At 41.8% G+C, this 144,179-nt stretch overlaps 10 protein-coding genes across 10 annotated transcripts; 4 read left to right on the top strand and 6 right to left on the bottom strand.

Moving 5' to 3' along the window:
* Positions 1-57,978: 57,978 nt before the first annotated feature.
* Positions 57,979-59,073, bottom strand: LOC128715313 (uncharacterized). The gene has a single exon (XM_053810195.1). The coding sequence runs from the start codon at positions 59,071-59,073 to the stop codon at positions 57,979-57,981; it is 1,095 nt and encodes a 364-aa protein (XP_053666170.1).
* Positions 59,074-64,400: 5,327 nt separating this feature from the next.
* Positions 64,401-66,110, bottom strand: LOC128714991 (uncharacterized). Its single transcript, XM_053809872.1, has one exon. The coding sequence runs from the start codon at positions 66,108-66,110 to the stop codon at positions 64,401-64,403; it is 1,710 nt and encodes a 569-aa protein (XP_053665847.1).
* A 628-nt stretch (positions 66,111-66,738) lies between these two features.
* On the top strand, positions 66,739-67,074 carry LOC128714039 (small integral membrane protein 12-A). Its single transcript, XM_053808916.1, has 2 exons — positions 66,739-66,868; positions 66,938-67,074. The coding sequence occupies exons 1-2, from the start codon at positions 66,739-66,741 to the stop codon at positions 67,072-67,074; spliced, it is 267 nt and encodes an 88-aa protein (XP_053664891.1).
* A 532-nt stretch (positions 67,075-67,606) lies between these two features.
* On the bottom strand, positions 67,607-68,120 carry LOC128712128 (protein yippee-like). Its single transcript, XM_053807024.1, has 3 exons — positions 68,003-68,120; positions 67,755-67,914; positions 67,607-67,682 (listed from the first exon to the last, which is right to left on the bottom strand). The coding sequence occupies exons 1-3, from the start codon at positions 68,118-68,120 to the stop codon at positions 67,607-67,609; spliced, it is 354 nt and encodes a 117-aa protein (XP_053662999.1).
* A 2,561-nt stretch (positions 68,121-70,681) lies between these two features.
* LOC128713808 (SKI family transcriptional corepressor 2) lies at positions 70,682-75,857 on the top strand. The gene is made up of 7 exons (XM_053808676.1): positions 70,682-70,756; positions 73,919-74,093; positions 74,544-74,731; positions 74,805-74,978; positions 75,147-75,359; positions 75,579-75,692; positions 75,762-75,857. The coding sequence occupies exons 1-7, from the start codon at positions 70,682-70,684 to the stop codon at positions 75,855-75,857; spliced, it is 1,035 nt and encodes a 344-aa protein (XP_053664651.1).
* Positions 75,858-79,316: 3,459 nt separating this feature from the next.
* LOC128716081 (mucin-19) lies at positions 79,317-91,624 on the top strand. The gene is made up of 6 exons (XM_053811002.1): positions 79,317-79,577; positions 83,704-85,183; positions 85,282-85,576; positions 87,526-87,728; positions 88,446-88,796; positions 89,298-91,624. The coding sequence occupies exons 1-6, from the start codon at positions 79,317-79,319 to the stop codon at positions 91,622-91,624; spliced, it is 4,917 nt and encodes a 1,638-aa protein (XP_053666977.1).
* Positions 91,625-95,047: 3,423 nt separating this feature from the next.
* Positions 95,048-98,499, bottom strand: LOC128711829 (glucose-6-phosphate exchanger SLC37A2). The gene is made up of 5 exons (XM_053806715.1): positions 97,555-98,499; positions 97,326-97,367; positions 95,704-95,887; positions 95,495-95,643; positions 95,048-95,416 (listed from the first exon to the last, which is right to left on the bottom strand). Exons 1-5 carry the CDS (start codon positions 98,497-98,499, stop codon positions 95,048-95,050), a joined length of 1,689 nt encoding a protein of 562 aa, XP_053662690.1.
* Positions 98,500-99,427: 928 nt separating this feature from the next.
* On the bottom strand, positions 99,428-101,140 carry LOC128712815 (chitotriosidase-1). Its single transcript, XM_053807686.1, has 4 exons — positions 101,044-101,140; positions 100,525-100,984; positions 99,922-100,447; positions 99,428-99,847 (listed from the first exon to the last, which is right to left on the bottom strand). Exons 1-4 carry the CDS (start codon positions 101,138-101,140, stop codon positions 99,428-99,430), a joined length of 1,503 nt encoding a protein of 500 aa, XP_053663661.1.
* A 6,460-nt stretch (positions 101,141-107,600) lies between these two features.
* Positions 107,601-135,915, bottom strand: LOC128715554 (uncharacterized). Its single transcript, XM_053810460.1, has 9 exons — positions 135,841-135,915; positions 116,770-116,893; positions 114,171-114,256; positions 113,928-114,023; positions 113,534-113,596; positions 112,036-112,119; positions 110,012-110,153; positions 109,719-109,913; positions 107,601-107,710 (listed from the first exon to the last, which is right to left on the bottom strand). Exons 1-9 carry the CDS (start codon positions 135,913-135,915, stop codon positions 107,601-107,603), a joined length of 975 nt encoding a protein of 324 aa, XP_053666435.1.
* On the top strand, positions 119,995-120,987 carry LOC128715555 (serine protease SP24D-like). The gene is given in 4 exon segments (XM_053810461.1): positions 119,995-120,022; positions 120,025-120,331; positions 120,393-120,765; positions 120,836-120,987. Coding segments are annotated over 4 exon segments (858 nt in total). The 3' UTR covers positions 120,986-120,987.
* Positions 135,916-144,179: the final 8,264 nt, after the last annotated feature.

Genomic DNA, 144,179 nt, shown 5'->3' with positions numbered 1-144,179 from the left:
GTTTGCATAATTTCCGTGCCGTATCTTACGTACCGCGGATCTCTGCTGGGGAATGATTAATTCACGTACTGCGACATTGCTGGTTGTATCCCGGGCGCGTATTGGGGATTTAGGTTTGTCAACGATCGATCGGGCCGAGCCTATAGAGCGAGGGAAGAGTTTGTAGAATGCTCGAGGAATGAAATTAACCATTAATGATGCAAAGGATTTCAATAGGAATTTATCGTTCGCAGGATAAATTGAACGAATTAAATATATTTGATTGAGTTTTTAGTTTTAAAATTAGCACGTTTTTAGTAAATTTGGGTGGAAAATTCGTACCATAAACTGTAAAAGAATAGTTTGCTTTCATTATCATCCAATTTAATAACATCCGACACAAACCTACACAGTGCCGCATCACACTGAAATGCTTCACTTCAGCAAATAAACGAATTATTTCGATCAACAACGAGTTTCCTAATAGACAACCGACAATAACACTCTCCGATGGTGGTCCATTGCCTTGGTCGGGAATTTCGGATCCGGTTTCGATATTTTCTCTCTCCCTCCCTTTCTCTTGCTGGCATTCGGTTCAATTGTTTTAATTTTCAATTGCAATCCAATTGTAGACAGAGAAAATTTCCTCCCCACTGCGCTGCACATCGCGACGGGCGCCGATCGGGTGGGAAATAATCGTCCTTTAACAAAAGCTTAACGATTCGCAATGGATTTTCCACGGCATAATGGGCTTTATTCACTCGCTCGGCACAGTTTCAACTGCAGGGAAGCTTGGGCAAACGTTTCGGAAGACCAAAATTTAATACAGGCACATTTGTGTCGCTTCAGTTACAATCGTATTTGTTATACTATTGTTGTGTATTTCCTACACTGAACTTTTTTATCACTACTCTTTTTATTTTTACTGTTCTTTTTCATTCTGATACGAAAATACTCCCAAAATACTTTCCCCAGAGAAGAATTTTTCGCTCTTCCAATTTTCCCCGTGGGATTTCCCACATTTGCGCCAATCGATGCCTGTGGGGATGGATGCATTTTATTGCGCGCCCGATCTCGAGATCCGCGAGATCAGGAGGGCGCAATCAATTGGCAAACTTGAGTGACACATAAAAGCGAAACGGTTGCGCCGGTGTACGGTGCGAGACGGAAATGAAGAATTCCTGCATTTTTTTTTCACTCCCATCCCGGGTTTTGGCCCGGAAGGTTGGTGAGTGACAAGCGAACTGGCAAGAAATTCGTTATCACGTTACAATGTCTGCAGTTTCTCCCATGCTGCCTTACACGCGGGAGGGAACGATTTTCCTTTTCTCCTCGTGTCAATCCACACTCAATGTATGAAACTTTGCAGGCTAACCGGGGAAGTGCTGGGAAGTGATGCGAAATTTAATTTGTAACGCTCACTCAGCTTTCGATTGTAACCCGATCCTGCATACCGGCAAACGTCATGAACTGTACGGGCGGCGAATGAAAGGTGACATCTTTAAGTTGGTGAGCGACCGGGCGAATGATGTGAAACGTTTTCACCATGGAAACAATCAATGCTCGATTGTGCAGAAAGACTCGTCCCGAAAGCAGTAGGGTTTGACTTTTGGTAGGAGTATTATGTGAGAGCTTCTGTTCGGTTTATACTTATATTATTTGTTTGATGTATAAAATAAAAACTAAAAATGGTGAAATTGAAATAAACCGCGTTTTGTAACTGTATTTTGATGCGATTTGCTGCAGCTGCAAAGAAAGCCGATCGTCGAATACAGCCCTTTTTTATCTCCGCCGATGGTGGCGCCCTCTTCCGTCAAAACGATCGAAGCTCTGTTCCTGATGAAGTGGCAGCCTGTGTCAAAAACTTTGACAGTTGGTATACTGAAATGAAAATAGCATCTTATTATTACTTCTCATTTCAAACGTAACCAAAAACCATTCCACAAACTTCAGCACAACAATAATCAAGTACAGTTCATTTATTGGTCTGTGTCACCTCCCTCTCTCTTCATGGCGAGTACCACCTCCACGCGTACTGTAACATCCAGCGAGACAGGAAGTTGTCGCATGTTCAGCTATCGTCCATTTCAACCATATCCCACGCAGGATGGACGAGCGGTGGTTTCGATCAATGGCTAACTCACCACACCATTCGGTTTGATCGTGTGCAGCAATTCGGATAATTTATGTATGAACGGGAAAACAGTGCACCAGCGCCTTCGACAGACATCGCTCATGCAACGATGCCAATGTTAGTAGCAGCAGCAGCAGCATCAGCAGTCAACCCGGATACTGGATAGATGGGACACTTTTACGTCACAATGGAATCCAAACGATGTGTGCTGTTTTACTTTTTTGGTTTTGCAATTGAAGAAAAAGACAAAAGTCAATCTGCGTGCGTATGAGCTGGGGGTGATTTGTCTCTCTTCCTCTCTTTCTATCTGATAAAACGGGGGAAAATTGTGCTCGAGTTGTACTGCAAAAGCGGATACCGCATTGTTGCGAACGGAAACATGTGAAGCGATGTGTTTTACCACCCCATTCCATCCATCCTGCTACCGAGCCGGACACATTTGCGAAACCTTTTCAAAGCGTCGGATGCCACAGCCCAACATACACATAATGAGACATCCGCAAACACCAATCGTTCTGACCTTCACCAGGCGAAGCGCCACGTTTCGTTTCATCCGACTCGTTTATGTTGGGTTTCTGATATTGTTTCTGTTTTTCCCCGGCTGCAACATTGCGTTTCCATTCTACTGGCGATGATACATGCGGCACACAAATAGACTGCAGCGTGCATTAACTGGATGCTCATTAAACGTTCCAAAACGTTTGCCGTAGTAATGGGGTGATCTGCTGCTATGGCTGCTAGCCTTTCGGTAAAAATCAATGGCTTCGTCGGGCTGCACCGTCGTGAACCTGCTGGGGTGTAATTAAAAGTCAATTATTATCCGTTCGGAATTCAATTAGATTGTTCATGAAAAAAGTTTTCCACCCTTAGGTATTACGGAACTGGAAGTATCATAGTTGCCGGTCTTCTGCACTTCAATAGAGTCTAGTAGCTGGTTGGTTCAATTACAATGTAAGCAAATTAAATTTAAACGCAAATGCCTGTCTTACCCATCAAATATGAATAGTTTCTCAGAATACGTAAAAGAATAAAGCAGTAATCGACAAACTTCCGCCTGATGATAGCCAGCTTTTATTGCCTCGTATAACATGGTTGGAAGTAACTACGTATTGCTTATTGATTAGGGACATAACTTGGTGCGACGAAACTTCCCAGCCAAGTTCATGTTTGTGGCCACAAATGCCATTCGTTTTTATCGTCTAACTAACGATCGAATGTATCACTATCAAATCTCTTGCTTTGCCTGCGCAAGCCATTGTTCGACTGCTTTCGAACTTCTAAAGTTCCGCCACGGACCGATGATGAAGGAGCAATAAACGAGGAACAACACCGCTCTACAACTACATTTGCCAACCGATGACGAAACTTTGCTCAGTTCAATGTCTCATGAATTTTGCAACATGTGAAATAGTTTTTTTTTCGTCTGCTTATGATGAATAATGGGATGTACATTAAGATTTCGATTGAATGGTTTTCGTCGGAGTGTTGTGTGGTTTGCGTTTGCTGTTTTTGCACATCGAAGCAGATCACTCCAGAGGGCAATGTTATGATGCACATTGGCGGGTAAAATAAGCGCCACGATTTTCTTTTTAAATCAATATTTTTGTAAACTGCTTATTGAAGAATTTGGGTTTAAAACGTTGGACGATACTTCCAAATGTGTTGAGCTTGTATTCAACATATTATCTTGAAATACGCCTTGATGTCAAAAAGTCATATTTAAAACATGATAATGACTCTGAATTAATGAAGTTCTCCTTACGATTTGTCCACAAACACACTAAGTTATTTTAGTTTTATTAAAAATACAACATCACAAGCGTTCGTTAGGCGACATGTGGCATAAACCGTTTTGTGGGAAGATAAGGATATGAAGAGATACGAGTAAAATGCAGTAAAAGCATTGACATTTTCTTGCAACTGAATAAAGTCTATCTATTCGGCCCGTTAGTGTTGGTGTTGCCGTTGGTGTACAAAATATATTGCCAAATTCTAAAGTTAGCCCAACAGTAGCTCAAAATAGATATTTTAAGATTGTGAGGGTCCTTCAGTTCTTTATCGTCCCGATGGTTGCATTCCAAATATTTCATTGTAGCTTCTATGTAGTTTCATTCCGTGTAAAAGTATAAATGTTTAAAGGTATTAACAGACAAGAGTTATGCAAAACACACAAACATTCACAAGAACCTTCTTCGGAGCTGCTTACCCACTGGCGATTCGTCAAATATTACCAGGATCCAACATTTAAAAATTTAATTAAGAAAAAAAAATTTATTTAGACGAATTCCGATACATTCAAATAACTACAAAGTGTTTAATATCTGATGGATAAAGTGATTAACTGTGTAGGTTAATCAGTTTACTCTCCTGCTAGAACTGTTAGAACTTTTAAGTTTTGCCTTTTGATACATACGATGACGACGTTAAACCTAAACATTAACAAAAAGACACCAAATAATGAGGGAATGTAATGAAAGTATACGATTTTGTCTCACTTTAAATCTGTTCTTAAAAGATACATTTAGTTTGTGCAAAATAGTTTAGTTATAGTATATTTTTGACAAGAATATAGATTTTCCAGTAAAACCGAGTAAATCAGAGATAGTCCTCAAAAAGAGCCTTTCCATGAATGATTAATTGTAATACTCGGACACAGCAAGGGTTCCAACCCTTAAAATCTGGAATAACGATAACGATTACATCTCTCCGAAAGAATGTTACTGACTGGCAAAAAGAAAATCATACAATCCCGACCCGATTGCACTTTGGCTGCAGATGTACCACGCATGAATTGTTATTGCATAATGCTCGAAGCTCAAACAGCACCATTATAGACAAAAATGCACAGTCGACTAATTCATGGCAATTATTTGATCTCTATTGCTAACCTCGACGCCACACTTGTACACGACTGCACCTACCAGCGGGTGTCTTCAGGGTGCATGCAACTGTATCGACGATAGCATATCGATTGCAATCCAAACCCAATGAACCGTGCCGTTTGCAGATACTGCTTGCCAATTACTGTGCACCATGCATACCGGAGCTTTGATCGATGAGCTGTAAAATCGAATGGAATGAATGTTCACCTTACGGTACCTTACGCTTTGCACTGTCGATTCCGCTACTAGAATCTGTTCGTGACACCTCCCTTCAAGACCACTTGGCTCAAGCACCTTGCGGTAGAGAATTCTCACACTCTCACATCAACTGCAACTGGTTCGAGACTGATGTGTGTTTGATATTTGGTAGTTATTGCAATTCCGTTTTGAGTGAACAATAACAAAAAGCTACTTTTCAAATGGAAATTGAGGCAAAGTTCAAACTTGTGTAGAAAAAAAAAGTACCGACCATACGAACGCTATTAGCATCTTCGCATAGCTAGAAAATCTATCCGAATTCTTGTAGCACAAAAAAAACATGAAATAAGATTCACGATCCAATGGATCATTTCGCCTTCCGACATTACCCCAACCGCAGAGTTCGTCGTACGGTCGCTCCTTTCCGATAACCGAAAGAAAGCTGCAGACATTTTATCGTCAGCCACCCCGCCAAAGGACATTAACCGTCGAGACAGGAACGATTCAATGATCGTACGGCACACACACACACACAAATCGTTATTTTGCAATGCAATGGTTTCGCTCCAGCGGCTAATGACGACGATGACGCGGGCGTTCTTCGTACCGTGTGCGCGCTCCATAAAAGCATGGATGCAGATGAAAGTCACCCCAAAATGTTTGGCGTGCGGGAGGGAAGTGTGGAGTAAAACCTGTAAGTTTTTCCCTCCAGCTCGGGCTAATGCATTTCCCGTGTGCTGTAGGGTGAGAGGAACAAACTACAACAGCAAAGAAAAAAAACGCAACACGATCGACTCGGTTAGCTTCTTGCGCTGAAACTGTTTCTCCCGCGTGATGATGATAATGATGCTGACGTGGCGTTTACTGCTCGGATTCGGCAAGCTGCTGCTTGCGGAACGGCGCACATTCGCAGGATCTTACGGCCGATAAGCTTACACCGCAAAATATACTGCCGATAAGCTCGGAGTCACTCTGAAGTAACGAGGAAAAAGGTTGCACTGCTTGATTGGATGAATTGGTTTCGTTTGACTGTGTTTTTACCACTGCCTTGGGAGATTGGTGTCTGATGCGAGCGTATGGCACGAAAAAAGGACCAGTACGAAAAGCTTTCACGAGGAATGTGTTTGATGTTTGGAAATTGGAACATTATCTTGCCACAATGTTACTTACACATCAATTTGGACAATCGACGCAAAGATACGAATATAAGAAACAAAATATTAAAATTCTTCTGCTTTAATCAAACTTTTCTTAATTCTAATCAATCTCCCTATTTTATTGAAACACTATAAACATGTCATCGCTCTACTCGAGACTGCATTTAAAGTTTGATCGTTTGGCGTGTAGCATGGTGCCACCCGATGCAGGGATGTAAACTTGGCTGTGGTCTTAAATTTATCGCATCATGTTCGTCAAACGGGTGTGCCAGCAGTTGGGACAGCACGGTGCGATGGTACGCCACGTTACGAAAAGTGTCCCGTTGCAATAAATCGTACCCGTTTTGCAAAACCGAACCAACCAAGCTGACACCGAGTGCAACGGCTTCATCGGCTGTCTCTCTGCATGGCGAGGTTTTGGAGAGGCTTTAAGCGGTTGCCATCACAAACATACCATCGCGGGATACATGATGCATCACCGCAGATGCATGTCTTGCAATAGAACGCAACCCGGTTGGGATCGGGTTGATGCCATTCGAGCAGCCCGACCTTGCTGGGTGGTAGATGACGGTGTGAAAACGTCACAACTCAAGCCACTGCTGCTGGTGCGTGTCACTATCCGGTGACATCCGGGAAAGCTGTCTGTTCGCTGGAAAATGCTGATGATGCTTCATGAGCCTCATGGAATTTCTTGGCATCGTTTGTGCTTTTGGAAGTTTGGCTCAAGTTTTCGCACAATAAGTGCAGCAAATGGGAAAGTTTAAGGAATGCAAGATATCTGTATCTGTCTCACTGTTACACAATACAATATTTCAAAAATAAAGATTTATAGAACTATTTGATATAAAACAGGTACTTTGAAATAGATGGATTAGTTTTGCTAATTACTTGTACTTACTTATTTGTCCAGTGCTACGACCGCTTCACGGTCGTGGTCTGCTGCGGGAATCCTGCAAATCGCTTTAGGTGATGTCGCCGTCGTCAGTCCATCCGATATGTCGGTCTCTCTGGCGGACGTATCAACGCCATCACTTCATTTCGATTTGATACCACCACGTCTCCTCTGTCCATGTCCAACGACCTAATCGGGTTTTACGGACTAGATCGTCCGGTATCTTTCTCATGACGTGACCAGCATGAGAACCTAGCGAGACTAATTCGCTATATGACAGTGAGTTCATCGTACAACTCGTCTCTCTCTTCTCTCTCTCTTCTTGGCATAATGAGCTACTAGGTCAAGTCTGCCATTTCTGGTTTACAAGACTTATTTTACCACGTAGCCAGATAGTCCTTGCTACGGGAGATTGATCCGGATGGGATTTTGGTCCGGTCCGTTTGTGTGAAGAACGGCGCCTCTTCACACCATCATCCCACCAGGTCGCCCTAAAACTCAGAGAGTTCGTAATTTTAACAGTTCCTCCATTGGCCTTACCTATACGAGGCCAAAAACCCTTCTGAGCTTCTTCATCTCAAACGCAGCTGAGTGGTGTTCGTCAGTTTTGGACATAGTTCATGTCCATTTACGTATATCTTGTAGACATATGTACATGTTCCTCCCAAATCTTGTACAAACTCAACAAACTGCGTCATATTATACACGTCACAAGATTGTTACTGATCGACAAAACTTTAACGATAATATGCGTGCTTGAGGTTGATCACAAGAACAAAGAGGACAGTGTATGATATGGCACACGAAAATGAGCTCAATCACTATTACATCGGTACTGCTTTACCGGCACAACAACCTTCTGGTGTATTATCATTCGCGGACACCATTTAAGATTTGCGAACCATATCTGTCCACGTATAGGGTGCACACGCTATGATACTTTTCGGGGTTTACGATAACCAATTACTTAAATTACTGTCGATCGTCCAAGCGATTTTTAAAATCTTGAAGAGGTATATCTTACTGGGAAACGTTTGAGACGTTCTGGCCTTACCTTGGGCAAGAGGACTCTCAAAACTCTTGAAATGAGAAAACAAATGGTTTGGTTGAGTAGTATCTAGCTCAGACAGTCCAAACGGTTCTGGCGCGTCCAAGCCAAGGCATCTCTATTAATATTTAGTTTCACATTGTAGTTTTACCCTATTTGTTTCTTATTTTCAATGCAACAATAACGAACTTGTCGTTCAGCAATGGTGCCCTTGAGCTGGTATTCTACACTGGCTTTCACTGACTTCATCTATCCGTAGCTGGGTAGTCGGTCTCGCTGTAGCAATTAATATGGAATCTGCTATACAATTTTAAATAAAGCCGATATTTGACCAAAAACAGACTTCAGAAAAACTAACAAAAACCATACAACACATCATATCTTAGGAAAAGGGAAGACAGAACAGGCATGTAAGCGACCCTCATAAGAAAGAAAACAGGGAAACACCGATTCCGATTGCGAGAAGGGCAAGTGCGTAAATCAAACCGCATGTACCAAGGGCCACGATAATGTAGTAAATCATAAATAACAAAACGCAGGTCAGTGAGGCTAAACATGAACAAAGCGCTTGACGTTTCAAGTACAAGGAAAGTGCTAGCGGTGCACTTGAGCCACATCGGCATACATTGTTGACCCAAGCCCAAATTGCTTACGAGGTGTTGGTGAAAAACAAACCATGCGCACGCAACCAAAGGAAGAACTCTAGCGTGAGAAAATAGGTCAGCTTAAGTTAGGTTCCGCCCAAGAAGGAACAAAGGCGTCGAACCAAAGCACATGTCACACTCGAACTTACGGATATGTAATAAAGCATCAACGTGTTGGCAGACAGGCTTAAACTGGATCTGGCTGAGTAAAGTCCACTTTTCTTTTACCATTGTGATTTCCCCGACCCATGGTAAGGGATCAATGTATATTAAATCCGAAACGCGTAGTACGAAGAAGACATATCCAACAAGTGATGTGGACCACAGGAATCTGTACGATGTGTGAAACACATCCAGTTCTCGCACGTTAATAATATTTATTATTTATTTATTTATTATCAAAGCCCGGCGACCCTACCAAATACACCACCGGCCCGGTACTTAAGTACATTTAGTGTATACCAAATACACTACATAGGTAAAATCACTTTTTAAAATATGATTTTATTGGAATGAACTAATCTGACGATCGAATTGAAACAGTAGATGTAAAGAACGGATAAACGGATAAAGAACAATCATAAAATTTAGAATTATCGAGTGGAAAATGTCCTGAAATTGTTGTAAAATAAAACTGATAAATGAAAAGTAGAGTTTACTTAGAGATATTCATTGCAAAAGGCGATCGATGCGATGCAAATACGATCAGCAACCAACAGAAAGAGCCACCCCTTTGACGTTCCATGATTGGATCAATTTGCAGCATTAGTGATGACAGAATGTTTCCCGGTTCTTAAGCCATTGTAAGCACATTCATTCGTACCAGCTCCCGATCACTATTCATAATTTACGATTGATTATTGATTTACCCAATGTCCTACGAACTACTGTACTGCTATAAAGAATATCGATTTTCTTCGCTTGCAACAGTTTAATTGCCGTATTAAATGGTTTAGAATAGATACTTGAAGTTATGGTACTTATTTTCTTTCTAAATGTTGGTAACACGCGATAGAGAATTATACAAAAAAAAACTTGCAATAGAAAGTCATCAACATCGATTATTTATATCATTTTAAACACATATTTGCTAATTAAGAATTTTATGACATTATTACATAACATAATAGTTAATTAGCTGTTGTTTTATGCGCTTGTGTTTTAGTTTGAACACTAACATAAGTACAATAAATTCAATGTATAATTTGAATTAAAATTCTATCTTTTGAGAGTTATGGAAAACAAATAATTTTTTATAAACTCTTGTATTTAGTTATCACACGCAGCCATTGATACTTCAATTGTCTCCTCGGATGATGGAAGTTTCAATGAAATTTAAACATTGAATGTATAAAATTTGAATGGCTCTATTTCCACATTGTGTAACACATACCAAACCGTCCAGATCATCAATCATCGCGTGCGTGTAACAAAAACGCTGTTCGGCCTGGTCGAGCCATTTGTTTGGGATATTATTTTTTATCACTTACTACGCATTATCATGCGCTCATAAAGTATGCGAGTATCGAACGGATGGACTAACAATGCAAAATACATTTTCCCCCCAAAATCCCTGGCATCCTCACAGGGACTTTTCCTGCATTTGTTCTAAAAAATGTTATATCAGTGTCGTTTTTTTTTTGGTGGATGCATCATGTTCCACACAGCAACAGGCAGCATACTGGTTGTTACGCGGTTTAGCATAGCATAATTTATTCGGATAGAATTTTAACGTTTTTGCATTCAATTGAATATGAAACACAATTGAACAACATTTTACAATGCCTGTTTTTTTTTTGGGTTTGGATAGTTTGAAAATTCCAATCACCAATCTGCAATACCCGTTGCACTGTTTTTGCTCTCCGGCAGTAATTTTACATTGAACCACTGGCTGATAGTGGATGTCCACCGGCATTCCGAATGTCACATAATTTAGCCACCCACAGTAAACTCCACAGCAGCGTACCACGATGCACTACCACTAATATTTCCCACTATTAGCTTGGGCGTACCGGTTGTGTGGTAAAGCGACACTGTTAACTTATGGCAGGGTGGCAAGGAGAAGAGAATGAGTGGCATGAAAAAACAAAACAAAACAGCCACCAGTTCCAAGGCTCACAGCGAAGAGGGTTATTTATCATTTGCCAAGCGCCGGTTTTACCGAACAACAATTATGCCCCTTTTTATGGCCCGAGTTATGGCACATAATGTTGCGAACACAAAAAGCGGTGCATTGTTTTCGTTTGTTTCGTGTGGTATTTCATAACTGTTGCAAAGGTTTTTTTGTTGATTATATCTATATTTCAAAGTGACTGATATAATTGAAACGTAGGAAGAATTTTAAGCAATGTTAAAAGTTCAATGTTAATAGAATGAAGAAAAACCAGGTGCTTCTTCCGAAAGTTAAACGGGCACAATCTGATTAGGTAGATTAGGTAGAGAGAGGCCAGCATCCTAATTACTCTCTCCTTCGAAGCTCGTTCATCAAATTATGCACGTCAAAGTATGGAATGAGTGATACTGTAATCAATTTTCATCAACATACAACTACAAAGTCTTATTGAGGGAATGTCTACTTCGAAATTAAGACAATTAAAATCAGTTTATAAATTTATACACCATAAAGTTTACATACCTTAAAGTAATTTATTCCGCATCACTGTAACGCTTCAACACAGCATTTCGTCTGCAGCAAGTGGGTGTCAACCCGCTATGTCACGCGTATCGGGGAAATTTGTCGCACACGAATGTACAATGAAGCAATTTGAATAGAAATTAGGATTTATTTTTCCAAACATGCACACAAACTCCTCCCATCACCGATTCACAAAGTTCTGTTTGTGATTTAACTTTAATCAAATCGCACGTACCATGGCTGGTGGTGTCAAATCGTGACGCTTTTCAGCTGTCAATGTTCGAATGGAATGTCGATGAAAAACTCGCGCAAACGGTGTTAAGCGACTGTGTAATGACGGTCTAATGACATCGACATCACGTTTAATCATATGCTTGTTTTGTGCTTACTGCTCGGTCTGTTACGAAACTTTTAAACGAGACGAATTTACTGCTCCCGCGATTGCATAATGTAATTTCACAATTCGTTAGAAATAAAAATTACAATTTCCCCTAGACTCATAAAAGTATGTTCTTTAGTGTGCCAATTTCTTCTTAAAAGGAAAACGATTGATAAAGAGTAGACCTTCCCTTCCCTTCGGAAGATGCAATATAATGAGGAGTGTGACACACAAAGCTAGTATTAAGGAAAGCAAGACCTTCTCTAATTAAGCGACCCAGAAAACAGATACGGCACGCTATCGTTAGATATTCGAACGCCAAACGAACGGACAATTTGTTTTTGCCAAGCGGCCAATGCTAAAGGTGTTAGTTAAAAATTAATATCAATAATGAGGCTCGGTTGTCACATCCGAAAGCCGAGACGTGCCATTTTTCACAAGAAATTCACCTTCCTCTGGTGCAGCTGAACGGATCTTCGAGTTTTTCCGACTCTATCCTTTTAAAATATCCTTTCTGCGTTGGGTTGCTCCTTCCATCCGAGGTCCCCCGGACTGACCTCGAAGGGTTGAATGGGAAAATGATCCCTTTGAGGCCTGGGTGGCACTCTCGTACCGCTGCCGGAGTCTATGTTTTGGCTTTAGCTTTTATCACCATAACGCAACTGACGTGAGTTTTCCACCGATGATGTGATGTTGGACGCAAAATGGAGCACTTTTCCGGCTTTGGGAAGCCACATTTCTATGCCTACCAAAATGGTTGCTAAACTGGTCCGATGAAACCTTCACACAATGGCAATACATTACCATTGTTTTACTGTCAAGAAAAAAGCTTAAAGTTAACAAAGCGTACGATCAAATGCATATTAGATTTTTAGAGCATTAATATGATATCTTTTGCAAATGGTACAGCCAAAAATGCTCAAAACATTCGTACACCCATTCGTACCCATTCCAGCATTTCAAATCGCTCTAGACAACCGGATAGTGCAAAATAAAATACACGTTTTCGTCTACCAACTTTTCGACACCTACGAAACAACGGAAACTTCACCGAGCCACACCAAATTAAAACTTCATCCCGCTTGGTCGAAAACAGTACACCAGCAGTTTGCAGCAACTTTCATTTATTCCTAACCAGTTTTTCTTACCCTCCCAACAGAAATTAAACCACCGAACGCTGGGAATGATGGACAGTGTGCTGCACACCGTTTTGTTGGCTGTACTGTATGTGTGTGTGTGGGTACAATCATCATTAATTTTGAATTTTTCACGACATTGTTTTAAACGAAACATTCACCAACAGCGCTGGAGTACGATCGGGGCGGAACTGCGGTGCAGAGTGTTTCGTCGAAACTGCCATTCAACAGCTCCTTTCACTCAATGTTCAACACCGTCCCTTATCGGTTGACCAAAACTTCATAAACCGAACGATACACCGTGCTCAGCTTTGGACGGAGAGGGTTGACCGGTTTTCCCTCCTTGAATAATGTGCACCATCTGAAACAAAGGAAAATCGTCAGACCGAGCAGCGACTGTTACGAGAAATGAGATCCGGTTCCGGGTGCTCAGAAATAGGTTGACAACTCTTTCCTCTTTGCTGGAAAGAAAAGTCACCGTGCGGTTTTTGGTTACCTGGCCAAACCGGGTGAGGTTGTCAGGTGTTAATGGGAGTTGGGTTGACAATATGACTGGTGTGTGTAAAATAAATAGATGGAGGAGAGTTTCCTCTAAAAGCGACTAATAGTACGGTGTTGCAATTTTTCTTTAGATAGTTTCTATACTTTTCATAATTTTAAACATGTTAAAAGAGCCATTGGTTCCATCGCCCACTTCTTATGCTCCTTTTGTTAATCTCTGAAATTATCCTTTCAAAGTGCTAAACCAATCTAAAGCTTAATGAAAGTAATGCCAACGCCTTACGGCCTAGCATTAACTCCGCCAACAATCGATTTGCCGACGAGATAAACAACGTCAACCATTCTTTGCTTGCTTGTGGCCGAATCGTGGCCGAATCCAACCCCCAACACAAAAAGGCACCGTATCGATTCTGTTGGCGAAGCTTTAGTTGGCTTATCAAATTTCTCTAATCATCAATGAAATGCCATAAACATGGGAATCCCTTCCAATCTGGCCAATCCTTTGCACGGCACGGAAGACGCAACAAAAACAATTCACTCGGCCTTCGGTGTTGAGCCTGCCTGTCTTTCCATCTTGCGGTTCGGTGCGATATCCCAAGGACCTCCAGCACCACAACACGACACCTCACTACTCGGCTTCTTGTGCAATCGGGGCTGAAATTTCCCATTTGCCCACCTCGACAAACAACGGATGCGGTGTCCGGATGCGTGTGTGAAATGTCTTCTCGACACGCAATCCTCGAGTACGAACGTCACGGAGCACACGGCTAGGCTTCCTGCCGTCCATAACAAGCAATGACAGTCGTTGACGCAAATGGGCAGCAAAAATGGGTCTCAAAACTCTAAAAAGGATTCATTTGGAAGGAATTGACCAGGCATTAACACGACCCAACGTGTTCGTAATTGCGTAGCCCGTGCGAAAATTAATCCTCCAAAGATCGGAACGTTAAGATCGAGTAATATTTTTTTAATGCAATATGTTTTTTAATTGCTTTACTTTGATCATCATTTGTATTAAAGTGCCAACATCGCAAATTATGTAAAGACCGCTTGTTGCTACCTTCAAATCACTGGGCGTCCCCATTATACATATAAAATTCTTTTTATTTCAGGGATGCTTGGAGAGAAAATGGGTAAAACTAAACAAAATATGGTATTAAACTACTATTTAATTTATCATTACTATTATAAGTTATCAACACTAAAAAAATAAACAGAATATAAAAAATATTAACCCATTAAATAAAAACCGTTAAAACACAGAGGTAATGAACAAATTAAAACTGTTCAATACACATGAAAAAAAGAGGTGAAAACATTTGGTGTAGTGATATTTCATGAAAAAGTAAGTAATGTAAGAAATACACCTCTTATTCTAATTTATTCTAGGAAAATGAGAAAAACAATTATAACGATTCACATAAGTTGATATGATGTTGCCATAGTGATGGACAAATGCATTAAATAAAAGATGATCACAAATTCAGCCTTCAATACGCAGAAGTGTGAATTGATGAGAGATTTGGCCAATGGTTGAACTGTTCATTTAGCAACTTACTTACTTATCCGGCGCTTCAACCGCTTCGCGGTCTTTGCCTGCTGCAGGAGTCCTCTAAACCGCACACGGTCGAGCGCCTTCGTCTGCCAATCCATTATCCCGGCCCTCCTGGCGGACGTATCAACGCCATCGCTCCTCTGTCCATGTGGACGATCTAAAAGTACTTTACGGGTTAGGTCGTCCGGTGTCATCCTCATGACGTGACCAGTCCAACGGAGCTTGGCGAGTCTAATCCGCTGTACGACAGTAAGTTCACCGTACAGCTCATAGAGCTCGTCATTGTGGCGGCTCCTCCATAGTCCTTCGACACATACGGGGCCAAAAATACTTCTGAGCATCTTTCTCTCGAGGCGGTTTTCTCAGAGGCGCATGAAAACTTGAACGATATAAGTTCTATAAAGTCCCAGCTTCGTTAATTCTTTAGCAAGGTATTGTTTTTAATTCAATTACTTTAAGACACTTTAACATTTTTGTAAGGAATACTAAATGGAAATAAAAAAAAACATTACCTTTTAAACATTAGCTGTAAAAGCGTCGAAATAATGCATTCCATTTCAGATGTACTTTTGATGTGCATTTTACGAAAGGTGTTACTGACAAACATTAATCCATAGATATATTCATCAAAACTGTGAAAAGTAGTGACCAGTAATAATAGAAAGAAGTAATTTGATAAAAGAGGTGGCATAGGTTAAAAATGCCCGGTTTTCCGCTAGTCTCTTCTAATACTAACCTTGAAAATGCACCCATTTCTGCCATAGAATGTGTCCTTTCAAGACCACCATTGCAATGAAATGGACCAATAGCCTTTTCAAACTTGTCAATAGTTAATAGCAAATTACTGCACACCTCAACAGCTCGGCCAGCGTGTGTATCAAAACGCTCCTTAAAAGTGTAGCGTCTAATGGATTACGAAACGGGCAGCACAGCAAAATAAAACCCAATGGCATTCTGACTACTCAAAAGACTTTCCGCGGATAAGTGGAAAAGTTTCGTATTACACACAAGCACACGTACCATTTTTTCCAACGAATTATTTCTACACAATGCTCGATTTTTTTTTCATTTCTTCATAACGAGCAGAAAATTGGATTGCCATCGATACTTAAAAGAAGTGAAAAGTCACAGCCAACTTTTCTCGCATCCTTGCCCGTTGCGAGGCAGAAAAATGGACAATTGCTGCTGTGCAGGATCGTTGCTACCTTCTCGCTGTGTCGCTGAGGGGGGTTTTCGCACACTAATAGCAACAACACCATCGAAAAGATTAGGATAATGGCAAACGTAATAATGTTTTTGTAACGATTTTCTGCACAGTGTCACATTTCAAAGCGAGTTGGTGCAGAAAGATACAATTCCCACAGGGTTCTGAACTATTCCGAAACTCATTTTGTCGAGTAATGGCATTTTTGTGGGCAATATTTTCTACATTTTACAGGGAAGTGTTGAAGTGAAACGGTTGATAAAGAAATATAAAAAAAGGTTCAATAATAGAACAATAATTCTCTAACCATTAATTGAAATTGACATGTCACAACCATCACAACCATTTAATGAGCCGCAATTGTAGAGTTTGATGGAATGTGTTATTGAAATACTTATCTATTCTTTTATTTTATAGAAAACAATATACAAATTAAAAAAAATATATGTCCTACGCACTAGCTTGTTATTTAGTAACATAATACGCAAAATAAAAGAAACTTTTTTCCAACTGTTGCAGCACGACGGATTGATGGACGAGAATAACTTTACATTATGGGACCGAATCTTCGCAATACTTCCGCACAAACGAAACAAATATTTGGTTTGATCAATCCGCCAAACAAAAACTCCAACCAGCCACCGCCAGGCCATTTGCTAGGATATCCTAGCAATGAAGTCAAAACAGACAAACTTTGCCAGCTTTTGTTTTTTCTTTGTCGGTACTTGCACCCCACCATCCTCTTCAATTTCTGGCAATTTCCTTGGACGAAACTCGGAACAAACAATTGGGCACAATATAACGGGCGAAACATTCAAACCTTCGGTTCGGTTTTTGGAGGTTGTGCGCTATGATATCAGCTAACAATTTCCAGCGAAGACAAGACGCGGTTTGTTTGACTGTTTCGAGGGTTTGTTTTTAATGAGATAACTTTCGAACGTGGATTTTTCGGATGGAACGCTCGGAACTGGGTGGTGCCGGATGTACATAAGAAGCAGCGTGTTGATAGGAAACAAAAGTTTAGCTATTTTGATAAATTTTGATAGCTTCTAGAGACACCACCATACTGAGCTGCTCGGAAATGCGAGCAGAGCTTTGTTGGGGCGAGTGCTTTAAGCCTTAACAATCAAGGTTGAGTGAAGAAATCGTTGTGATATGTATCATAAGTGGTGGGGTGAATGTTTAAAGTACGACCATGCATACCTCCTCTTCACACCCTATAAACCCTCCATATACCACCTTCTAGGAAGGCTTTTTTAAACTTTTCAGCAAACGGCCCACCTAACGCTGGGAGTTTCTGAACACCATCATCATATGAGCCGATTATCGCCTCCCCCCATGTTGGCGACGCTGAATTATTGGTTTGTTCGGGTTTCCGTGACGCCAGCGTGTTAATCATCGCGGCATAAACGATGGGCAAACACGCCAAATCGAGTGTTTTTTATCGGAAGCGTAAGAAACGCTGGACCAATAATAAGCACCAAGGATCCACGTCACGCCGCTATCATCCCTAGGTGTTGAGTTATGGTCCTGTGTGTAGCGATTGAGTTGACAAACATTGTGTGGTGAGAAATATGAACAAGCTCTTTGACAAAATTAACCATTCCACATGGGGTTATTTAATATGGTAGAAGACGGACCACCGTTACGCTGCTGCCCACTAAGGGAGCGGATGTGTGCATGTAAATGTCCAACGTATTACGTACCAATTGGAAAATTACTTTAATGGCTTAATTTAATGCACCTGTTTTTGAAGGTGCACGCGCTGGTTTGTGTTCGTTTGTAATACTGCGGACGAATAAATTAGCATGCAGACGATTTCGGCACGATTCGGAAGGAGAAACCGTGATGACAAGCACTACTTCAGTAAATAAAGAGTGATATAAGTAACTGCAATTTAGATCCTCCCTTTAGGGTACCTAGAATAGCTCTTTTTCGTTGGAAAAATGAAGTATTTTAGCTACACAATAGTTGATTATGTGTTGTGCCTTTTATTAAGCTGTTTCCTTTTCCAGTGTGGTAGAATGATGTCATACATCTTATCCCCTTTTTATCATCGGTTTCAAATTTACTCCCGAGAGCACCCAAACAAGGGGAACTAAATACTCGGGAGGATTTGTTTTACGACAAACTTAAATCGCTGCAGCGTGTGTCTAGGCGGCGTCAACGTACATTGTCCTACATGATGCAACTCGAAACCGGTCCCCTAAATGGTGGTTTGCGATAATTACTGATCCCTTCGGTGAGATAATGCGCCGCTTTGATATCGTACAATTAATATTCATGAATTTTTCATCATTTATTTTATCTTGCAGGGGTGCATAGGAACGTTACCGTTTTTGGACGAAATAAATGGAAGACAATTTGATTTGCCGATAAAAATGCATGAATCTACCGGATGCCGTTGAAAACCAAATGTATCTTTTCTGATTCTGTAAAAATTGTGTACAATATTTTCACCACATCTGTAACTCAAATTATATAAATCATGAAATGCTTCCAGAGTACCTTAAACATTTTTGAATCTTTGAACATTTTGTTACAAAAAACTAATGACACATAGTACAGCGTGTAACATTTATGTATTTTTATTTTTTGTAGATTTTTCAAAATCAAAAGATAGATCAAAAGCAATACATATTTAAAAGCACACTTTTAAATAGTGTTTTGTCTTATGTCTTGGCAAAACTTGCCCAAAACTTGTAAAAAAAAAAGATTACTAGTTATAAAATAATTACTAAATAATAAAAATAATTAATAATAATTACTTTTATTCACATATTTGTATTTTTAATCGAGAATTTACAACTTGGTCTTAACAAATTTTCTGAAAAAAAGTGATGATAGTCAAGAATGGGATCGGTCACGCATACAGAATAATACCGACCGATCCTATAAGTAAACAGGACTCTTCTTCAGCCGTATACCTAGGACACCTATAGCTTACGTATACCCAAACTTCAGAAATACACCACTGTCACAATGCGGCCTCCAACCATTTTAAAGCTGTCTCATACCCGTTGCTTGTACGCTAATATTTATCATCACATAATAGAATCTTCTATCATACTTACTGTAGCGTAAACAAACCGTAAGACGAACACACTGTGCAGCACCATTTTCGAAAACTCATAACATCATGGTCCGTTAGGCCGACAACTCAAAAAACAAATCCTCTCTCAAGGAATCTCGAGAAGAACCGGAAGAGGAAGGTAGATAATTTTCGCTGTCATGATCCACCACCTTTACGGAGCGTGCACCGTGGACGGTAAGTAACTTGAGCATCATCGTGCATCAACCGAAAACCAATTATCACGCTCACTCGCACGGGCTGGAGGAGGTTGTGGTGGTCCTTAGCTTGCGCCAAGGATGCAATCCCACTGCTTGGCACGAATGTTTACACGGTACTCATCGATTGCCAGAAGTGCGCCACTCGAGCTGTAGTAAGTGAGCATTAAATTTATGTAAAATGGCTCCATGGTGGGGGAAGCGTCACGGCGAAAACGCAACCAAGACACAGGTAGACAGTGATGAAATGAGAAGAAGAAGTTTAAAGGAACCGAAGCATTAATGCAGTGAACAAGATGAAGCACCAAGTGTTTTCCTGTTGGTTGTGTAATTTGAAGGAAATGGGTTGATGAACGGACATGACAAGTAGTTAAATTAGATTTAAAAAAAATATTTGACTGATGAAGTGTTGTTTTTAAATGAAGCAAAATGGTAGTTATTTGAAAAAATGTTCTCATTTTAATAATTAATAAAATATATCTTCACTCTTTTAAATCTAAATCACATAACCCAAACAACCCGCACAATCAGTCCACATGAACGATTATTCCAGAAGACACTTCAAGCGTCTCGCTTACTACTATCACCTGCTTGCTGAGTAGGTGTAGCATCCTTAAATGACAAACAGACTACTTAAGCAGTGTTCAAAGCAGACAGGAAATGGAACGAAACCGAAACACATGTCCTTCGTTGTGGCGTCGAATGTGATCTAATGTCGTGCGGGAGGAGAAATCTCCACGCAACAAGTAAAGGATCGGTCGGGGAGTAATCGTTCCTTTGCTAGCGTAGTTATGCGCATGCTCCGATACCGATGGGGCGAAACATCGTTTATTGTTCCGTTTCAAGGTTGAAGGGGAAATGTATCTAAATTCCTACAAATGGCTGTTCAGTCATTCGGCATTCGCGGATTGAAGAGGTTGTTCTTGTCCGGAGAAGGAAGATATGCTAATATAACGAAGTTGCTTGAGAGCGAGTCGTTGTTGTGTTGATTGTTTAATGGTTGATTTTGCCAAAGTGTGTGTTTTTTATACTTCACCTTCTTTTAAAATTTACTCATTGCTTTTGCTCATTAAAAGCATAGTATTTTTTCCAATACCTTTTATGTGATTCCAAAAATGATCTATTTTTCGCTATTTTTAAACTAAATTTTAATTCTGTAAAACTCTCCTTCATTTTCATACACTCTTCAAAGTCAGTTATAATCATCTTTTGTTACAATGTTTTTGCTTTGTTTATGTACTTCTCTTGTTTTGATGCAAAGTATCCTTCGCCGTTGAAGCAGACAAATGAGTTTACTTCGTTGCTGACAGGTTCAGCTCTATGTTGCAAAAGTGCAACGAACCCGATGGAACACTTTATCAAAATTAAAAGAACGATGCCCCATTTTCCTCTTAAGGCAACTAGAATGCTTTCAGCTTCCATGAGCACAGCTTCAGGGTGTTATTTCCCCTGGAAAGGGAAAATAGAAATAGAAAGGAAGTTTGCATACGCTCGCTCAAAAAAGATGACAAGCATGACACGGCGTTTTATCGGTTCAATAAGAAGCAGAAAAATGTACTTATGGTAGAATAAAAGTCATTATGCTGCGAACATAACTTAAGCTATCGAACAAAAAAAAATAAGCAATTCAACCTTGTTTTCCCACCCTTTGGAGTTGTATTATATGAAGTAAATCACAATATACACTCCTTAACTATACATTATTGAGGAAAATAGGTTTTTGAGATCGATTTCTACCTTATTTCCCGCGTTCAGCAACATAAATCTTCAAATCGAGACACAGCCCTTTTTCCAACCGAACAAGCCTTAAGCCAACCGCAATGCAGTGTTGCAAATGCGTTTGAATCGAATTTTCCAGCAACGCCGAACCGTCGTTGGTTGGCCATTTATTATGCATTATCGTATAATGGACATCTGAAGTGTCATAATGGTACTGCACGCATTAAGTGCCTTTTGTGCACTATTTTAAATGCTTTGCCGAATGCAACATACAGAAATGGGAAACATTTCATTGTCGCATTGCCAAAATTCGAATGGTACAAATAATATAAGAAAATATAATAAAAGCACTTTTTGCAGCCGTTTTTTTACTTTAAACGCAATATATATCCGTCAGCAGTTAATTATGTTCGTTCGCACTAGTGTAGAAACAACACGAAGAACACAAAAAGACAAAAACGTAGTCACAATCATAGCCACACTGCCAACGAGGCAACTAATTCACAAACCACCGCTAACCGTACGTTGGTCAGCTATTGTTGGCACGAGGTCGGTAACATATGTCCTAACATGTTACTTTCGTATTTTTTCCACACCTCCATACATCGTCCTTTGGCAGTGCTGTGCCAGTTTAGTGTTTGTACTATTGTTGCATTGTTCTGTTGCGGGATTTTTTTTTTTGCTGCCACGGTTCAAAGAACAATTAAGATAGAAGCAATTGAAACAGATGGCACCGGATTGGGATGGGGTTCATTTTGCTCAATTATTAAATTTCTTTCACTTGCCGTTTATGTGATAAAAATGAACAACAAGCATACATAGCCAGATAGTAATGTCGATGCTGGTAGCTGGTACAACATTTATGCCACACTTGGTTTTATGCACGTGAAAATAATTGTTGTAATTGCAGAAAGATGCAGTGTTTTGTATATGCTGTGTATATTGCAATCGAACAAAAAATGGGTTTTAGTTTATTTTTACTAAATTTTATATATTAAAATTGTTACAATTACAATACAGAATACAATTTCAATACACAATACAATACAGAATACAATAAAATTGATACAATACAATACAGGGCGGCCCGGTGGCGTGATGGTAGCGGAGCCGGTCTTCACACGAACGGACCGGACCAAAATCCCATCCGGGCCAATCCCCCGTAGCAAGGACTGACTATCCGGCTACGTGGTAAAATAAGTCGATACGGCCAGGCCGTTCTAACGAAAAAAAAAAAAAAAAAAAAAAAAAAAAAAAAAAAAAAAAAAAAAAAAAAAAAATTAAACAATTTTAAACTACATTAATGCTCGATAAAAGATGCGTCAACAACTATCAATGGCCCCAATGCTATTTCAATGTAATAACATAAATACACTATTAATATCAAGAATACTATGAATAAAATAATATACATTTCGTAACAAGCCCGAAAAAATGTTTATCATAAATATTGATACAGTAAAGCTATAAAACGAATATGCTTGTAGCATATGGTTGCCAAATTGGTTACGCGAATAATGCGTGCCAGAGAAATTCCAGTTACTCGAATTTTCGCGTAATTCGAATTCCCTTAATGATATCAGTTTATATTTATTATTCAGTGATCGATTTCTTATTTTCTTGTTATGAAACACATGATAAATTGTTATTTTTAAGTTTATTCCGACAGTTTGTACCCTAGTAAGTTTTTAACAAAATTATTGTTTGTAATATTAAAATGTTACGTATTTTAGTGAAAAATTTGATATTTGACGAATAAAACATTAAATTCAACGTACAAAATTACACGAACTCCCCAAATTTTTAGATTCGCGTAACTCGAGTGTCGTGTAACTCGGGAAATGACTGTGCTTGTGACTCACTTTTATTGCCCTTTTTTGTACGATTTAAGCCTTTTAATTTAATAGTTTAATTAATTTTTAGTCATTAGTGCCATTAGCCACGATGCTCATATAAAAACGAGTAATAATTGACCATTTGATTTTACGATACAATAAGTGTATGGCGTTAGCCATAAGCTCAACCAAACGATACAGAGCATGTGTTGCTGTAGTTGATGGTGAAGTTCTATAAATTGACAGAATATCGTATGCCAAATCACTTGCCTTCATATTAAAATCAATTTAGGTTTAATAAGGAATATGATATTATTCTATTATGATATTATTATTAAATAGCAAGTCCAAAATAAGTTGTTTTAAATACTTATCTTACCGTTTTTAGATAACTTTATTGTAACAAGAGTAAAACATGAACTGATTTTAAAAACAATTGCTTCGCAAAACGTCCGTGAATTTAGATGTTGCACACGATGCTTCCAAGCTGACAAACACACGCTCTCTTCCCGATTGCTCGTGTTTGCAATGCCGCGCTGAAAGGCTTCCGGTCACAGTAGCAGCTATAAGGGAAAAATGCTAAAATATACGCCCGGAAACTCCACACTCCTTTCCACTGTAACCCGACCCGAACATATTCGGGCGGCCGAAACAATAACCAACACAATGCGATCTCATTGAAAATCTGTATCCCACGATGAGTCGTGAAAAGCGGTCGGGCGGCTATAGCTGTTGATAAATGGAAAGCAGAGTTCAGCCAGACAAAAGGATTTGTCCAGGTGCACCGACCGTTCGAGATCGGTACACACTTTTGACCGAAAGACATGCACATACACACCTGCTCTGTACTAGACTTTCGACTGGACGTGGAAAATGTACGGCACACAAACAAGAAAAAAACATACACACACATCCACATTTGAAATGATCTAAATGCTTCCGTTAGATGCTCTTCGAACGTATTGAAGAGGGAACTCTACGGAATATCTTACGGATCCTGTTCAATATTTTCACTCGACGCTAGCAAACAATACACCAGGCATTCAGCACAATGCTGTCCGAACATTTTCATCCACAATGGATGCGCACGAGAGATGGACTAACGATAAGGCATTCGCAAAGAAGTCGTCAACTGGAATACTTGTGCCATGGAAACTTTAAAAATTTAGCTCAGAACGTTTTTAAAAATCGATTTAATTGATCACTGGAAGAAATGGTACCAACTTAATTCGGTATCTAAATCGTGAGAAAAAAAGGTCAAAGGTCGGTCGGAAAAATGGGCACATTACTGCAAATTCTTTATCCAACTCAAAGCTGATCTGTGATCAACCCCATGTCAGCTTAAGGTTTTCATCCCATGTTTATCTAATTACAGGAAAGCAACCTCAATTATACCTGGAAAAAAGTTTTCAATACAACCATCTCCACCTGACGATTGGCGCGTGTTATGTGGCTAACCATTTTCCACAATATCCTCAATCACTGGACACATGGCAGGAAGTTTGGTTGTGAAATGTGTCAAAAGTTAATTTTTGAAACTTTATAATGACGTGTGGTGTTGAGAGAGACCACAGTTTGCATAGCCTACTGGAATGGAGACCAAAAATGCTCCTGATTAATCTGAGCTACTTCGATGATTAAGGACTACCATCGATTATTCCAAGTTACACCGAACATCTGGGTTAGACCAACACTTCCTGTTACTTCGAATCTATTCCTTTTTTAGAGGCTTTTTCATTTTTCGTAGGAATTTCAGTTTGTGTGACACGATTCATTATTAATCAGAGTTGTCCTGGTTTCACTGAATTTGCCGAGAGTTGTAGAAGATTTTTTTGGTAGTTTTCCATGGGTTAGATCACAGTTTCAAAAGCAGTTTGCCACGAATTTCCCAAATAGGTTCTATTCGTAAAATTCGAAGCCATTTTCGGCAAATTGCTTCGAATTTTGAAGTAACTTTCGAATGATTTTATTCCGAATTCTTCTGCAGCTTTCCATAAGTTTTAAACATTTTTTTCAGTAGTTTAAGTAGTAGTTTTAGTAGTTTTTTCAGTAGAATTCGGGGACCTAATCATTTGTCCACCAGTTTGCCAATTAATTTTTTGATGAGGATATATGTAGGGATTTCATACATTTTTCACGAATTTTCAATAACATTCAATTACTATCATTATCAAGCTTCCTGCCTTTTTACAGCTTTCGATAGGTCTGAAAATAAAGTCAAAATAATTCTCCCATTCGAGATACTTACGCAGTTTTTTAGATAAATATTAAAACATTCAGTATTTAAACTTTTTTTTAAACAAAAAAGAACTCTCAAACCATTCTTTACATCAAACATTTCGTTAAAAATAGCATAATGCACGTCGTTCCCACGCTAAATATCGTTTCGACACGGTAGGACGGATACCATCGACATATTTCCAATGTCATACAAACATTTCCACAACATAAACACATACACAAACCAACACCACGTTCAGCATCATCTGCGAAACAACCTGCAAAACATATCTTCATAAAACAAGACAAATCGTCTGGTCTGGGAAGATCACGAACGAACGAATTCTCTTGCATTCGGGTGGAGGTGAAGGAAAGGAAATGGGAAACATCAAGAGATTCTTTAACTTGTAAACAATCCCCAGTACGTGCCGTGGATGCTAATGCGAAACTGTTGGTGCCAACGTACAAGGGAAGCCCGGCGTCTCAGACGGGCGATGACTTTCATCCGTTTTTTGGGAGAGATAATTTTTCATCGGCTTCCTTACTACGGCAACAACAAAAAAACACTCCGACTGACTCGCCGACTCAACCACTTGAGGAACGCATTTTCCAAATACCGTGAATGGTTTTGGTTTGGTGTCTTAAAAACCAACCCCGCAAACCAGACGACGATGGCGACAGAAATACTGGCGTGCCTGCCGTCACGTAAGATAATTCGACACAATTTTAACGCTACGAAAACGGTGGAAAAGCTTTTCCTAACGGGCGCAAATGGGTGGCGTTATGTTTGGCAGAGGCTTTTCGAGGGCTTTTTGATGAAGTGCTGTTTGTGCCCGCGTTGAAGAGGAGCACATTTTACAAGCGATAATCCGATAATTTAGAGCGGCAAACAAAAAAAAAATACTGTAAGAATACAGGAGATACATTAAAGATATTTTAAAAGCAAATGGAGCATTTCATTTTAAACATGTTTTTTGTATTAAATGAAATGAAATATGACATATAAAAGTAACAAATTCTTTCATTTTGATCTTTCTCCATCATGAAAAGTATTTAATGGTAAATAATTGAAACCACACACAGGGAATGCTTGTGATCAAATTTCACTTAACAGCACCGCCTACCTTTCTTCAATTTGCTCCCATGTTGGCAAAGCATTTCAATTCCCAACAGTGGCGGGACTATAAATTTTAAATCAAAACCCCTTTGATTTTCCGATTGGTCCTGAACGCCGACCGAGAAATGTTACAAACTTCCACCGATTAATCGTAAATCAATCAAACAAATCCGGATTGTGGTGGTGAAAGCACGGCAATCCTTTACCCTAACTGTGTTTGTGTGTATGTTTGTTTGTTTTTTCTTCTTCTCCCTACCCGGCTTCCTTACCAGGGTTACATGCGATATTTTCCCGGAAGGTTTCATCGGTCCTTTTCGTGTGGTTTTAATCACTCGAAAGAACCAAACGGTACGAGTTTTAAGGTACGAACACCGTTGCAGGCGATCTCAAACGCAGGTTGAAGGTTGCGATTCTTTTCTTTTTTTGCTATTCACTATCGTAGTAATACGTAGTGGGACAATGTCATGATATCCGGCTAAGCCTTGGGGGTATTTTTTTAAATTATTCCACCGGCTTGAACAAAGCGTGACAGGTACAAGGTAAAGCTTCGATAAATCTTTGCAGATAACGGTTGCTAACTTCGTACCGCGGGATAAAAAATGCATCCTTCTTTTAAACATGAAGATATGTTGAACAGCATTTCTAACATATAAAAGTTATGTTAAAAAGTTTAGAATATTTTAGAGATCTTCACCAACAGCAATATTGCTCCCTTGCTAGTTTATATGGAAAAGGTTGATACTGTTTAATATTTTACTGAATATATCATTACATTTTACTGCTGTAAAAAGGTAATGTAACTTACCTTCATTATAAGTCCCCATCACACACACCGGGCAAATGGAGAAATTAAGTAAAAATCTTCACAAAAAAATCAAGTTTAACTACGAAAAATGAATATGGAAATGGTTGAAGTTTTTACATTCATTACAAGTTATACATTTACATTTACATTACAAGTTTTTGGCATTTGGGTAATGAACTTATCAAAGAAGTGAATGTTACTTAACTATTTTTTTCTTTTAGTTTCGATATATTTTCAACTAAAACATCTGCATACAAGTATTTGTTATAATAACTAAAAAAAAACAACGAATACGGTGTCATAATGTAGTACTTGTTATATTATCGGAAGGCAATATACAAATGTTGTATTGTGAATTAGTTAAACTAAGCTATAAATAAGAGATTTACATAGGTTGTTTTATTAAAATATACACCCAGAGACAGGTTGACAAGGTTGATTGATGTATGTTAAAGATCATAAAATGCACATTCAAGAATGTTTAAACATGTTTACTTTTCATAAACTCTAATATGGACGTTTTTACAGTGTTCTTCAACGGCTAGTTTCATAAACTCGAGTTAGCGATACCTATAAGTAATTCGTAAATATTAAAATGCGGTACACAAGTGTTTTGTCAAAAACTAACATTATTTACCTACAACCAGGGACTCCTTGGATTTTAGGTTTTTATTATATCAGAGCTGAATTCTAATCCATTGTCTCTTGAAAATCTAGGCCGAGTACACCCGGGATTAGGTGACCTTTCACTGTTTGGAGAAGGAAATGTCTTCAAACGTATGTGAATTGTATCTTAGATTGAGCTACCTTTAGTTGCAAGCAAAACACCCTGGCCGTTCTTGTTGAAAAAAAAAAAAGATTCATCTCGTCGAATAAATCACCTGGCCCAGCTGATTGCAAATTATTATTTACTGTTGTATCGTCAGATTAATTTCATAGAAAGAAGAATTAAATTAAAAATAAAAACAATTGTTGTAAATGTAGACACAAGGTGTTAGATTGTGAATATATTAAGGCAATCTGCTTTATAGCAACTGTACAAACTGTAATATGCTTCATGCTATTCAGTTATATTCCAGTTCTTGTTCAACTCCATTCCTCAACCATACATCCTACTCAGATCACGCTAAATCAAACCATTCTGACCCCTTTTCCATCTATGCCCCATCTATGACCCTTTTTATTGAACCGCTTATCATCAGCTGCTATCCTGCCAGGGACGTAATATCATAAACTAGGCAAAACTAATTAAACTCTGCTCGAATCATGGGCCCACTCTTAATCCCCAGTCGATCACTTCACGCAACCGAGAATGCCAAAGTCAAGTACCGACGAACACCATTAAGAACACACGCTACCCGATCTACGAACGGTGCAGTAAACGGTCGCAGCGTACAGGGTGTACAATTACACATCACCGCACATATAATCTCTTTTCCAATCATGTTCACCGTACACATGGGATCCACATACGCTCGCCGTTGGCCCTTTGAATACGTGTACAACCCCACCCGATGCCACCTTCATCCAGCACACCATTTCCATTTAACATTGATTATCATATCTGTCCACGACCAACTCGTCCATTGCCCGACTTATCATTTCTGCGTTGGGCGTTGTATGTTGTGCTGTACTCTCTGCAACGTCTTGCCACCTTTACGACGGAACTCCACCACAACACGCGCGCCACTTCCCGACCATGGGCACTGTGTGCATGCAAAACGCCGGTCCCCGGTTGCTGTGTATCGAGCGTGTCTGGGAAGAAAAGTGAGATTTAATAATAAATTGATTAGTTCTTCAGTTCATCTCGAGCGAATGATCCTGGCAAATGGCCAATGGATGATGATTCCCGTGGCACCTGAGCAAAGCCGCTCCTTGCCGATGCGCGCCGGTTGGTGCCGGACCGGGTGCTTGGGGAACATCGGAATCGGCAATACACTTTCTACACACGCCAATCCACCGGAAGATCGTTACGATATTTCTAGCCCCGAAGCACGTCCCTTGCATCACGCGCATCGAGACGAAAGGAAAATAAAGTCTTCAAGATTTCACCGTACCCGCCCGTAGTACCAGGGACAAATCAAGTACGGCAACACGTAAGAAGATTATCGCATCTGGTACGGGGTCCACCTCCTGTTGGACGTAGCAGAACCACACTGCACTGTATCGATTGCCGAGCTTCACTGCTGACCAAGATGCTTCAGTGATTTTGCTTCCGACCGACCGCCTTGAAGCACATCCGGTGCAAAAGTTGCAAGAATATAAACTCCGCACGGAAGGCTAACGATGCAGCGAGGACGGTGTTCCGGGACGTTGTTTCTCGGGGAATGCACCAGAAGTGGGTTTGCAATATTATGCACGGGATGCAAGGTTTCATCCAACCGGTGCTGGTGCGGATCCACGCCAGCCGATGTGGAATAAACGTCGTATCGATAGCCTGAACCCCCGTTCCAGATCTCCGATGACAGATTGATCAGTCCCATCAGCCAAGTAGATTTGTGTCGGTGGCAGGAAATTTTTCACATACTTTCGAACAGTGACATGCAAATCGCTTGGCGTGGAGTTGTTTGTGTATCCAATCCGGTCTCTAGTGTTTACTTGTAATGGCCAATTTGGCGTGCAGTGGCCTGCGTCCTCAAGCTTTCAATATAGTTTACTTACACTTGTATCCATTGAAAACAAAAGTGTAGCGATATATTCATTCATATTATCCCGATTCATAAAAGGGGGTATTTGGGAGAAAACTGAATGATTTTTATTATATAAAGTTAAGATCAGTTAGAAGATAAAAGATGTATTTTATTGCAGTTTATTATCATATTTTCCGATACAAAAAAAAGACTTAAAATAACTTCAACACGATCACTTTAGAACGATCAATCGTTTTTCTTTAGTGTTTAATTTTTAAACAATTTCAAAGACCCACAATTTATTTTGTATTTCTTCTGATTTGTTTGGTTTTGGTTGATGAAAATGGTTGATGAAAAAGTTTGGTTGATGAAAATGAAGCATGCAAAATGACTGTACCGGGCAATCTAGAATTAAGTAGCTGTGTTTTACAAAAGTTGTTTAATTGAAAATTGCATGAACATTCTCGTTAAAATAATTTTATTATATGTAGATGATGCCATAATATGCCCCAAAAACCATCAAAAAAATTTAAAAAAAATCAAGTCAAAAATACCAGGATTGGGAACTAGGTTCATCAGGTCATTACGCCATAGCATAAAAGGGTTTAATATTAATAAGAATTTTTCTTTCTTGTGTTCTTTATTGATTTTTCGGGTGTTGATATTAGGAAAGCCCGAATATGTGCAACTGGGTTAGCTAATAATGATCTAATGAATTTTATTCCTATTTCGGCTGTCTGTTGGTGTGTCCGTTTACATTTGGGGATCTATTCCACTACGTTTTCTTTACTAACTAACCATGTTTACAAGAAATAGATCTTTACAAACTATTTAAGTACAGAATAAACTAGAAGACATCCACAATCCACAAGACAATGAAAAACAAGGATCTAGACCAGCACAAAATGCATGAAAATCTATCGTTTAAAAAAAACTCCTAGAAGAAGTCCCGATAGAAAGGCCTCTTCAAAACTTATTGAAACTCCTTGTAAACCTGAGTGCCCTGGATGGAAAGCAGTTAAAAAATTCCCTTGATAATTGCTAGAAAACACATGAAAATTTTGCCGGAAACTCGAAACATTGTTGGAAAAAATACGTGTAATTTTCCGAAAAAAAAACTCTCCCCTTGGCAACGAGAATGGGTAGAAGAAAAAGGTGAAAAACGAAAATAAAAATGCTAAAAACTCCCATAAAGTAGTACTTAACATCAAACCTGATGTATACAGGGAACGTTTAATGGACCAGCTTAATACAGTAATACACGAAACAGTAATAGTGATCGTGGAAGTGTGCCTAGAAGCCATAACATATTCATTATCTTTAACAAAAACAAATAGATGTCACTTAACCTATAGTTTCCGACCATCAATCGCAGACGAAAACATACCAACTTGCTCCCAGTATTTACCGACGCCAGCAATTTAATGTTTCTTTCGGAAATTCCTCCTCGTATGAAAACTCCGAGCTTCAAATGATTGGTAAAAGACTGCAGAAACCACCATCAAAAGCAACAGCGAACGGAAATGAGCCCATAAAAAATATACGACGTACATACGCCAACAACTTTCACCATGAAACGGCTCGGGATTTTCCGAGGTTTGCGTGACTTTTAGGATCCCGAAACACCAGAACCGGCACATGTGTCACCGAGTTTGTTTTTGTTTTTGTTGGACGTGGAAGAATGGCAAAATTCGAGTACAATTTTCTGACTTCCTTGCGCCCGGCAAATCCCCAAACCCGATTTTTGCATTACCGGATCGTTCGAACCGTGGATGGTCGGGTTATATTTCCGTAAAGTTGGTTCAACAAAATAATGAAGTTTTTCGCAACAGATTGTTTCAATCACTTTCTGGGCAACTAAAGGGCTTTTTAAATTCAAAATTCATTTGGCACTCTATCGATCGGAGTTTGATGATGAGATGGTGATAATTGGATACTGGCGGGATACTGCAAGCAATTTATTGCTAACAGAGCGAAGCTTATTTTTGAAAGGATAATTTTTATTCCTTTTCCGCTAACTATCGACAGCTTTTTGACGTCTCTCAAACGTCCCATTTTACAGCTTCCTAACTCATTACACTTTAAAAGAATTTAATGAATGACAGAAACTTATTTAATACAACTTAATATTCATATTAAAAACGCACTTAAATAACTTCAAATTTCAAAGACATTCTCCCCGGTAGAAAGTATTTAAACATTCGTCAAAAAAAAAGTGCGCCTCGTGTTACCAAGCACACGCAAAGACAGTACCTGCTAGAAAGTTTGTTCCCACCGCACCACTCCCCCAGTGGTCCCTTCCCAAGTACCGGCTATCCTGCCGTACGTTAGCACCTTCACCTTTCATTTAGCATAAATCCCCAAGCTTGCTTGCTTTTAAATGTCACGAAGCGTGAAATTAATTGCTATGGCGCACTGGTTTCTTTCATGGTCGGCTTTCGGTGCTGTATAAAATCCTTTTCCACCGCCCGGGTTTGTTGCCTTTCCCCATCTTCCCTGCCTCCATCCATGCCGTTTTATCCTGCCTTATTTGCCACTTTCTTATCGCCTTCCATTGGAGGCTCTTTTCATCACCGGTTCGGTGTGTCTCGGTGTCACTGCAATCGTTCCGAGTCTCTTTTGCAGCTTGCCAACGCGTGTGCCGCCTGCGCTAGTGCTGCTGGGACCGGCTTTTGTCGCCCGAGTTTGTATTTTTGTTGCCAATATATTGGCTTACCGAAAAAGAAAAGAACGGAAACGAACTTTTTGGACGGGACGTTAGCCGTTGGCAGGGGATGACCATATACCGGGACAAATAAAAACGGTTGCACTGCGTGGTAGGGTAGATTGAAGATAAACACACACATACACACACACACATCCAGCCAAGCCGGACAGTGTGCCCAGATACGGAATGAATTTAATATCCATTCTGTCACATACACCGTACAGGACTTCCGCTGTTGCTGAGTTTAAGACAAATCTTCATCCACTACCACCAGCTGAGATGTCCGGTACCGATCGCCTGCGACGGCGGGCGACGCAACAAAACTTTTTGTCCGCTCCCTGCCGACCTGCGGGGTTTCGGTACAGGAAAATAAATTACTCATGTGTTATCGCACTCTCTTCCTGTCCTGTCCGAACAAATTCCGTTCGATTGAATGTTTGTTTTTCCGCTCAGCGGTTGGGTTTCTTGGCGCACCAGTCACCCCAGCCCCCGATTGATTGGAACAGTTCGAAACATTGCTGCAAAAACCGCTGCTCCAATCGGGATGCAGTAATCTCTAGCAAATGGTGTGATCTAAATGCAGGAAAACTGAATACTCGAGACTTGGCTAGCTGGGAATGGAATGAATTAGACAAATATGAACGGGGGAGGAGAAAAACTAATGTCTTCTTACCAGTGTATTAGCATTTTGATTAAACTTCTGTTCAAATATCAAACGCAGGTGTATATGTATGCCATTTGTAGCAACTCTGTAGGAAACTGGAGGCACTGGAATGAAATTGACCTTATCAATGTAACGTATAATTGCACTTTATCTGAAACTGAAGGAACTACTGTAGCGTTTCTTTAGACTTGCACGTATAAACTTTTATTACTTGGTGTTGTAATCTGGCAAAGGCGCCATTCTCTAACACAACAGGGCCAGTACCAAATCTTATTTGGACCCGATTCTCCCGGTAGCAAGGGCTGACAAGGTCGAGCCTAATGCGCCATTCATGGTACATGCCTAACCTTGTAGATTATTGCAGCAAGAAGAAGAACCTGTCCACAAAAGTGACGTCCTGATTTTAAAATACTTATAGAGGTTAGTACTAACCGTAATATTCAATGAAATTAATCTTACTGTAATGGAGTTACTGTTGTAACTGCAACAACCTGAACAAAACAGCCCAGAGGCAGAGCGCTTTTAGCACCGTATACGGTTGGAAATTTTATTTTCTTGATATATATTTGCGAGTGTTGGCGCGGCCCAGTGGCATGATGATAGCGGCACCGATCTTCACACGAAGGGACCGGACCAAAATCCCATTCGTACCAATCCCTGCGTACACTGGACTGGACTATCCAGTTGAGACTAAACAAAGTCACAGAATGCCAGAAATGGCACGCCTAGACCTCTTGAGGTTGTGGTAATTACGACATAAATCACTGAAAAACGATGAAATTACACACAAAGTCCAAAAGTTTAATTGCCAAAATCAACCATTGTTTTGCATATTCGTGAAGACTTCATAAGATTTTTTTGATTTTCCTGTCAGTTGTAGCCTTAAGAAAAAAATACTTTCCGTACGAAATCTTAAGAAATTCTGCATAATGTTGCAGCCTATTTGCAAAAGTTGAATATTTAAATCATTTTTAAACCCGGAATGAGACCGTTTGTATTTTAAACGATTCGTAGAAAACCGGAGATCATTTCGTGTTACTAGAAATTTCGTTATCGAGTTTAACTTAACGAAGTTATGATATTTTATTCCACTACCACCACTTTTGGTACTAGCACCACTATTGATACACTTACCCTAATTGTCATGCACAGCATCGTCATCTTTTATATGAGAATTTTTGTGATTCTCAACTGCTATCGAAGGCAGTATCGAAGATTTTTAGTTCTTGGGCGATTAAAGATGTGGTGGCGTCCAAGTCCTCTTGGAATACGCCTACGTCTAGGAAGAACTCGGAGTTATTTAATTACCCAGTGTGTCTCTAAATCGCTCACGGTTGAGCTCCGTCGTCTGCCATTCCAATAGCCGGGCCTTTCGGATGATCACGCCCTTACTTCATCTCCATTTGGGCCTAAAACGCCGTCTCTGACCATGTGGACGAACTAAAAAACAACTTTATGGGGCTGTGTAGGAATGTCAGGTGCCAGTATGGACGGTTTTTGCTAAATAATTCTTTGCGATTTGCAATGCTTTACGGAATTTATTAATTACGGCTTTAAATTATTAAATGATTTAGAAAATATTGCCGTCAGTAAGGGCGCTTCATTTGAGAAAAATCCTGTCTGCAAACAATTTTTTTTGTGTATCATAAATCCAAAAAAGTTGCTTTAAGAGAAAATAAAGAGTTGATTCACTCACTCATTAAAAAGAATGACTCAGATTCTGAACTCATTAAATAATGTGGAGAATTTATTAATTGGGGAACATTTTATTAAGCAATAAAAAATGTTCATTGTTACATGGAAATATTAACCAACACTTAAGCTTTTAACCATTTTTATGAATATCTCGTAAAAGCATATATTTTTAACCGTACGGTACCTGATCGTATCGTTTATCAATCAATAAAACCCAAAACGATCTAATCGTACACATGGCTAACCATCATTAAAAGAACCTTTTTAGACTATTTTGTTGTTATCACAAACACACGACAACTTCACTGCTTTTCGGACAAAGCTCACATAGCCAAATTGTTTCCGCATCAATTATTCCCAGCTCTATCATAATTTATGATCTCTTACACAACTTGTACAAGCGCTCCCCAACGCTTGGAGACACTTTCCAGACACCGACGAAATGAACACGACCGCCAGGAATGCCAAAACAAACCGGATCAATTAGTTTCAGCAATCGTGCCCCGCTGCCCCATTCCCGAACCGCATCGATCGCTGAGGAAACACTTAAAATTTTATTACTTCACCACCGAAAATGGCTTTATGAAACGGGTCATTAATTTAATGAGGGCGTTCTGCACTGCTCAAGTTCATCCGGATGGTGGCATCCCGCAAGAATGTGTGCGCGCCGGTTGTCGGTCGACGGGTCAGCATTGAAAAGGATGGGTGGGGGGGAGCAAAGATCAAACTGGAGTTGGTTTTGCTTCGGGTGTGGCCAAGGAATCGAAATGTGTTTTTTCCCCTTCGGTGAAACACGATGAAAAGTGAAAAGTTTGCCAAAGATAGCAAGTCATAAAGTGTGCGGTACATTATTGATGTTATACCCATTTGTGCGGTGGTGATGCTGCTGTGGCCGCTGATGGTGGAATTGATTTTTTTATGATAAAATCAATAACAAATTTGCTTACAATCGTGCACATTTGCACAGGATGTCGAAAATCAGGAAGAAAAGAAAGGAGAAACTGTTCTTTTTAACATTTTCCTCTTGCAAACTCCCAAAAACTCTATGCTGTTGTGCATATCCCACTGCGGAAACGTCATGCAATTATTAAACTTATGGAAAGAAAGAATGTAGGGAACGAACATCAATCATTTGCATGTTACGTACACTGTTCATGGTTAGAAGTCATACGAGACCCAAAAGTGCTTCCACCCGGCTGGATACTGAATGCAAAGAATTTGCAAGTCCCTAAGTGGAACACTGTTTAGAAGCAACATTTATACTCAACAAAAAGGGCCAACGAATCCCTGGTGGGAATTTTAAACAAGGCATAATGAAATACCTCGAAGCTGAAGCTGGCAAAGGTGTATTCCGAAATGGCAAATAGTTGGTTTTGTAAAGTGGTTTTTGGTGCCAGCATACTTAACTCAATATCAGGACATGTCGTGGAAAGGTTCGACACTGATTCAACTTACTAATTTTCAATTACTTCCACCAGGACTGCACTCTTTCCACAACGACACTACGATGAGAAACAATCTCTTTAATGTTGAAAATCTGTTCAATTATGAAGGGGGTTGAAACTATGAGCCATAAACTATAGTGTGTTTACCGTGTATATTTACTTTAATTTGAATTTAACGTTCTACTAAAATGCTTCTTAATGGTTTAAACGTAATACTCCCACGCACGTTATCTTCCCATATTCATCCACTTTGGGTACATCAGTCCTAGAACCAACGCGTTTCGTTCCAATGTATCGTTCTAAAACAATCGTCGGAATGTGTTTCCCGATGTGCCAACCGATCTATTCATTCGATAATAATTTCATGCATTATTTATGACCGTTTATGGCGGATTGGCTAACGAGCTGATTTTATGGTCGACTTGAGCGATGATGAGCGTTGATAGAAAATGTTGACTGATGGGGTGAGAAAAATAAAAGGATGAAACAAAAATAAAAACATTCGAACCGAACGGCTCATTAATCATTTCGATCGCTATTATAGCGGATTGGGAATAATTGACAAAGCTGATTTTATTGACAGTCCTTTATTTACACTTTGTGCACGTTAGATGCTTGTTCAGAAATTGGAAAATTATTGTAAAGGGTACATGTGATTGAATATAAGACAATTCAATAATAGCAGTTGATTTATTCTTATCTATCGTAACGGAAACCGCTTATTGGACTAGGCCTGTTAAAGAGGATTCTTGAACTGATAATGGTTTGGTGCGGTCCCCTGTCACTCATTTATCGTATCGTACTCAAACGTAGTCGACTCATGGAAACGGAATAGAGTGTGAATTGTTTGGTAACCTTCTCATGACATGACTAGCCCGTTTTAACGGCTAATAATGTTGGGAACTTAAGTACTTTTGTATTCTTAAAAATGTTGTTATTTATTAATTAAAAATACAATAATTAACAATGTTTAATACGATACAATAAAAAGCTGTTCACGAACACAATACCGCCTTTGCTTGCGGCCGAGGATGGAATGCGTCACTGTGGGAGCCTTCCCACGTCCCAGTGCACACATCAACAAGGCGACCAGTGAGTGGCACATTAGCTGGTTCTACACTGGCTCCTAACAAGTACATTTACCTTTTGTCCTTCTAAATGGAGAGCTTGAAGAATCTATCGAAAGAATATTTCATTTCTGACGATGTGTTCTTCGTGGCACTACAACTCCGCAGGTCTAAGTTTGTCAGTTATGGCTTTCTTTGATTTCTGACTGATAACTGACTAAAATACAAAAAAAAAACCACAGATTTCATCAAACTTTTACTATGGTGGTTACCACAATTCAAATATAGAATAAAATCTTTGTATCCTGCCAATCGTTTGGGCTTATGATCAAAGATCGTTTTATTCGTACCTTCTTTGTTCACTTCCAAATCTCGAACATAGACTGCTCGTGTGCCACGTGCTCCTCCGCAATCAGTTTAGTGCATACGCTTTACTTCTCATTAGGCGAGTTTACGCTGCCGGATTATCTTCTACGCTAGCTTTGTTCGCTTACTAAGGTTTAACAAGTAAAGTTCGGAATTTTAAAATTTTCTATAAGGAATTAAGGACGAGAGGAAGAATAGCTCTCAAGGGCTACATTTACAGGGAAATTGCAGGTTTGAACATCACCTGCAAGGCATTCTCTCTAATAGTCCTAAAACCGGCTTGTCGCTCTGGTATTAAAGATAAAACTAATAAGAAGCATTAGCTGAACCACAAAAACTTATGTGACTGCAAAAAAACCGAGCCCGTCAAAATGAATGATCCGGTAGTTCTAGTGACAAAGCGTACGAACCATCTTTATGATTCGTTGGTATCATAATCGACAAACAATTTTGGATAATAATTAACCAGTATGAGTGGCCTAAACGAACCTACTAAATAACCATATAAGACATTATTCATTAACCACATTAAAAATCCGTTGACCCACAACAGGAAAGTGCAATAAAGTTGCTAACACGCTTCACGCGAAGACTCACTGTGCTGCCGCACCAGACACAAAAACCCAAGATGGGTCGAGATGATTGAAATTTAGAACAACATTCCTGTGTGCAACCGCACCCGTGAGACACTAGTGGACGAAGGTAGTGAGCTGAAAGTAGGGAAAAAACAGGGCGAACCACGAACGATTTGCCCGCGAGTGCATAGAGAACATTATCGTCCGTGGATGACACCGAGCGGTGCAAAAGACTCGCCTGCATAACCTAATTGAATTTATGCACACTTCGTCTATGCCGTACCGTCATTCAAAGCCAAAAGCGTACCTTACCACGCGCTGCGCGTATGTGTGCACTTTCCGTTTTTAGCACGCGGAAGCGCAACAAAAAAAAACTGCCCGTGGTACAGCGAAAACTTCATAAATCTTGGCCACATGCACATTACTCCCAGCGCTCCCATTCCAACGCCGTGCGGTCGTTAGGATGCAAAATATGCTTATCTTGGGCATGTTTTTTCATTTTTCTTTCTTCCTCCGCTGCTTTCTCACATTCACACACAGCCTGATCCTGGGTGGCATTCTGGCATTCGATACATGATGGGAATGGGTATGGTATTGCGAAAGTACCGCACGGTGTCTACTAGGTGGAAAACAAATCAACCACTATATTGAGACAGCACAGCAGACATTTTTATAATATTATAACCCCAATTCCCGTGCCGATGCTTCAGCACATGCGATGGTATCGATAGGTGTGTACCGTGGGCAAACATTAGGGTATGTGATCGCAGCCAACGAAGCCAAAAATGACGCCCATCTTTTGCACATCTGAAATTAATATAATGCAAAATATGCAAATGAAACCGGCTACGTAATTACAAACAAAAAAATAATATGAAACTCACAAAAAACCCGACATTTTTCATAGAAAATTGATAGCAAACGGATCGCTAGCTAGTACCTTTCTGGTAAGAAAAAGAGTTCAGCATCCGAATCACATCCGACTTCGCCAAACAGTTCAGCTAGTTCGTGATTCACATTCCTTCGTCACACGTCCTGCTCACAAATAGCAGCCAAAGATAGTCCACAACTCCTGCCGCGCACCGCATCCTCTGCCAGTCCAAGACTCATAGCCCTAGAGGTCCTCGGGATGTCCAGTATAGTGCCCAGTATAGCCAGTATAGTCCAACATTCATAGTATAATTGAGTCTCTGGACTCCGTTGCTGAAGTTGTTGTCCAAAGTTATGGTCAAGCGAAGATAACCGAACTCCTCTATTACCAGACACTTGCAGAGTCACAGTCTCCGACAAGCAGGTACGTTATTTGATCTTCTTTTCATTGTTTAAGGCATCACCTTTCAGCCTGGTGTACACTTCCCACAACACCACAGATGTACGTCCAATGATGCTGATGTCATCCGCAAAGCCAACCCAATGGAAAAAAACGGAACTTCGTATACCACTTCACATACCACCTTCTAAAACTATATTGAATATGAGACAGGATATGCAATATAATCTTATAAGAAATATCTGGAAATCAGATACATAAGAATACTTACACCTAAATCTTCAATTTCAACCGACAATTTAGAATCCATCAGTAAAGCCCAAAGAATCTTTCCAATCAGTGTTCATTTTACCCTTTTACTTATACTAGGCTAAGTACATCTAGCTAATCAATAGTGATGGAAGACGCAATCACACTCCTTAACCGAGTCAATTTATTTCCCCCATGATTGTAGCGTAGCACCGTGTGTGTAGCTAGCGGTGGTAATTCAATAAAGGATACAAATTGTGTATTTTATTGAAGCAATTTACCTCTCTACGGCAAACGCGTGTGATGAATATGCCGTTTGTTAGAACTAACTGTGCCAAGTGAACGATAAGTAAACGAATTCCACAAGCTTTTAGCTAACAAAATAAAACAGAAGCTGAGAACATTTATTCACATAAGACATACCGGGAAGAAATATGGAAAAGAAAATTATTCAAAAACAGTGCGTGAAACTATTTATGTTGTGTTTTTTTGTTCCCTGCGGAACTTCTGCGCAATTTTCGGCTCAAGATACACTCGTGCAAACAGCAAATTGATTTTGGTTTGTGTTCCAAAAATTGCATTTTTTGTTGTTGTTTTGTTTTGGGTTTTGCCGAATTCAGTTATCTTCATTGGCACTGCACACACCGACTGCCGAAGTGATTGACACGTTGAAAACAATCTTCTCGTGTCCCGCACTTTATAGGAAGGCGACCGTTTTTTTTTTTTTTGGGAAAGCGTTATCGAATTTCCGGGCCAGTGCGCAAAGCCCTCGCACGAACGCCATAACCGGTGCATACATGTCGGTACCGGTTGCACCGATTCAATGCAGCTTGTGTCGTGCAATTGAAATTTCCACATCACACCTTCTGCATAGTTGTACCAGCTAACCCGCACGCTACCTTGTGCGATTGCGATCGATAGCTGGTAGGTAAAAGGCATCCTCGTCAGCAGCAAGACCCCGACTGCAAGCAACACTTGCCAACCAATTATACTGCTAATGGATCGATCATTCGTTCCGGTGGTGACGCTGGTACTGAAAGTGGGATCTTGTAGTGTACGTCAGCTAGTATTATTATTTAAACTGTGAGCAAAGTGTGGCATGGACAGTTAATAACTGTCACTGACAGGACTGTTAATAATATTGAATCATTTTATTTGGCTATTTTTATGTTCGTTTTTCATGTTTCATTCATTTCTACAAGAATTCATGCCATGGGTTGATTTATGTGAAGCGCTACTTCTATTATAAATTTGAAAGATAATCCCATTTAAGGGGTGACGCTTGCGTCCGGAAATTGACGAAGCAAACTTTACGGTAGTTCAACCCACGTGAGCCATGCTTAGAAATATCGAAATATTTACTCACGGAAAGTAGAAATCAGTAGACAGTCAAAAACAACTAGCTTAAAATGCCCAGTACAATTCTAACGCAATAATAGTGTATTAAAGTGAAGTTTTAGAAATTTAAAACTGAAAACCAATTAAACAAATGTTGGAACAGATTTTGAACATGGAATCAAAGAAAACAACCAAAAATAATAATAATTTTGCACAGAAAACTTTTATTAGATATTCTAGCTATCTTGACTTCAGATGTTGGCTAATAGAATATTTACCCAGCCTACGCTAACCCTGCCTAATCTTAGACTTTTCTACATGGACTAAATTGTTTCATTCCATTTGGATTATGAAGTCCCGTGTTTCGGATATATTTTACCAAGCAATCGCTATTCATAAGCTTGACCCAATCTTGAACCTAATTTACATTTTCTAAAATTGATATGGTAAAGTTAATGTAATATTTGATGTACGCATTACATTCTGACACAAATTAAAACAAAATAAATTTAAAAAAATCGGCTAAAAAAATTAGCATCATGACAGCAGCGATTGACTTGGCGCAACAACACCGCATTGAAAATCGTCAACCCACAAATGAGCGAAACCTTGATTTTGGGGTGTTTCAAATGTTACTTCTATTTTAATTTTGTCGTGCACTGAAGTATGACCACAGTGTTTACTTAAACCGATGTAACTATTGCTGTTTTGGATTGTTAAACGAAAAATATAATAATAGCCTTTTACCAACTTCATTTCTTTAAACATCAAATCAACTATTTCCAAACATAAATTGCGTTTTCCTACGACTTTTGAGCTGCAGATTTCAGTATTGTTATTGGAATCTAGAATTCTGAGTGCAACCGACACATCGTCATCAGTAGGCACTATGTATACACCTATTCCGTACAATGATACCGATTTTGGTGAGGTGAGCTTCAATGCAAATTGTGAGCTAAAAGAATTGTAAGCACTCTGCACTAACACCGCATTACAAAGTAGAGGATATTTATGAGAATAACATGCACGTGTTGTTCCGCTCACAAGTTTCCGCAATTCCTTAGTGCCCGCGTCGGGATTTGCGATCTCCCATTTTCTGAGGGCACTGAGCAACTGTTCCTCAGTGCAATTGATTTTTTGTAAGCGAATAATCTTAAGCAATCTTTCCTGTTCAAGTGTGGTAAAATCCTCTTTTCCAAAGTAATACAGTGGGTCACTTTGTATATAAGATATGCATGTATCTTCGACGAGCTGAAACTTGTAGTGATGATTTTCCCGAAATATCTGCATCGCCGAATCCTTGTCCACTATCTGCTTCATTAGAAAATTATTCAATTGTTTGTAGTATTCGTTCGATAGCAAGTACATTTGTATCCGCTCGTAAATATCACGAAGATTTTCTAAGTTAATATCCACCTTCACGCCATAAATAAGACGCAGGATCGTTAGAAATATTTCTGGATCTTCATCCGGAAGTTCAATCTCGTCGCGCTTTGCCTCAGCAAAGTTTCCATAAAACAACTTGTAGAAATACTCGGACGCCGTCACCAAATGCACCTTGTTTGCGTAGATTCGTTGCTTTTCGGGCCCAACGATAAACGTGACGTCCGACAACAACTTGTTGTTCAGTATCTTCTCGAGTCGCAAGCTTAAAGACTCGTCGATGTGGTATTCAAGAGCGTGACTTGATGCCGCCGATCGGGTTTCTACCTGTTCCTTCCGCTGCCATCGTTTCACTAAAACAAGATGAAAAGAAAACAGTATAAATAATCATCTCCACCAATGTCGTAATTCAACTATCCCAACAATCTGTACTTTAGCTTAGGGCAATGCAGGGAATGGCAAGGACGCCCCTGCACGGTATACTACGCATCTCAGCGCATGGTTGGATCAGGCCGAGGAGTGATTTAGCTAATTTTTTTCCCCCAGCAACGGACCCAGTAAATCTCGTACTATTCACCGGACGCTGGTTTGCAAAGCGCTTAAGGTAGTCGTATCCACCACCACCTTACTCTTACGTGAGCGTCTTTTGAAAATTCCCTCCCCGTTAGAAAATAAAAAGCAAAATGGAATAGCAAGGAATGTGTTCAACAAAACTCCTGATTCTTACAACTTTACTCTTGTTAACAAATCTGTAATTGTTACTGGAACAAAACTTAATTGCTTAACCATGCAAAACTTTCGATAGCAATTTGTAATTTCCACTATACACTCTGCAATGCCCTGATTTACGTTTAAAACAATTTACCTTCTAGAACCTGCCTCAATTGATTAATTAGTTGTATTGGAACAAATTAATAAACGTACAACGCACACCGCTGGGTTACTTTTTAGCTGCCGAGGTGATACAACAGCAATCACTTGCGCACTTCAATCACTGACGAACCGACTCGTCCGAAGGTCTGGAGTGGAATGAGATCGTTTTCTTGCTTTGTCCAATATATGCTTGTGTAAGTTTCTGCATCGACATTCATCGAAGCAACCGTTTATTACGAATTCGATCTTTTGTTCGGCTGTGTACCAGCGACAGTCAAAGCGATTGTTTCCAAGAATTTTTTTTTTTTGACAGTTGAGGTTTGAATTTATGATTCGCGCCTTACGCACACCAAGCTAGTGCACCATGTTGACCTACCCTAATGCCTAATGTTTAGTTGTGTGTACTTTGCTTATGATCATAAAAGGACAGTGTTGTCAAACTCTTGTAGGCTCGCGGATCGGTTCACACTAGTGATGGGAAAATAATTATTTCTTGAAATGGAACACAGTGGTTTAATGTACCAGGTTCGTCTTGGAAGTAGTGATGACCAGTTTACATCCGTTATTTTGGTTAAATTATCTAGTCTATGCCGAATAGGCCGAACGGTTGACGTTCGGAGTCGAAGGTGTTCCACAGGAATGCAAAGTACAGCCAAGTCTCTCTTTCTTCCTGTACAGCGTGAATGAATTGCATTGAGTCAACTATTTACGTGACTCTTGCAAGAGTCATTACACTTTGTGTTGAGGGAGGGAGGGGGGGGTTTCTTATTCATGATATCTCTCCCTTTGTGCTGCCCCCCTCCAGTCCTACCCCCATCCCTCTGTTGGCAGACAACACTCTCCGTTCCCTTCGCAGTGTCAGAACGCGTACACTCCGCGGCTGCGTAGTTTTCCTACCCACTATCACCGTATATTTTAATATGCAGCCTCGGATTACCGCATCTACAATCGTGCAAGGTGCTCCCTCTATTTTCATAGTCTCCAAATCCGCCTCCATTTCTACACAAAATCCTTCTGTTCATTTGTTAACCTACTTCGCAACACGTTCTCCCTTCCTTCTGTTATGTCTCGCGGCACAGTCTCGGTGGACAACAACACCGATGTCTGTGCTCCCTTCGCGAAACAATTTTTCGGGAAATTTCTCTTCCCATGCGAGCGGTCAATCAACTACAACTGCTATTCTACATGTATCAGATCATTCTGAACTTTAGATTTCTTCGGTACAGTTCTGCTTGCGATTAATAGACTGAAGTAATCTTTTTCTCCTGGGCCCGGTGGTAGCCTTTAAAAAAGGGTCTCGCATTAGCATTAGCTCGCATTAGCTAAGTGTTTGTCCCGTGACTTGTTACATTATTCCACCTATTCTTATCCTCGTCCATATTTTCCGCGGTGTGGAAACAAGCGTGGCTTGTCCCTGTCCTAAAAAAAGATTACCCTTCTGATCTTTCAAATTACCATCAGAAGTCTAATAACCATCAGGCATTGCATTGCTATGTGCAATTGCCGAAGTAGACGCTACCATCAGGCATTGCATTTCTATGAGCAAATGGCCAAGATAGACAAGGATTTCAAAACCGCGTTTGATCCGCGTGTCTCCCAGTTGTTACTTGTAGAGAAGATTTCTAAACTAGGAATCAACACCAGTATTATTTCATGGTTGAATTTTTTTCTCTGTAGTCGTTCTTATCGTGTTACACTTAACTATCACTTTTCGAACCCTCTCTGTTCTGGGGCTGATGTGCTCATAAACGATTACGATTTAATAAACGATTTAATAATCTCCTGATTGTTTCTGTGCTATGCCGATGACGTGATTTTTTTTTTTTCTAAAATCTCATCGGCTGCTGATTGTAGCTCGTTACAAATTGTTCTTGACCGTTTCTCCTCGTGGTATACTGTTAATTCCCTTTCTTTCTGTGCTAATAAGTGTAAAATTATTTCGTTTTCTCGTTCCCGCTCTCCCATTCGCATGTCCTAGATCAGGTCCAGCTCAACCGTGTCTCGTTGATCATGGACCTAGGTATTTGGCTCGATAGTAGTCTCACTATGACCATGGAGGATGCTTGATCTATTTAAACGCTTTGCTCAGGACTTTTCTAATCCACAATGTCTGAAGACACTGTTCTGCTCACTGGTTAGGTCTTTGTTGGAGTAATGCTCCTTGATTTGGGCTACTACTGCTCGGGTCCACATCGACCGTATTGAGCGGGTGCAGAGATCCTTCACCAAGTTTGTGGTCCGCAAATTCTTTGGTGGTTCCTCTACATCCCTGCCTTTTTAAGAGTCCAAACAACACCTGCTCGGTATTGAATCTCTCAAAGACTGCCGCCTCCAGTCCCAAACTATATTTGTTGCCTCTCTCTTGCTTAATTGTATTGATGCCAAGATGCTCTCTCTATATTCCACGCCGTTTTTTCCGTACCAATCCTCTTTTAATTATCCCCAGACGTCGCTTTGCTGTCAGTCGCGCCGATCCGCTTCTACGTGCACTACGCACCTTTAACTCCTCGTCACCTATGCGATTTCCACCTCTCGTTGTCGTCTTTCCAATATCTTCTACAGCAGTCTTAGCTTCAGTTTCAAATTATCTTTAAGTTAAATTAATTTTCGTTTTAAGCACACTATGTGCAGCCTGTTGGCAGACATAATTTAAGTACATAAATAAATGAATTAATAAATAAATTATTAGTGAATACCAGCGCAATTGAGGCGCTAAAAACAGTGAAGGCTGTTAAGAGCAAAGACTATTTTATTCACAAAACTTTGGAAGTACTTGGAAGTAAGTCATTGTTTGAGCTTGTCTCAACTTTGTCTTTCTCGCTGGCAGAGCATGTGGGAAGCGGATGAGCTTGGGCGATTCTTTTTCTCGATCTCTCCGCAAGTGTCCCTGCGGCCCTGGTTTGGTGGGCTCTCTGTGGATCGCGCGTTCGTACGTATGATGTCTCGGCTTATGTCGAACCATTTTGCACTTGATACACATCTACAGCGCATAAACCTGTCGGACACGAAGGTATGTGGCTGCGGCGTAGGATTCCAAGATGTGGATCACCTTCTATGGCACTGCGTGAAATTCGAGATCGCCCGACCTGACTTGCAGAGAGCAATCCGGGGGATCGGATTACAACCGAGTGCGCCGATCCGCGACTTGCCAGCCAATAAGGACTTGAGGTATATGATGATTATATACCGCTTCTGCCGAGAAAATTGTCTTATCCTTTGAATCCTTTCCTTAAATTTCTTGCCATCCTTCCAATTGATCCATTAAATGTTAAATGTTGTCCTACGTCATATTCGTAATGTGCCACTTAGATTCCGACACCAACGCGACCCCTCTGGGACATGGCAGCATCTACAAACATCCACGGAGGCAGAATAAAAAACAATGTGCACGGTTGTATCGTTCCTATCTGTAACTAGTAAATGTTACACTAATTCTACGCGCCTGTTTTATGTCACCGGTCCATAGCACAACTCCAACAACAGACCTGCAACAACATCAATAGCCCAGCATTACATCACAAACAGTCATAACAACCAATATCCACCAACCGACAAACCAACCAGCATCAGCATCACTATAAACGAGTCCTTAAATTCGGATCAATAGCCACAACTTCACATCACCATCCGCCACTGCAATCCATAGTTATAAGTTAGTTTATAAGACAACCGAGCAAGTGTACCGGGATAAGGCTCATAACTGGGAGGAAATGCCCGTAGTTATTTAATTTCGGCAAACTTTGTCGATCATACGGCCTTTGGCCGCAATAATGGAAATAAATAAAATAAATAAATAAATATTAGTGAATACCATGTGTGTCCACATCTTGCAATGTATATCAAACGCACATCGCTCTCATCGCCACCACCAGTGTTTACATTCACATCCGAACAATCCGGTCATAATAAAATACAGTCATTTTCCGAGTTACGCGACACTCGAGATACGAGAATTCGAGATGCGTGAATTTTGACAGTTCGTGAAATTTTGTACGTGGAATTTATTTTTTTTTGTCAAATTTGAAATTTTAACCGAAAAACACGATAAATTTTAACATACTTCCACGGGAATCGTCTGCTACACTAACATCCGGGCCTTTCTGGCCATCAACGTTTCCGTTTCGTTCGCCGATCCAGGTGATCTAAGTAGAGAAGTATCCTCGCTTCGACGCTTTACGAATAGACAGGATGAGTACAACACCTTAATAGTGTTCAACATAGACATAACCTGCTTTAATACAATTTTGGTTCCATGCCTCTGTTGGAAGAACTTAAGGTTTGCAGCATTGCCATTCTTGTGCCATTCATTTTTGCCGTAACAAGGTATGTCGGGGCGTGATGTCGTGGTGCAATTTCCAGTCTTCTTTAATCAGAAGCCTGATGAAACCTTCGTTTGCTTGACGTGCAATCTTTCGCATCGCGATAAATCATCGGAAATGGTTCGGTGCAACGTCGATTTGGGATTATTTAGGGCAATTGTCACCTGCTAAAGTGACTCAACCGGCGATCATAGTTACAGAAATCGCATACTCGCTGCACAATTGTATCGCTCAAGAAGGTCGACGGGGGTCCAGACCGATGTTTATCCGTCGGTCCCAGGCAGGGGGTAACACAAAAGACTTATCATTTAAAGCTTGCTGAAATACTAACAATGTTTCCTATGTGTTGTTGCACAGGCGGATGGAGAATTGCAATTGCGTGGCATTAGTCAATGGTGGACTCGATTGTGACGAACTAAAAACTCAAAGCACAAGCTCGCGGAAAGTCTGGACTTTAACGGTCGTTAAAGCGTATTCCCAGCAATGTCTGGCCCAGCCGTGGAGCCAGCCAGAATGTACAATCGCGTTTTAACAAAAAATTGAGGCTCTTCACTTTTAGGAAGAACCCTGTACACGTAATATATGCAAATTACGAATAGCACAATACCATTTTGTATGTTTAACATTTATTAATTTTATTCTTTATTACATGTTTCTCAAAATGTTTACTATAAAAAAGACATCTTAATTATTCTTTTTTTTTATTCTTTTGACAGCACAATGGTTTGTGAATCTTTGGTTTTGTTTCGTTTAAACCGCACACTGGAAACTTCATCCACAAATGAGCGATAGCGTGCTCGCCGTGCGTGCCACAGGTAAAATGTATTTTCTCGTGTGTTGATTTGGGTTGTAAGTCCGCGTAGACACCAACAAAACCTTTGCTGTTCTGCAGTTCCAAACGAAACCTGCGTGGGATGCCTATCACAAACGCGATTTCTTCGAACATTAAGTCCACCACTTCCGTATATGTAGTGAACCTTTGTGCGAAATTTAAGCTAGAAATTTCCTTATAAACTTCATCGGTACCTTGAAGATAGAGTTTGGCCGAGACATCATCGTCGGTAGGCAGTAAGTATACGCCCATACCATACACTGATACCGGGTTTGGTGTATTGAGCTTTACAGTAAAACTGCCATCCCCTGTTATTTCTGTTGGGAATATTATTCGCAGTGCAGAAAAATGTTGGGAGTGGAACCTCGTACTCTTGCGGGAATTCAACCTTTATTACCATTTTCACATACATACATCTGTCATCTCCGCCTGACATTTCGGGGGGTAGGAAACTAAGCAATCGCAGAGGGTTAATACATTGCTATTTCTAACAATTTCAGCATACTCAACGGCAGAAATAAGCAAAAGCAATTTGTGAGAGAAGTACGAACGTTTTTTCTCACTCACAAGCTTCCGGAGCTCCGGAGCCGCAGGATCGTTAGAAATATGTCCGGATCTTCTTCCTCCAGTTCGATCTCGTCGAGTTGCATTTCATCCAAGTCCCCAAATAACAGGGTGTAGAAGAACTTTGACGCCGTCACCAAATGCAGCTTATGTCCGTATATTCGTTGCTTTGCCGACCCAGCAACAAACGTTACGTCCGACAACAATTTGTTGTTCACCATCCATTGAATGCGAGAATTTAAACAGTCCTCATGTTTAATGCCGTACATTTCTTCCAATTTGCTTTCGAGCGGCCTGTAGATTGTTCTTGCAGAGATAATCTCAAGTTTTGGTTGTTCTTCCGCTGCCATACTTTCACTAGAAGCGAATAAAAACCCCGCGTGAATAATTATCTTTGCAAATGCACTAATCCATTCCAGTATTGTAGCGAAGAGCAATTAAGTGTTGTAACACGTTCAAAATTCACTGATTCACGATATTATGTATTCACCTTTTGAAATTTACTACAATGGTGTTGGGTTACGGTAAAGAAAGTTAATGATCTCGCACGAACGCACTACCAATTTACTTTTTGCACTGCAGGGATGATAATAGTTTAGTTTAACCAGTAATAAACCTAATATACCTAATCGTGCAATGGCTTCGAGCGGAATGAATTCGTTGTCTTGCGTTCAACATCATGTATGATGTCAAGTCGCGTTTCGGGATGTTTCGCCACCACTCGAACCTATGACTCATTATCATTTTGCTGATTTTTTATGGTCACTTTCTGTGCTTAGCGCATAACTCAATGATTATAGCAATATTTAATTTGCACTTCATTGCACCTTTTTTTATCTTTTTCTCGATACAATCAAAACGACTCTAGCTGGTGCTCGTCCAATTCAATTTCACTGTGCTCCCGATAAGTACACTCCTTCTTCCGTTCCCGTAATCCATTACGAGCTAGGACTGTAGTCTCTGTAGCTCGCCCCTAAACCGGGCAGTTCCGGGTTAAAAATCTTTGGTAGTTTGATCCATTCGAGATCGCGTTACGTTCAACGTAACGTTAAGGCCTGTAGCTCGTTGTTGCTGTGGGAACAAATCCGGAATGCTAGTTCCGCCGCCGTAGATACACCGAGCGAAGATTGGTCTACCTAGAAGCTCTCGCGAGTTAAACACCAGGGCGTTGCTGTTTGGTAAAGGATGATCCGCTTTATTGCAACTGCTTGCTGTGAGGGTCTCAATAAGACTAAAGACTTATTTCTTAATTCTAAAGTTGGTTTACAAAGTTGTGGAAGAAGGAAGGGAAGGTGGGGAGGTCATGATGATACCCGAGAGTACGTGACGTATGGAATGCTTTGTGCTGATGTTGGCGTAATGTCAGTAATGGTGGTTCCTGTTGCTGGATTCTGCATGAATGTGTAAAAATGTTGAAGAATAAAATGTTGAAAAATTTTATTGAAAAATGTTGAAGAATCGCGCAAGTCTCGTTTGGCGTTTCAGATCAACTCGGATCGGACGTTAGGCTTTTCCATGGTTTTCCAAGGGTTAGTTTCTAACGGTGGACCTTTGCTTTCACTGGAACGTCTACGGAAGTGAAGGCGCTCGGAATTGTTCGGGTCTACTTGTCCGGCCTTTTCTTCTCAATAAAATCAGAACAAGTATCTAAACGTGGACCACCGTTCAACTCGCGTTAAGGTTTGAAGTACAAGTGAAGTTTATTAACAAATTTTCCAATTTTTTTATAATTTTATTTTGTCTATTCTCACGTTGTTTTGATGGATTCAGATCGTTAGAACCGAACTCCTGCTAGTACAAGAACTAGGGGTGAAATGAATCGTCTTATGCTATGTTCCCTATGCTTATATGCTGTTTTGGAAGTGGGAATCGCGCTTGGGAAGAATGTGTGGTCTTCGAACGAAGTGTTGGCTTCCGTGTAGTCAGGTTGCAAGAGTGAATTTCCGTGGAGGTCTGCGTTGAACGATGCTGGGTGTCGTGTTGTATGGGGCTGGCTTCTGACGAGCGGATGAGAGTCAAGTGCTGAAGAATCTACTCGTTTCCGTAGGGTGACGCGCGATCGTGTGCGGTAGGAATATGCTGATGTATCGTCTCGTTTCCGTAGAGTGACGCGCGATCGTGTGCGGTAGGAATATGCTGATGTATCGACTCGTTTCCGTAGGGTGAGGCGCGATCGTGTGCGGTAGAAATATGCTGAAATATCGTTGTGCTAACTGTTGTGTTAACTGATGATCATGTGGTGTCAGCTAATTTCCGATAATTATTTCTATACCGTATCGTTGATCGTATTTGTTTACGCCATCAATCGTGAGGGTTTGTCAAGGCGTTTGTTTATTTATGATCATGCGGTTTTCTCAATTGTTATCATTGCCCTCCCTGGATGCTAGCATGCTCATTCATGATTTCTGATCGCTTTCGCAACACTCGTCTACTCTTCGATTTAACGCTAGTGAGGGCCATCCGAGACAACATTGATGTTGAAACACGCGCTAGGGTGTGCTACAGTCTGAATAAACTTCTCTGCTAAAAACGCTTGTCGCGACGAACGAAGTTGGGACTACAATAGTACAGTACTCACATACGCCTCTGAGATATCTGATCTGCCATTGCCACTACAATGACGAGCTCTATGAACTGTACGACAAACTCGACTGGGAGCGGTTTAGATGACACCTGCAGCAGACCAATACTGCTATATAAATAAGCAAGTATGTAAGTAATCTTTACTATGAAAATGTGTTTTGAATCGATACTATTTCACAGTAATAAAAATTCGTTCACAGTAATAAAAAGTAATAATAATTGCTAATTGTGGTGTTGTCTATTTACCTGTGTTTGTCTTTTATCCTGTAATATACCTTTGTAACACTACTTTTTGTTCGCGTTGGAGTTGAATCTGGAACTAAAGATTCCGAATTAGTTATTAGTTATTATTAGTTCCGAATATTTTTGTATTCTACTACACACTAACTGGTCATCAACTTGATACATACTTAGTTATACGCTGGAGCCATCGAGGCCTTACCTTGGGTAGGAGGACTCTCGATGTATCCTGAAATGAAACGAAACGAGGTTGCCAGTTTGAAATCGTGATACCAAGTGCTCAACATACCCTCTTGAGGTTTAAAGTACCAGTCCTCTATTCATATCAATTTTCGTTTTTATGCACTAATTTTGGGTACGATTACTTTGTACCGAGACAGCACGATCTTGATCTGGTGTTTCGTTCTGTTTTGGAGGTTTGGCTGTTTTTTATATTTGTTTGTTTGTTCCTTTTTGGGTCTGCTTATGTTCATGAAACTTGCCTAAAGTATTTTTCTTCGCTGCATCTTACGTTTTTAGCTAGCATTTCTTGTTGTGCTCACCAATGCTGATTCAGGCTTGTAGCGGATCTTATATTCCATTGCTACGCTCTTTTATTCTGTGCCGATCCTTTATTTGAGCCGGCAATGCAATTGCACCACGTTAGTGCGCGCATCTTGTTCCTTGTACATCTTTTCTTTACTAGTTAGTTTTAGCATATTCAGAATGAAGCTTGGACAAAGTGACGAGGAATTGTCCTATGTTACGGACATGTATGACTAAATGATCGACCATACAATCTTAAGCCCATTATTTACTTGCTAAAGCTTTATTAGCGGCAAGATAGCGGCGCTTGATTTGTTCCAACACCACATTGAAAATCGTTAACCCACAAATGAGCGAAACCTTGATTTTGGGGTGTTCCAAATGTTATTTCAATTTTAATTTTGTCGTGCACTGAAGTATGACCACAGTGTTTACTTAAACCGATGTAACTATTGCTGTTTTGGATTGTTAAACGAAAGGTATATGGTTTGCCTTTTACCAACTCCATTTCTTCAAACATCAAATCAACTATTTCCAAACATAAATTGCGTTTTCCTACGACTTTTGAGCTGCAGATTTCAGTATAGTGATTGGAATCTAGAATTCCGAGTGCAACCGACACATCGTCATCAGTAGGCACTATGTATACACCTATCCCGTACAATGATACCGATTTTGGTGAGGTGAGCTTCAATGCAAATTGTGAGCTAAAAGAATTGTTAGCACTCTGCACTAACACCGCATTACAAAGTAGAGGAAATTTATGAGAATAACATGCACGTGTTGTTCCGCTCACAAGTTTTCGCAATTCCTTAGCGTCCGCATCGGGATTTGCGATCTCCCATTTTCTGACGGCACTGAGCAACTGTTCCTCAGTGCAATTGATTTTTTGTAAGCGAATAATCTTAAGCAATCTTTCCTGTTCAAGTGTGGTAAAATCCTCTTTTTCGAAGTAGTACAGTGGGTCATTTTGTATATAAGACATGCATGTATCTTCGACGAGCTGAAACTTGTAGTGATGATTTTCCCGAAATATCTTCATCGCCGAATCCTTGTCCACTATCTGCTTCATTAGAAAATTAATCAATTGTTTGTAGTATTCGTTCGATAGCAAGTACATTTGCATCCGCTCGTAAATATCACGAAGATTTTCGAAGTTAATATCCACCTTCGCGCCATAAATAAGACGCAAGATCGTTAGAAATATTTCTGGATCTTCATCTGGCAGTTCAATCTCGTCGCGCTTTGCCTCAGCAAAGTTTCCATAAAACAACGTGTAGAAATACTCGGACGCCGTCACCAAATGCACCTTGTTTGCGTAGATTCGTTGCTTTTCGGGTCCAACGATAAACGTGACGTCCGACAACAACTTGTTGTTCAGTATCTTCTCGAGTCGCGAGCTTAAAGACTCGTCGATGTGGTATTCAAGAGCGTGACTTGATGCCGCCGATCGGTTTTCTACCTGTTGTTCTTCCGCTGCCATCGTTTCACTAAAAGAAAGCAAGCACGTAAATAAACCCATATGAATATTAGTCTCTATACATGTACTAATTGACGTATGACTTTCCCAACGGCATGCGCTCCTTATAATTGTAATGTACAAAAGAAAATGTCTGCAATTGGAAAACTTATTACTTGAGTTTAATGCTTAAAAAGGTTAGAATTTCCACTACAGACAGGTTGAAACTCTCACTGCACTGAATCACGTTGTTATCAATTTACCTCCTAGAATCTGTCACAATGGAGGTGCTTGTTATATTAGCGAAAGTCGATGAATTTGCACAAACGCACTACCAATTGACAGTGTATTAAACACAATCAGTATTAAACCGACCTGTCCGATGGCTTAGAGTGGAATGAGAACGTTTTATTGCTTTCAATAACATCGGCATCGCTGTTATCATATCGCAATTTCCGTTGTTTCACCACCACTGAAGCTCAAGACTCAATATGATGCTGTTGATTGTATTGTCGCTTTCTTTATCGCTTATCGAATAATTCAATGACTAAAGCGCGAGCCCTTCACAGACCCTCTGAGTCACTTCCACGACACAAAACGACTCTAACTGGTGTTCGTGTAGACTTATTTTTAGCACACATCCGCATAGTCAGTTCTTGGGTACGGTCCGGTTGAGATTTTGCACCGGATCTGACGCCGCAAGCAAATAATCCACCGGGCGGGCCTTCTAATTTTGTTATACGATGTCGCGATGATTAGAATTCTTTAGCTCTCGTAATCATTGTACAGTCTTCAGTTCTACTGCTCAAGTTTAAAGCTAATAAAGGAATATTGTTCGTAATGGTCGATTGGATTAACGGACATCGAAATATCCCAATGCAACATATCTACACGTCATGTAAGGAGGCACTCATTTATTTCTAATTTTCATGAATAAGTGAACCATATTTAAATTAATTAATGAAGCTCATACCCAAATAATGTTCATATTAGCATATATTTTACTTCTTTGTGCTTCACTTCGGTATTTGTTTTTTTGCCAAGCATTTCACCTAATGCTTAAGTTAATCACACGAAAAGAAATGCATCGGTCTCATTCGTGAATACTTCTGCATCTGTTTGGCTTTAAGTATTTTGGCTTATCCTTAACAGCAATATTTACAAAAAAAATCTAGAAAACGAAACTTATCGAAACAAAAGGCTATGTTCCTGTTGTAAATCAGCACGACGGGAATTATATAAGTTATTGAGGTCACAAAGTAATGACCTACAGGAACCGTAGGATTCATGTATTGAAACAGCTGAAGCTATTTCACTTTTGAACTTTACGCACTTTACTAACTTAGTGTACTACAAACTACAGTTGTAATTGAAGTAAAATTACATTTTTTTTGGCCTATTATAACAAAGAGCTACAAAATTTTTGTTAATTCTAAGAAAATGTGAGAAAATCTCATATTTCAGTTGATCAAACATGAAGCGAATTGAATGTTACTTGCCAGAACGCTGGGTTTTCATTCGCAAAAACGTAAATAAAAAATACTAAATGAATTTTTAAAATTCTAATTTTTTCACGAATAGATAGAAAACTAATGTCCGATTTTGTGTTTCAAGTACAAAATTTTAATTTTAAATACAATCGAAGTTATGAACATTTAAAGACGAAAAACATATGTTCCCCATACAAAATGTATGCGATACTGTATGGGATGTTCCGGTGCTAGACATAAGGGGTATTGGCAAAAAGCGTGAAAAAATCATATTTATAAACTTTTTAATCCCAAACCGTTAGTAATTTCTGTAAGAGAATTAAAGTTCCTAAAGATGCATGTTAAAAAAAAATAGTGTGGCGACCATAGCATCGTAATTAACCAAGACACAAAACCACAAGCGCCACCTAGGCAAAAAAGAGGGTACTAAACAAATTGCTAGTTGGGAAGTTTTGCCTGGACAAGACGAATACAATGAGTAAAGCTAGGACAAAACGATAGAGGAACGAAATAATAGGCGAACAATCGAAAAACAGACAGGATCAAACACGAATTGTAAGGAGACAGGAAAGTTCGAGACATGGCCAGCACAGTATAAAATCGGTGGCATGTTCGAACGAAAAGTAGTTATCGTTTCCCCGGAAGGAGGAATAAAAGAAGGGCTCCGAACTACGGACAAACCCCCTAAAATAGTAATTACCATTTATATGCTGTTTTAAAAAATTAGTATTTTCCATGTCAATAAAAAGTTTAAGTTTAAAAATCAAAATCGTACGCTTAGTATTCGGTTGTAGAGTTAACGCTTAAATGGAAACTGTTTCTAATATGTGCTACCTTACAATAAAGCACAACTCAAAACATGAATTCAACTATAAATATATGCGTAAATAGTGTAAACAATGCCACCCACCGTGCAACAGCATTCTACAACATACGACAAGACAACGGCGCAACAAAGGTCTGGCGCACCGAAAGATAATCGAAAAATGGTTGAATTATTGCTTCCAACAACATCCGTTCCGTTTGCTGTGAAAATAAACGGCATACACACGAACACAAATGAATGATCGGGATCGAATGCAACGTGGATGGGACTGGATGCAAATCAGTGCGCCCGTCGAAGTCGCCCAACTGCAGCAATTTGTTTGATCTAAACAGCCGCATGTGGTTAAACCGTGCACCTCAACCTGCACATTCTGTTGGTAGACAAACACCGCCTACACCGTAGAAGTCAACGGCTGGGGCACGAGCTGCTGTATATCGATCGATCGGAAGGAATACGGTCGCCCAATCGTTTTGAAACGGTGACATAATTCGACCGTAGCCACCTGATGATGCATGACCGGCGGCAGAGACCGAACGGCCGGGTGTTTGTCAAACACAAACGCCAACCCGGGTGGGCCGTCCCGGACGTTCCGTTTCATATTCAAATTATGTGCAATGTTGCAAACCGTTGAGCATGTTTGATGCGCTTTTGTGCTGCCGGTACTATGATGGGGCGCCTCCATCTGCACAGGAGCACGGGTGTCTTTATGGGACGAGCGAGACAAATCGGTTCAACATTTGAACGGGCAAACAAATGTATACAATTACTGGAGCGATGCAGCGCGTTTTGAACGGATTTCAAGTGCAGCTAAATCTGCAATGCTAAATGGTAATTCCTAAAGGGCTTTGGTTAAATTGTTGCTGGAGAGAAATAAAAAGGGAAACATTATTAACATAAGTGAATTATCGGTCCCTTCGAATACACCTCTCAAAACATTACACTGTGAAACTAGCGGTAGTCAGTCCCATAGCTATCAATTTGTCTTGATCAGTTTGTTTCATTTCAATGAACCGATCCGTCGACCATTCCGATGCCGAGAGAAGTTTAAATCACCTGTAAAAACCCAAACTCATTTCAATTGCTCAGGAAAATTGAATTAAACCATTTTCATGTTCATGGGACGCAATTGAAGCTGTTCTTTGCATTGTGATACATGAGGACTCTTGATAGTAGAGCAGCTCAGGGATTCTCCAGAATCTTTCGATTCCGTGTTCGTTTCGATGTCTTTACTTAATCATAAAGGCATATTTACAATCCTGTGTACGGAGGAATGGTTCCGATGAGATTCGATACCGATTCTGTCGAGTGAAAGACAGATCCACTAGCCACCGGGCAACCTCAAGGGACACTAGCAACAAATAAGGGCAGAGGTAAAGTAAGGTTATTTATTGGAACTACAATTTTGTGAACGGGAGAATTCTGGAGTTCTTCCTTCTTGAAGCAATGCTGTGAAAAACTTGCATGTTGATTGCCTATAATGTATTTACTTTCAATTTAATACATTTCTTCTTCTAACTTATCCCAACCACGCTCGCCAAAGTAACGCTCAACTATCTCCTAACGCTTTCACCGAGAGCTTTCTGCGATAGAACTTTCCTGTAGAACGGAACCGGCTCAACGACATCCTGCCGCTGGAATAGACCCTTCTCCTCCAAAAACCGTGGACGCGGTAATGCAGGTCGCTCGGCAAGATAATCCACCAGATACTTGACCGAGCGCAGGTGCCAGATGTCACGGAACAACCGTTTCAAGCTCATCAAATCGTCCGGAACGTCTGGCCGTTCCACGTCCCAGCCGTCCGCTCCATCCTGCACCCAGCCGGTTCGCAACTCCGGCGGCAATCTTCGACCAAAAGCGATCCGCTTCGTGCCACGCTCGGCCAACATCCGGTGTTGGTGTCGGAGCTGGGCGATACGATTTTCCAGCGCCAGCTGTGGTACGTTCCATTCTGCCGCTATCTGCCCCGGCACCGCATGGATCTCCTTCGGGGCAATGCAGAGTGCTCGGGACATTTCGTCCGCCGACTCGATGGAGAACAGTCCCTTCACGACGTCCGTCGTTAGGCAGGACCGTTCCGCACCGAGCGTGTTGAGCCAGGCGACAAAATCTTGCGCCCCAACGTCGATCAGCTGCTCGACCCGCTCCGATGGTGGCCGGTCCGCGCAGCGTGGTACCAGCTCGTGCAGCTTCGAACGCCACCGGACGCGTTCACGGGTCGGCTTCCGGAGAAAGTTTGCCATCCAATTTTCCACCCTCGGTGGCAGGGCTCGTGGTTTGGGCCGGGGGTCTATCGTCACCTGCAGGGTGGCTGGTTGGTCTGGCGCTCGTACACTTAACTCTCCCGGTAGGCTGGCGGTTTCGACGACGTTGTGGGCGGTTTCGACGACGACGCGTAAGACGGGAGGAGGTTGCATCGTAGCCGGGACCGCATCTATGCAACGCTTGGTCCTTGCGTTCAGTTCGGACGACAACGTGCGGTCCATCGTTCGCTGGAGCTTGTCACGCTTTACCACAGTTTTCATTTGTCGCTCGAACTCCTCCAACAACCGACACTTTTCCTCCCGTTCAGTCACTGGATCATTGAACTCGTATCTCGAAGGACATATGCGAAGTTTTCGGCTGGAGGCTGTCTGCGCTGAATTCATATTTATTTATTTTTCTTCAATTTGTGATGGTTTGTGAGGAGTATGTTTAGGTGTTTGAATTGGATTTGAAGTGACGTCTCGTAGGCTACTATGTTGACAATTCGTTCCATCCACTAGGTGAAGAATACTATTTATACTGCAACATTTCAAGTACGCTTACAATTTATTAGCAGCAATTCGAATTCTCTATTTATCTTCTCAATAATATTTTTGTAGTATACAAAAATTAGTAGTAAATAAAATATGTAGACTAATTTAATAACATCCCACCATAGATTAAATTATTTGGCAATAACAATTTATCTCATAGCAATACGGCCTGGCCGTTCTTATTGAATAAAAAAAAAAAAAAAAAAAAAAAAAACAATTTATCTCACACTGGGTAGGCGATGTTGCGCACTAAATGGAAAACACAATAGAACCCGTGTGATTTTCCCGACTATCAGCTCAAACGAAGCGTATATAAAACGAATAAACCACGCCACCTACAGATAAGGTTTCCATCCCGGGAAGGATGTTTTTGGCAAAGGGATGTTCCGATTTTTTTTCCTACCGGTTTTGTTTTGCTATTTTGACGGCACAGCAGACAGCAGAGGAAACCAAAAAGAAAGGGAAAAAGGAAACAGCTACGGTGCGGAGCAAACGAAAAAAAAAGAAATGATAAATATTTGCATAAAAAAATGCCACCGGAAGCACTTTCGAAAGAATACTGACAACAACCCAAAAACAAAATGAACTACGGCAACAAAAAAGGAATTGGGTTGAAACCGAAACTGAAAAAGAACAAAGAAAAAAAAAAAGTTTAGTTATGAGTTTTGGCGAGACACTGGCCCCTGTGGAAATTGAACGGCAGACGTGGTGGAAAACGTGGAAAATGTCAATATACAATTTTTTATTCTGTAGACACAAATCAACAAATTGGATGGTGGTTTAAAGGGACTTAAACTTGACGGTTGGTTACTAAGTAGCCGGTTCTTATGCAGGTGTTTGATAAACGAGTTTAAAACTAAATCAGATTAAGCTGTGTTTCTATAATCGTCTCTTCAAATATTGATAGTTTATTCTGGAACTAATTTTATAATTTAAAATGCTCTCATGTATCCTCACTAAAAAGGGGTTCAATAGCACGATATGGATACAGAAAAACAAACGTTCCACGTTCGAATGTAAATAACTTTTTAGTGATTTCTCATCTTTAAAAGAAACACTTCACTTCACAACTTTTTCGATCATTTTCACCACCACCCCGCCAAGTACACGTGTCCATCAAGATGTCACAACGCCGCACGATGTTCCACTGCCTTCGGGCGACAACTCGTACTGGTTCGCTCGCACGGGAACATTATCACAACTTCTCACCTTGCGCCACACATCGATCGGTTTTGGGGCGGGATGCCGGTTGTAGACAAAGTTTTATCTATATGACCAAAGTTCGTGCCGAATTGGCCACTTACCATCGATGCCATCGCATCCGGAAGGTACTTTGGCACCTTTTCTGCTTCATTCTTTATTTTACATTGTGCGCAATTCCGGCACAACTTTTCAACCAGTGACTTCAAAAACCCGGTTTCCATATCGCACCAGCTCGAAGTGAAAGAATCGTAAAGATGATTACATTTAAGAACATTGCACAGGACGTGGCAGTAAAATGTAAAAGAAGTGCAAAAAATGCATAACGTTAATGAAATAAACATGTTGCACGTGTGGAAGTTTTGCTTGATTACTGCACCAAATGGTTCGTAAACACTGTTATCCTGTAACTATTATTTTCCTTACGTACGTTTTCTAATTGTTCTTGGTTGTAATGATTGCAATGAACAGTAACATTGCTATCACTCCACAGTATTAATTTGCCCTTCTAGAAAGCAACTCACCATGAATACTACGGTTCTGTTTCCGCTTTTGCTTTCAGGACTACATCAAAGTGTTTGTGAAAGTCAAGCTTCATATAAAACTGCTGCAAAACTTGCTAAAGAAGCGTTTAAATCACAATACCACGGCGTGCACCGGATTTACACCATAGGACTTTCAGACGAGGCATTTACCGGACAGGTTGAGTATGTACCATGGATCAGTTTGCAGCATCCGTACCCCGTTGGATGGACAATAGAAAATGCACTTATCATCATGTGAATTTCTGAGGTAATTTTAATGGCGCGATGGTTGACTTTATGAGACGGACTGATGTAACGGCAAGTCTAGTAGGGAAGTTATCATCATCATTCCGCGTCCTAAAGGTGCATGATAGGAGTCCATTCATAGTGGCAAATGGTAAATGGCGAATAGCTCAATACACCTTTGCTTGTAAGAATAATATTAGTGTTGAGCAGAGTCATTCATATCAAGAAACGACTCTCAAAAGTATAGTAAATGACGATCTAGTTGGAAATAACAAATCATGGATGTTTCATGAATCTTTGAGGACTTATAAAATTTTTAATAAATTATATATAAAATATATTATAAAATAATTCTGACTCAGATTTACTCAACACTAAATAACAATCTTAAGAACCTTTCACCATAGCTAATAATCAACTACTTCAGCAGCCATATGGTAGTTTCTGAAAAAGATTACGGAACACTACCAGTAGTCTAATTGCGATTTTTAATGAAGATTTCTTCATTCGTGTCATCGATGTCCTTAACAGTCCAAAATATAAATATTTTTTTCCCATTTCCTCTATTAGCTCGCACTAGATACGGTTAATTGAGAATCTGAGACTACCTTTTAGATGTCAATGCTTGGAACCTGGCTTTCGCTCAGATACACCGACATCAGTGCCTACAATTGCCTCCAACTCTGCACAGGGCCTACAAGGAGCTAAAACCGCCACTGGGTGTGCACCTTGTCTAAAACAGATGAGAAATTTGAGGCTACATTTGAGATAAAAATATATTCAACAGTTTTTTTTGTTCCCTTATGAGTGGAAGACCAATAGATAAGCTGTAACAATCACCACCCCACACCACTCGCTAATCTCCAGTGGGCTGCGCGTGTCATTAGCATGGCATCTATTTCTTTCATCATTTCAAATGCAAATCTCATTTCAATGTTATGACCTATTTGGAATTTTCACATTCTCCTTATAGCTTCTCACACTAACCGTCCTTCAGAACATCCTATCACATGCTGCAGACGTTGGGAAGCTTCTGCTGGTGGTAATAGTGGATTTAAACACAATTTCAGTGGCGAAATTCTTCACCCACTTCAACGTACACAAATTATTCTATCGAAAATTACTGAGCTATTGTGTTATAACCTTGGCCAGCAAGAATGATCTACTGTCGCTTTTCACCTACGATGTCCTTTCCAATCACACCCAAACGTTCGATTTGATTTCTGCAGCATTTCCACCATTTCTTCGTACGCTATCAGGTCACAAACTGAACGCATTACTCTCGGACAACTATCCCTACGCGTACCTACTAGCATCCGTCTGGGAAGGGGTGGATACTTATGTGGCGACCAGAGCATCGCAAATAGCCAAGACACTAAATAGCGCCACCTAGGCAAAAAAGAGGGTACTAAACAATTTGCTAGTTGGGAAGTTTTGCCTGGACACGACGAATACAATCAGTCCTTTGTTCCGAGGTAAAACCCAAACTAGACAACCGGTAAGGCTAGAACAATAAGATCCTTGTTTGTAGGAGAGGAACGAAGGAATACTCGAGCAAACTAAAAACAGACAGGATCAAACACGAAATGGCCAGCACAATATAAAAGCGGTGGCATGTCCGAACAAAAAGTTAGTTATCGTTTCCCCGTCAACCGACGAACATATTACTACAACCCCAAGGAGGACCGAAGAGCGACCTAGTCCCAACAAAGAAGGAGGGAGTAATAAAATAAGGTCTCCGAACTACGGAATAACCCCCTAAACTTACATCTTTACACTAGCGCAATTTCGCTTCCAGTGTGAAATAAACCTCATCAATCTGGCCATTAACCGGAACAATGCACTGCATCGTATGGACACGATCCGGAAGCAGCTAGCAAATGGTGCGATCGACATACACATGCCACGGGCTCACATCGCAACTACGAACACCGGTGTCGGTGTGGCCAGAGCATACGAATGGGAATCGTTAGTGTTGGTGGTACCGAAATCGGATCAACCAAATCTTACCAACATTACGCTGCAACCATTCTCGATCGAGGTGTGGACGAGGATGTTATGCTATTTTTTGGTTAAACAATTGTTCAAACTATTGGACCTCTTCAAACAGCGATGCGAAAGATTTCGAATAGCGCTTGTAAGTTGCAAATGCTCCAGTTCACTCGGTAGCGTGTCCACTGTTGGCGTGGAGCTAGTAGCCTTCCTGCTGATCGAAGCTTATCTCGCGAAGATCACCGAAGTTTCTGCTGTACTGTCGATTTCGACAGTCGATTTTCGTGTCAAATGTGTTCGCCCGGGCGCATTTGCCAACATGCCTGCGAGTTGCATCGTTGGCTTACGTTGGACGACCTATTGCCACTTTTTATACTGCTTGCCAGTGGTTGGTGCTGCAGTTTTGTTGCATTTATGTTGGAGATTGTTGGGGTGCAATATAATCGTTACGTCAGGCGTAATATTGTTCTACCGCTTATTGACCATGTGCTCGTGAATGCATCAGCTAATCTTTAAATGACTCCCGCCACAGTAAAGCGATCTTCACGATTAACTTATGAAATAGACGAAATTTGTGGATAACCTGAAGAGTGGTTCCGTGGTGGCATGGCACGGGAATTATTACATTGAAGGTCGCGAGTAGAATCTGCTCTAGACCAGCTCTCTCCCGCAAGTACTGACTGTTTCGAATCAATAGTTTTCGCAAATCGAATTTCGAGCCCTTAGGAAACTAACCGGGGAGTTCATCACTTACGCCAATGGTTTGGAAACGGTACGCCAGCGAGATTAGAGTTTGTATAAATTAGTCGAAAACCAACGTGTTTACTTTATTGCTTATTGTTGTTTTTACGTGGAGAAAATGTAACACCTCCCTAAAGCACATCTATCAATTAAACAAAAATCTTTTATACTAGTCATGAAATATAATGTCATAAAATTCAATTCTTCTAGTCACGAACTATGGTGTATCCTCTTTCGAACTCGCAGTCTCTAGTTCGCTAATCGAAAGCATAACAAAACAAACAAAATTATGTATAAAACCAACCGTACACTTGGTTTTGTTTTCAAACAGTCACACTACACTTAAGGACAAGATGAATTTCCCGGTTCCGAAAAAAGCAGTAGATTATTGTTCTTGCACATCCCAGGGCTGTGCCCAGAATGAGGAGGGGAAAGGGCAGTTCGGTATGAGCATTATCCAAGCAACACGTGCCTTCACACGTGCAGTGATCGTATTGTGCGTACGTTTCTTAACCGTGCTTTCGCGTCCTCGCTCAGCTGCGGACAGTTGAGCGCATTGAACCACACCAAGCTGCGACAGTGCCGCACGATATGTTCCACCGATAGGTCGGTGATCGCTTTACAGCTTTCCAGATTCAGCAACCGCAGATTGCGCAGATCCCGGCACAGGTACAGCACGGCGGTATCACAGATACGCTTGCAGGCGTCCACCAGCACGTACTCGAGCTGCGGACAGTCGCGCACGAGCGTCGCAATGCCCGCCTCGGTTACGTACAAACCCCGCAGATCGATCTTCTTCAGCAGCGGAAACCGCAACGCCATCAGAGCCTGATCGGACAGATCCCGACAGTGGCTGAGATTGAGATAACACAGCTTGTGCAGGTTCGCGATCGGGTAGAACCGTATCCGCTCGAACGGCATCACGATCGTATCGAACACGTCCCGGTTGAAGAAGCTATCACCGAGGTCGATTGTGCGCTGCAGATTCAAATACTCCAGCCCTTTCAGATGCGAAAAAGCAATCTGCAGATCGTGAATGTTTTCGTACGTACACTGGTACAGCGTCAGGCTGCGTATGTGAGGGCAGCGCTCGAAGAACCGTGGGAGTGTGTTGCGCGAAAACATTGCCGCCGATACGAACAGCTTCTCGAGCGCGGGATTTTCGTACGCACTCAGATCAATGTTGCCCTTCATCTGCGTGGCATCCGTAATCTTTAGGTAGTTTAGCTGCGGCATCTTGACTAAAAACGACCGATGCAGGTTGTTGATGCGGGCCACCCGAAGCTTGATGCGCTTCATCTGCGGTAGAAAGGCACTGAGGGCATGCAGAAAGTGTTCGCTGGCCGAGAATATATTGTCCAGATTCAGGTGCACTATCGTTGGTTGCAAGCGTGCCAGCTGCAGTATATCGTATTCCTTGAGCGCAAAGCACGATTTCACTGAAACCTTTCGTAATCGTAGATTTTTTATACGGCCGATTTGCTGCAGCAACGCACCGGTCGCTTTTGTGTAGCTAAGTGTAATTGCTTCGAGGGTGGCACTTAACATTGCCACAAAGCTCACCAACTGTTCACCCCATCGTTCGTACGAGGAAAACGTTAGCTTGATCGCCTTTAGATTGGGACAGATGCGCTTCAACAGGTTCAAGAACCCATCGTACAGGAAGGAGGATCGTATCGTGAGCGAATGTAACCGTTCCAGGCGGAAATCGATCGGTGCGTTATAGATTTGCGGACCGTCAAACTTAATAGATTTAATCGTTAGCGTCCGTAAGTTATCCCGCGTAGACTGTAGCACCCCTACCAACGTTTCGCCACTGATTGTGCACTCGTTCAGCGTCAGCTCGACGGTGTGACTACCGATGGAGCGCCACAGCATCGGGGCGGGACTGATGACGCAGGATTTTAAGCATACTTTCTCGAACGTGCTGCGTGTATTCTCCAGCACCAGACACGGTTCGACGCCTTCCTCTATCCGGAAGTTCCGCAGGGACAGGACAAACCGATTCATAAGCGTACGGTTGTTGATCACTATTTCATACCAGTGTCTGCAGGTTTGACGCACCGAAGCCAGATCGGGAACGCGAAGGTTGTGAAAGATTGCGGTCAGCACCTCGGTCGGAAGCGATTGGATGGTGGTGGTGCCCGTGGTGAGGCTCGATTCGACGGACGGCGACACATCCATCGCACCGAAACGGCTGCAAGTGTACGAAAACATTGGTCTATTTCATTATCACGGCGAAAACTTACACACCTACCCGAGCGACTGTTGCAAGCAATGTTGTGGCGGAAATGCAGAAAATCTGAAACGGAATTGTAACCGAAATCGCACGATTGAATAATACGAAACAAAGAGACGCAAAAAGGAGAACAAAAGTTTTTGTTGTTTTCAATCGCAATTTTTTCCTTTCAATCAAATCTGTTTACGTGCCCGTTTGGAAGGGCTGCTTGAAGAGTGCAATTCTCCGGCGGCCGTTCAACAAGTAGAGCAAGTGTGTTAGGGCTATTGCATTTATTTGAATTTGGTCCGATTTGTATGTTACCATGGCTTAGAAAAGACATACCTTATCGTACATAAGTTACTCAACTGGTGACTGTAAACCAATTACTCGAATGCCAGCTGATTGTCAACAAAGGAACGTCACGCAGAAACCCTCATTAAAACCAAAACAAATCAGAACCATTGCACTGTCGCACTACTGGCAAGTGTGTTAAAAAGTTATTTCACTGGCATCACTTACATCATTTGTCCCGTTTCAGGTTGAAAATATTCGCCTAACATCAAACTGGAAGAATATAATTAGAATTTCAAGATGTGGCCTCTAATTATGCAGTTCCTGCGTTCCAATGCCGCCTACATCACACTCCCCGTGGCAGCTATAGTCGGTGTGATAGGATATAACATCGAGGGCCTCCTTTCAGACAAGTACACCCCATACAGTCGTAAGAGATGATTCTTCAATGTTTCCGAACTACAGATAGCTTCATATCAGCAACGGTTTCACTTTTCAGCTTCCATTCAAGAGAAACGTGCAGAGCGTATCACCGAGGATGAGAAACTAAAAGCGGCAACCGACGTAGAAAAGCTTGTTTATAGGGAGAATGTACTTGGAAGGAACCTTTCACCTTCGCTTGAGAATGGAAAATAATCATGTATATGGTTTAGTTTATATTGTTAGTAGCATTTCCTAGTGATAAACAAGCAATAAACGCTACAATGTTGTTTTAAAGACGGTAATACTTAATTGGAACCAGCGTTTTTTTTTTAGTTTTTTCTAATCAACTATCCCTAAAAGAAGTCCTTCCCTTGTAAATGTATACTTTTCTTGCATTTCCTGCTTGTGTGCAAAAGGTGTAGAATTTTTAAAGCGTTGGATAAAACGAATAATTTGTACATACTGTTATACCTTTGTTGTAATGCACCACCCTTTCGTGACAAGAACGTAATTGGTCGATGATACACTAAAGGAAGAATGTAAAATTTTCCGTACATGAAGAGCTTTAATAACAACAAGAGGAATAATAATTGCGTTTTGTACATCGCACAGTTACCTAAATTTGGGCTAGTATGAAAATAAGCTCGTTATTCAGCATCAGGTCTACCGCTAATAAGGAGATTTTTAGTTTTTATTAAGTTGGAAGTACACAGGATATACATAGCATCAAATACTTCACTGCCGCTCACTCTTCTATGTCCTTGAAACCCTTCGATTCGACGATCTTACTTCGCTCAAGAAGAACAGCTCCTTCCTTGAACCTATAGATTTTGTAAAAAAGGGAAATAAGGCAATAGTGGTTGTACGTCGACCGACGGCGAGGATCTACATACTCTTGTGGCTTTTGCATCGCAAACTCGTACATCCAACCCAGCTTGACTTTGCACTTCTTGCACATGACATCGCGCACCAGATGGTGTCCGGTGTTCATATACCGGTATTGTACCTCGGATTGCGTAAGGTTGACCACTCGTCTGAACAAATACGCTGGACCTGAAAACAGACAGTCGCAAGATGTATTAGAAAACCAATCATAGTACTTAATGATTCGTAGAATTCGTATAATTCGACTTCACAGTACCGGTTGTTCCAATGTATCTGGTGCTGATGAGTTGCTCCCAGTTGGTCAGATTGGTATTGCAAGCGGCACAGTTGTACAGCTTTTGGCCGTTGATGTGTTCCAGAAAAATTCTACCCATGATTGTGCGGAAACATAAATCGCTAGTCAAATGTAACTATGAACGGAGTATACTGTTTATCGCTGCTCAAGCTAAATCTTTTGAGTGCAGTTGAGGAATGGCCGCTTTACCTGTCAAAGCTGTCAATTTAAAATAAAACTCACAATTACACTTGCATACAAGCGAAACAGGCCATGACAAATCGTGACTGAGGAAATGCAGAACTAAACTTCTTGTAATCGTTTCTCTACGCTTTTGAATTCTAGCAAGTTGAGCTAAGAATTAAAAATATTAATTGCAACAAAGCGATTTTTCTGAGCAACAAAACAGAACCTTCCGGATGGTCGGTCAGTTCAGTGTTAACAGATTAGCTTGCCAAAATTTAAAATAATGTTGGTTCCACCGAATTGAAAATAATATTGGTTCCACCGATTTGGGCTGCCCGATAACAGTCCTTTCCGGCCTTTATCAGAATCTTTATCGGCACCGATAACATCCTTTCACGATAACAGTCCTTATCGGACAGCCCGACAACAGTCCTTATCGACCTTTATCGGGATCTTTATCGGCACCGATAACATCCTTTCACGATAACAGTCCTTATCGGACAGCCCGATAACAGTCCTTATCGACCTTTATCAGGATCTTTATCGGCACCAATTACATCCTTTCACGATAACAGTCCTTATCAGGCTGTCCGATAACATTCCTTATCGAGCTACCCGATAACAGTCCTTTTTGGGCTGTTCGAGCACATCCCTTTTCGCTTATCGGGCTTGCCGAGAGTCCTAGAAGACTTCGAAGTATACGCCGGATCTGACTCCGTTCGACTTAATACTACAGTCGGTGTTTAGTCCGGAGTTGACTAGGGTTGTTGATTTCGGGGTGAACTCCGGATTTGACAGCGGATTGCTTTGTAGTCGTAGACTTCGTTTTGTAGTTCGATAGGACAACATAGCAAAAATATTCCACACAATACAAGCTATATTCTAAAGGAGCCTGAGCTTGGATGTCTTTTCTAACCCAAGGAATAAGATCCAGAACTTAAAAGGCGACAGTGGCTTTGCGGATTTCATGGACATGACATAACTATACGGAGTTAAGGTAGCAATTGCGGAGGATGGATTATGAGACCGATTGAAGGAAATGATGGAACATTTAAAATACAATAAATATAGAAAATAACCGGAACAGCTACGAGAGAAGGATATACGACTGTATAATAACAGTCCTTCATGACAGGACTTGTAGACTGTCCCATGACCTAAAATATATTATTTTGTACAGAATAGCTTTTAATTCATTTAATATGTCAAACTAAATTTCGATTTTTCCGAGTATGCCCGGGATAAGGCAATTCGCAAGGAGGAAACGCCTTGTAAAATTTGAAATATTTGTAAAAACTCAACACTATGTTGATAATACGGCAAATGCCGTCATTATGGAGTAAATAAATAAATAAATAAAATAAATTTCAGTTTTTAATATATCACGTCCACTACCAACATACTTTTTACTTTACTTAAAATCTCTCCTTAACTCGCAGACACTTACCTTTAATGGTAGTTTATCCATAATTCTTGATACGATAACCGAACTTCGCCAACCTGTAGTGCAAACAATCTCCACGTTTTTGTTACGTTCTCCATCTTCCTTTCTTAGTAGAAAAAAATAAACTAAGGTCGCTCTTCATATATCTCCTACTAACTTTGTTGACAACGAAGTAGGCTTAATTTTGGCCTACTTGTACTTTGACCTTACCTAATGCTTCACCCCCCCCCCCCCCTCCCCCCCTCGACATCCACATTAATCGAACACTCGAGAGATACACGACACAATAAAAAACGTTCTTAAAGAGCTAAACATAAATACATCATCAACCTAGCCACTGCTCGGCGGAAGGATCGTTCCATACATCAGAAATAGCTTTTCCAAGCAAACAGCGTGAAAGATCAATTACCTGACTCAATTAAGCGAGTCCAACGTGACGTCAGTCGCTTGGGTAAAACGTAAAGAGTTTAAGAGCTCCGTTTTGCTACGTTCCGAAATATAGACAATCATTCGGTTCAATATTTGTACGCATGTATGCAGCACTGGCGCGGGGGTTCCGTCTCGTTCCTACCCTCCCGATCCCGGAGGATGGCCTCTTTGATTGAACCAGTTTTTGTCTTTGCCGAACGTTCAATCCGTTTCCTAAAACCTGCCAGCTGGACTTGTGAAGCTGGTTCAACAAAGGATTGTGCTTCTGTGCAGGGAACGGGGCTCAAACGGTTTGTCCGGAGCTTTGCTGTTGCTTCTGCCACCTCGCAACCGGTGAAGTGGGTTCTACGTCATTATCCTCGCTGCGAATAAGCCGCCGTTTCGCTATCGATCAACGAAGCAACCGTCACCGCAACGAACGGCCCTTAAGAGCGTAAGGCAGCGAGCATCACGTAGCAGTGCGAGTCGATCATTCGAGCGCGCAACACATCGCAAAAGTGGTAGAACATCCGGCCGCCTCAGTCGCCGCTACTAAACGCAGCTAGTGAACAAGTGTGCAACCGTTGGTGGTAACAGCAGGAAGAGCGCATCTTTGCCGCAGGATGAGATCCGCCATTTCCATCGGTTTATTGATCCTCGTGATCGTACAGTGCACCCTGACAAGTCCAGTTCCGCAAGTAAGTTAGCGTTACGTACCGTGATCGCGTTCTGCTCGATCTGGTATACATTATGTGTGAGTGTTCTGTACCGTAGTACGTTTGGACTTGGAGTTGGAATTTTATTCAAAAAAAAAACCTGCTTGCGATCATGCCGTGTTAACGTGAGATGCATGACGATGTGAAACTTATTTGCAGACGAAAGCTACCCACGATCGCACAAGATCGGTCCATTTCATTACCATACAAAAGCGATAGACGGCAGTGCGAGCAGTGGTTTTCCACGGGATGGGTTTGTCCACAGTGGCTATCGGAGCTTGGGATGGCAAGGGATCGGAATCGGAGGGTTGTCCCACATCGAAGCTGTTGGCTTGAATTGAAATCATTGTGTGAAGTGATGGAATGCTTCGCAAACAGCCCGCAATACGCAGCTCAAAGTGGTAGAAATGTAGGGTTTAACTGCGTCCTACGGTAGTGATTCATAACTTTTGTGACGACACAATAATTATACTGGCATGCAGGAGATGTACTCTAGGGCGTGATCGTGATGATCATAATTCACCCTTCATTAGGGGGGGGAAAGGTACATTAGATTTACAGATTATCGCACAAATGAAAAAATATATAAGTAAAGAAATATCTAAAAGTTAATGAAGAACTGACGGCTTTGAAGATTAATTGACTGTTTTTTTTTTTGCTAGAACCAATACCCAAGATCTAATGAAATGCTTAGTCACTGGGCCAACTGTCTTTGAATCGCTCACATTTAATTTATTATTTTTAATCTTCAAACCTCACGCTTCTATAATTAGCTGTAGTTTCCACAGCGTGTTTTTTGCTTAAAGCAAGAAGGAAATCAACAGCAGCAAAGGACGCATCCAATGTGTTGCTTCACAGTTCGCTGCCCCTTTTGCGGAAGGTGATAGAAAACACTGGTGCAAAATAGGAACAAAAAAAAAAGGCAAAAGAAAATTCCACCGCAACAAGTGTCGGAATAATGAAGAATCTCATTTGAGTTTTTTCGCTATTTCCCGTGTAACCATCCACGTGGAAGGTTAAACAGCTCACCAAGGTGGAATAATGGCTGTTTTCTAAAACCGGTGTGTCAATGCTTCTGTCCGCAGCTAAGGTTTTTCACTATCGCAGGTGCTTCTCGCTTCAGTGTACTCTCTACAGAATCCCACTTTCGAAACAAAGCGTAACGCACAGAAAAGAAACTGGATGGTAATCAATTCCTGCCTGCCCCCAAACACAGTTAAGCTCACCCTAAACCAGTTTGCTAAAAAGCGTTCTGCCGTACCAGCCGGTGTGGAGAGAAGGAAAGCAATGGGCGATATTTAAATTTGTGTGCTAAAAAGCAACTCCAACAAACACACACACACACACACACACACACACCTGTTTTAAGGCCCATTGGCTGTGGGCTGGTTCATGGTGGATCATACCGTACGGATCGATGAATAATGTATGCGAGGAAGCGTCTGCGATAGTGTGAAAATTTAATTTAACCCACAAGCAAGCACGGTTCACCGGGGTTTTTGCTCGCAACGAAAGACCTGCGCGCGACATAAAGCGACGAACCCCGCATCGCACTGTGCATCACACTGTGGGATCGCACGGTGCGGACACTATCAGCGAGCGGTTGCAGTCGGTAGTGGTGGCCAAAAATAAAAGTAAAAGTTGCCGGGCAGGAAATAGATCACGGTGCAGGCATGAAGCGTGGTGCTACACTTGACATTGACCACCGAATGTACCGCTTGAACGACGGTGGATCGGTTTCGTTAGCGTGAGGGATGCATTGGACACAAGCGTATCGCTTGCAGTGGAATCTTACCGGTGAATCAACTCGCCGCAATACTCCGATCAAAGTAATTAAACCATTCCGATCTGAAGTTGTAGCTGTAAGCTTTGTTTCATGACACTAAAGGAGTGTTCTAGATGAACGATCAATCCTTCATTAGCTTTTGTTTAGATCTTTTACATTGCTCTTCTGTGGCTTCCTGTTTATTTTTGCGGCTCAAAATGAACAGTTTGAAGTGCCCAAAACAACAACAAAACCATTCTAGAAGGTTATTAAAGGTTAAGTCCTTGTTTATTTTTTTATGTTATTGTCCAACCACCCATTACAACTCACCTTATTGATTAGTTCCAGCACACACATAGGCCATGCAATCAACTCACAATTTCTCGTCATGTTGTTTTTGCGCGAGTGAGTACGAGGCAAAACTGTAGCGAGCCGTCCATTTTTTTTTTTCACAAGCTCGGCTGGAAATCGTGACGCTTGACGGAATTTATCAGAGAATATTAAACATTCGAGCCGGTGCAAAAGTGCCATTTGCCGTGGTTGTGAGCCAGAGTCCACCCAGCATAGGATGAGAATGGTATGAGCTTCTACATGTGTGTAAGCCGTATGAGAAGTCTGACGGGGAGGGTCGTAAGATAAAGTTCCGTCAGCTCGTTGGAACAGGTTTGTTCTGACTATGATTCCAACGATGGCTAAGAACGTGCTAAATGCCGTCGATCTTATTCTAGCGAGAATTCCTACTTTTTCTTGCAAGATGTAAATGTGGAAGAAACTTGTTACACTTTTACAATAGTGTAGATCTCCATGTAAGGATTTTTGTACGAGCAAGTTTCCGACCCGATTCAACCATCAGCTTCTCCTGCATCGTCCATTTTGTATTCTTGCATGATCATGTTGTGGTTTTTTTTTATTGAATTTGTGAGTCTTATAATTCGCCATTTATGGAAGTATCTCGATCCACTCGTTTGGGTGTTCCCTATGTCACAAAACAAGTTTCCCCAGGCATGATGGCGTCATGGCGCTCGAAGATTCACCTCGAAAAAATTGCGAGTCAACCGTACGCTCAAGTTGCACCCTGTTCACACGTCACCGCCATAAATTATCGGAATCGAGATCGGCATTCTAACGTCTGGCGAAGAACGCTTGACGCCTGATCGGCGCACACCGCTACCGGGTGACGCGTGACAGAATGGCTCGCGGAAAGGGAGAGAGATTAATTGTGGCACGATAGGATCTCCCCGTCCACCGTCGTGCTTATTAATGATGATTGTGTAATATCTCACAGAAAATGTGGATATAGAATTGAGCAACAACTGGAAACACGTCGATCGTTCGCTTCTTACTAGACTGATCGTTTTCCCATTCCCTCTTCCTTACAGTTTCTCACCTTCCGTGATGGGAAATTCGGCGTAAACTTCGGTGGCTACCACGCGGAGGCCGGTTTGGGCGGTCTGCTTACCGGGAACAGTGCCCACGGTGGTCTGTCCGCTTCGGCCGGAACGCCCCACGGGCAGCAGGCCGGTGCCGGCATTGGCGGTCTGGTCGGCGGCAATGGTAATGGCATACTGGGTGGTTTCTTGGGTGCATTTGCACGGTCGCCAGGATATTACTAAACCTTTGCTTGCGCGCTGTGCCGATGCATGACGACACGGTCACACAATGCACCCATTCGGTGCGATGCATCCGAAAATTAATGTATGTGCGTTTAATAAACTAAACGATGGCTTGATGTTTAAATGTTCGATCACTAACCGCATGCTCACTGTGTTTAACTTAACTTGCACGTGTTAAACAAACAAACTAATCTTCTTAGGTGTTTGACCTTGTGGCTATGTGTTGTTGGAGGCAGAGAAACGTACGCCACGCTATTAGTTCACTTTAACAGCTAACAACAGCGCTTACAAAGCACTATGTGTTCTATCGCACCAAGTAACCTGCCGATACCAGGGGAAAACTAACCTAACCCTTCGAAGGTCAATGCTTACCGGAAGAAAACATTCGCAGAACGCACCGCGGGTGGAGCGTACGCTGGAGCAACGGCTGGACATGGTGTTGGAGCTAGCGCTGCCATCGGCGGAGGACTTGATGGAGCGGGTGGAGCTGGCGGTGTTGGGGCCGAATCACACGCCGGAGGAGTGAGCAAGAAGGTCGTCCGGCTGGGCCAAACTAACCATGGAGCACCACCATCGGAGGTAACCACAAACGGTATGTAGCTTTAGACGAAGCTAGACACTGATCCGGATGCTTTACTTCCGTTCCGTTAAGGTCGTCATTGCGAAGGAAACCGGTGTACACCACGAAGGAAACTTTGAGCGTATCGATAACCACCAGGTGAAGGAACTGCACACCGACCTGAGAGCACCAGCACCCCAACCGGCACCGACACACACCTTCCACAAGACGGTGTACAAGAAAAAAGTCATAAGCCATCCTCACAAGGTAAGTGCGTGAAACCTCGGGTTAATGTGAATGCTCGGTTAAAACTGAGCTCCAACATTTTCGTCACCCAATTAAACACACACGTTCACACGGGACATCCGATGAGTATCACACACCCAAAATCAAACAAACAAACAAAAAAAATCCCTTTTCAAAATTTGCCTCTAGGTCGCCGTAATTGAAACACATCACACTGGGCCCCAGCCTCAGCTGGACATTAATCGATTCTTCGACTTCCAAACATTCACCAACTTGGGTGCGCATTATGCTCATCCTGCACCGCCGCCGCCACCACCGCCACCACCAGCACCGATCGTACAAAAGACGCTAGTGAAGCAGGTGTCCTATCAACCTGTATACACACCTACCTATCAAAAAGAGGTACCACTATTGGATTTTGGCCCTTTAGCACCGCGATCTTCATTGGCCCATGCGTGCAACTCATCTTAGCTTGTACACACGCCCACACACACACACTGTAACACAAACATAACTGCTTCATTTCATTGTGAATATGATCATTTACTTCGCGTGGCTTATTTACCCGCTGAGAAGAAGTATCCCATTGACACTAGCCTTTTTCCTACCGTGACATCACAGGTGCACACCCGTTTCGATTCGTCCAACGGGCACAGCGGTGGCGGATCATCCTCGACCAGCCACGTAGTTGCCAGCTCGACTCACAATGCAAACTTCTGGAACGATATCTTCAACGTAAGTTTCGCCCACTTGCCTGTGCTCGGGAGATGGATCTGATCAGCGTTTTGCAATTGCTTTCCATAGATTCCCATCTCCACACTGACGGCGGTCAATCAGCTGCTGAACAATAAGGCCGGAAGCGGTAGTCTGCACGTCGAGAAGCACGTTGAAGTGCATTAAAATGAACACCGAGCGAAAAGCGGCAGTGAATCGACAAACGTGGACAACTTGTGTCAAGTGAAACGTTTTTAACATTAAATATAGGTGGTGAATATCTAAAAAAAAACTCAACGGGGCTCTAAGTCTTGTTCTTGAATGATTAAAAATGAGAAAAGTGAAAAGAAATTAATAGTAGTAAAATGTACTAGGAAACACATGTTTATGTTTAAATGCTTTATTGCACAATTAGGTAAAGGATTTCACATGGCTTGCTTCGGTAGATTGGTCATGTCATTAGAATGATGCAGGACAATCTAGCTCTTTTGTAGTGATGTAGTGATGACATGACTGCGTCCTCCGGAAAGAACAGAAAAATGGCAGGCATCAGCCTCCAACTCCCAAGTAGTTCAAAGCGCATGTCGCTAAAAAACGAAAGGAATAAGCAAAATATCGGTGATAAAGTAATTATCGTATCTGAGGACCTCTTTGCTCAGTTCCCTCTAAATCTGTCTATCTGTTTGTTGTTCTGTCTGTTCCCTCTAAATCTGCAGATGCATCTGCACTTTACCATTATACTGAAGATTCCAAGAGTTCCGAGCAGCAAAGTTACCACAAGAACCTGCCTGATTTAACAACCGACGAAATATTCTCCGTCGTCAAGAGTGCCCTGAACAAAGTAACATCAGCAGTATTTCAAGATGGGAACAGTAAATACAATAAAAGTTCTGCGATTCCCAACCTCGATGCATCCAGAGACTTCAAATGCTAAGCAATTGTGTATGATTTGAGCTTCACAAATTCTTACAATCCAGGAGATTTCAACAAGAAATTCTTAGTATTAAGTACACATAGCAGAAACCCCAAACTAGCAGAGACGGATATGTGATGATCAAATGATGAAGATTCTGCACCAGCTTCAACAGAGATAATCGGTAGATCGTATGCATCAGCACCAAAAGAGGATCACGAAAACATTATTATACTGAAATATTAAAATGGTTTGAGGTGGGTATTTTCTTTATTTCGTTGACTACAGTGGAAATGTACATGCCACGTTCCGTTCATAAAGGTTAACGAACCGGTTATTCGAACGGAAATTCAACCGGTAATTTAAAGCAGCCTGTCCGTCTGTGGCACTGTCGAGGTGAAACCAACTGCATTTCGATCTCCGAACCGCGCGCTCTAAACACCCGTCACAGCTGTCACATCGACCGATATTTGCAGACTGGCTCTGTTTACCATTGTTTTCGCGTTTGTGGGGCGCCCGTTTTATCGTTTTTATCCCGTGCGTACGCGCTGTTCGTCGTAGCCGTCGTCGTGGTCGCGTGAAACAGGAAACACAGATAAAAGTGTAACCACACAATCTTGCGGAATAACACGTTTTTCCAGTGCGTGCACGAAACTAGTGCAATAGAGGTGCGCAAGAATTGCGACGAAAGAGAAACCTTTCGACGGATGCACACAACCACACGTACGCATGCACACACACACACATGTAGGTGATGTGGGTTTTTCGTGAAGAAGGGATCGTCAGGGCGATAGTGGGTTGTTGGTGGCAAGGCGAAAGAAGTGCGTTCGGATAAGAAATTTTTTAACGATAAGAAAGGTCTTGCGAGTAGAATTCGGCGGAGATAGAATTGCGTTTGTGTGCTTGCTGTGTTGGTGTGTGCGGTTGGGTTTCACCACTTCCTGTGTGTATATATGTGTGTGTGTGCGCGGGGGGGTGGTAGGCTCCCGTAGGCTCCAACCTTTTACCGATAAAAAAGCGGAATGAAATAACACCGTGTAACCCAGAAAGGAACGGGAATAGCAAGAAGAAAACCCAATTGCTGTGTGGGCTCTTTGGAGTTCCCTTTTTGCTGTTGCGTGTGTATGCGTACGTGTGCTCCACCGTGTGGCCAGCTGTGTGTGTATGTTTCTTTTCTATTTGTTCGCCCGCTTCTCACCCCCCCCCCCCCCCCCCCCTCCTCCCCCACCTCCTTTCCGTTTCCTGTCGCGTCTGTTGCCCGCATCGTCGCACATTGTGAATGAAGTGGTTTGACAGCAGAGAAACGACGCATCGATTGCTGCGTATACGCGACCGAGAGATGCTGCCACTGCCTGCTCCTTTTCTTTCGATAGGGGGACTGATTGGGGAGACGAAATGTCACCTCAGTGTTGTTGTTAGCACAGTGTATGTACCTGTCCCTATTGTCCCTACAGATGATAGTTTCAACGCTGGGGTTCATGTGTCCACCGCAATCGGTTCCGTTTCTGTCAGTGGGAAGTGCGCTCGCCCGGAAAAGGAATGTTCTCGCACCCATGTCCCAAGCGCTTCATCGGTCCCCGTATCTGTCAAGCTTGAGCCCATCGATTGGATGGTTTTGATTTGATTAAAATGCGAATTCATTTGCCTGCCACAAGCCCCTTGTGTCCATCGCTGTTGTGAAGCCAGACCAATCAAGCGACAAAAAATGTGTGTTCGGCTTTTCCGCAATCGTGTAACGGGGGATCGGGCGGGTTGGGATGGATGGCGTCTCGGTCACCCCCCCAATCAGCAGAACCAGTTTCATCCCAATTTGTTGATGCGTGTGTAGTTGTCCCCGCGGAACCAACGTCGTCGTCGTCGTCGTCGTGGACGTCGTTGTTGTTCGTGGTTGTAAAAATCGCGATCGATCGGCCGGATTGACGACGTCCCGTTTCTGCCACCGCCATCATTTCATTTAACACAAGGATGATGGTGATGATCACGAATGTGATAGAGTGATAAAATACGCCACGGACAGCGACGACGTTAGCGTTGATTCTCGATTCTTGGTGGTACGGGCGGTGGTGTGATGCGTCCGCCTAATCTATGCGTTCAATTGTTATTTTATCATTCTGTTTGCTACCACATACGTAGGCCGTAGTGTACAAAAAGCGACCCCTAAAAAAGTGTCTGATCACCGTCAACCGTTCCCCGAATGTGTTGGTGATAAAATGGTAAACGAACCTGTACCGATAAACGTGTTTTGGTAAGGGGAAGCAAGATGAATGTGATTATAGCCGTGCAGTGAATCAACCCAACAGTTGTGGAGAAGGAAGAAAAACACGTGCGAGCTAGTGTGCGAATACGATCGGATCCTACTAAACACAGTCAATAGTGCACGGAGCACGTGCGTATTTAGATTCTAGTGCTAGTGTTACGCATTAAAGCACATTCGAAAACAAAACGCCTAATATCGTATAATAATGAAGTGCATCATAGTGCGGTCATCCCTGCAAGCGGAGGTGTAGGTTGCGCTTGAGCACCCCCACAAACCCTGCTGCATCTTCACGGAGGCATACAAATGTTGCTAGACACCGGGACCATCACCATCACTCCACCTGCAACAGCTGATCGTCGTCGGATGCACTATAGCCGCTTGGGTAGTGGTGGATGCCGGTTCGGGTGTGCACACAGACGGGAACCCGCTAACAACGTTGCCTACCGTCTGAGAATTGCCCACTGAAAGCGAAGCAATGACCGAATCATTTTCGCCGGCCTTTGGTGGCATCGGTATGGCCGCCATCAAGCAACAGCAACTGCAACAGCAGCAGCAGCAGCAACAGCAGCAGCAACAACAGCAGCAACAGCAACAACATCTTCATCACCATCCGCATCAGGGCGCAATGTCGATCGAGAAGCTGGTGCGCGTTGGATATTACGAGCTGGAGAAGACGATCGGCAAAGGTAACTTTGCCGTGGTGAAGCTGGCATCCAATGTCATCACAAACTCGAAGGTATGTCCGCGAAGGGAGAAATTATAATCTCACGATCAATCATTGTATTTTAGATAGTTCATGGAATGTCGTCGGATATATGATGAATGGAGCGTTAAAAATCTGCTTTAGAAGATCGTAAATCACTTTCACACGACGCTCTGGGAGTTGTTCCTGCCCGGATGTGTCAACATCGAATAACCAGGTGGTCACGAAGTTGTTACTAAGGGCAAACCCAGATGAAGATCACTGAGAACTGGGATGAAAATTAGCAACACATTTGGTACGCTGGATCAAGCACTAGAATAGCCTTATTATGGGTCTTTAGTGCACATTTCGCAGAGGGTATTCGTGTTGTTTGTTCCATGATTAGCATTCTCACATCTTCAAGTTGTTTATCGATCGACTGGTTCTGATGGTGGTCGGACACAACAACTATTTAACTCATATTGGACATAAACAATTTACCATCTTTAGCCGAATTTAGCATTGAAGGAAAACTGGTCAGAGTGTAGACAAGACAATTTTCATGCACATGTGTTGCTACTCCGATCGAATGAGAATTTGTGGAATAGTGGAAATTCAAACTCGTCCGCTTTCTAGTCCAGAATTGGCGCTATTCGATTACCACTTGTTTCGATCGATGTAGAACTCTGGTAAGGGGCGTTATTCTTTTTTGCCCAATGAATCACAAATTGACTCCATTTGTTCTTGGACTGAAAAAGACGAAAACTATCTTGTTAAAGAATGTTCATAGTATTTATTAAATATAGTTATAACGGCTCTTGGCCGTATTATCAGTCCTATAATGATTGTAGAGAGTACAAATTCCTCTAGACATTTCCTCCTTGTATATTGCCTTATCCCGGGTATGCTCGGTTAGAATTATCGTAGTAAAACCTTCAATTTTCTGGAAAAACTTAGGAATTTTACTGGCACACCTAACAAAGTTTGCGATAATTACTTACACATGTTATGTTTTATCAATTTTCTCCTGTTTCAACTACGGAGGATCAAAGGGAAACGATCTTGGAGATAACTTCTAAAAGTCTCTAGGTACTTGGGACTGTGACTTCTGACTTTCCCATTGACTTTATTTAACTGTTAGCTGGATAATTAAAGCCCCTGCATTCAAGAGAACGAACCGGATGTGAGTTGATACCGGTTCTATCATATGAAGTCCAGCGTGTCTGTCGCTAAACCAAAGGTTATAATACTCTAGGCTCTTATCTTCTGAAAATGGTGTTATCCTGAATTATTTTGTTACAAAAAGAACAGCGTTTACATAGATAAGCAGAGTTTTAGCTCACGAGCTCAAATGCCTTGGGGAGTCATTGGTTTAATGATCAATTTCGGAGTAGAGTCTCAAAAATTAAAACACAAAATGAATTAATTTTCTTCTATTTTATTACTGAATGAGTATGCTTGAAACGTAGATAAATTATACTTAAAATGTTTTTTTTTCAAAATAGTTTCGGTAAATGCATCAATGTCTATAATGTAAAGGAGATCGATGATGCACAAACCACAAGCAGCTGGTGACATAAAACGAGACAATGCATAACCATGCGACCACACCTCTGTGGTCATCCTTCACCCGCAGGAGGTTAAAGGTCAGCGCGGGTAATATAGAGCCTTGAAGAGAAATTTGCTGCTACGATAGTATGCTGGCGGCCAAACGGGTTATGCTTTATCAACGTGCCTTAAGAAACTGCTTTCGTGCGTAGAAAACCCGTCTTGATACGTCTGGTTGATAGTGCCGTGGTTTATGTTTCGATAGGAAATTAGCTGTTCGCAGTTATTGCAAAAAAAAAAACGAGAGATTCAACCGGTTTTGCGTTGAAACAGGTGATCTACTGCCTAGCAGAACTTTAATAAAGGATTGTGGTTCGATGGATAGATAAATTCATGAAAGATCACAGTAGATGCAGTGGACTAACTAAAGAAACAAACTGTTAGCTGCTTTGTGCGTTGTAAAATAGTAAAAATGACATCCTTTTAACAACATGTCAACAGTCCGCTACCTCAAGATATGACATGATAACGTTTATCCATCTTCAACCGAGCAGAACAGGGGCCTTGCGTTACCCATCGTTACCATGGTTGATAACGTGCGTTATCTTTTGGCATCCGATCTGCGCTATCGGTCCACCCATCGGGCTGGAAAGTTGTTTTGTTTCTATGCTCTCCTCCACGCCGGAACGCCAGGTACGGCGTACAAAAAAGAAAGCAAAATGTTGTTCGTTGTAACAGAGCGGTACAATCACGTGTGTGCTAACAGTTGGGCGATAGAGGGCGAAGCTTCTGTTTCGAAGGTGAATATCAGCTGATGAGAAATAGTGGTGCAAAGATGCGCGACATGTTAATTGTCATCGCAAACACCACATACGCTGGACTGTTGGTGCGGTGTTTTAGGTGTGTGCGTTGTTGTTGTTATGTGGCCGTTATTTGTTATTTTGTTGCGAAATATTAGGGCACATTTAGCTGATTGCTGCACAGGGATGTGCCAAGCGAACAGGGGCAGAATTATCCTCTAATGTCCAATTATTATGGTGGACACGCTGCATATTTGCGGACAACCACGCTCATCACAATAATCGATCTTGTTCATCTATCATGGTGTGTGGGTGGGTGTGTGTCAATGGATAATTCCGTACTGGAATGGTGTCCTTCTGGATCCATTGCATTCCATCCCTTCCTGATTGCACATTGGATTGGGTCCAAATGTTGGACGACACATTGGATTAAAACGGGGCACACCGGGTGCGAGGTACATCGATCGTAGCTGGCAGAAATGGGGTGAATCGGGGCAAGGCAAAATGACGAACGTTCCGTACGATGTGAACCTCGAAATAATGCACCATTTGTACCAAGGGCCGAGGACGAATCGATCGGAAGCAGCGTGTTGTGCCGCCCGGTAGCACAACGGTACGCGTCACTGCCCGGCCGAACGATACTCCTTCGGCCAAAACCGATGCAATTCCGGTGTCGAGAATGTCGGCGAACAGCACATTCCAAGTGAAAAGAGAGAATGCACCGGCAGGACGGGCAGGACACAAACCGGAGTCAGCACTATGGTAGGAAATGGTGAACTTTTAATGACCTAAAAATGAAGGAAATCCATCTATTTTATGGTCAACCATGGGAGGGAGGTACAGGACACTCTCACACATGCACACACTTGTGCTGAAATGGACAAAACGAACGAAAGATGTTGCGTTTTTTTTTTCACTTATTCCCGTGCTATGTTTCCGATGCTTTATAAATACAGAACACGGAGGCTTGACTAGCAGAAGTTTAAAATGGGGACCCAATCGAAAGCGAACCTCACCTCGGAAATTGTGTAACTCCACTAACTACTACCTACGAGCTCCGGGACTACAGCCGGGTCGAGCGTGGTACGAAAGGCAAACTACGTCGCGATCTAAAGTTGATGACGACAAAAAGGGATCCCCTGTGCCTTGTGGCCTTCCCTTCCTTGCAGTACTGTTGCCCATAAATAGTACCGACACATTGTTGTACGGGGAAAGCGAGCACTGTCCGGTCCACCCGCTGTGGGTTGGGACTTCGCGGTCGTCCAATTTTATGCCTTGGGACCGTTTAAAATAAGTCCTTTCGCGTGCTCATGTGGACACGAGGAAACGGGCAGGTAAAAAGGGTTTCAACATATTTGCATTCTCATTTGTGTCCCGATTTGTGACCTCACGTTACCGTAAATGTGGCAAGCCAGGCGGACAAGAATCAGATGTTTTGAATAATTTAGGAAAAAAAAACAACCCGGTTTAGGTAGGCCCGACCTAATAACTGTCTTTCGACACTTGCTCCTCAACGTACTGGTCTTTGAAGTCTTGTGAGGGAGAGGATGGGATTGGTGGGTTTGTCGGGGGCGAATATCCACGCTTTATTGACATAACCCATCGACCTCGATAATAAATAAACAAAACTTGTACGAACTCGCTATCGAAAATTTCGGGGTCAGTACTCAGGGGAAAATACCTTTGAATTGCTCTTCTCTTTATGTCAATGTTCGCATTTTCTTATTGACTCTCCCCCCAAAACATCCCGTCCCTTTTCTTCAGAATAAAAGACAAACTTTCTTTTAATGTTCTTCCGTGTTTTCTACGCTTCCGACATTTGTTTTTTGTAGGTTGCAATTAAAATAATCGATAAAACATGTCTGGACGAGGAGAACCTGGCGAAGACGTTCCGCGAAATATCGATACTGAAGGTGTTACATCATCCGCACATAACGCGCCTGTACGAGGTCATGGAGTCACGCAACAAGATATACCTGGTGACGGAACATGCGGCCCAGGGTGAAATATTTGACCATCTGGTAGCGAACGGGCGGATGCGAGAGGAGGAAGCGGCCCGCATCTTCTCGCAGATAGTGGCCGCCGTCGACTACTGCCACCGGAAGGGTATCGTGCACCGGGACCTGAAGGCGGAGAACGTCCTGCTCGACACGGAGATGAACGTGAAGCTGGCGGACTTTGGGTTCAGCAACACCTTCATCGAGGGCCAACCGTTGCGGACGTGGTGCGGTTCCCCACCGTACGCAGCGCCGGAAGTGTTCCAGGGCGTGGAGTACGATGGTCCGAAGTCGGACATATGGAGCTTGGGTGTGGTGCTGTACGTGCTCGTGTGTGGTGCACTCCCGTTCGACGGGACGACCCTGCACGATCTGCGCAGCGTGGTTGTGGCGGGTAAATTTCGGATACCGTTCTTCATGTCGCAGGAGTGCGAGCAACTGATCCGGCATATGCTGGTGGTGGAACCGGAACGGCGCTACACGCTCAAACAGATCGCACACCATCGCTGGCTGGAACAGTACAACTCCATTCCGATGCTGGAAGCTGGGGACTATGGTGGTGGTGGGCAACCACCGCAGCGTGAGGCGGAAATTCTGGACACGGTCGTCATGACGCACATGCTGCAGCTGCCCGGGCTGACCGCGGACATGATTGCGCAGTCGGTGCACGAAAGCCGGTTCGATCATATCTACGCCATCTACAATCTGTTGGTGGACAAGCTGCGCCAGAAGCGGAAGGAAAAGGGCCGGTTACAGCATCACGCCAGCCTGGCGTACTCGCGCTCCCGCAAAACCAGTATTACGACCGGTGTGGTCGATCGCACCGAGGTCATCAAGAACGATTCGCTCGAACGGTTAAGCCCGCTGACGAGCGTCGGCTCAACCATACTGAACATATCATCCGGTTTGGCCGGAACGGAGGATCTGGAGAAGTACGATCTGGAGACGGCCGGGTCAACGGTCACCACGCCCACAACTGCCCCGTCCGGGACGGCCGGTACGGTGAAGTTGTCGGAAACGACAGCGACCGGCGATCATTATCTATTCCCACCCAGCTGTGCCAATGGGACGGTGGGTGCCGGAGGGAATACGCGCCGACACACGGTGGGCCCGGGTGATGTGGCACACGAGCAGGTGCTGGTCAACCCGAACGTTGTGCCGATAAGCTTCAAGATTGGTGGCGGTGTCCATGAACCATCGATTCCGCCGACACCGAACGTACCGATCAACATTCCGTCGCTGCAAAATCAACCGATCCACAATCTAACCATTAAGGATCAGCATCTGCTGAAGCCACCGACTGTGATGGGTGCTAGTAAGTGGAATCCTCCCCCAAAGTGGGTCCGTTATGTCGCCACCGGACACTAATTGTTTGTTTGTGTATTTTCCTTTTCTTTCCATCCAACACTATAGCGAGCTCCTTCGGACGACGGGCATCAGATGGTGGGGCAAATCTGCAAATCTACTATCCTTCGTCGTCTACAAACTTCCACGATCAACACCATCCACATCAGCAGCAACAACAACCGCAACAGCAGCAGCAGCAACAGCAGCCCGGAGTGGATGGTTCGGTGCTGGTACCGGCTGGCAATTCCACCCTAGGACCGATTAGCGGTGGTGTAAACAGTACCACGATCATGATGGACCACGTGATGCTTCAGACGCCCAACAGTGAAGGAACGGACGATTCGAATGATGAAATACAGAGGTACAGTAGTCGAACCACAAGAGGTCTTTAGGGAGAAGAATTTGACCACCAGGTGGTAATGCCGGGCCGTATGCAACACTGTATGCATGATCTAATGCCGTGATGAAGTATATCAACTACTCGTTTTTTTATTACTTCCTCCATGACTTATCAAAAATGCGTCAGAGGTGTACATAATGTTTTTTTTTGTTTTGTATTCTTCAGTCGGTTATTCTTCTTCAGTTGGAAACAATTGTGTGTGCCCTTGGAATGGAAAGGTGTAAAGTACTCTCGCACATTTGAAATCAAATCGCACGGATGTATGCGAACTTTGTTTATACGGAGCTTCCTATCGGAAGCGCGTTCGTTGGTTCGTGACGCGTAGCTTACCTTTGTTTGTTTTTGTTTTTTTTTTGCCCCCTTCTGTACCGTGTCTTATCGAGGTTACCGATTTTCCATAAGATGTGTGTGCGTACAAGCCGTAGCATTTTTTTATCTTTCATTCGCGATTACTTATTTCAAGCAAAGCGAACGAGTTAAGAAAAGGAAGAACATGTATAAGTACATCCACAGGGTGTACCACATAGTGTTCGGTTATTTTATCAAATAAAGTGACATCTGGTGCAGTTTTTTTTATAACCGGGAAAAAACACATTCAGAAATTATTTGGCCACTTGTTGAAAATGGCATCTGCCAATTAATCACCTTTGGGCGATAAACTGGACTGGTTTTTTTACATTTCCCGTCACTTTTTTTTAGTGTTTATTGTTGATTGGCAGCGATTTTTCGGCATATTTCTGTCCTTAGGGAATGGCATACGTCCGTACGCAGGACTGACTATCCAGTCACGGGTAAATAAAGTCGCAGAAAGTCAGATATGGCAGACCTACACCTCTTGAGGTTGTGTTGTGTCGATAAAGAAGAATAGAATGGCATAAAACATTCACCCATTGCAATAAGACAGATGTGGTCAATAATTAGGTCGAGAATTAGAACCAGCCAGGGAGTAATCAATTCGGAAACATAGTCTCACTGATTATTACACTGGATTAGAGAACTGATTTTTTGTAAGGAAAGCCACGTATCGCCATTTAAAACTGGCATATGGAAATGGAATTCATGACTAACTGATGAGTGCGATTTGGATAGGATTTTTGTATCCTTTGTATCCCTACGACTTCTGTCGTTGTGTCTACGTTTTTGAATACATTATCAAACAAAACGACCGACCATTTGGTTTTCAAGTTATAGAAAAAATATCGGATACCACTATTTGGTGCCGCACACCCTATACGTTCCTTTCTTTCTACGCACGTTGTGATAAAAGAACATGGTATGCTTATCGCGCGCCATAACGTTGCCGTACGATAAACCGGCCTCGCTCGCTCATAATAAAACAATCGCCATGTTTAGGCAGATAAAACTTAGATTAAAAACTTCAAGCTACATAAAACTGGTTGAATGATGTAATTTTGATCAATCTGATCATTGTTCGGCATGAAACAAAATGTTTCAGCTGGATTTACTTACATGAACTGCAGTTAGCGTTAGTGCATCACATAATCGATGCACCGGTACGGTGTCGGCATAAGAACGTGCCAACCAGTAATCTTTCGTACTCGCTGGTGCGTTATGTCACCGCAGGGTCACCCTCTGTGACACACATATAGGCGTAAATGAATTCCATTTCCCCAGCATAAAAGCGAAACTAACGGCCCGGCTGGCCTTTACGGATGTAAATGATGAACTCCGAACTGTATGGGAATATGCGGAATAGATGAAACACTGGAGATGGTATTATAATGAACCTTTTCTCACTAGTAGAATCGATATGGAAATTATGCAACTGCCAACAACAGTTCTTTGGCGCTGCTTTCACAAACCGCGCGTGCTCTACTGATTGCGTTGATGGCGGCGAGCTGATAGGCCTTACATACTGATTGTTACTCTTTTTCCTGGTTTTCTTGTAGATACATGCACGGTCGCGGATGCACCAAACGTCATACCGTCGGTTGCACCGATGATCTATCCGCCGGCAATGCGTCACCGATGGAACCTCCGCAGGCCCACTCGCCGGCCCCCACGGCAGGAACCGTCAGCGGCACCGGCGGTGTCAGCGGTGGAGGTAGAACACGCCGTACCGGTCTGCTAACCGTCATGGAACGTCCGCCCGGTAAGTGGGTCGAACAGCTGTAGTAAACCAGATTCGAACAGGATATGCGAATCACGTGTTGTCAATCGTTAGCTAGCTGTACACGATCGATGTTAGTTTTTTTTTTCTCTCTCTGCAAAACTTATCGAATGACTTTAGGCATTGTTTTACCCTGTTTGCATGTGTTTGCCAAAAAAAAAAAACTATTGCTATTGCTGTGAAACTTTTAGTTTTGGTTTTTTTTTAAATTACTTCTTTGCGTTTAACTACTTATGCACGCGGTATTAAAATTGTTCAATTTAATACAACTCAATGTTCAAATGTCGGAACTTTTTCCCGTTTTGTAGGAATGTTTTGTGAAAAATGTTGTTTAAATTTGTACGAGCTGTTTAGTGATTCTATTGCTCCGTGTTTTATTTCCACCTTCATTCTGTTTACCTATTTATTGTTTACACCAATATTATTTTTCTCCTTGCCTTCTTTTTCCCTTTTTTCTTTTCTCGTGTAAATATGTTTTTCTTTTTGTTAAAAATCGAAAACATGTGCATTAATGTTTGTTGTGCTGTTCGCAAAATATGTATCAAACAAAACCGTACGAATACACGTAATCGGTAAATGCTGAAATAAAAAAAACACACACACACTCACACACGCTGCTCCTAAACAATACACCCAACATAAATTGTGGTCGCGATGCACCATTTTGCTGCTTGATACACCCGACGGCGGTATGCGCAGTGATAAGCCCGGACTTGATACGGGAGGTAGAGGCGCGTATGAACCGAGACTATTTGCCACCTTCGCTGTTGCCCACCTGTACGGTTGCATCTTCCGCGCCTAAGCACGGTCCACTAGATGCAGCACCCGCATCCGTACTGTCCACCGCGATACAGACCGCTACCCCGTTCAATCAGCACCATCCAGCGGCACACACGAACCTTGCCGGTGTGATGACCGCCGGTCCACCAGTTCCGACGCCACCGCCCGCCCATCAGCAACCACAGCAGCAGCAAACGGTAGTACAGTCGCAGATCTGTAACCGGCGTTACGCCACCCGCACATGTAAGCTACCGACGGTGCAGGAAATCGGTAAGTAAAGCCACGCGGTCGGCATCGCGACAATGAACGCGCGGGAAGTTGGAATTGCGCCACATATCACGGAAGTTTGATGATGCATCTGAATATTCGCCGATTAACCCGACCATTACCGAATGTGAACCGTTCTGGGGAAGTCATACAGGAGTGTTGGGGACAGCAGTCGCACATACGATTCATACGATTAACACACATTAATAAGCTTTCGTTTCGCCGCTTTGCTCATGCTCATAATTCTACCAAACGTTCATCGCGATCATCGCCTGTTGAGGTGTGATCGTTAGATGTAGATCGTGTAGCTATTTCGTTGAGGTGTACGGTGTAGTTGAAAATGTGTTATGTCTTGCACGCTTTTTTTTACCGCAACTTCCCACGTAATCTAGCTAGAACACTCATCTAAACATAATTTCGCTTATCATCATTATATAAAACTCATGAAAGACACGAAATTACAACGAATAAAGTGTTTAACTATTGTGCCCTTTTATCTTACAGGTCGATACAGTCCGGTGCGCCGCGCCTCGGAAGGTTCGCGCATAACGTCCCAGTTCCAGGGCCCATTCCAGGAGTGTCAACAGCTACAGAAAGGTTTGCACGCCGCAGCAATAGCGGCATCGCAGCAGCGCAACAATCTGCTGATCACGCCCAGCCCACCGCTGGCGGACAACTCCGTCAGTCTGCCCGGTTCGCCGATGCACTGTAAAGCGTTTATGGACGATCGGACTACCTATCCGGACATAACCGTACCGCACGATGTGCTGCTATCGCTCGTACCGGGACTGGAGAAGCTGGTGCAGGAGAATCGGCTGCAGATCGAAACGGCCAACAGCATACTGAACACGCGCACAATGCCGTACGAAGTGGGCCACCAGCTGGGGCTGGTTCGGGGTGGACCGGGCGGTACAGTGGCGGGTGGGGGCGGTACGGGAGGCACGGGTATAATGGGTGGTACGCTGGATGTGGGTATGAATCTGTTGCAGTTACAGCACAGCCAAAGTGTTTCCCCGTTGAATGCGACACTTCGTCATGGTGGTGGTGCCGGGTCCGGTTATCCTGTTGCCGGTCGACCTACGGGATTCCCAATGGGGGGAGGGATGCAACCGAGCTACATTGCCGGTGGTGCGGCAGGTGGCGGGGCGGCAACATTTGGCGCGTTTGGCAATCCGTACGGGTTTCCGAATTTGATGGCACCGGGCGGTATGTCTACAATGAATGCGTCTAGTACGGGAATGTGCCATTTGTCGGGTTTGGAGTACACGGGTAGCAACAGTAACAGTGGATGTCCGTCACCGGTATACTACGCCAGCGGTTGCTCTTCTCCGATCCTGCCCGGACCGCCGGCTTCGATCGTGAGTGGATGCAGCGGGACCATGGGCAGCACAAGCGGGGCGGCTGGATCGGCAAGCGGTGGGGCCGCTTCTCCGATGCATCAGATTACCCGTGGCCTCAGCACACTGAATACGGGCGGAGGCGGGGGAAGCGGTGGAGGAGGAGGAGCGGGAAGTATCACGATGGCGGGTGGGTCCATTACCCGCGGGACATCCTCCGCGGTGACACCCTTTCCTTCCGTCGCCTGTAACGAACCACTCGATCTGAGCATGGACATCGTGAACAGTGTGGAGATCGACTTCACAGGGCGAATAGTGGCGGGTTGTTACTCGGGCGCTACCACACCGGTCAACTATTTCGATCCGAAGAATTACGGGTTGTTGCCACCGCCACCGCCCCAAACCATGCGCATCTCCGCGACACCGCCCACATCGCCCAACAATCTGTGCATTATTCAGGAGGAGCACTCGACCGCGACGACGACGGCCACTTCTGCGGGCGTACCGTTCAAGAGCCATTCGGCGAATGCGTCACCGGAAGATCTTAGCTTCCAGCACACGCATCCGCAGATCTGTTTGACCGATGTGCAGGGGAGTGAAATAACGCTGGTCGCGTTGTCCGACTCGAGCCATGGTGATAGTGACGATTCGCTCAACTGTCAGACGGGAAGTAGTGCGACAACGAGCGGGCTAGGATTTTCCGGCCTGCTCATAACGGAACCGACGAGCGATATGCCTTCGATAACGCGTGGTGTTGGGCGGAAGGCCAGCCTCGACACGGAGAACAATTCCAGCGCGACAACAACCTCGGCCAAGCTCGATACGTCCGACATTAGTGAGTCGTATGTACGGCGCGGTAGCGACAAATCGCTCGGGTTCAGTGACGATAGCCTGAGCAACGATTCGAACCATTCCAATCTGTCCCCGAGCCAGGAACCGTCGGCATCCAGCTCGGGTTTCAAGAGTGCGGACTCCAATTCCGAACAGGACGGGGCTAGGTTGAGCCCGGATTCGTTATGTGATGGGTCGAAAAGTTCGGACGAATGTTACGAACTGCCGCTGCCGCAGGAATGTTCATCGCTCGATTCGGCCCGCATTCTCGAGATGGTGAAGCGAACGCTAGACTCTACGATGCCACCGAAGGGTTGCGTTTACGGTGTGGCTGGCGGGAGCTACGGTTGCAAAGTGTCCGGTTCCGATCCGAACAGCAACAGATCGTCGGTGGCGGCTGGTGCTGGAGGTGATGATCGTTCCGGATCGGTGGCCGGAGCAGATGGAGGGACCTGTTCGGGTCGGAACAGTTCCGGTGCGGATGGGAGATCTAACCTAAGTCTCGAGTTTTCCGGCGGATTGCAGATTGAGCTGCAAGTGTACGAGGGACGCAACAGCAAAGACAGCAATACAAGCAAGGGCATTAAGCTGCGGCGAATTTCCGGAGATCAGTACGAGTATGGTAAGCTCTGTCAGCAGCTTATCACCTCGTTAACGGTGTGAGCGCGCCCAAGGCGGTAAAGATTTACGTTTGATAGGTTTGAGTTGATTTAGTTAGCGCTCAAAGACCAGTTGCGTCACTTGGCCCAGCTTGCCAACTAACTAGTGATTTGTGCGAGCCTATCAAGAGACGAATCCCCAATATCGATCGTGACTCGTGATCGTGTGACTATATAAGTTTTCCTTTGTTTATATTCCGTTAGGTGCAATATTTTAGTACACTTTTTCACCCGTACGTGCGTAATTATTGCTGCAATGTTTTAATCTCACCCGGTTACGGTTAGTTCAATGATATATGCCACAAGACTAATGGCCTGGACATGGCGTCAGCACAGCGTTGTAGGATTTGATGGTAGTTAATTTATTAGGTTGTATCATTTTATTCGATTTCAAACTCCCCCCCATTTTTAATGCACTGCAGGTACTGACAGCGCCTCGTGTTTAGAAGGCTAGGGGTGGCCAACAATATGAGCTTGGTTATAGTAGCGTTATATATGCCTTGAGTTTGCCGAATGGATCAAAGAAAGCAAAAAGGGTTGCGCCTTTCCTTTCGTATCCCCCGCCAGCCTCCCAGCAATAGCCAAGTAGATAGTTTTTATCCTTGTTCGTACATGTATAGTATTGTTAATCAGTAAGTAAATTGATAGCGTATCTACCAATGAGAAAGGTATAGAGAGAAAAAAAATAGAGAGGAAAATGAAAGGAATAGAAAGCTATTTTGTCAAGTTTTCCCGTTTTCCCATGATGTGTCTCTAGCAATATTCACTTTGAATGTTCACTACACCGGGCAAAGCCAAAATGAACTTAGATATGATGCGTTTTCAACACCACCTAATTATGATGTGTCTAAAATGGTTGTCGCTTTGCGGGCGACGTTTGCGTTGAGTCGTGTAGAAAGAACGGTTCACCAATGGAAGCCACTTGACATTGTAGTTTTTAGGCGCTTTTAGTTACTATCTTTCGTGTGGGTTCAATGCAAATCCCCTGCCAGAGGGTTGTTAGTAGTTTTTTTTCTTCAGTTACAAACTGTCGTAAGCCACGTGTGTACACTCACTAGCACCGGTTCGGCTAAATCTCTAAGACTTATTCACTCAATCGATGCGATCAAGCTCAGATGTATAGATATGTTGTGTTCAAACTCAATGCGCGCGTGGTATGCCGGAATACGCTGCGATCGTTACAAAGAGACGTTCCAATAATGGTGCAAGTGTCCTATTAACTATGTAAATTTGTTCTCCGTAAGCTGTCGAACGTTTTCGACCATGTGTCGCGGACTGATCATTTCAGTGATTTGTTTTTTTCTCTCATTTTTGTTGCTCACTCTGTGAGGAGTTTTGAATGAAAAATGAATGGCAAAAGGACTAAAAGCGATCGGTAGAGTGCCAGCTGAAAGCGAAATCTACTAATTATATATAAACATTCAGACAGAACCCAGCAGGAAGAAGAGGGAATGCTGCAACACCGTAGTAGGATTAACACGGGAAAACAATATCCATTCTGAAACCTATATGTGATGTCCTGGAACACACACTGAACCAATTATGTGCAATTTCTAAGCCGAATACATTCCAAACTGTGTAACTGTCGTGTTGTGGGGTGTGATGCAAAACGGAACGATAGGATCGGGAAACACACATCCATACGTAGGAAGGGAAAAATTAATTTATATGAAGTATATATACATACATATAGATATATCATGGAGACAAACAAAAACACGAACGGACATTCCTGTTGATGTGGAAGAAGCAACCACACAAAATGCGCAAACAAACAAAAACACTGAACAAAATCGTTCACATCATATGCAGTTTGATGGTGCAGCATTGTAAAAGTTAGAAAAGAGTTTATATTTATTGCCCAGTTCGTGGGAAGAACTGGGGTTGTGTTGCTCGGATCGAAACCGTTATTCGGCCAGGACGCTAATATACGTGTAGCTGTTATGCTAGCCCGAAACAGCGCATCGGCACAAATCAACTAAAACAAAAAAGGTAACAAGAAAACACTAACTAAACAAACCAAGTTTAGCAATTACATGAACCAATACGCACGTAAGCAAAACCCGTCTGTCTGTAGCCTCCCCGTCTTTAAACTTTACATAGGGTAGCGTAGAATAGCTTAAACAAAATCGTATCAAGAAGCAAAATGTTGCCGTGAAGAAGGGACGCCATTCGACTGGAAGAAGTCGGTGACAAACAAACAAAAACCAATGTTGACAAAGGCAATGGAACAAGTGCAAATATATATATGTATATCGTATCGTGGCGATGATAAATGAACGAAATTGTAGGGGAAACCAGAAAGTTGTGCTAATGTTTCCCGATACGTTCCGTAGATGACCAGGCTGACAAAGCGTAACGTGCGCATGCAACACAAAAAAAGGAAAAAAAGCCGTGTGGCGAAAAAGCCAATGGTGGCACACGAACAAGGGGCTAAATGGTACAGAGGCGAGAGATTAAAACCGGCAGAAGCGTCAAAACATTCGATTGTAAGTGAATTAGGTTTAGGAAATCCCCCCCTTGCATATTATACACACAAACATGCATACTACATAGCTCGATAGTGTGGCTAGTATTTCCATATTGAACCTCTACTGCGTTTACTATTTTGACTTACTACAACTAACACACAAGAAGAAGTAAAAGACAGCCCCGCAAATGATGGATTTATGGTTAAATTAGTACGTAAAGAAATAAAGCAAACCACAGATATACACACACACACACACCATTCACCGTACCCAACCTTACTATATATGCGGCAAGGTGCCAGAATAAGCAACACACGTACAGAAACGATCAAATAGGAACCACGAAACCTAGGCCATCAATTTCTAAAACTCCCAGACTCTCTGCTTTACTACAAAAAAGGCCCCAAAAACAAAACCTACTTCGACATTCGTTTTCGCAATGCAAATTGCCCGAACAAACAACCCCAAGCAAAAGGAAGTATAATAGAAAAAGAAATAACCACAACAACAACAACAACAAAACAAACTAGAACACAAATCAAACCACAAAACAGTTGAACAAGTTTATCATTAAAAGACTGCTGTGATTTTAACGTAATAATGAATAAAAGATATAGCAAAAAATAGTGACAGAGTTTCGAAATTTGTGTGGCGTGTGGGGAAAAAAAGGGAACCCGAACAACCGAAACGGAACATGAATTCCTTTTCTTGCGATATTATAGATTCCAACAACTACGCCGGTTTGGTTGTGTAAGATGAGACCACCGGTAAAGAGCTTTTATTTCCGAATAAACGTTAAGAAGCCTTAACTTGCCGTTAAAACAAAAAGATTATTGGTAAAACAGATACTGTCCCGAATCTGTCCACCAGATCATATATCGAGAGCTGACGTAAAAACTGTACATACACGCAATTCGTGTGGTTTTGTGCGCGTTTCGCTTTCGCTCCTGCGTTTATCACTCGATACGAACGTTGTATCGTCGGTTAATGTTGCGCCGCGAGCATTCCTTGCTGCTGATGCGCAGCAACATCACGAGCGCCAGCACGTTCGATGTCACCAGCATGTAGAAGACGTTACTCCATCCGGATAGCATGCCCGCAAGCAGCGGTCCAATCGCGGCCCCGATCGATCCCGTCCCATCGATAATGGCCGTTACCGTGGCGAGTGCTTTGGAATTTCCATTTAGTGAACTGTGCTGTCCCAGCTCGGCACTGACCGAGGTGGTAATCAGTGCATACGGCCCATTCACCGTAACGCCCACGATGAACAGTAGCAGAATGTTGACCGAAAGCGATACACTACCCCAGTATCGATAAATAAGTAGCTACGATAAACAAAAAGAGTTGTTTAAGGAGGTAAGATCTTAATGTTTCTACACCGTTCTCCACCTTTGGACACATACCAGCGGAGCAGCGATCGCAAGCATTCCGGTGCACGTTGTGGCAGGCATAGCGCTAGCATCTGAAAGCATGCCGGCTGCGATCGCACCGACAATACCGCCAATATCGAATACGGTCGATACATCCGCGGACAGTTTTGCGCCCATGGAAGCTGTAAAAGCGAACACATTTAGAAGCGCTCTGAACACGCGCACCACTGTTCAATACTCACTAGAATGTTGTATGTAAAATGGTAGCCAGAACAGGAATGTGTAGCTGACGAGCTTGGAAAAGAACAGGCTGAGCGAAAACTCAACCACACCTGGAATGCGCAGCGCACCGAAGAATCCGATCGCATCCTGATGCGGTGGCGCACGATTGATGCTTCCAATGATCGGTGTGCGTTCGTTTATCTCCTGAAAGTGGTATCAAATGTTGTAAATCAACATCAAACAGCTGCAAAGTCTACAGAACAAACAACATACACATTAAACACAAATTTTGCTTTAAAATGATAAGTACGTAAGATTACAACAAATATACTATCATTTTACAGGGTTCGGTAATGGGTAGAACGAACACTCAGTAAACTGAAGTGAACAACTTTACTGGCTTAGTAAAATAAGATATTCACTCGTGTGCACAGTACTCAGTCGAAGGATTCAGATCTTGGAGATGACGACCGAGCAGCAGTTCCAATTCTTCCATCGCCTCAAGGCCTAGAATCGCTTAAAATGGATGATGATTTAGGCAAAGATTTACGGTTCCAGCGTAGCAAATCCTTACTAGAGGATCGATTAGACAACTTTTGCTGTAGTCCACATGGGACACAGACAGAGCGGCTGACATAGGAGTAGTCCATATTAGAGATGTGCACGCTGAGTAAGAGTGAGTGAGTGATTTGAAACCTTCGAGAGAGTGAATGAATATAAATCAGCACGAAGAGTTTTTATGACTCCTTTAACCACTCTTTTGCGTTTATACTCACTCTTACTCTCTGTGCCGACTAGAAACTCACTCAGGAGTGAGTAAAACTGTTTTATCACTCTTTGGATTATAATCACTCTGTAAGAGTGAGTAAAAGAGTATTATCACTCTTTGGATTATAATCACTCTGTGAGAGTGAGTAAAGGAGTATCATCACTCTTTTGGGATTGTAAGCACCAAGGATGAGTGAGAAAACGTCCAGGAAACGACAGGGGATCCCCTGGCGGGCGATGAATAAAATCCAAAGAGAGTGATAAAATACGTTTTCTCACTCATCCTTGGTGCTTACAATCCCAAAAGAGTGACTCTTTTACTCACTCTTACAGAGTGATTATAATCCAAAGAGTGATAATACTCTTTTACTCACTCTTACAGAGTGATTACAATCCAAAGAGTGATAAAACAGTTTTACTCACTCCTGAGTGAGTTTCTAGTCGGCAAAGAGAGTAAGAGTGAGTATAAACGCAAAAGAGTGGTAAATGCAGTGTAATATTTTTTAATGAATCTCAAAAGAGTGAGTAAAGGTTTCAAATCTTTAAACCCACTCTTTGACTCCGATTCAAATCATTGAAAAGAGTGATTATTCTCATCTCTAGTCCATATGGACAGAGGAGGCGTGGTTGGCAGACAACGCGTAAGAGGGTTGGAGAACTCTTGCAACAGACCAAGACCGTAAAACGCCGGGTAAGTAAGTTCGTAAACTGTACACCCAAATCAATATCTATCTTTTTATAGTCAGTGAAGTTGTTTGTGCGTTAATATCAATTGCCGCGATTATCTTATTCGCTTGCGCGTTTCAGTATACTGTGTTCGTTCTATTTTCTTTACTTGCGAAACCCTGCAATAGCTACTACACCATGCACTTACAGAATAATAGCTGCCACGTAAGCTTCTTGTTGAAGCATTATCCTGCGAAACGGAAGCGCCGAAAGAAAAACAAATTCATACGCAAAACACAAAAAGGGCCACGAGATAAGAAGCGAGAAAAAATAAAACAAAACGGGATTAGTCTATAACGCACTACCGTACACGGTTAGTTTACAACCGGGCTGGGAAGGGAGATGAAACTGGCCCCATGTGATCCGCCACTTCCTACCTGTTCTATATTTGGGGCGAAATCTTCCTCACTCACGGAATCGTCCATCCGTCGTTGATTTGAACCACCAGCCGATCCACGCTGTTGGTGCGCATAATCGGCCACCTTCTCCTGACAGTCGACAATTTCTGGCCGCTCGACCAGAAAAAGAAACATGACGAACCCGCACACCCCCATCAGAAATCCCGGCACCACGAACGACATCGACCAGTCCCGTTCGACGTAGTGTGCCGCTATCAGTGTACCGAGCACATTCCCGATCGAGGTGTGACTGTTCCAGATGCCAAAGATAAGCCCACGTTTCGATTTGCCAAACCATCGGCCCACGATCGTGACGACACCGGGCCAGCCGGTCGTTTGGAACATGCCTGCCAGTGCCTGGACGGCAATAAAGTACCACAGCGCATGTATGTCGTACACCTTTGCCATTCCGAACAGATAGCAAAACACTCCGGAAAATGCCATCCCGAGGGCCAAGAAGTAGCGCAACGACACACGCTCGGCGATGAACCCGGCAAAAAACATTGCGATCGCGTAGCTAAATAGAAACGCCGAGTCCAGCGCGCCGAGCAGCGAATTAAAGTCCGGCTGATCGAATGGGGCGTAATCACACCAGGTGCCATCGGTTGGAAGCGGGGACGGTGCAGTCGGGTCGCTTCCACCCGCTGGCGTGACAAACTCCGGCGGAAGCGTAACGGATGAGCAGTTCCGGTGCAGTACCGATTTCACGACCGATATCGGTTTCCGCGTCATGTGGTAGCAGGTGTAGGCGAGATAGGTCAATCCAAGGACGGAACATTTGAACCACAGGACACGGTTGACCTGGAAGCGGGGACATAATTTGGCCGACAGGTAGCTTATCACGCGAACGCCAATCGGTGCCATCGGATAGGTTGAGCTCATCTTTTGCTGTCGCCCCGTGGACGGTATGCGGGTCCTTTGCATTCAATTGTGTACGTAATCAGAAAAAAAGCTGTTCTCTTCCCTAGTGTTCGCCACGATGCTCGAACTACTGTGATGCGTGTGTGTATGTGTGCCTCTTCACGGCTTTTTACGGTTGTTGGCTACGTGGGCTGATTGATTTTCTGTAAAACACAAAAAACAACAACAATGCACAAACAAACATTTAATCGCGCAGAACAAAACAGGCGTACGGTTGTTAACGAGCTGATAAGTGAAGAACTGTCGCAGTCCGCAGGGACCATGAAGCGTACGTTTCGGAATGGATGACTCACAGACCCTGCACAGCAGCGGGAGTGCCACAAACGCGCCTTGTTGGTTGATCTCTCGCCTTTTGTTTGAACACTTTGCCACGAAGGATTGTTTCCCGCAATCAGAGTGCAAGCGATACTACATTCTGCATGAATGCTCCAACGTTCTTTTGTACCAAATAAACGTTTCGTAAATCACGCAATCACTAGCGGCACATGATGCAGCCGTCGTTGTTAATTGGAAGCCCGCATTAGTAAGTTCTTTATGCTTTACACACAATGCTGTAGTATTGTTTTTTCCTTCCACGCTTTCCAGCTGACGATACGCGATGTTGTTCTGGGAAGATGCAGAATAAAACACTCACACACACTACGATGCTTGTAAACATGTCAAATTGCATTGACATTGCGGACTTTTGAATGGGGCGCGTTTACACTGCCAAGATTGTGCTGGAGTCACACTTCAATCTGAACTTTCAAGGAAACGTTCGACTATTTGTTCGAAAGTGTAGTGCTGTGTTTGATAACGCTTTCACCAGTTTTATTTTCTCAAAAAGAGCAGTTCAGTATTCGTACTTTACGATTGTTTGGTGATTTTATTCGTTATAAATAATATAAAGTCAACACACACATAACAAAAAACTTAAAACTACACATTTCATTCATTCGTTTGTACACTTTACCTGATCGGCCCAATTGCACACATTGAGGTTCGGATCGAACAATGTACCTGCCGGGCATGTAAATTCAAAGTACGTATCCTCAGTGAGGCACATGTAGTACCGGTTACAATGGTTCGGATTTGGTACGAAGCCAATCTTCCCACCGGAACATGGGTTATCATCCGAAGGTGGTTTCGTTGTACCAGGATTTCCACCCGGATTGTCAGTGTTTGTCGCGCTGGTTGAGGACGGTGCAGGCACTGGGGGTGGAGTGGTTGGACTTGGGGTACCGCCATTTACGAGTGAATGGATCTCATGCATAAGTGGATACTTTCCACCACCACACAATCCGCGGAAGTCATCAGTCTCAAGCGACCACACCATGGCACCACCCAGTCCAAGATCTAGCAGGTATTTCATCTAAATGACCGTCAGAAAATAAAATGATCACCTTAATGACTGCTATCCTTTCTCTACAGCTCATCCGTTCTTACCTTCAACTGCACTGATCGAAGATTATCATATCCTAACCACTGGTTGTTGCGTACCGCGTATGGTGCCTGCTGTTCTTCGCTCCAGCGCAGGTCCCATGATTCTGTTTGCAACTTCTCGCAAAACTCGTTGTATCCCATTACGCCGGGCTCGCCTGTATACGGGCCAGGGGTACCACCACTGACAGTAGCTGCCCCAATCTGGCTGTTGGCGGCGTTAGCCAGCGTAAAGCTTCGTCCGTACAGTGGAATGCCCAGGACTAGCTTTTCCGCCGGAGCACCCTGCGATAGCCAGTACTGTATGCTGGAGTTAACGTTGAGCTGTTGCTGTGTTGTCGTTACATCGGCCGGACCACGGTATAGCGGTGCGTTGATACCACAGTAGCTATCCCAAGCACCATGCATATCGTATACCATGACATTTAGGAAGTGAAAACTCTTCACTATTCGCGGTATGTCGTACGATACACCGGCGGAAAACTCTACCGATGCAACCGCGGCCGTCAATAGTAATCCATACTGGTCAAACCTGAAAACATTACCGGAAAGATATCGTAAGCAGCGTTTCCTTGTCTGTTGATTCCTAACAAAACGTCCAACACTTACACCACTCTCATCTCTTCCACCAGCAGTGCGTGGTTGTCCTTATCAATTGCTGCATTACCGTCACGCTGCGCTGGATACTCCCAGTCCAGATCGATTCCATCGAACCCGTGCCGCTGACAGAACGCCACACAGTCGTAAATGAAGCGCTTCCGCAACGCGGCACTGGCAGCCATTGCGGAAAACTTCCGGGAGCCTTCGTTCCAGCCACCAATTGCTGCCAACGTTTTGAGCGTCGGTGACAGGTTTTTCAGCCCGACAAACCGTTTGATATGCCCGCGGCCCCAATTTTCCTCGAGATCCAAATACGGATCGATTACGCGCACCGTTGCATCCTCGTTGATGCCGAAGAACCCGTACATCAGGTGAGTGCACAGGAACGGGTCGATATGCTCGATGTCGAAGCGCCCATTGCCGTGCCGATAGACAGCCCAGGTGCCCACATAGCATACCACTTTTTTCCCTACGAAATGTAAACGATGATGTGGGTTTTGTTAAATCGTATCACATAAACACATGCACCAGAGTCCAGACCTTCCGCACGCGCAGCCTGTTTTGTTTCGCTTGTAAATCCTGGTGCAACTAGTAGCATCGCCAGAAGCACTACGCTTAGCACCATTTTGCACTACTAGCTAAGCAGCGTTTTTGTTTGAATGCCCTCTCCGAGCCCACACTGCAACTGTTACGTGTTCGATAGTCGATGCATCATTTTTATAGCTAGCGGGTCCAATCCCGGCTGAGTCTGGCTGTGAAGAATAAGGTCCGTTATCAAGAGATACTGGGCGTCAAGTGCTTACGCTTCTCAGGCCCCGAGACGTTCAGGCACGCATTTCGTGCATCCAGCGGCCTACGGCGTTCAAGTGCTATTGACTATCCTTTACCATTCTGTAACGAACGTGTTTTGTCAATCGGCTGTCCGGCTGGAGCAAAAGCGCGTGCGGAAACAAACCAATAGTGTTTACGAAATGAATGCACTTAATTACAAATGATGGACCAAAATCTAGGCCCGGCAGGCACATTCCTATAAACGTGCCAGCTTACAACTCGAAGCTCATTTCTCCTGTGTCATTGTGGGTATTCAGTACACAAACTGTACATTGCTTGGACTCTCAATTTCTTTGTGTTACAATGTTTTTCATCATCAACTACTGGTTCGAATGGACAGATGTTTGATAAAATGCTCTTGCTGTATCATTTCCAGAACTATTCCATTTATTGATTGAAACTTTATTGCGTTGGTGGTCGTGTGGTACGAATCAATAACAGAACACAGCTCAATAGTTAAACACCTTATCACTACTTTACGGTGAATCCTAGTCGCTTAGAGCTTAATGTCGCCAGGAAATGGTATCATTTACTATGTTTGAAGTATCTTACGCGCACGAGAAAGGAAACGCCGGACAAAGTAAATCAAATGAGTAACTTCCTACTTGAAAAACTGTTTACCTTTCCAATTACGCTGAATTGCGTATCAAAGATATCCGGTATGTTTCGGGGGTTTCGTTATTGCTATTAGAGGGTCTAGCATTTTCCTCTTCAATGCATATTTCGAAAAAAGTTTATTTCATCGGTCTGAATGACTTAATACCTCAAAGACATCTTCAGTGCAAAGGTGTGTTATCAATGCGTTTTTGATTTGTGGTGAGCTGAATTGCTCCGTATCCACTTCACAGTCGTCGCTTGTCTCATCGCGTAAGAGCAAATCCCATAATTCTACTTTTTATGTTCTATTTGGAAAGTTCATCCGATAAGAATCGACTGTGGTGTTGGTGCATTGTGTAGGATGTATCGTTGAGGTTCCTCGTAAGAAAGATCATTATCAAAATGTTTTGAAAGAATTTGATGGAAAAATTTGTTAGAATAGTATTTAATTAAATTGTTGGATCTTAACAAGAACATTCATCCTTGTGTAATGTGATTTTAAAAGTTGATCACCATCGTTACTATGGTGTCTTGTAATATAATTATGTTTGTAGTTAGACAATTTGATCTATTTAATAATAGTAAAAGCACTAAATGATTTAAAAAATCTATTAAACAAGATTAATCTGGGCCAGATAAGAATACTAGACGAGAATTTGCTTAGTAACATGGTCGCAAATACTTGTTGATAGGATTGCATACTTTACGGCGTAAACGCTTCGTAAGAGCAAAAAACGCTTAAGGTTAGGTGTACACTCAGAAACTAAAAAAAGGGTCAAACGTTGGATTTTTAAAATGAAATATTTGCTCTTTTATTCAAAGGTAAGTTTTTCCATTTTAAAGTTTAATTATTCGAGAGTCTGTAAGCAAACGCACCTCTGACGGATTAGTCAAATATCTCGGAAGTCCAAAAGTTAGATTATATTTTGATTAACTAACAGTGATTACCTACCCTAACTTTACTACCTCGACTGCAGCTATGTGGTACTACGTGGCTAGTACTTACACTTAGTGGGTTATTGCGTCTTAAAGCTAGACTTAATTCTGATATATACCGTGAAATCTTTTCAGTTTTTCAATTAATGTTAAAACAGCGGACATTTCAAGTAGAAAAAGGTAACTTTACCAGACATATTTTTCAGTCATTTTATCAATTAGTTGTAGATAAGTTCATTAAAAAAATTATCATCTTTAATATTAGTAAATTGTGTAAACAATACCTGATGTAATGTTTAAGTCAATTGGTTGAAGGATCTCCGAGTAATTGTCAGTCGGTATTTTGATTTACAATACTTAACATATGTTCCTAGCTTAAGCCTTTTACGATAGTCGAACTTTTTTCCTTTCCGAATAACGTTTTTGTATCTTTATATCTCCGTTTAAGCATGATTTCTAATTAATGTGCATAACTCTTCTAATTCAATATCATTATAGTTACAATTTCAACGAAAAGTTTGAGCAAATAACCTCCACAGTGCTAAGTTTATCAACAATATTAATCTTTTCCCATCACCTAAGGTCATCCGTCCGTTTCTTAAGCATAGCCTTTCCTTGGCACCCAAACATCGCTAGTTCATTTTCCTCATTTCGGTTGTCATTCCTAGGGTTTGCCACGTGTTTTGACCGGTCCAACCCCAAATGGTTCCTGTTGCGATTCGCACGCGTCATTCACGCGTTGTGGCGGAAAAACAGGCGTAAAAAAGCAGTTCCATCAGATTCGCCGAACCGTGCCCAAGTCCACTGCGTTGGGAGACGTTTGTTGTGTTCGTTAAAAAATATGTGCCCCGAAAAGGTGTCTTTTAGCACCGGCGTAGAAACAAGCGGGTCGCTGTTAACAAAGCAAGCAAAACCTCAATCAAGATATCACGGACGTATGACGTCGTATATTTCGGCACCGTTTCCGGGTTATGATGTCTCGGTTTGATTGGCGAGGCAGAAGCCATAAGGGAAGATGGTATAAAATGGTGGTAGAAAATTTGTCACATGATAGGGAATTTTCCTTGTGATGTTGCTTTTTTTTTCTTGCTTCGTAGGGCTCATTTTGATTATCGTTCATAAGGCATACGGTCTCCTCTGATCTCTCTTCAGCTGTCGAATGAGACATATGGTCCAGAAATGCGGGTGAAAACGATTTTTCTTGATAGTATCAGTAATGTGGCCATCATTCGTTACTGAATTGATGGTTCGGTATCTTAATAAACCATGGGACATCGCATCGTGAGGGAACTGTAAATATCAAAAACCTAAAAGTAACAGCGTTGTTGATATTATCATTCATGTTAACAACAAATTGCAATTCATTAACCTAACCTTAAACAAGTACATTATCGGAGGACTACTTCCCACGCTGTTTATTTAGTGGTTTAACATAAAAAAATCGCAATTATTGACCTGCTCTTGCAACAACGGACAACTTACCTTCCATTCCGTTTTCTTTCCATGGCTTTCAGAAGACGCACAAACCATTCAATTAAGACACCGATTCAATATCTATCCGTGAAACGGTACGATACAAATATATTTCTTCACGCACAGTGTTTACTTCTCGGTTCGTTTGTTGTTATCATTTCCTTACATGCAATTGTTTCTGGTTTTGTTCTATGTAAATACTCTTAAATATCACACAGTTTAGCCTCGGCTGTCGGGTCCACTCCCTTCGATAAACTTACATTCCTGCTTCCTTTTTTTTGCTATTATTAAAATCAATCAACAACATCCCATTCTAGTTATTCCCTTGCTAGCATTCCTGTAATCTGGTCATCATGTTTCTGGTCGGTTGTCACCAGCCAATAGTACACTACATACAAATCTGGTGTCCACTAGCAAAGCACCTCAAGAGTTTGGGTCTGTATCAACTTATGTTCGTAGGTGCTACGGGTTTTTTGTTTGGTTTTTGGTTCGTTCTTCGTTAACTGCTCTACAGAAACCCAGTCCTTCTCTAGATCTCGAAAAATTACTAAAAAAAATCACAATTACAGTGGAACACGTATTTACCGGGTGTCAGATTATCCGTGCTACTCGGAAATGACAGCTTTAAGGACAATTTTACTTAATGGCTGCAAAACTGAGGACAGCAAAATTGGATGCAATAGAAAATGACACATAACCCTTAAGTTTCAACATAAATTGCAGATTTTTTTTTGTGCAACAATTCATCTTAAAGTCTTCTTAAAATAAAGTTCACTCACTATTAATTATGCACTAATATTCATAAACACCAGAAGATATACTTATAATCCGTGTCATCCGCTTATCTGGAAAAGGTCTCGCCCCGAAAAACACGGATAATCGGCGTTCCACTGTAAGTGTATTTCATGTTGTATTTCATTGTTTACCATATCCTATGCCTGCTTTAGCAATTATTCTAACTGTATGTGGCCGCCATTTACATTAATAGTCCCATTTTGTGTTGCACCTTTTCGAGTACTGTTTGAATTTGCTAAGATTGCGTCCGCTTCCCTCACATGGAAGGCTACCATTGTTTCGGCATCCGTGACTGGCGCACGTACAAGAACAGAGCGTACGACAACCACCAAACGACTGCTGCATTGATTCATTATAAAATAATTGCATTTTTAGCTCCGGTTCACGCTGATTGCGCGATTACAATTAACCTCGATCGGGGCACCAAACCCTGCAAATGGTCGCGTCTCCAAGGTGTGTGCGTTCTAGTCTTGCATAAGGGTGAAGCTCTTGAACACCGTTGCAGCCCTCCCAGGGGATATTCGGTCGAATGGTAATTCGATCCATCCGACACCGACCATCCCGGGTCCACATCACATCGTTGTTAAGCAGAGAAGAACATGTAAAATAGTGTTACAGAAGCACCAAGTTCAACGTTAGGTGGTACGTAAGATGGCGGTTTAAAAAAACCTGCTCCACCAGAGGAAAGAATTGTCTCGAACTGAATACAAAACATCAACGAGCTTTCGTGCACTAATTAATTGCTTCTTTCACCGACCGTTCTGCCGAGAACCCTGCGTTGGCGCTGCTCATCTGAGGAAGTGTCATTTATCCTGACTAGCGCGTCCAGGCACAAACCACGCCAGGCTTCTTCTAAACAGCCGCGCGATCATCGTCAGCAGCAGCAGGTTGGATGGGCGGCAGGTGTCACAGCTGGCCTGCTATGTCTGAGGGCGTGCGAGCACATTGTATGGCCCCTTTTTTGCCGTTATTTCTAGCGGCGAAGTGCGGCCACTTGAGAAATAATTTGCGCTCATTTTGCATACATTCAGGCGCCGGCAGTAGAGAAGGTAGTAAGCAGCGTTCTTTTAAGAAAAGGGGCTTAAGTTTGCAGATTTCATTTACATCCTCTTCGTTAGGTGGGAGCCCTTGTGTGTGTGTGTTAGAAAGAGAGAGAAAGTTAGAGCCACCAGGTGACAGACACCCGTCGTTTCCGGTGATAATGAAGTGCTTGGGTTCGGTGCGATGTTGTATGGAGTGTTCCGTGGGCACAAAAGAATGGAGCATTTAAAAGGCCGCCATTTTTTGCTGATTCATCCATGCTTTCGCTAACGAACGGCGTGCAACGCAAGAGACCGCTGTCTGATTAAGTGGTGTTGCGAAATCTGGTCGATCTCCTGTGTAGCAAGATACGTACGTAAATTATGGTCGCGTCGAGTTGTGGTCTTGTCACATGCTGGATAATGTTGTGAAGAAAACGATCAGAAACATAATATTGATAAAACAACTCCACCCCCGAAGAAGAAAGCTTAAAAGGCTTTCTTTTCGATGTGGATCGGTTTGTTTTGGACTTTTCGCCTTGGCCAAATGATTTACTACTGATAGCTTTCGGGACGGGGAAAGAAAGAAATATTCGCTTGCAACAAAACAGAAACCAAAATGGTAACATTTCGAAATAATAAGCAACAAAAATTCGCATCCTTTTCATGCTGTAAATGAGTGCGGAGACACTTTTTCTGTGTGCTTTTGAAGATGGTGATGAAATTCTCGACACAAACCGCAAAGTGAACCGTCGATCGTGCTCTGTAGCGGGTTCGAGTTAATGACCGACGTTGTGTGAAGACCATTTTACCCTTTTGTTTCCCTTGCCCCAAGCATCAATGGGGATCGTTGTGCGTGTGCCACTTTCTTCTTATTACAACGATGCGGAATGGTGTTGTGTGGTCATTGATTTTTGTTTTTAACGATCTCAACGGGTCCTTCCCCGTGTTAATGATGCTCCTACCAACGGAGGCGCCATCATCGGTGCGGTCATTGACGGTCGGTGTTAAGAGGGAAATGAGCCTCATGGCATGGTTTGGTTCGTTCACACACCAAACCCCCATAGGCCTGGGGCAAAACAAGGCGAAAACACACAAAATCGAATCGGAGTCGTAAAAGTTTCTCTCTATGATGTCCTCCGCATTCTTGCAAGCCACACCATCATAGCTATATCGAGCACATGAAACTAGATTGGGCGCTGGTCGTTTTGCAATTTCTAAGAATGGTTTTTCCTTTTTTTGTTTTGTTGCTGTTTCAAATGAGCCCTTCTTGCTGTGCTTCCGTGTACGGCGATTGACATTCTACCGGCGTGTACAATTTGAGAGGACCTCATACCGAGGCCGATTTGATTATGGCACAAGTCTTTCGGTTCTGGGTTTTGTGTTGTGTCTCAAAAAACGTGCGTGTTTTTTCATGTTGTTTTCGAAGCATAGTTAGTGTTCAGCCTGGTGGTGCTGATTCTCGTGGCCTTTGATGCTTGGATACAGTTGATTCACGTTCGTCAGTTTCTGCTCGTGCCAGGAAAGCTTATCCTCGCTGTATTCTGCAATTAATCAAGTGATAAAGCGGAAAGTTGAAACTTGAAGATCTTCTGTATATAGTACATCGATTAAGCATTTATAGTTTATAAGGCTAGCATATAATAACTTATACTATAATATCGTCTTGAAATAGATGATCTATAGATAATAGATGAAATAGATGTTTTATCTAAGTGTAGTTTTTAAATAGAAGATGCTTAACTTGAAACATACGGAAAGAATAAACTCTTGCAATCACATGCGACCCGGTGGTGTATTGGTAGTGTCGCCGGTCGTCACACGACAGGACTGGCCCAAAATCCCATCGGGACCAAAACTCCGAACGCAGGACAGGCTATTCGGCTATGAGTAAATAAAGCCAAAGAGCACCATAAATGGCAAACCTAGACCTCTCTTGAGGTTGTTGTCCCGATAAGGAAGAATCATATTCAAGTGTTCTACCAGATTCCATAGAACGTGTCACGACAAATGAGACATAGAACAAGGGAGTTTTGTTCTGAGTGTGGCACTGAATCCCACCTAAAAACTGTGTATACCTTGACAAGCAGGATGGAATGAACCGTAAATTACGTTAATTTTGAAATTACAGCATGATTTTCTATTTTCATAGAGTAACGTAAAATTTTTCAAACGGTGTCGTGTTTGTCTTGTATGTCTGATTGCTAAAAGAACTGTTAACAATATACCCAACCGCTCGAGGTTACGTCATCTCTCTACAGGGAGCGCTGCCATCAACACGAAGCATCCACTGATTGTTTAACACTTGTGTACCTCTTACAGTTAATAAAAGTGTTAAAAGGATTTGTGGTGTTGAAGAAATTTCAATTTGAACATTCGAAAAGAGTCTGTTGCGGTGACGCATCAAGAGCGTTTTCTTATTTTAATTCGACTTTTTTATATCTTCCGATGCAAATTCGTATTATAATGCTTTGTATCTCATTTTTTTATATAAGCCTCCAATGTGGGCACAAGGACAGTTTAATATCTCAGCTAATCTTAGTATAATTGGGCTTAATGTCCGCGGTAGTTAAGCTTGCAGTCCTTGGCTTACAGGCGTTATTAAATAAACTCAACACAGATCAAAAGGTGCTCTATCAACAGAACACGGATTGTTTCAAGCTAGTTTGTTTCGTCCATACCAAGGCATACACAATTATAAGGTGGGAATTGTCTTGCCCGATGTTCGAGGCTCGATTGATAGATAAGACGTTGTCTGATGCAGTGAAACACCTTCACGGTTTATTGAAGCATGAGCTACCATCCTACAACCAAAGTTGTCTACTTCTAGGCCTAGAAACCTTGGGACTCAGACGCAGGTCGACTACCAGGATGTATATGGATCCGTCGTTAGTTAATAGACCTTCATTTGCTGTTTCGCGCACAACATCAAGACGTTCGCCGTCAAGTTTTGTTCGAATCTCGCTCTAATACACTGAATGCCTGCTGACTAACGGCCTGCGCAAATTATTTGGCGATTCGAGCAATGTTTGTTTTCAGTCAAACTCGTGTCATTCAATGTATCATTGTTTTTTAAAGTTTTAAGTGTTTAAGTTTCGATTTAAGTTTTAAGTGTAGTTGTAACAACAACATTGAACACCCTAGGTTTGCGCTGGTTGAATCCTTCACCTGGTCTGGTCCTTGTAAGACCGATCATTGAGCGTTAATTGGTAAGCATGGCACTGGCTTTCATATCGGTCGCATGGCTATTCACCTGGAGCATGCTGAAAAATACTACGCAACTATTAAACGACCATGCATGTGTAAGCTTCATTAATCCGGATAACAGTTCTTTGAAAAGAAGAAAAAAAAAACTGGAACTCCCACAAGTAACCAACCGGAACGGCATATCGCATTGCATGAGTGATCGTTGTGGGTACTCTTTCATTAAAAACCCGTCATCTCTTTATGGGGAATGAGCAAACATTTTCTTTTTAAATTGTGGCTCCTTGGCCCACACAAGCCCAAAACTCCAAACCAAAACCCAACAGCCGTACTGCCCACAACACTTACCGGGTAGTGCCTCAATCGACACCATCATGTGACCGTTCGGTTTGGTACCGTCTTTGATGATATTCTCCGGATGAATGATCCCCGTACAGCAACCCTTCGGCTTATCCCCGGCCGAAAACTTGACGTGCTTCTTTAGCAGCGAGCTTCTGGGTGGACGTGCCGTGGGCAATACTCTCAGCGGGGACGATGCTACACCTGTGAAAGGGAGTAGACGAACGGGACAAAAAAAAAGCCATACACCGTTAGGACACTCAACCGAACCGGTACCGGTCAGTGGGCGGGTTTTAGCATACTTCCCACGAACGTTCCATTGATCTGCGTTTCCTCCGGGATGAGGGTGCAGTTGGAGTGTGGACAGATCACCGGGCTGAGTGTCGTCGTTTTGGCCTGCGGTAGGCAGGTGGGCGCTGGTGGACTGTACTGGATGTTGGAGGGCTTCAGGTTCGGTGTGTATCGGTGAATGGGGGATGGACCATGGAAGAGCAGCACAAGAGCGAATGAAAATCACATGAAAAGGTTGTGTACGGTTTGATTGTAAAAAAAAATTAAAGCTTTGCAGCACGAAAAAAAAGCAGCTTCCAACGCACAGATTACGAAAGGTTGTTTTGGGATGCTAAAATGGGATATCTAGGCCGAATTTCTTGACGTTGCTGGGTCCGGAGCGAGACAATTCGTTTTCTGTTGAACACATTTATGCTAATCATAGTTTCTCGCTTGGTTGACTTGGTTGGGAGTTGGTGGAAATCAATTAAAATATTATTCGCCAGGACGCTTATCTAGCTGAATCTCGGACAGCAGAGGAATTCGAAATTAGAAGCGGCGTTATACATTATAACTTTAATAATTTTATATTAAAATCTTTGCAATATGAGGGAGTTGGTTTTTTTTCTGACATACTACTGGATATTTTTGATAAAAACGATGTATTGATTAGAATCTTTCAAATTAGATTTCATTATTTAAAATTAATACTTACAATGAAGTATTTTAATAACCTTAAAGTAACGATTTCGCTAAGTAAAATTCTCTTAATCTTGATTCTAGCTATTTGATGATGGATGGCTCCAGTGAGAAAGGAAAACAGCTTAGAGTTTTCCAATTCAATTATGAATGAAACAGATATTATAACATCTTCGTCCAAATTGCTAGTGTCATTTGGCCTCTCATTAAGCACATCCAAGCATAGGTAATATGAGCCTTGCCTTATTGTTTGATCCTCTAAAAAGATTGCAACGTTTGACGTTTAATTTGTCACCGTCAATCAAACGATATGCGACGGAAAAGCGCTTCCACGTTCCCGTTTTGATATTATAATCGCGCCAAAAATCTCACTACTCGGGTGTACATTGACTCCCACAGTCACACGCGGACGGGCCGGTGTGAGTGGAAAAGAAATGTGCGATTTTTTTTTTTTGCTCGCCAAAACCTCATCAGGCCAATTTTGGATTTTCCATGGGGATAAATCATTCATGGGAAGAAGCATTCGTGGCAAACAAAAAATGCAAGCAAATGTTTCAAGTTGCCAGTTTTCCATCGCACTGGTAAGGGAAAAATCGGAACTCATTCCGGCCGGTAAGATTAAAGCCCGCCGGTCGGTACTGAAAACCTCAGAATTTATTTGTTCACATTATGATTAATGGGTTTGAACATTTCGGTCGGTTTTTTGGGATCGTCGGTGTTACTGCGGAAGCTATGAATTATTGGTTGGTCGCCAAGGAATATGGTTGGTACGAAACCGTGGACCAACCGGGGAAACCGGAAGTTGTGCAAGAGAGTGTGGAGGCAGGTGTTGCAGGTTTCGGGAAGGTGTGTTAGGGTTTTAGTGAACAAACTATGCACGAATACATGGGAAGGTGTTGTATATTATTTAATCTTGCCAAAACGTTTCCATTCCGACTGGAAAGATTTACGCGGATGGATTTTAATAAGGTAAATTGGTTAGAAAAATCCTTCACGACACTAGGTACCCCGAAGATGTCTGGTTTGCTTTAAACAGATGTGTTGTTTGTTTGGTTTTAAGTATATTCGATCAAATATACGTCAAGGTAGTGCTCACGTTTCTTAGAATCAATACATAGCCGTTAACCGTTAAAGATGTCAAATCGATGTCAAACGGAATAATTAAGTGCTCGTGGGAATGATAGTCGTTACGTCGTATCGTTTCGAAATGTAATTAACTGGCTCGCTTCAGATCGACGGATAGTATCCGATAGCAATCGTACAAGATTTTCGCCCTGTCCCTTTCTCCCCGGTATCCATCTGGAAGGGATTTAGTGGAAAAGGCGGTTATAAGGATGATGCTGCAGGAGATACTTACGCAAGTGTACGAATCGTCATCGGCCTGTCCGCGCCCTGCTTTATATTCCTGGTACTGCGATATCACGCACAGCAAACAGTAAATCTGCAAAACAAGGAACGCAAACGGTTACGGGAACATGAGAAGTTCGTACCGGGACATGCGGATGCAGAAAATGGGATCTGTGAATTGATTAGTGCGCTAAAGGTTTGTGGCAGTTGTTTATGTCGGTATAGTTTACTGGACCTGACAGTATTGTGGGAAAAGAAATTAGCATTTCTGAACGGCAATCATGCTACGGTTAGCATGTTTCCATCTTCCCCCGGGAGGAGAATGAGGAAGCTGAATTTCTATGAGCAGAAACAGAATGTCTGCATTGGGGTTTTACCATTCGGTAGAGATTTACTGTTGCCTATAGCAGCAATTATCCAATTTTCGATTTGCTTTGAACTGATTCTAACGCGGTTAGTGAGTACGAGCTATTTATAAAATTTAATTAGTTTTAAGGGGTTCTTTTAAGATGGCTTTCAACTATCTGGTTTAGGTTGGTAGTTTTCACCATTGCTGTATTGGTGCTGATTACAAACTTTACCCTAGTGGTTCAACTATCTCTATAGGTAACAATACATTTCTTTTGGTTGTTTAATTTACAAACCCGCTAAAGAAGAACATTTCTTCAGCTTGACAAACTTGAACTACCTGGCGGCCCCTTTGTTGGTAAAAATTCATGGGACAAAAAAAAGGACAAATGTTGTGAATGTAATTAAAATACGTTACAGTTTTAAGAAAACATTTCAATATTGTTTCGCTAATATGTGCTTATAATTGATAAAGGTAAAGATATAATTATAAACCTATGTATTTGCTTAGTATTCGACGAATCAATAAATATTCAACTAATGAAAAGCTTCCCTAAAATTAAAACTATTTTTATTTTCCTCCCTTAAAATGTTGTTTTATTGTTGAGTGTCTTCAAAGGTTTGAAGAAATTATCAAACATAAAAATGCGCTGGTAAAGATAGTAAACAAGATAACAATCTATGGAGGCGCCTAGTACTTGACGTCTCAATGGAAAATTCCTTTGCAAAGCTCCTTGAAAAATGTCACTCTCTGTATAATATTTTTTATAATGTTTTACAAACTTGGAAATGTGCTTTTAAAATGTTTTAAATATTTTTTTTAAATGGTAAACTATCAGGGGCGCAGAGTATTTGACATTTTAATGAACAATTCGACTAGAAAATCTCTCAGGCAGCTGTCATCGTTGTATCGTGCATCGTTAACTGATATAATTTTGGGAAAAGTATTGCTTTAATATGTTCAAACTTTAAGCAGGAGCAATACGGCCCCGATCGTACCTTATGAAATAAATAAAAACGCTTTAAACAGTGTTAACAATCTCTTTATAATCCATTAATAATTTTGGCAACATAAGCACCACAAGCCTTAACGATTAGGAATAGGTTTTTCTTGTCAATCTGTCAATGAATTAATCATTAAATTTCTTACTAATACTTACATTAAGACACATGATGAAAAAATCAATGGTAAACAGCATTGCCGTTAATGGTTCAAATTTAAGCTGCAAAATATACAACACAAAATATTAGAATAATCATCTTAAATTGTGCGGTATTTGTAGAGAACATTTGTTATGATTTCCTTGCAACAAATCAAATTTATATTTCATAACTAGTTCGAATATTTGGAAAAAAATAGTTATCTTGCTTGTTTAAGTAATTACTTATTATTCTATTATTTTTAACTAATTTTGGCAGCGATTTGGTCAGCTTGTCCCACTCTTCTATAGTGCACATGAAAGCGGTCGTTCGTCAATTAGTGAGGTCGATCCCTGCTGTTACAAGATTTATTTTTTATTGCTCATTAATATAATGAAACACCCTTTACCGTACCGTTTCTATGGCAATAAGATAGACAAAATGTGCACACTCCACCAACAGATCCGCTATCATGACCCCAATCCATGGCAACAGAAGGCCACGGTTGTTCTGCGAACGAGAGCGTAATAGAAAAATATGGTTAAAAACAATCCGTTTAAAGGCAAGGCAGCAATAGAACAAACCGAATGTTTACAAACGGAATAAAAAAAAAAATACATAAAATGGCTAGAAAAAGGTGCGCTTGTTGATTCGTACCATTTTTAATCCGATTAAAACGAGCACGGACGAAAGCACTCCCAGGGTGGCGAAGACGAGCAGCAGCACATTAAATTTGACCGTCACTAGAACGAGAGATTATTTACGAAATGGCTATAAAGAAGTGTTTGATTTCAGGGGCAAAGTGTAGCATTATTTAACAATGTTTGATAACCGTTTGTTGCAAATAAAGTTGCCGTAAAGCATCAATAGGAAGACAAAAGAAAGTAGCATGCATGAAAGAAGCTGAGTAGCATTACACGTCTATACCGATCGATGATAGTGATGAATACTTGGAAAAGGTAATAAACGTGTTTTGGCAAGCTTTCGAAAGGCGCTGGGGCTTCTTCCGGGCAATGGACACCGGATGAAAGAATAAACATACCAGCAGCAGCACAGCAGATGGTTAAATGGCTGCGTTCTTGGAATTTGGACTGGAAAAATGCTTTTGTTTGAATAGTTTCCGATCGAAGGGTTTTCTTTGAAAAATAAAAACCAAATAAACGGAAGGAAAAAGGAAAACCTATCCACCACATTCAACAGGCTGCAACTGTTGTTTACTCTTCTCGCTTGAGTGTTTCCATTTTTCGGTGGCAATGCTTTGTCTGAAAAGGGGAATCCCGAACGTATGGAATTCGCTCACTGGTGGAGAAGCCTCGTTTTTATGCTTTGCTCAATCAACTTCAATAATTACAATAAGCTTTACCAACACGCTTCGATGCGCTTTATTTGCTTTTACTGTTTGTAATGGTTTAATCCAAACGTTAAAATTGATGATTGTAAAAAAAACAGTATGGTTACGCTTCACATCGCAACGGAAACTGTATCGTTTCAGTTTGGATACGGAAAAAAATGAACCAAACTGTATTTATCGGGTCCTTCATTATGAATATTTCAAACCATACGTTTTAAAAATTTTCGTAAGCTCTGTCAGGTATATTTTTTTCTTGCTGTTGGCCTTGAAATATCAATCAGTTGATTGCATTTTCAATGCTTTGTTGCAGATGCAGACTACAGTGTTGATGGGTACGATAATTCATCACTGCTTTTCTCCGGCAGCTGCAGAAAATACCATTACCATGGTAAAAGTTCTCTGCAGCTACCTTCATTCAAAAGGAAATGATCTGCATCATCCGTTTGAATTTCAAACTGTCGAATATTCTGGAGCGGCACAATTATAACCATGTCCGCTCGGAACCCGGACATGTAACTGCATTAATTATGCAATGGCAATTATCCGTTTGAAGATGAAGCCTCTCAATTGTAAATGGTTTGTACCATGCAACAAGCACCCGAGCGTGCCGAATGTGAAAATGTGCTGTGTTGATTTTTGATGCGCTGCACAGGATTTGAGTGCAGTGGTAATCATGAAAAAAAAGCGATAAGGATGATTGGAAAATTAACAAGATGCTGATGGGTATCTCCTTTTTTCATCCGTCCGCTTGTTGGTAAGGACATCCCGTTTCAAACAGACGGTTCCGGGTGACAGTTCCTGTGGATGTGGCTGTTGAAATGCATTTTTCATAAGCTAATTGACGATTCAATTTGACGGAGTGTCGCAGTGTTTGGTGTTCGTGGGTATGTGGTTGTTTTTATTTATAAGATAAAAGATGGATTGGCTGCAGTTCCTGGAGTTTTTGTAATCACCTCCCGAGAGGGAAAACACCCAGTGACAAGCACGACGATGTTGGAGGCACACGTGATTGGAAGGATGAAATATGTGAAAAACCGATAAAAAGAAAACTTTCACACTTACTGGAAAGCTCATTAAACGCAAATGAGCCTCGTGCAGTGTTAAGTATGAGTATGATCGCTTTTCTAAAAAAAATCGGCCACAAAAATGTGGTTAAAAGATATGAAACTAAATCTATTGGATAGACCAGCGTGAAGTACTGATTTAAAAATCAAATAATGAGGAGAATATATGCGAATAACAAACAGTTTGTTCATGTTGTTGAACTAAAAGTAGCGGTTTCGGAGCTCGAAAACGAAATAATGAAAAATTTGGTCAACAGCACAACAAAATTATTTTTTTCAAATGATTGTAGGTGTAGAAAATGCAACGAAGTATTGAAATGCATTATTAAAATGGAGTAAAGTATTGAGTTAATCAGTCAATAACTTATGAAAATAAGTAATTATTTAGTCGATGTGTGTCCGTAAAAAAACTAGAGGGCCAAAATAATGTTGTTTTGTTATGTTTAAAGCCATTTTTCTGATAAAATACGTCAATAATGTGGAAATGTTTAAATTGTATTTAATTGATATAAATTTAAGTTCAATTCATACAGAACAAATTTCAATTAACATTGGACTTATTGTCGCCCAAAGCACTGTTCAAGAAATTATTTAAACCTACACACGAATCCAGCCAATGCTTGCGATGCGGTACAAAAACACAAAAAAAAATGGAAATAGAATTAAAGAAATTTCCTTTTGATGAACTTTTTTATCTTTCAACCTTAGCGTCACACAGTTTATTCATACACATTGCGTCGCTAAACAACCATTAAAAAACAAAGAATTCTACTGGTAAAGGACAAAAAAAATAGAACGCCATGCAGCGACCGGTAATCCCTGCATAACTTTGCATACGTACCGCCCGAGATGGTGTCTCGTTCCAGGAAGCTTTCCCCGATCGGTTTGTCGACCTCGCCCCGCAGATACCGGCGTTCCTCGTGCAGAAACAGCGACATCGTTATGCAGGATATGCTGAAATAAATCTGCAAGTAAAATTCCATCAAAAAAAGCACAAACCAAATAAAATGGCGCGTGAATTGAGTGTGGATGTGAACGGTTTTCTTTTGCCTATGTATGAGCCGAATGAGTGGGGGGGGGGGGGGGGGGGGGGAAATTGTTCAAATTTATTAATATCGCATATAAATAAATCAATTGAAAGGTACGACACATAATGAAGGGCGGCCACAAAACCCGCAGAAATGCAATTAGTTTATGGGCGAATTTTAATTGCCTATTTGTTTGCAATCCGTTTTGATGTAAGCTTCATGCCCTTGCCGCTGATCCAATCCTGCTTAATCAGTTTCATTGGAATGCTTTTTCCAAAGAAAAAAAATGTGCTTCTCGAATGAAATTCCCTTTGCGTAGTGAAACCATTAGCATAAAGTCAAACGTTCGGCACATCCCGGTACCGCTGGTTTGTCTAATCATCTCCAATTACGAGGCTGGAGCCGCCGAAAGAATGTGCCAAAGCCAAACCAGTATTTATTGGAAAATGGAACTCGCCTGTGGCTTATCAATTTCGCTGCTTTTCGGAAATTTGGAACCTTGTGTATACAAAACGCGTCTTCCCAAAATTAGCCATCATGTTTTGCCAGCCAAGGGGAGCGCTTTTAAGCAACCCGTAGCTCCCAAGACAATATTGAACAGCAACGGTGGAAAGTTTTCTCCGCTTTTGGTTCTCTTCGTGCACTGCCCTATCGGTAAATTTATTAGCACAATTATTTTCGGGTTTATGGATGCCTTTTTTTCGAACATTTTATCAAAGAGGATTAAATGTGAAAAGGTTTGTCAGTGGTGGGCGGCAGTTCCGAATTCTTCATACTTTCATTCCCGAGTGCTTCCGTTAAATCCCAAACATAATTAAACTTAATTTCTGCGCGTTCTTCGCTGTCTACCTTCCGTAACCCGGTACGTAGAAATAAATGCTTTTACTGCTCTCTCTGTTTTGCTGTTCGGTTTTACAATCTACACTCGTACCTGTATACCCCCACGGAGACCCGCCCGTGTGTGCATCTGTGTGTATAGATTTTAATATCTTCCCAGAAAAAGCTTAACGTTCTGAGGTTGGTTTTTTTTCTTCCCTACCATCGCCAAGAAGTTGTCAGGTAGCCGAAAGACAAACTGGAGCAACCAGATAAGCGTGCAACATCGAGTCTTCGGAGGAAAGGCGTTAAGTCAAACAGAAAACACAGCGTGACGTACTTCGACCTTTCCGGCAAATGGCACGATGATGGGTGACTCTTTGTTTATCCTGACCCTGCTGATGAGGGGGGACCTTGCCATCTTGGGGTTTTATGAGGAGTTCGTAGGCACTCCGTCCAAGGTTTAGGTCGTTGTGCTGGGCGGAGAATATTTTCGCTTTAATTTCCCAATTATTCTTCCAGCCGATATGCCTCTCGGTTTCAGATAGAGACGGTAGCTTATCTTATCACACCCGATACGCGGATGGGGAAGGGTTATGTTAAGGTGTTAAGTACAAGAGAGTATTGTCATCTGTGTACTGCCCCATAGTTTCGGTATCTTATCGTTAGGCTTGAAAGTATTTGCATACGTTGCGAATGTCCGGACCAGCCGGCTCGATCGCACTATGGGCTTTCGCTGTGCTACACATAAGGCATGTAGCTACGTCGAGTGTAAGGTAAACAGTGACGTGAGTTTACAATGTGGAAAAGTGAAATGAAACACGATCGACGATTGATATCTGATAAATTCAATTGCGATGGCTCTTCAGATTACATTTTATCGTACTGCAATTCCGTGTACCAAAGGTAAATGTGTTTTGCCACATGTTGATTGGTTTCAATTGTTCAATGTTACTGTGCTGATGTTGCCCGTGGGGGAATAACCTAGTAATTGTATATTCCTTGTAAAATCAATGCATTGAACTTTTCACTAAAGACAATTATAAAATTATTTCCATGATTTGTCTCATTTTTCTATGATTCTTCTTTTTATATCATAATGAATTAATATATTTATAATGAGTTGATATAATGTCACTGTGAAAACAGAATGTCACTTTCATACAGAAGCTGATGATTTATGTAGAACTATATGCACTTTAGTTGGGTTTCTGTAAGGAAATAATAAACAAAACTTTAACAGTGTGCATTATTTAGTTAAAAATTTATTACTTTACTATGATTGTACTTTGCACAAAGAGCTGTCTAGTTAGATGTCTAGTAGATACAAATGCTCTGAACGGGCCAATTAATTGATTATTCATAATTTTATAGCAACAGCTGTGCAAAAGGGTAAGCTTTTAATTACTGTGCTTAGACGAAATCTTCTGGTACCGTGATTCGACTTCAGCGTAATTCACCTAAGGTGGAGTTACGAACTTTATTTTAAACTACGTAGGTAGAACGGACTGATTAGTTAACTGGGCAAAATTAGTAATTCTCGTTTGCCATTAAAAGATTGACTGATGTTCTGTTTTTTTTTTTTGGTGCAGCACACCAAATCATATGCTTTCCAAGCTTATTATGCGAAAAGATAAAAATAAATAGACAGTTCTTTATTTAGCCATCAAGAGTGTAGACGAAATCTATAGTTCGTACTTTAATCTTTTTAACAGCTGTTACACTCCAAATGGGTTAGTGACTATTTAAAACACGAACCACAACATAAACCTTGTCCATAGGGTAAATTGTCTACCTTGAGTTTAGCTCTTCTTGCTATTGGCCATCAATGATTTATAACCCATTGAAACTCCCCCAAAGAACGATGTAAATGTCTGCCTTTTTAATGAGCCTTCTTCTTCACTCAAGTGCCTTTGTTCTGTTCGTGAATGCAATCTGCTAGGACGCACACTGAAACGGTTTCACATTCTGTCCACCAGTCACCCACCCAATCATCCCACTGTGCCAACCGGTCATCCCAATACAATCTGGACGCGCCAAGACGCGTGTTATAGATAAAGTGTGCCCAGTAGAGTGGCCCACCGTTTCCGCTCGTACTGTAGCGATGGGAGAGCGAGAGATGGCATTGATGACTTGCGTCCACTCGACGGAAGACGGACAAGACGCCCGATAAGTGCCACCCGATGGTTTGCTTCCGCTTAAATAAGCCTTCACAACACGGGATGGAAATTAGTCTTCCGGTGGAACTGAACTAGACGCAAAAAAAATGACCATCAACAGTAGTGCAAGGTGTGTGGTGATGGTGTTGCTAGCATGTCTAGCTGTGGCGTCCGGTGTACGCTTTCACCTCAGTGAGCAGAATGACATTCTACCGACTAATTCTGTAAGACGCCCGTTCTACATGGGGGCGCGCATCGTGGGTGGATCAGTGGCAGCGGAAGGACAGTTCCCCCATCAGGTCGCATTGCTCCGATCGAACGCACTGACCTGTGGAGGATCGCTGATCGACAGTCGCTGGGTACTGACGGCGGCCCACTGTGTTTATAATGGTGGAGCTCTGTAAGTGCGAGTGATCTTGCTACTAGCGCATTCTTGTTACTAACCACCCCCGTTCGAACAGTGTTCCAGCATCTGCGATCGTTGTGTTGGCTGGCTCTGTTAGCTTGAACGGTGGAGTACGACGTGCTGTGGCGCGAGTGATACCCCACGAACGGTACGGTAACTTCCAGAACGATGTGGCACTATTGCAGCTGCAGCAGTCACTGCCCAGTTCGACCTATATCCGTCCGATCACCCTGCGAACGACCAATGTACCAGCGGGCAGCGAGATCGTTATCTCTGGCTGGGGCCGTATATATCAAGGTGGTCCCACATCAACACAGCTTCGATACAATCGCGCCACCGTTATCCCGGATCAACAGTGCCGTGCAGCTACCGGTATTTCGAGCGGACTCATCTGCTTTACCTCACCGGTTAATAATGGTGCCTGCAATGTAAGCTGATTTCTTTCTATCTTCCCAAGAGGAAGTAGCGAACAGTCTCATCCTTTCTTCTCACTCGCAGGGTGATTCTGGTGGTCCGGCCGTGCTGAACAATCAGCTCGTTGGTGTTGCTAACTTTATCATCAACTACTGTGGCTCTAGCAGCCCCGACGGCTACGCGAAGGTGTCCGACTTTGTACCCTGGATTCAATCGACGATGCGCCGCTATTAGTCATGCCGCGGGGCGTTGCGCTGTGCTGATTTGCAAAGCGAAGCAGACAGCGGGCGGGGCAAAAACAAATGTGATGGGAAAATATTTATTCACTTGCCCGCGTGACGTCTGTTTGCGAATGTGGGCCGGAAAATAATTGTAACGAATAATGGTTGTTTGCAAGCTGCACGCGCGTGGACATGTTTGGTACAATTCTTGCAATGTTGGGTGCTTGGCTGATGACTGACAATTTTAGCTATTCAACATGTGAATAAACAGGGGTATGGATTTTTTTTTTGCATTAAACGTTGAAGAGACATGAATGGGTTGTATTTATCTATTCGAACTTTTGACTTGTATGCTTAGTAAGCGCTTAAAACAAATCGCTTACCATGATAACTTCTTTTGAGGTTCTTAAGATTCGTACAGTGCGTTCTTAGCCCAAGGTTCGTGTTGATATAGACATTGTTTCTGTGCTTCGTAGTGGGTTATTGGGAATTTATAATAATATTTGAACATATTTATAGGATTGGTAATACAAAACTCAACGACATCAAATACTGTCTGTATACAAAAGTTCACATTTAAAAATAATGCAAAAAAAATTGACAATCCGTAGGAATTTGGATGCTCGTCTTAACGCAAAATATCGTACTCTTTATGAAATAAAAAAAAGTCATTATAATTTCGATATGTGTACAACCTGCTATACTTTAGTTAATCCCTTAAAATTTGGTCTAAAATATTTTATTGTTTAATATTACATCAAATATCTAAAAATATCCAAATATTTTTTTTTTTCTAAATTCAACTCTGAACTGTTATTTTTTAACATTATTTCAATACTGTTAGCTGTTAACAAAATGTTAAAATTGTTTCAGTTCAAACGCAAACTTCGTGATAAACTTATTCCTGTCAACTTCGTCTTACGTTGACTTACATGGCTTGAGCTTACGGAGGTCATCCCATGTTTCATCAAATCTAATCTGTTTGCACGCTCTCAGCAGTCACGTGTGTCACACATGATATGTTTAGTAAATCATAACTACATGGTAGATATGACCAGAAAGAACATTACACCAAAAAGAAGAAAAGAAACAAGGGGCAACCGTCGGATTTGTGAGCCTAGGTTAAATGTGTTGTTTCGAGTTTCTTCTCCTTTTTTTATCAGCACAACAACCTCAAGAAGTCTAGGCCTGCCATTCCTGACTTTCTTTGACTTTATTTACTCTGTAGCCAGATAGTCAATCTTGCGTACAGAGGATGGGTCCGGATGGGATTTTGGACCGTCCCTGTCGTGTGAAGAGCCGCGCCTTTACCAATACTCCTCCGTGTCGCCCCAAGAGTTAGAGAGAGAGAGACAGAGGGGCAGTTAATTTTGAGTTTATTATTTCATGTTCGTCAGCGTTGAATAACGAAATGTATGTTTGCTTAGTGTTTATAAATTGAATAACTTTATAAGTATCTCGACGAATATACTGGAAAACAATCTAAAAAAAACTCAATGGAGCTAATCAAAAAGGTAAATATAACGGTATTATAAGAAGAAATGGGGTTTTTTTTCCAAAAGCAGCAACCAAATCTACGTTCCAAGACGCCTTATCCATTTACGCTCTGTTTATATTTACAAGAAGTCTTTTTAGGGCTCAACGATTAGCATCAAAAGCTGGCAGCTTGCGGTAGCTTTAGGCTATGCGTGGGTTTCTAACAATGCAAACAGATGTGTAACTGTACTTCCGAGATCGAGTACGGTTACTTTTGCCACAAGAGCAGCATAATAAGCTTACCAGCCAGCCGTGGTAACGCTTCATATCGTCAGTACAGTGTAGTGGTACCGTTGCCACAAATCACCCTTCACACGCGAATGCGACTCGGTTCACCGAAGAAAGCACGTTCACGCACGGAAAGATTAATTTTGCTTCGTTTGCCACGCTAGATATAATCAAGTTCACATAAACAAATGATAAACAGGCAAACGAGCTGTGGAGAAGCGAACGAAAGAAATGCAAAGGCGATGCTGAGAGTAGTGGGACCGGTAAGGACCCCCGGAGAAAAGATGAATTTTGGAGGTCTCTGTGTGTCAGATAGAAACGTAGGAAAGTTTATGTGTTGACTTGCTCGAGGAGTCTTTATTTATGGCACTTTCCTGCACCATTGCTTCACCCGCACGAAAAGAGATCTTTAATGCTATTGACTCAACGGCAAGATCAGAACGTCAGTTCACTTTCCCGAGCTGACGGCCGCTCTGTTAGTTGTGCTTTAAACACATCGGCTTCGGCAGGCCGAAAATTCGCACATCCCGATATCTACTTTTCCATGCCGTCGATTACTAAGCATGCCGGTTTGTTTTGGTGATTGATGAGGAATTATGTAACGGTGATGTGTCTTGCGTTGAGGAGACGCTTTGCAAATTAAAGAGGAACTTTTTTCCGGAAGTCCTAAAATAAATGCGGTCGAGTTTTGCCTTGTAGTAAAAAAAAAATATGGCATCGATTTCCTGATTTCCACGAAACGCACAGATTATATGGCACGAGGACCGATCATTGAACGGGGCCGGTCAAACGATAATGGTGCTCAATGTGTGCATGTGCGCTGAGAATGATAGAGCATGGAACTAACAAACAAACAAAAAATCTCCTTTGGAAGAGCATGAAAATATCATCAAACACAATTTATTGCTTACGTTGTTATGCTTTACGGATCAGCGCACGAATGAATGAAACTGCCGGCGCCTGTTTACTACGCGTTCACATACAAGTGGCCCGGACCGGCCGGCATTGGGAAAAATCAACCCGGAACCGTACCCGCCTGCTACTGTTCGCAACACACAGCATAGGACATCAAACGGGCATGAATATCGCCAAACAGAACCTTGGACCTACGCTACGCTAGGTCATGCGAGCAGTAAACCTTACTGCTGGTGTTCATACGGCCATGGGTGGTTTCGTATGCAAAAACAGATGACCATTCTGGGCAGGTATGGGAAAAAGGTGGCCATATCGACCAGATGAAGCGGGAGGGTTTATTTTTTGGTTGAACGATTGTTGACGCAGATACTCAAATCAATTGGAGGATGATCTTGAGTTATCACTCAATGGATGGCTGACAAAGTATCGTTTCGTTAGGCAATGCTACTTTAGCCTTTTTATAAGTGAGCTATTGAAAACATAATCTAAAGCATAAGCCAGTAAGATTCAAAATGGAAGGACACAATTTGGTGTAAGCAGGAAATTATTAATATTATGATTTATACAAATTGTGCTGGTGGATGTCATGAAATTATTAAAAAAATATAGGAGTTTAGAAGCTAACGGATAAGAGATTTAATATTGGTCCATAATAGTGAGCTTCGAAGCAGCTTCCAATAATGGAATATTGTGACGTGAATTTATTCTTGATCGAGGATAAATAGAGTGATGTTTCAGTCAGTAAGGTAGACGTTTTTACTTGCACGAAAAGTATAAACTGGATGAAAGAATCTTTTGAAAGTTGTATAAAAACGAAAGATTACTTGCCATCCAATAACAGGAATTTAGATTCGTGTATGCAATATTTACAAATAAAAAGGTCTATGGTCTAATTCTAATTCTATTCTAATTCTATGCCTATAGTTCTATAATTCTATAAAGGTCTGATATTCTATGCCTACCAATTCAACAAACGACTCCTCTTTATATATCAGTATTCTATAGGTTGTAGAACACTTTACCTATTGATAGATGACTAGAAGACTGAGACGTTTACAGCAGCTTTGGACAGTGTCCTAGTCTAAGTTGTCGAACTGACTACTAGAGCTTTATGACTTCCATATAATGTCAGTTTTATCGCTTTTTACTGATGGTTTGACTGAAAGTTTCCTTCTTGATATTACGCGTTTGATACCATCACACATACTAGTGTCCAGAAAACTGGAAAGGTGCGCTCATCTTTCTTTACATTACGTCTATGTCCATGTTTTGACTTGATGATCTCGAGGGTTTCAACATCATCATTGCCATCAAAGAAATTTAAAGTTTCAAATGTTTTGGGCCTGTAAGATGTAACAAACTGTCCAGTAAACTGTTAATGGAATTTAAATTTAATACTATTCTCTAAACTGAAAAGACGTTTTTAGATTCAGTTCATGTTCATTCAGCTTAATGTTACTATTTTCGTTTGAGTATCCAAAAAAACATGTCCAAGTCCACCAATAAATATAGATATCTAATAATTATTCAGTGTTTCCATCATGATCCCTTTCAATACTACAGGAAACTTAGCGCAAATAATGCCAATTTAAGCAGCAATTCATAACCAACTTTGGTTATGTTTTCGGTTTGATGATTCTACTTTAACTTCTAAATTTGTTCTCATAACCAATAAATTATGCTAATTCTCTCAAAAACCATTTCCAAGTTGTATTTAACATAAGAACCACAAGACACCAAACGGCTCTTGTCACGGCTTCGTCACAGTCAATTCGTTCGGTAACTGTAACGCATGCCAAACTAATCCTCGTCTTACACAGTGCTTAACATGTATTTCAATTAACACTCGGTTGAACCTTAAGTAGATCCTTAGAATTAGAGAACTATTGTGCCTATCTGCTCAGAATCTGTGCACCGGCGAGCCTAACATAATTTCCCCCTTTTTAAACGCGGCTTGTTATGAATTTGAGTAGAGATCAGAAGGACACATAATCCTCACCGCTTCGGTGCGGTGAGAAGAAAATCCACCGACTTAAACTTTTCCTATCTACTTTATGCAAATGGTGCGTATTTGACGCTTCCATTCTTCTCGTTTGCCTCCACAAAACCCAACCCAACCAGTTCGACGTATCCACTTTCGATAACGTGGAGCACAAGTGAACAAAAAAAAAACACGAATGTCCCATCATTTTGCGACACTGATCCGGGCGCGTTTTCTTTTCAAACATTTCCTATTTTCATTTTATTTCTCTCTCTCTCTCTCGGCAACTTGCCGTGTGGAGATAAACAGGCCTGATGTCGACATTATATTATATTTCCTTTCCGGCAATTCGAACCATGTTCACAGCACTTGAAAGAGTAATGAAGTTAGCGCAAAATGCGAACGTTTGTTGTTGGGCGCGTTTTGATACTGTTGACCATGTTTGATTGGATGCTTAAAATTGTGTTGTGGTTTGCGGGAAAAGCGAAGACCGCTGTCTATTAAGCTGAATCTATTTCATCGTTTTGAATTATTTTATCATGCCATTGCTTGTAATTGAAAAGAAAATGATTCAATAATAATAGGTTTATGTTAGTTTTGTACAATATTTTCTTGGATAGGACCTAACAAGGATCAAGGATTTTAATTCAGAGGCATTTATAAACCGTACTGTCCTATCGCTTAATTGCTTATTTTATTCTTGGTGTATGTCAAAACTTTCTCACTTTAATTACATCCGTTTCTTTATCACACTGCGTACCTGTAATCAATTAAAAAGAGTCAACTGCGTTTAATGTTTGTTTCGAGAATAAGTTCGAATCACCTCCGCCAAACCCAATGCCATCAACAGGTGCTGATGGGAGATGTATGCAAAGCAAAGCAAAAACAAAACATTTAAACTTTATTCTGTAATTTACTTTACCACCCTGGCGCATAATGATACACAGATGCTGATGAAGAAAAAAAAAGAAATGGCAGAAACAGTGAGCGTAAATGAAGAACTGTATACAGATACAAACAAGAGCAGAATAATAACAAAAAATCCCCAGTAATCGAATAAGTTTGTCGAGCGCAGTAACAGCGAAAGGAAGCAAAACGAGCACCACCATGTTTCCAAAGCCCGGAGTGTTGCCATATTACTTATCTTATCATTTCTGCAATGTGGCGATACATTTATTGGCGAACCTGCAATTGACATGGCTTAAGTGGTGCGGACCAAAGGGCGGTTTTGTTTGGAGTGCAGATGGGTGGGCCGGAAGGGTGTGAAAACAGAAAAAAACAAACCACATCACAAAAAGCTTTCAGTGTACGAGCTGTTTATGATGATCCCCATGTTTGTTGTTCGTTACAGAGGGAGAAACAGTTTTTTTTTGTTCCACGGTGTTAATCCTATTCGGTAGCATTTAAGAGATGAAGCAAATTTTTGGCCTTTGAATTACGTTGCTGATATTGCTGTAAAACTACGAAACCTTTCATGCTTTGCCTAACATACCTAAATCAATTATGTGCCAACACAGCCGATCGTTGAGTCGTTGATATTCAGTCGGTGCCCTGGGAGAAACCCCGAACGATAATCCGGCAGGTATGGCAAGAAGGATTGACAGGTCCATAAATAAATTCAACCTCAATCGAATCAACAATGGAGGTAGACGATAGACTGCAGTGATTGTAATAATGCCAACACATGTGTGGCGAAACGAAAGGTCCCATTGAAACAATGATTGGTTTTGAAAGCATTTTGTTTTTTTTGCTGGTACACATTTTTTCTTTATGATTCCGGAACCAACAAAAGCTGCTAGAGTAGGCCAGACAGTGTCAATCGAGAAATGTGGGTCTGGCGGGGGGAAGGGTAAAGAAGGGTGTCACACCAACGAGAGCCCGCCCGTGGGACGTAGACATGTCGAATATAGCCTCAGCAAAAAAGGGAAAGCTTGATGGAAGCTTATCAATCCCCAAAGAAATCCCAAGGCACTGGTGCAGGTGGGTTGAGCGAACAGGATTGGTATATATGTTTCCTGAAGGCCGGAAGGGAACAAATACATTGCAATTGATCTATTGTGTCAGAGAAAGAATTTCACTAGAAATTCGTTGGAAATGATTTATTCGTAATGGCTCATAATAGGTTACGCCATGTACATCCTACCAAACATATTGGTTGATTTCTAACCATTTCGTTAACTATAGATGTTAAGCAGTATTATAAATGTGTGAAATGGTCATTGACGAACCTTTATAAAATGCCCGATTTGTCTCCGTACTCCTATTTGGAATGATTTTTAGTGATATTCAGAACGATTTGCCTATGGAGCCAAAGGTAGTTTAAAAACACACACACACAATAACATAATCTTTAGATTTAACAAAATCTCAAGGCTATTGAGCTCAATGTACAAAATTCTGGTGAATAAGCGGGAAAAATACCGATGAAATGACGTTGTTGAACAAAATGTCGTCCAAGTTTATGTTAAGCCCAATAAGGGTGTATTAGGGCGCATAAGGCATGTGAAGCCGACTCTATAAGTTTCAAGTATAAACGGTATTACACCTGAATAGGCGGAAATTCGAAAAACGTGACCCCCCCCCCAGGTGTATCTCCGACACTTCCTGCATAGTGCATGTTTCTCAATTCAAGTCACGCACATCAGATACTAGGCGCCTCCATGTAATAATTCTTCATTCCTTTCTTTCCTGTGAGGAAATATGTATGTATCGTAAGCTATTTTTTCGATCCTGCTTTAAGTTCGGTTTTATATTTCTGTTCGTTTGTTGTAAATTTGTACGTTCATTAAGCCATAAAAGACAAAGGTGACCCGTGCCAAATTGCACCCAAAGTCTTCCCACGTAGTAAGGGCTGATTTTCCTGCTACAAAAACGCAACCTACACAGCCTACTAATATGTTGATAATCAAAGTAGAAGAACACAAAAATCTGTCTGTCCGTCGGCACATGCTGTGATAATATTGTTGTTATTACACACTCATTTGAGCAGTCGCCCAAATAGTCATTCCTCTAACGACCTTAGCCGTACGAAGAAACTGATTTGAATATAGACATCATGTGAAGGTCAGGCGGTACTGAACATCTAGTCCAGTTTTCACAACATGCCCATTGGATACGCCATTAGCATTCGGATGAAATAATTCCGCCTGCTCACCGGGAGGGCAGCTGTGAGCTATGATTCGATTCGACAGCTTATGCTAATCCAATTAGAAATTAGAAAGACGTTCTGATCGTGTACTCGAGCACAAAATGCTGCCACACCGCTGCGAACCGGCTATTCTTATCGACCCACGGGTGCTTCGTGGTACCTCTTGTTAAGCAATTATTTTATTCATTATTGTTCGCAGTATTCATTATTATTCTAGTAAAGTATTCATTATTGTTCGCGTATCGTACGCATATAATTACAGGCTCACATTGATGTGCGGTGAAAAAAATGGCACTTCTGCTGCTGTTTTACACTTCCCGCGATAGCACCAGCTGTTGAAGTGTTTTCGATTTAATTGAACCAATTAACGATACGAACAATACGGTGCAACTAATGAGTGCATACAATTTTCCTGCATCTTTCCGGATGAATGAATATGAAAGCAGCATTCTTCATAAGCCAAGCAAATAGAGGGAGAATGCTTTGATGAGTATTATTAATGTGCTTTAAAGGGAGAAAACATCAAACGAGAATTGGTTCGGGTTGTGGTAATGCATTAGAATGTCGTTATCAAATGCAAATAGATGGTTTCCGCTTGGTTAAATGCATTGAAGGGGTGCCTGATGTGCAAATACGCCGATGCCGTCTCAAATATTCATAATTTGCGTGAAATCGTGGCGAACGTAATTTTCTTCTTTATCGGCACAACAAACTCAAGAGGTATCTATAGGCTTACCATTGCTTTCTTTAGCTATATTAACCCATAGCAGGATGGTCAGTGCTGCGTACGGGGGATGGGTTCGGATGGGATTTTGGGCCAGTTCTGTCGTGTCGTGTGTATCGGCCGCCCCATAATATGGAACGAACGTAAAATGTTGGTCAATTTTCGTGATAAGTACATAATTTTACATATTCTGTGTGAAAAAAAAGAAATGAATCACTAGTTTCCAATTTAAAAAATATGACATATTTGCACCGTTTTCTTTATATCTCACATCGCTTTTAAAATCATTACAGATTATAATAGGAATCCACAAAAAAAATTGTCAACTAAAGCCTAAGCATCGAATCAAAACAACAAAATCATGTATGCATATTTTAACTTTTTGAAGAACAACCCAAAGTCTATAACTGCAAAACAATTGAACAAATGTTTTTTTTTATACAATAACGTTGCAACTGCCGCAAGACACAATCACAAAGTTCCGGTGTGTTGCTGCCCGGAGCTTGCACAGTCCGTTATTCCATTCATAAATGCCATAAGTTTTTGAAAGCAATTAAAACTTAACGTGCTTGTTTCGCCCTCCATGTCAATTGTGTATGATAACTTTGAGCAAATTGATGCCATCCAAAATATTACTTCCTGTACTGTGAGCTGTCTTGTGCTTGACGTTACATATTGCAATCATTCCGGGAAGTTGCAAAAGGGCGGAAATATTTTCAATATTCCGAAGCACCCAGCAAGTACAACACCAAATCCACCATCTATGACAACCGAGACTCCCATTGTCCTAATTACCCAACGGTGCAAGTAAACAAACCTATTTTACTGAGAATTCGATTCCACACCACGCACCACACCACCGTACTGTCCGTAATTTCACTGCGCCGGGTCGGTCAGTCGGTACAGAAATCATGTGACAGCAACCATCTGCGTCAGAATGGCAATGGGCACAGTAGTAGTAGGTGGAGCGAGAAATCGAATCGAACTTGAATGCTGCCATTAGTCAACAAGATAAACGACATGGATTCTGTCAACTGCTACTGGTTCTTGCCTAACGTACAGTGGCATTATTCGTCCCGGTCCGTCCACTGCACATCGAGGAATCAAGAGAAGGCCGAGAAGTGATACGGATGGGTGTAAGGAAATAACGACACGAAACCAGATACGCCGGATGTTCGAACCGGAAATAGACATTCGTTCCCATATCTTCCGGATGTATCTGTCGGTGGAAGGAAGATGATTGCCTTGCAAGATTGTTACCGAATTTTCCCGCTAGCACCAGCGAGATATTGTCTTGTTAGGTGTGAGAATTCCGAGAAGTTCCACACCAGCAGCACAGGCGATCAACAGGTTGCCAGTGGTCGAGAGCGCGCTGCTCTGGATTGACCGACCATCCCATTAGGGGAATAATAATTGAGAACGAGGACGTGCTATTGGGATTGACGTGTTTATGCTTAGGGTGACCTTTGTTTGGGGTCGGTGAGCGTGGCCGCTCTTATTACAGTAAAGGAATAGGACAAGTTCAACCACATACGTATTCAACTTCTTTTAAAGTTGTTGTCCGATTTTAAACTCGGTAATAACTAATAAAAAATTAAGAGATTTAAAAAAAATAGTGATGTTTTCCTTCCCATTTGTCTTCGTTGATATGCACATACTACTTATCAGGATAATTATTTCTCTACTTCATGATTGAATCATATCTCTTCCGCTCTAAGAACGCTCATTCGAGCAGGTTCGCCGCAGGCAACCGTGCCAGACCTGTTAGCTGGCATGTCTCTATCAGCAGCTGCTCGTTATTCTTCGCTCGCATGTCATTCGTACGATTCGCGTAATTAAATCGTTAATCCCCGGGAAGCAATGATGGTTTACGGGTGCACTTTCATGGAACATCACCGCCCGAAACCTCATCTCATTTTGCAACGAATCTGCACCGTTCCACAGCGCCGGGCGTCAAGTGGCGTACGACGAACGGCTAAACATGCTGCCGGGAAGGAGAATGCACTTGGGATGGGAAAGGATTAGACCACTGCAGCACATCGTCCGTAACTTGTTCGTTTCGGGGGAGAGTGTTTTGATGGCACCAGGCGCGTAATCCTGTTGCCGTTGAGTCGACGTAGTTTCGTTGCGAATGAAGTGTCAGTTAGGAATGTATCATAGCACAGTAAATGCAAGCGTAGAGTTAGAGTACGTTCTGCATTTGCCACGGAGTAGTTCGAAGAATTTAAAGAGATTGGATAAAATGTGTGTAATACCTTACTTGCTAAATGTATGGCTTGATCAGACTACAAAGGTATTCGAAGCAGAAGAAATGGTTAAATTGAAATTTTAATGTCAAACAGCTTTATGTAGTTAGGACTCATTATTCACTGGTAGAGATTATTCTTCTCTTTATTCTCGTTACTTTCAATGGAACCCTCGTTACCAACTTTTATTTCGATTTAGTAGAACTATATTTCGAATAAGTTTAGATGGCTTCAAGGGCAGCTTGGTGGTGTATTTGGTAGCAGCGCTGGTCTCACACGACAGGACCTTACATTTTACAGCATGAAAATAATTCCAACGGAAAGAATAATATCAAATAATATTCCGAGAAATGGCCTACTTTCCTTTTTAAGATAGTTGGTTAGAGTACACTTGGTGGCGAAAATGCTTTATTTATGGTGGGAACATGTACAAGTATTGTATTATGAGCTACTGAAAACTCCTACTCCTAACGTTTTGTTCTTAGGAGTCCCTAAAGGGCTAAAGGTGTCACACGACAGGACCAATTTCAAAGCATGAAAATAATTCCAACAGAAAGAATAATATCAAATAATATTCCGAGAAATGGCCTACTTTCCTTTTCAAGATAGATGGTTAGAGTACACTTGGTGGCGAAAATGCTTTATTTATGGTGGGAACATATACAAGTATTGTATTATGAGCTACTGCCAACTCCTGCTCCTAACGTTTTGTTCATAGGAGTCTCTAAAATTCGTCTTTTACTATTGTTTCTTTTGAAGTGAGTGTCATTAGAAAAGAAAGCAAATTACGCAATGAAACATCAAAGATGTATATTGAGCTGCTTTGTATGGTACTATACTAATAAAAATGAAACCAAAAAAAAGGCACTATAAACATAAATAACCTTTTCTTAAAAACCGACATCAACAAAGGACAACACAAACTTATTCAGGCCGAACAAGAAAAAGAGCAAATCACAACCTACACCATCCAGCATGTCAACTGCACCAGTACACTATTATAAACGCACAATCTGCATTCGTGTACAATATATGGGATTAGTTTTCATATTCATCTCCACCATAACGACAGCATAATGGCAACATTATCCATTGTTAAACATGACCTTCACTGTTGTCCACTGGCAGCACGGTTCGTGCAAGCAAATTCCTTTTGTGAACCGATCCCCATTATTTCCACCCACGCCACCACCGCGTGCCGCTTATACCCGGCTCCCTGCACTATTGTGGCAAATGTTTTCGCTCGAAAGCTTCCATTCAGCGAACGATCGGAGAAAGAATTCGTGCTGCATTGTTGGTCAGAGCAGTTTCCAGGATCGTTACCCCTGTGGTGCCGGGGAGGGGGGAGGGTATGTCGAACAGTCTGTCCATACTCCTCGGGTCCGAATGGGGATGTCAAGCTGTGTGTGGACCCCGCTGTAGCCGGCAATAATAAGGGTACACTCTCGACGTTAACAAAGCATTCCATTACCGAGAGACTTCCTGTTTTTCTTTTTGTAGTTCACAGCAGTTAGTTTTGAAGTATGGGGTGTGACCAGCAGGGTGCTGTAATTTGAATGCATGTCAGATTTACTCCGTGTGCTTCTCCTATAGCACTTGAAGCGCGCGACCACCCGATACAGGACAGGAGGTGACTCTTGAACTACCTTAACAATCTGAACCTTCGCATCAAAGACACAAAAAAAAACAATAACAAAGTCCACCCCAAAAAACGACAGGACACCGTTGAAATAATGGCTATGCGCTCCCTGTTTGCACTAAAACATGCATGAACAGCCTGCTTATTTTTTATCCTCCCGCAAAACGCGGGTGTCGAGATCCGGATGTGGGACCTGAGTGTCCTTTTGCGGTGGTTGAAGATCTTTTTCGTGTCCATTTTCCTGTTGCTGCAATTTAATCTTTCCGAGAATCCACATACCATGTGTCATACCCCGGTCCAAATCCTGAGAGATACTCACTGCTCCATCACTAGCTCCACTAACGAATCTCTCGAGTGGCACAATTTCGACGGGCGGATAATAATTACCGCTAGGAAGCACCCGGCACATCCCCGGACGTCCCGGATTATGGTGTGGCCACTTAGCGAGCGAGTTTCGGGACTCGGACGGATGTGTCTCCTAATCCCATTGCTATTGACCTACGGGTGGATGGCAAAATGTAGGTTGCCGGAAAATCAGGTTGCCCCATCACCAGTTCTTGAAGGTTATACGAGGATCTCTTTCTCTACAGTAATTCTGGCCGCACCAGAGGGTGACAACGTTGATACGGGATAAAATTTACTGTCCTTGATTCGGTTTTACGCGGAATCTGTGCCAATCTTCTGTTACGTTATAGAAAAAAAGGAAATAAATAAAACCCACATACAAACTGCTCGGCCCCAATGAGGTCAGCAAAATGTGTTCCCAGGCCAATACTGAAATTGGTTAGCGAGGAAGAAATCCCTCTTTCATTCTGATCTACTGATTAATGATTAATTGATTTTTGCGACTTTTTTTCCCTCGACGAGGTCGAACAGGTTGATCCAAAGTCGTACAGTGAAAAACAATTTTCCCTCACTCCCTTTACTATTCCGTTCCATACTCGTGGGAAAAAAGAAAAACTCTGACCAGTTCCGTTGTATGAAGTTTAGCGGTAACATTTGATTTAATTTGATCTTTTATCTCTTTAATGGTCCCAACCGTTTGAAGGGGGTTGTGAAGTAATTAACTCGTTCGTTCGTATTATTATCAATGGCGTTGTAAGCAGCGGAACAATGTGTCTTTATCAGTGGTAATTAATGACAAATAAAGTTGATTTATTCACGGGAACAATTGTGTACGGATTAAAGGAATTGTAACGAGCATCAATTGTATTAACGCCTAAAGGTAGGCTATTTATTGATATTATGACCACAAATGAAGCTTGATTGAAAGTGTCCAATGTTGCAATGTTGGGTATTGTAAAACAATGAACCTTTAGTTTAATTTTATCTTATATTTGATCGGACTACATATCGACAATCCCAAGAAAAAAGGCCACAAATTTAGGCAATTTTACTTGCTTTAAGACACGTTTTTGGGGTGAATTTATGTCCACTTTCTTCAAGGATCTGTATGGCAAACACAAACACAGATATCATACTGGCGTACGTCATCAAATAATTTTTAATCTATTGCAACCCTCGATGCGTCATTTTCGTTTAGCTTTCTACTTGGGGAGCGGCCGCTTTTTTCGGCTAAAAATAGAAAGGAAACAATTTGAAGCGTTGGAAGCAACTCATAAAAATTTGGAACATTTCGAATACACCATAGCTTCCTATTCGGATGACTTTGAACCGTGTGCAACAAAACAGAAAATCTTCTCCAAGACATTCTGTTTGATCTTGCGTCCTTTTTAAATAATATAACTTCTTCAAAAGAAACGACGGTATTGTCTGTATTAGAATAATTCTTCTCCAGCTCCTGAATGGCGAATGAATGAGCTTTGATATATGCGTTCGCCTTCGTATGGATTCTTTTCCACTCGCTACAGATCCCGCACAATGTACAGCATCTGTACAGACTTACAACTACATTCAGGACTTCGTTTCCAACCTAGGATGACTGATTCCAGCTAAACGGTAACCACGACCGACGTTCTCGCCCATCTTTTTTACCCCACCGGTTTTCATCCGGCGGTTCACGTTGCGTGATCAAATGCTATTAGAGGGCAATTAGGACGCTGATGGCTATTAATAAACGCATCAACCGATGTCAGCATCGTCGCGGTTGACCATTTTTGGTTTTGGTCATCAATTTCTTCTTGCTTGCTGTAGCCTTGAAAGGAAAGAACTTTATCGACCGGCTGTTTCATCGATTTGGAGTGATTTATTCGCCCAAGCCGAACGGGGCTTATCTGTCCGTAGTTGATGGAACTGATTTTTTGCCCTAGCATTATGGACGGTAGTAAAATGTGGCGTTCCAATTAAAACAATAAACTTGTTTACATCACTAGACGAGTGGGTTAAAACATAACTTTAATTATGATTATCGTCTTGTAGTTTCACTAAATAATTCACTATATTTTTTATAATTATTAACTTAATAATTTTGTTATCGAATCGAATACTTACCAATGTGTAGATGACGCTCGCAAAACTTCCTCGACGAACGCTTCGCCACAAGCAGCAGGAATGCAGTATGGCCATTTTGTTTTGTTTGCGACGTACGACCAAATACACCGTCTAATGTGTTGTGACTTTCTTTTTCACCTTATTTCCTAACAATAAAACACACACACGTATGTGTGTGCGCATACGCAGCCACACCACACTCGATCTAAAGCTGTTTACTTAAAAACCGCATCAATCGGTTAGTTTTATACACTCGGCTGGCAGTCCTGTGTTTTTGAAACTCCTTTTTTCGTTTGTCGGCAACGGTGAGATTGAATTTCCTCGTGCCGTTTGCTGGGGCGTGCGGTTTGTGCGCACCCCACCGGGGCGGACCAGGTAGAGATTGACCTTTAACCGTACCGAAGAAAAGCTGCCGATGTTTTCGTTGGCGATGGTTGGCGGTAGTTAAAACAAACGCACCGAAGCCTTGCTCTGTTCGTCTGAATTCAATAGACATGAAACGAACCTCCGCTTCGATGTGCGAATACTTTTATTTTCGTAACACACGGTGGATTTTTCCATTCGTCTGTATCCATGGCAAGGAGGTGTTCGTGTAGAGTATCTTGAAACCGTGCACAGGGTGTTTTATAAATATTAAACAGCGGGTGCCAGCGCTGTCGAGGTACACTTCGTTCGTTGCATCGATTCAGCTGAAAAAAGAAAAAGAGATAAAAAAATAAAATATTCGAACATTTCAAAAAAAAATTATCAAATTATTATCTAATTTTGTAGTTTATAAGTAACATTTGTCTTGTCAAGCTTCAACATTTACCAGTGCATTGTTTAAAGGTTTGAGTAAACTGCCTTCTGGCCATCATAATCGAACCAATAAATAATTGATACATAATTATTTTGAGTTAACTTTAATTATTACCAATGGAGAGTGCAGCTTATTAAGAATATTTGGCAAGTGTTTTGATCTTGAATTAAAATTTAAGACTTATGTCCGTGAAGATGCCAACCCTGGCTAATAGACAAAGTTCATTCGTTTTTCAATATGCTTTCTATATTTACTTAACGGTTTGGGTTAAGCCATAGGAAAGTGGCAGCAAAATCGTCATAAACCGTTCCCTGCTATGTATCTTAACGATTGTATCTGGTTATCAAACTGACCAAGCGATTGGGGCATTGCATGCAAAGCATAGACATTTTCTTCGGGATTTCTGATCTGTTTGGGCATGTAGCTCCGAAATTTGTCGACGAACTGCGACGTCCAAACGCGCTCGATGTTGTTGTCTCCATACGGAGCATTCGGTATGGTATGTGGTTTACTCCGACCGATAGAGGTTACCAAACATCAGGTGGCATTAAATGTTGTTACCACACTGCGAATAGTTTCCGGTGTAACCAAAGACCGTTTAGTCCACTTCGTTTATCTCCCGCACGTTTACAATTTGTCACACGTCGTTGTGGTATATTGAAAATTGTACTAGAGTCACTTGTGTAACAAATGCGTAATGACCGCGGTACTAGTGGTAGAATCAAGTTTGTAGTTGTAAGTTTAGAGTAAGTGGGCTTAAGATAGATATAATAAAGGAGTCGATAAGTAACACCCAAAGAGAGCACAAGCAGACTTCCGCACTTTTTTTTTGAAGTTTACAGCTGTAGATAGAGGTTTACACTTGTATTTGTAGTTTACACTTGTTTAAATAAAATATTATAATTCAAAAAATAGGATAATCCGTTACTTGGTGTTGAAGTAAATTGAAAAAAAAAACTTCGCTCACCAAAATAAAGTACACTCTGTTTCAAAAAGAACAGAAGTTGACCAAATCAATTACCCGTACCAAGTTATTACAAAGCATTTACGGTGCTTTAAATCTTCTTAACTCCAAAATGGATAGGTGATTTAGATTGATAGAAAGACCAAATTAAATAAAATGACCACAACGAGCACTGATGAATAAAGACAAACCTAGTTCATAAAATTATACCATTTCGTTTTGTCGTAACGAGTGAACGACAATTTTCCGAAAGTATAAACTATTTTACAGCAGTACCCTATGTCTCATGTGCTAAATGGATAGACTATTTCAAAAATTTTACACCCTCTCTATGACACTCAGTACTATTCGAAAACCACACCATGGTTAGTTGCATCTCGTCCAACAGGACTAAACCATTTCGGTGGAATATTGGCCACTTCCGGGTATTGAATGCAAAATAAAAATGAAAAAAAAAAACTTTTTACCAGTTTTCGCCCATGTGGGTTCACTTGGCACTTCACAAAATCACCAGCTTTGGTTGAACATAATGGTCGTTAGCAAAGTTTAAAGATCCACCCTTCCGTCCAGTTGCTTCAGGTGCTTGAAAAATCCTTCAAAATGGTTCACTTTTACGATGTGCCACACCGAACTCATGTACCGTTTCCCTCGACAGCCATTCTTCCAAATAATAAACAAAACTGAAAATGAGTTGTTCAACAACTTCTAACCATAAACCTTACGTTTGATGGGAAGCTGCACGATTCCGAAGTGTTAAAGTACGAAGAGTAATGTGTATCCAAAAACCTGAATTGCCATTCAGGACGTATGCAATTTTGCGGAATTTACTGTCCTATCCTTGAAATATTTAAGCACTGAGGTTAAATTTTCGACCATTTTGATGTGGGTGTTTGTTGGGTAAATAAATAGCATTCGGGTCTTGGGTGCGATGCACCGCAGTGCTACAGCTCTACCATTCCCAGCTCATTAGCCGGCGTCCATTCCATGAAGCTAACAATTTCCAGCCAATAGTTATATTCCGCGGGTCGTGCTTGAACACCACGGTCGGTTTTTCTCACTCATAAGTACCGAAGCGTTGGTGACCGCGGGTGGACCAAAACGAGGCGGAATGTTTACACCGGATGATGCAATGCCGCGTATGCAAAACATCGACACTGCACCATGGGCACAATGCTGGGTGGAAGGTAGACCGGGAGTGTGTTGTTCCGAGTTCTCCGTGCAAGTACGCCACATAAATATCATGGCAATTGTGTTCGCCCTTTTTTAGACGCGACGCAACGCAACGTTCGTTCGCCACTACCGGTAATAGTTCCATCTGGTGTAGCAACACGTATGCACGGAAATAGTATTTTCAACGCATCACACCCTGCTTTGCTACACACACACACACACACACCGGTTCTATTGTAACTTGATTCCGTGGCTGCCACGGCAAGTTGATTCTAGTGAAACGAAATTGAAAATGGAATTTGGCGTGGAGTTAAATGTTACCGTATTCCAGGAAGATGTTATCATTAAGTTAGCATGGCACGTTTTCAATCTGTTGCACATTTGGTTGGTAAAGGAACTTTTCATCCCCAGCGGTGCTTTATTATGTATATTTACCATTTATATGAGCTTTTTTTATTAAGTATCACTCAAATGATTTTGTTTGTTTAAGAAAGAATACTTTATTTAAAAAAAGGGCCTCGTCTGAGTTTTTTGATTGTGCATCAACTTTCTCTTCTAGCTATTGCACAATCCTCCTAATGTGCGCTTTATTTCCTTAATCGAAATAAATTTCTTTAAAGTAAATTTTGATTTATATATTTTTATAATATTTTTGAATATCTGAATAACAGAATAATTGAATAACTGAATGAATAATTATTCTTTATGCTATTTTTAGTACAATTTATTGGTTGTGTTTTATGATATTGATGCAAAGAGGTCGCAACTACGATTCCATATATTCCTTCATAATGATAGATTTAAGTAAATTCTTTAGACTTATTCTGTATTTGATATCAATGGGGTAGATCATCCGAAAAGTTAGAAAGTTTAAGCTTTAAGCCTGTATCTGCCGAATAATCCAGGTACCGGGCAATGTATCATTATGTACAGATTCGTAAAGGACATAGCATTTTGACATAAAAAATGACACAAGGGATCATTTTTGTAAACTACAATTTGAGGAAAGCTGTAAGCGGATAAGCCTGGAAACGTCAAAACGCATACGAAAAACTGGTTTAGAGCGTGATCTACCCCAATATTAGACATCCACATGCCCACAAGATATTCATCTGCATCCATAGTCATCGAGATATATTATCTGCAAGTGGATTACTGTAGCGATTGCGACTTTGACTAACTTTGCTTTGAGAAGTACATAATAAAGAGGCTTGGGATACGTTCATTATCAAGTTAACCTTTGTTGTTTGCCCAAAAACTTGTACTTGTTTGTAAAAAATTCATAACTCAACTTCATTTACACATAACTTTGAAATGAATGGCTAGGGACATCTGAATTCTATAGTCTAAATGCAACAATCGTACGATTTAGTTTTTTGATAACAAGCCAAGTCACAGAATTTTTGGACATCTTGGAAAACTTAGTAATAGTATCATAAAAAAATCTTCTTCAAACGTAGCAAACGATAGTATACGAAATGCTTTTCGCTATATGACAATAAGGGTCTTCCTCGAGATACGGAATACTTGATGTACACGGTTACGCATACACCCCTAGTATGAACACAATTTAATTAGTGTTTGCCACTAAATTCAATTAATTTCACTAAAAAGTAGTTTTTGCTGCCTTGTAGTTTTATACAATAATTATATTTTCATTTTAGATAATGTTCTTATTCAAAAAATCATGTTTAAATAATAAAGTGAAATATTGAGTGCGTCACTTCTAAATTAGGATCAGGGCTTTATACATAACTTTGAAGCATAAACAATACTCCACGAAATTTCGAGCTACCATAATAGATTGTCGGGCATTGCCTGTTTTCATTGAGATATAATAAATTTTCATATTCAATTCTTTTGCCGCTGAACCATGTTGTTTTTGTTAACATGTTATTGTTCTACTGTGATTGAATAAGGATCATCGGAAGCTTTTTCACCGTGCGTCAAAAGATAAGTTTCCATTCGCAACAATCGAACGGCCTGACCGAGTCCGGGGGTTAACACAACACCCAGATAATCTTAACCTACCCGCCAGCAATCATCGACCGTTGCTGTTGGCTTTGTTTGTTGATGGAAGAAATCACTTTTCTGCCGGTAGCTCCTGGCTATTGGCACAAATCAATACAGAGCGAAACGCGCTCAGCGTATAAGTGGGATGCCTTAATGTGTCCATCATTAGGACCATTTTCAACATCGGCTCGGTTTCGCGTGAAAGTAGCAGTGTGATAGAACATGTACAAGTCTTCCTTGGCTGTCTGAAATACATGGAATTATCGCTGATATCAAACAAAATGCAAGATAATTACTTGACTAAAACAAAAAGGGGTAAAAGGAAAATACTCCATTTGAAACAGCTGTCACAATGGACATGTAATGAGGATCTAATGTTCCACCAGTGGCTGCTTTTCTTTCTTTCGCTTCGAATAATTCTAGCAGCAAACTATTCTTAGCATTCAGCCAGCAATCTTACCCCGCTGGAAATGTTTGCTTTGGTATAATAAATTGTTTTCCTTTCAAATCACAAAACTCTTATGTCTCCGGGAGCTGGGCCAAAAGTTTCGAAACGGCTTCAACCGATGCAATGATGTTGTTGCTAGCCCAGAACTTCAGCGCCGTTGTCGTCGGCCAATGTCATGCCAGCTTGTAATTGAAAGCTTATATCAATTACAGCCCCAACTCAACCGTGATAGTAAAAGAATGTTTCCCAACCCTGCAGTGTGGGGAACACATACCGACCGATACAGGCAGCGAAAGAAAAACGTGCTTCGCAAAGGAAACTTTTCCCGACCGTGCGCGTTCCCATGTGAGTGTGTGGTGGGGGCGCGCATGTTTCAGAAAGCGCATCGAACAACAGCCCCCGTTACCGTGGTTATATTGTTTATGGATCGTTGGCTTGTAACCGGCATGTGACGAAGCATCACCGACATTCGGCCCCCGTGGTGGAGGCAGCATTTATACCACACTCTGCCATTTGGTGCAGTTTGTTTAAGCATCCGCTTAAAGGCTGACGGTATTCTAATTTGCTTAATGTCTGCTGTAAAATGGTAACCAAACAAACCGGCGCGTCGGATGTGTGTGGGACCGGGCGAAAGGTTACAGGGTTCTTTCGCTGTCTGTTTCGATCGGAATTTAATGTTTGATAATAGACTTTTTTTTGCATAATTGGTTTGTGGTATGACGATTTAACGATTAAAGGTCTTTATTTGAGAATGATTTAATCGTCACTTAAAATTGTGGTTCTGGATTATGAACAAATGTTGTACGAAACAATTACTAAAACCATTGAGATTTAAGTATGCAAGAATGAGCCAATGAGCCATGAAGGTAGCGCATTGAAAAGTATGTAATCGTTTAATTTAAATGGGAATGGCAAACAAATTGATTGGCAAAACTTTATTATATTTATTGTATTTATTATGTATTATAGACTTATATATTAGAAAATGGCGCAAAAACTGTATGTTTTTCACATTTATCAGGCTTACTTATCTAAGTGAACTAGTTGATTGTATTTAAGCCTAAATTACAAACAACACAAGCGTAAAAAAGTGATACAAAATCCAATTTTTATACCATTCATTTCTTAGTGCTTGAAACCGTGAACTTGCCTATCTCGAGGTGCAACAGAAATATGCAATTAGAATAATAAATTTCAATATTCCACTAAGCGGTATTTGATTAAAAAAAATGGTTTTTTTAACGCTTCACCGAAATCTTCAAAGAAGTTAAATGAAAATCTGGGCAATGAAATTTGAAAATCATCGCACCCGATTTCGTTGGCATGCAAACGTTAAGAAATCTGGCGCACTCAAGCGGTTTTAAATCGACATTCCGTCGATTTGAGCAGCAACGAACGCAGCACGTTAGTCTTACACAAGCGAAACCAATGCCACTCACGGTCATGATAGCATAATGTCGGAGAAAAAGGTAAGATAAATGTTTGGATGAGTAAAACAATACCCACTAGCTGGGAAAACTGTGCTCAGTGGCAGAGCGACACCGAATGGAATGTTCATTAGAACATACTTTCCCAACAACGTGCGACGCATGTACCGGGTGGATCTTGCCTTCCTTTCGCAGTGCTCTTCATACGCCAGCCATAGATATGCCTCACGCTGGAAACGGTGAATTTGTACACTATAACCATTTTTAAAACCAGTTCAGTTCCATTTGAAGTGCGTTGCACGGTTGCGCGAGAACAATTGTCGATTTAATTTTCCAACCCACATCCGGTGTTGTTAATATCGCAAAAACATCCGTCGCCGACCGGAGCACTTTACTGCTTCGGTTGCGTATTTTCGCAAACTTGATACAAACTTTATGACAACAGCGGAGGGTCTACCGCGTGTGATTCAGGTCCTGGTTTTGATACTACTATTCGTACAGGGAAATGGAAAAGTTTTCGTCCGGCATTTTGTATTATTGCGTAGGTTACAAGAAATGTGTTCCTTGGTGGAAAACGCCGCTCGTTAAAAGGGAGTGGAAAAGTTACAAATCGAGCCGTTCCTATCTATAGACAAAGAAGTTTAAGTGGTTTTTGGAATTTGTTTTCACACACACACATACACAACAAAGTATACAGTACATAAAAGCAACAATATGGAGGACATTGTTAAAAGTTAGCGAAGAAAGACAAATCATCAATTGTGCTGTTGTTTATTGCTGCTTGATTAAAATTGATTATTCATTATGTATGATTTATCTTTAGGAAAATCTTCCCGTTAGTGTTAAAACCAACATGTTTATTGCATATTAAAAGCCTACATTTAGGTGTAACCAGGCTTTACGAAAAGTATGCAATACGCTTGTGTAATGGCGTTTCGTGGCGTTTTCTTAAGGAAAAAATGTCTTATGGCTGCTAATATGGTTCATATAACATCTCGTTGCCAGTATTTACCTAGAAGCTAGAACTTACACTGTTTCACTCCTTAAAATGAGTAAATATGTAAAAAAAAAATCAAAGCAACCCATGACCAAGCAATACGACCAATCGAAATAATCGAACGATCGTTCCCAAAATGTCTCCATATGCAACGTATTTTTGCGTTAAGGCACTACGTACTCAAATTAAAATCTCTCCTACGCGCAATCAACCAAACAAACGCTACAGTGGTCGTTGTCCCTTTGGGCTTCTTGCCCCACCAATGCTAAAAGGTAATCAATCCGCAAACGGTAGCGTTTCCATTGCACGCGGAGCGACAGTATTGCTCTCCGGTCGATTGACTTCCACCAATTTCAGCACTGGACGATCAAATTACACTGTCGCCACATCAATTAGAACTTATTAAAGTTCACCATCTTGCGTCTGACACGCTTCAGCTCCCACATTTGGGGCAAGTGGAGCCGCACAGAAACGTTGCCTTCGCGCATCACGCGCTCTTCCACGCAACCGACGCGACGGCT

This window comes from Anopheles marshallii, chromosome 3, assembly GCF_943734725.1.
Source record: "Anopheles marshallii chromosome 3, idAnoMarsDA_429_01, whole genome shotgun sequence".
NCBI lineage: Eukaryota > Metazoa > Arthropoda > Insecta > Diptera > Culicidae > Anopheles > Anopheles marshallii.
Note: the sequence above shows the minus strand (reverse complement) of the source record. Positions and strands in the feature narration are given on the sequence as shown.

Bases quoted from the DNA above. Each gene is read 5' to 3' on its own strand.
- LOC128715313 (XM_053810195.1), bottom strand. From the start codon at position 59,073: ATGAATTCAGCGCAGACAGCCTCCAGCCGAAAACTTCGCATATGTCCT.
- LOC128714991 (XM_053809872.1), bottom strand. From the start codon at position 66,110: ATGGATGTGTCGCCGTCCGTCGAATCGAGCCTCACCACGGGCACCACC.
- LOC128714039 (XM_053808916.1), top strand. From the start codon at position 66,739: ATGTGGCCTCTAATTATGCAGTTCCTGCGTTCCAATGCCGCCTACATC. The intron at 66,869-66,937 runs GTAAGAGATGAT...TTCACTTTTCAG, and splicing joins CAAGTACACCCCATACAGTC to CTTCCATTCAAGAGAAACGT.
- LOC128712128 (XM_053807024.1), bottom strand. From the start codon at position 68,120: ATGGGTAGAATTTTTCTGGAACACATCAACGGCCAAAAGCTGTACAAC. The intron at 67,915-68,002 runs GTACTGTGAAGT...GTCTGTTTTCAG, and splicing joins CAGATACATTGGAACAACCG to GTCCAGCGTATTTGTTCAGA. The intron at 67,683-67,754 runs GTATGTAGATCC...CAAAATCTATAG, and splicing joins GCGATGCAAAAGCCACAAGA to GTTCAAGGAAGGAGCTGTTC.
- LOC128713808 (XM_053808676.1), top strand. From the start codon at position 70,682: ATGAGATCCGCCATTTCCATCGGTTTATTGATCCTCGTGATCGTACAG. The intron at 70,757-73,918 runs GTAAGTTAGCGT...TCTTCCTTACAG, and splicing joins TGACAAGTCCAGTTCCGCAA to TTTCTCACCTTCCGTGATGG. The intron at 75,693-75,761 runs GTAAGTTTCGCC...TGCTTTCCATAG, and splicing joins TCTGGAACGATATCTTCAAC to ATTCCCATCTCCACACTGAC.
- LOC128716081 (XM_053811002.1), top strand. From the start codon at position 79,317: ATGACCGAATCATTTTCGCCGGCCTTTGGTGGCATCGGTATGGCCGCC. The intron at 85,184-85,281 runs GTAAGTGGAATC...CCAACACTATAG, and splicing joins ACCGACTGTGATGGGTGCTA to CGAGCTCCTTCGGACGACGG. The intron at 87,729-88,445 runs GTAAGTGGGTCG...CGGTATGCGCAG, and splicing joins CGTCATGGAACGTCCGCCCG to TGATAAGCCCGGACTTGATA.
- LOC128711829 (XM_053806715.1), bottom strand. From the start codon at position 98,499: ATGCAAAGGACCCGCATACCGTCCACGGGGCGACAGCAAAAGATGAGC. The intron at 95,644-95,703 runs GTGAGTATTGAA...TCGCTTTTACAG, and splicing joins ATTTTACATACAACATTCTA to CTTCCATGGGCGCAAAACTG. The intron at 95,417-95,494 runs GTATGTGTCCAA...TGTTTATCGTAG, and splicing joins TTGCGATCGCTGCTCCGCTG to CTACTTATTTATCGATACTG.
- LOC128712815 (XM_053807686.1), bottom strand. From the start codon at position 101,140: ATGGTGCTAAGCGTAGTGCTTCTGGCGATGCTACTAGTTGCACCAGGA. The intron at 100,985-101,043 runs GTGCATGTGTTT...TACATTTCGTAG, and splicing joins TGCGGAAGGTCTGGACTCTG to GGAAAAAAGTGGTATGCTAT. The intron at 100,448-100,524 runs GTAAGTGTTGGA...TAATGTTTTCAG, and splicing joins GTGGAAGAGATGAGAGTGGT to GTTTGACCAGTATGGATTAC.
- LOC128715554 (XM_053810460.1), bottom strand. From the start codon at position 135,915: ATGGCCATACTGCATTCCTGCTGCTTGTGGCGAAGCGTTCGTCGAGGA. The intron at 116,894-135,840 runs GTAAGTATTCGA...TTTTACTTGCAG, and splicing joins CGAGCGTCATCTACACATTG to ATTTATTTCAGCATATCCTG. The intron at 113,597-113,927 runs GTACGGTAAAGG...TATATTTTGCAG, and splicing joins ATCTTATTGCCATAGAAACG to CTTAAATTTGAACCATTAAC.